This window comes from Anoplophora glabripennis, unplaced genomic scaffold (genome assembly GCF_000390285.2).
Source record: "Anoplophora glabripennis isolate ALB-LARVAE unplaced genomic scaffold, Agla_2.0 scaffold4, whole genome shotgun sequence".
Lineage (NCBI taxonomy): Eukaryota > Metazoa > Arthropoda > Insecta > Coleoptera > Cerambycidae > Anoplophora > Anoplophora glabripennis.
Window position 1 is genome coordinate 2,708,929 of NW_019416568.1, and position 144,179 is coordinate 2,853,107.

Sequence of the window (144,179 nt, forward strand, 5' to 3'; positions counted from 1 at the left end):
TGCTTGACATAGGAATTGTTATTTTTTTAATGAATAAAATTTACGTTTTCTAACATTCAATCGTCATTTACTCGAAAACTTTCCTATGTAAGATGGCAACATTTTAATACTATGGGATCGATAATGAAACGATCTTTCAGAATCAAGAAAAATAATAGGGGGTTGCTATTTAAAAAAAAATGTCGATGACGTCATTACTCGAAAACAAGTGACGGTTGAAAATCGCTTTGTATGCTAAAATATGTATTTTTTTTTAATTAAAAGTCGACCTGTTCGAGGATTTTTCCCAAAAAAATTTGTTTCGTTTTTACTGAATTTATTCCATACTTTAGGCGCATACGGTATATTTAATGATACGTTTAAGGACAGATTCTACATTTCATTACAAGAATTCCTACAAACGTGGATTAATAATAACAATAAAATTGATATGTTAAAAATGTCTTTCTCTATTTTTCTTCAATAAAAATAAATTAATATTTCATATTTGGCTACTTCACTCTGCTATATTTTGTGCTAATAGCTACAATGTTCAATAGCTATATACATTTAAAAGTATTTGTGCTTATTTTAGAATCAAATGTTTTATTATATGCATATTATATGTAATCTAGAAAGATTAAAAGACATATCTTTATCCCCCTTTTCGTTTAATTTGTAAGTCATTAGCATTTATTTCCTTTGCTGAAATATGGTACCATTGGGATCTCGATTATTTTAAGACGGCAAGTTACCGCAAAGTTACTGAATTTAATGATGAGTAACTTGCTGAAGTCTTTTTCATTTGGAACTTATCGAAGAAAAAAATTCACTGTAAAAAAATTTCACTCAAATTACTCAATAATGTATCAATTTCTGTCCACACCCATTTTGTCCATTATTGAGTGAAATTTTCACTCTATTAATATGAGTACAACCATTATATATGTAAATTTACTTATACAATGGTACAACTGAGTGAAACTATTGCATCAGAAATGCGTGAGTTTTATTCAAATCCGAATTACTGCTAACTATCAATTTGGTCACTTTTGACTCTATTCTGAGTATATAAAACCAATTTAGAATTGACTTTTTCTCTATGATTTAAATTTAACTATTATTGAGTAATTTTTTACTCAGACTTAGGTTATATTCTCTTTAAATTTTAATTTAAATATCGTTGTATTAAAGTCATAAACTACTAAGCTGCCACAGTGGTTTGTACAAAGATCTGTTTTAGAGACAATATTTTAGGTCTCGATTTTAAGGCCTTACATATCGAAATAATTTTGTACGCAAACAACGTTCGCTAACTTTGATTAGCGATCGTGGTTAGTTAACGATCGCGTCTGTGTGGACCCGAAGTAAGCAATTGGTTTTTGGTGGCCACACAAATACTCTCTTTCCTTAATTAGTGGCCAAACGTTTTGAACCTGGTCGTGCAACCTGCTATACCAAAATAGTCCGTGAAAGTCTCAAAAATGTTACGTTTACGTTTGCGATAGCAAGAAAAGCATCTTACTTCACAAACTGAGAATGTCGTTTTGGCTGTAGGTACCTAGCTACTGTTTCAACAGAAATTTCATTAGTCGTTAGTAGTTTTCAAGTGGCCATTTTTATACACTCAGGAAACACTGTCATAAAAATTCACACAATTGTTCCTACAGGAAATAATTGTATTAATTAAACTTCCATACAATATTTTTTGAAAGTTTGTGAAAATCTACAATTTGTTGGTAATAATTTAGACGTTGTAAAACTAATCAGTAATCACAATGTAAACGTCAAATTTTCATATCAATTAAAGCTGTTTTACATTGACAATTTATTGATCAATTAATTGATGAAGTCGCTTCATCAAGAAATCGGACAAGTGTAATGCACCAAATCAGCTGTCAAATAACTTCATCAATGTATTCATCAAGTTCTTGACGAATTAGAGCATGTTCTAATTTTCGTCAATTTCTTCGTGAAGTTCGGAAGTACCAACCCAACAGATTTCCAGCCTCAGATCAGTAATGAGGTTATGTTATTGGAATATGTAAATAATTGTGTGGCGTCGGGCTAGTTTTGCATTGTTTTTACTGATTTGTTACTTACAAAAACTAATATTTATATAATATGTGTCAGTACGGTACCCCTATTGTATCACTACAATTATGAGTGGAAAGGTGACATTTTTGAAATTTATTTGCTTCTTTGATTCATTGGTAGAACTGATTCATACGTCAAAATACTTGACAAAGTCTGTAGCAGTGTAAAACCACACTGTTTACCAATCAATTCGTGAATTAATTGATGAAGAACTTCGTCAATTTATTGATGAATAAATTGTCAATGTAAAACAGCTAGAAACTATATGTGGATTTTCACGACAACGTTTTTTTCGTTTAAAAATGTAGTTAACCGTTTTAAGAATTAGAAGTAAAATGTTCTTACCATTAAAATTGAAGAATTCATCAAGAATCTGAAAGAAATAAGATTGCTTAGAACATAAACAAGGGTATGTACCTATTTAAAATTATATGTATTTCCACAGACAAAATAGCTATCGTCCCAGACCGCTACTGGCTCGCATTCCTACGTGTATCCCAGCAACATATAAACAACGGTTTGGCAATGTTGTCACGTGTACTAACGGATATATTTTGTACACCTTTTTATCAATGCCTGTTTTTTGCTTTACTGTATTTAATTAAATGCAAGTATTGCTGAAAATGTTTTAAAGAATGAACGAATTGGTACCTATGTAGGTAGTCAACTTAGACGATCGGATATTCTGCAGCGATTATGTAATTATAATTTGGTTAATTAGCAACTATTTTCATTTTTTAATATTGAAATACTGCAGAAAATATATTTCCAAACAAACAAAATTCGTAATAATATATTAAACATCTTGAAATATAATTTTTTAATATTTGATGAGAAATTAATTAATATACAAGATGGGTTATTAGTACGTCGCGGAATGTAGGTACAGGATATTTGTTTGTATTTTGACATCCACTTATAGGTTTAATAATTAACGATAGAAAAAAACTTTAAATACAAATGTACGACTTTTCCTTTATTTCTTTTGACATCAAAATTTGCCGGCATAAAGTATATGTTTAAAGTACAAAAATCATTAAAAAAAATTAAATTGATGCTTATTGAAATATGATTTGTATAACTAACCTTTACAACAACCTAAGGAGAATACTTAAAAACGAAGTAACATTAAAATCAAATAATTCGTCCTGTATTTTTTCTTTCAATACTTGTAAATCTTGAGGTCTTTAATAATATATTTTGTTGAAGTGTCCCAACAAAAATATGTCTAAAGGACTAAGATCAGGGCTGTTTCCTGGGCACCTAAGGTTTTTAATAATATTTTTTACAGTGTTCATTGACGGCATTTGTCCTCCAAAATAAATTTGCCCATATTCCTAAAGAACTTTTAGACATTATTCTTATTTGAATAATTTAATTGTTTCATTTTTCGTCATCAGGATAACCATTTTAATTTTTTGGTTTTTGTCTGATTGTGTGCGAGAGAGATAGAGTTATAGTGTGCGAGTTACAGTTTCTTGTTAGAATTAATCAAAAAGCTAAGTAATAGCTGTTCCATGAAAAAGTAAAATATAACAGTCAAAAATAAAGTTGAAGTAATATTCTCTGCAAATAGGGGCCAACAGACGAACGTTTATGCGCGCACTCAAAACGTGCATACCTATAAAAACGTTAGTGTCTTTGCACAATAACGTCACGTTTTTGGATGCACAGTCCTAAGGAATGACGCTCATGATTTCTGTCTACGACAGAAATTTTCTAAATTGTGCGTCGTACATCAGTAACGTTCAGGTAAACTTGTAAGTTTTTGTTCATTTGCTTTGCAAGTTTCTTGTTTTGTAAAATGATTGCCCCTTGAATTCCTGCAGGAATTTATTGAAATGTACAGGGAACTGCCCTATCTATGGCAAGTAAAATCTGAAGAATATGTTTCGGGAATTATTTCACATAAGGTTTGCGCAGATACTGGTGTGGTAAATTTCAAGGCTTGATAATTTCGTCCCGTCGCTAAATATCTGAATGTTGCAGTTAATCGTTCGCAAATACTTATTGCTGGTCTCATTATTGTATCTTGACGTATCAGTGGAGCAACCACGTTCAGCAGTTGCAAATAAGTATATTCCATCCTAAGACAATTGGGCCAATCATCTGGTTCTAATGTTAGTTCTTCTAATAGGTTGATGTGAGAAAACCTTTGTCGTTGTAGAAGTCACTATTTACACCACATGCAACGGGATTGTTTTCTTTTTTTTATTCTCATTTTGAGCACATTAGTGCACGCCACTGCTGCCAATGCTAAATCAACCACTTCCTTCGACATCGTTCAAAAATAGTAAGCAAAACTGCGGATTTTGTAGGCGCGTCTGTAGGCGGAGCTAATGCGCGTTTTTTATACACATTTTTGAATGCGCGTACATAAACGTTCGTCTGTAGGCTCTTAACAAAAAGTGTTCCAAAATTCACATAAGAAGTAATTGTAATTAAAAAAAAACAGGTTTTTAATTAAAAATTGTACATTTTGGTGGCCGTGGGCTTGCTGGCATAAACCGTAGACCTCAAATACCCGCAAAGAAAACAGTTCAACGGCGTTAAATTACATGATGTGGGCGGCCAATCATCAAAACGGGGAATTACACGATCAGGAAATACTCATGCAGTAATTGAATTCTTTCGCGGACTGTTTAGTATGAGGCATTGTCTTGTTGAAACCACATGTCGTCTACATCCATATCTTGCAATTTAGCCACAAAAATTGGATTATCATGTCTCGATAGCCAACACCATTAACTGTAGCCTGGTCGGCTGCATTTTCGAAGAAAAATGGTCCGATGATCCATCCAGTCCAAAATCCGCGCCAAACAGTGACACGTTGTGGAGGCATTTGTTTCTCAACAATCACTCGTGAATTTTCTGAACCCCAGACTTGATAAAGAAATTTAAGCGTCGCATTGTTGCCGGGTATTTAGAAGAACAGACTCCAGTTGCGCCAACACAGTATAGAAAAAGTAAACAATGCAGTAACAATCGCAGATATTCACTATTTTGTTTGACAACCGTCAATTTTCTTTCTTTACGCACTGTTCCCTGCAATGTAATCCAGAAATAGCCAGCCTCTTATACACGGGAAAAATACCTTTAAAAAAATTGCTATATTATTGCAGACCCCCATGTTTTACTTTATACTAAATTAGTCAGCTTTAGTTATCATGGTCGTGAATAATTGTACAAAAAAAATTACAATAAATGCTTCAAATTCTGGAGAACTGGATGATAGATTAGTTCTTTTCTTTATTCCATAAAAGGCTACTAATGCACTCTCATCTAAAAAAGGAACCTCTCACTTTTGTGAAGAGTGATCTTTTTTGCTTTCTATTGTCTTTTTTATTTGCCTTGAAAAAGATTTACACCGTACATCCTTCTAGAAACTTCCCTTTATATAAAATATAATTATCCAGTTATTTTTTCTGCTTTTGTTTTCAAAATAACGAAAAAAAAATAAGATTCGCCATCTAATACCATCATAACACCCATATTTTCAGAATTCAGCATTTAACAATTGCTTTGGTATACAAGCAACTAGTAAGGAAGACTCAACTAAGTTGACATTTTGCCGATTTCCATGTTTCAAGTGTCAATTTTGACATAATATTTAATTAGTATATTTGTATTAGTATTCGTAACTTGTATTAGCGAAATGAGAACGAAAAATTTAAGTCTGAAATATTTACCATTTATTGTACTGACAATCCATTACCATACCTAGATTGAACATCTATATTCTTGACTAGATGATAATAAATGGTCCGAAGAACCCAAGCAGCAAAACCTTATTTTACGAAGCTCTAAAAGCTGCTTAATTCGAAAAAAGTTGGAGGACAAGTCATAAATCCTTATTAAAACAACATTCACGACTGTGATTTGTACATTTTATTAATAATTATGTATTAGAAACCGATTTCTGCAGAGGTCTGGATTAACTTGACCTAGGTATTTCCAATCTTGAGACTGTGTGAATTTTCTTATTACGTCCGTATGTATTAATGCTGTTTGTTTTTAAATGATGATTATTTTGAAATAATTAAGAATACTTAATTGGTTCTATAATATAGAATAATAATTTTATACTAGGTACCTTCTATCACTTTATTATAGCAGCTACAGCTTTATACAGGCTGTTTCAGAAAGACCTCCCGTAAATACAGGGGGTGATATTACGACAAAAAATAAGAATTTTCTGTCTTATTGTCTATTTCCTCTTGTTTTCGAGATACAGAGCGACAAAATACAATTTTTTAAATAGAATTTTTACGAAAATGTTCAAACGGTGCGAAATATTTTTATGAACTTTGGTATTCAGGGGTTTTTAAGGATACCAAATACGCTGATCTAATTATTTTTTGAATATTTCATAGAGGGCGCTAGTTATGCTACATCTCTATTACATTTTAAGTTCTAATTTTTTTAAGGTTAGGTTTTTTACCATTCGGGCTCCAATTTCTAATGTACAATTTTATTTTCTAAAAATAATGTACTCTCGTTAGAACTTCCTAATGTGGACTGTTTTAGAGAAAAAAGGCTTTTAATTAAACTCTTACGGTGTATAAAATAAGTGACTTTTCTCAAAGTGGGCCTATGTCAAAACTTATTGATGGATGTCTTATAAACAACGCATACATTCTTAGTAATATTTTAAACTCTATTAAAGAAAATAATCTATAAAGATATTTTTGTTTTTACATAAACCAAATTATATGCAACTGTAACCCCGCCATCTTGAAATTACGCTTCTATCATAGAACTTTCCCAAAAATTTTCAAATTTTAATAAACCTAAAATTCGTACTGAAAAATAACTTCAAAAACTGAACGTCATTAATATTTTACATGAAGTTATATTTATCTATGTTTTTTTTTACTTTTTACAAGCAATTTTTTTGGATAAAGCACATCTAATACCTAAAGCTACTTTTTATTGGTTATATGCAGATTTGTTTAATAATCCTAAAATTGATATAAAACAAAAGAAAGAAACAACGTGGTGAAATATTTCATAATCGTGTGAAGCCATGTTTAAAGATATTTGGAGGAGGGACAGAAAGTGTAAATAATTGAGAATTTAATAATGTTATTTATTTATAGATATACTTATTCGTATTATGCAGAAGAAAATTTGAGAAAAGGTAGTGACTGAATAATATAACTAAGTAAATAACAATGTTCTTATTTTATCCGTCGGTAGAATTTTCTATTATGTGTAAAGCAAACGGTAAATGAAAATGAGTACGAAATAGCGTTTCAAATTTTCTGAAATACTCGAAATTCTGAAATTCGATTTTTATACAAGCTTTCGACCAGTAAGTATGACATTATATAATCGCTATATTGTTAACAAAGTTTAACGTCAGTACTCTTGGTACAATCAAGAGTCCTTTTGCTCTAATAGTAATAACAGAAGCAACAAGAAATTGTACCATAACGAAGAATTGTGTGAAAATTGGTTCATTTTTTTTGTTATACATGATTGAATACTAGACTACCATTACTAAGATCTGTAGTAGATACAAATCTACTGTAATTTCATTTCTTTATGTTATGCAGCTTCTCTAATTATAATAAATTAATTTGACATCTTTTAACATTAGTAAAATAGTTCTTTCGTGAATTCAAATATTATTTTATTCTTTTATAATTCAAGTTTTGTATGTATGTCATTTACAATACTTTTTTAATAAACGAAGGCATTTACCAAAATTGTATTATATAGCAAAAAGGGGTACGGATCTGAAACATATATACATAATTTATTCAGAATTTTGTGATTTATATATATAAAAAATGTTTCTATAACATGTTGCTATCGTAAACAAAATGTTTCTTATGAAAACAATGTTTAATTTGCAGTTGAATCTATATTTTGATATATCTTGTACTAAATCTAATAGATAATACAATTTGCTAAAATTTATCAAAACATTGTTGAATATCAATATTTAAAGTAAATAACTACTTACATCTAAGTCTAATGCCGAGGTTAGGTCCTCAGTTTCCGAAAACATGTTGTTTCGTAATAAATTTATTTCAGTTCCACGACACGACCGTCTTTCCGTAACTAAACGAAATGCATCACACTGTGGGTTTCCCAAAGGCAGCAGTGATAAAAACCATAACTTTATCTATTTGTGACGTCTGGTAGTAAACACAACAACATTAAAAATCGTACTTGAATCTCCATTTATTATTTTTAGCAATTAGTTAAACTAGAACAAAAACCGCACTGACTGTAACAGTCATGAAACATGACTACTATTGAGTAAGGGCAGTATCTGCATTCTACTATAGTCAGTTTCATGTGAGTTCTATGACAGATATCAACTCTATGGTCTACAATCTCTAGATGTCCCAAATATTTCGGTTCTTTACATTTTGCACACTTTACACTTTACAAAATTTGTATTTCGTAGAAAATAATCAGTAGCAGCATTAATAAAAGTTCTCAGAATTAAAAAAACAGTTCATGTTCCAAATTTCTCTCATTTTGATTAAGATATTAACATTTATGATTTATGCTAATAACAAACGCGATTTTAAGAAAACTAACGATAAAGTATCAATACGATGAAATAGTTGTCTCTCTCTTAATAGAATTCGGACTAAGGCAATTGCGATATTTTAAGATCTCAACTTTGCATATCTGAAATACTCTTATAAACTACAATCAGAAATATTTCCCATAAATGATACCACAAGATATGAACAATATTAAGTGAATAAGTCTTCAAAGTCAAATCTAAAATCTTGGGGTTAAAAAGACAAAGATGTCTGGCGACAACCAAAGCAGTCAATTCCACACGGTCAATTATTTTGGAAATCCTCCTGGACTTGCCACCTTTCCATATATTATAGGTAAGAGAAAAAACTGACTGACATAATCGATCATGTGTCAAATTTATCAAAAAAAAAAAACAGGAGAGGAACTCGAGTATTGTTGTTCGACTATCTGCCCCGTTAATACTTTTTTCATGAGTAAAACAATGAAAATTTATTTTGTGTAGACTATTCTTCCAAAAAGTCGAAATTGGGAGGAGTCGTGTTAAAATTAAATCTGTTTCTTCTTACTAACTGCAAAGAGGGATCTTTTATTTAATTTCACTACTAAATTTAATGATAGAGCACCGTTAAAAGGTCCTGAAAATTTCAACTCGATACTCTTTTGAAAATTATAACAGAAAAAGTAGTTTTGAGCCTCCTCTTCGAGGATATCAAATTGCAAACATTAGTTTATATGTTTTTAAGTTTTAAACACAAATAATTTATATAATTGGCTTTAATAAATTATATTCCTATTCAGTTTAATAATTTAGTTCGAAAACTTTTTAATTTTTAGGATAACATGCTTTTTTTAATTACTATTACCCACCACTGGAGTAAATCGAGACCGCAATTGGACTAGTAGTAAAATATCCAGAATCAGGAACTAATTAGTGTTACTAGAAACTCTTAGTTGAGTTAATGGTAAATATACAGAAGCACAGAAATGGGGACTAATTAGTGCTAATATTTACTATTTAAGCTAGTAAAAAATTTTAACTGAATTGGAAGCTGGTAAATATTTTCATATAAAATACAGGAGAAAAATATGAGTTTTCAAAAAAAACCTTTAGATGAGCCTTTGTCAAGTTATGCATCCGATTCAAATTTTGGACAAATCTGGGACATCCTGGTTAATTCTTCGAATTGAAGGGTGTATTTTAAAAAAGTAGGTCTTGTAATTCATATTGAGACATTTCACTTCCGTGCATTTTTTTTAGAATTCAGCGTAATCATCTAAGGTTAAAAGTGATAAGATAGTGTGTCTGAGAAAATATGAATGGTTCTTTGATTATAACGATAACAAAAATTTCACATATTTGTAAATAAAAATAAAGTAATATACAACATGATATAAACTATCATAAAATAATAAAAGCGAATACATTGGGATGTTTGCTTTAAAAAAATGTGTAATGTTTTCTGACTGAATACAATTCTACAATGAAAACTAATACAGACAGTACAAGCAATTTTACTACTAAAACATTTTTATTTGACTTAAAAAAAATCTTTTATTTTTATTCGAATCGTACGCTGTTGTTATGGACCTGTAAGGTGCTAGACATGTTATTACAGAAAACTTCTTAATTGTGTAACTTCTCTCTGTCTCTTTATTAGTAAATAAAGGGGAACGATATAAGATTCTAGTTGAGCTTCCTACCAACAGACAGCGCAATTAAGACATAATCTCAGCTATTCACCAAATTCCTTTCACTTTTACATTTTTTTTAATTGCGATAATTTGCAAAAATAAAAAATACGAGTCAAATTTTTTACCGCATTACTTTTTTATGGGAATATCTGAAAAGGTAGTGAACATCCAATTCTAGTAAAATTTTCATAAAAATTAATGGATTTCTTGAGAAAAAAAAAGCCAATAGCCTTTATTAGAAGAAACTGGGGGATTGATGCACTTTGATATATAAACAAATCTTACAACGCAAATGGAATTGCATTTGCATTGTTGTACAATATGATGTTACAAATTACAATTAAAAATATACTACAACTTTGCATCCATTGAGCGTGAAGAGATGTGTTAGATGGGACTGCAGATGTTCTAAGGATTAAATTCAGGAAAAATTGGAACCTTAAATGAGTAGATTTCCCGAAGAAGTCACAGGTTTGAGTGAAATTGTATGGCTCTCTGACTGATTGAATGATTAGGTACTTGTCAGACGTGTGGTGTTAACGATCAAATGAGATAATCTCTGGGACTAATTTACAATAAACGATGTTGAAATCATCAAAAGTTGGTAGGATCTTGCTGGAATTCACCAGGCGGTATTGCGTCCGTTTCGGTTTGTCTCGACAGGTCTGATCAATTAGAAATTCCACACCTGACAACAAATCAGAATATTGGTGGATATTGATCTGCTCACAGCAATACTGGCACTCCTGCTGATCATGTAGACTATTTAGTTTACTACGCTATCTAACGATGTGGTTGATGTAACGGCCTTGGGAATTAAGATTAGAGACAGAATGTAAGCTGTGTAGACTTATGATGTTGAATAATTTTGATGCCCATCGAGCCCACTTATTTCAGTAGACGAGCAGAGTGCTGGTCACCTGTAGTTGGTACCGAGCATAGTAGAAAATTGGTTCCTAAATGGAAAAAAAACCTTTCAAAATCTCGCAGCTTCTCGGTAATAACCAGCATGGAGCAAATGGACTCTTCGATTCGGGAAAATCATAGACGCTGAGGAATATATTAAGAAAAAGAAGAACCTTCAGGTGTGTAGTCACCTAACCATTTGGGTGTTAACACCTCTAAGCACCTCAGTTGAAGAAAATTTCTATTCATTACTCACCATGGGAAATTGCCGGTGTAACAAAGGTTTTCTCGTATCATGTTTTACCGTCGGAAGATGTGTTATCTCCGTATTAAGAAACCGACAAGACTGACGTTTTCATGGTCCATATTCTGCCATTGGAGGGTGAGTTATTTCTAAGTTAGCGAACCGTCGAAATTCATATGTACGTGGGACATGTATGTTCTACGTCGGAAGACGTTTGCCTCTGCGTTAAAAAAAACGTTTTCATGACAGTATTTTGCCGTCGGAGGATGTGGTGTCTCTGTTTGCGAGACCGTTGAAACTAAAATTCGTTTTTGTTTCACAAATGATCCTAGGTGATTCTTACCGTCGGAACTTATTCCTGAGCTAAGATATTGTGAGGAAAATGGTTTCCCTCGATAGACATTTTGCTGTCAGTAATTTAATTTCCATGAGCTTATCTTATCCATAAAGCAAATGGTTGTTGTTTATTACAGGACAAGTGCCAGTCAGTCAAGATGGCCGAATATCATCTTATCAGCTAACCGACGTATGTGCTAAGTATAAACAGTAACTGTTCTGATGGTGAGAAATGTATTTAATAATATAAGGAAAAAATCATGCATTTTATGATTTTTGAAATTATTTCTTGTACGAGTGAAGTTCAGTAGGCTGAAATATGTGGAAAAATAAGGAACGACTGTTATCAATGCTAGAAAGAAAAACTTATGGGTCCCTTCTCGGGTGTTTTAACACAGCCAGATGTGATTCCTAGTTATAGAACTTCTTTCGTAGACATAACTTATCACTACAATATTATATTTTGTGGGAATATATAAGTAACGATGTGTTTACAAACACAATAAAACAAACCTAGACCTGTCCGAGAAAGAAAATGAAAATGGCTATATCATTTTCTTCGACATTGGAAATAACACATTCAAAAGTATCATTATTTTTATATTTATCTGTGTGGACATACTGTCTACGCCACAACTACATCTTAAAATCAGAGCACAGTAGTTAAACACGCATTATCTCTCTATTCCGGGAAACACTTGCCTAATCTCACATATTTATCAATGTTAAAATTAAACATTTCCAACGAAAAGGCGTGCCAAAAATGATAAACGATTTAATTTCTCTTGATTTCATCATTAAATTACCGAAATTAAGTTTAGGGACGAATTGTGAAATGATTTTCTACGAATTGTGTTGTAAAAATGTAACAGTTAATAATATATCTGTATGAGAAGCACTCGTAAATACCCTTATCGTAAATAATACATTATTTTTGTAGTATCCAATAAAGCTATGTAAAACATACACAATATATAAAGAGGAATTATTATTAATGAAAATTTAGTAGTTTCTAGTAAGATTATAGGCACAATAAAAAATAAGGGCGTTTCAAAATAACGTACCGTAAATGTAAAAGCTGATAAAACATCAAAGAAATAAGACGATTTTTTCCTATGGATCATAAGTCAAATGTCTTTTGTCTTCGAAGTTTGGATATGCAGTAGGCCAAAGATAATTTCTTTTAAAAATAAATGAAAAGTAAAAAAAATATCTTGAAAAGAAGCTTTTAATAAAATGCACTAAAAAGAAAAAATAATCCAAGGAGTTCATAAAACCCATAATGTTGTTGTAGTTAGAAATATTTCTCAATCTATCCATTTCAATCACGCCTCTGCTACTAATCATTGAGAAGTGCCCTCAGGAGGAGACAATTCTGACTACACATTTGAACTAAACATACATAGGTACATATGAAGTTTAAAAAAAATCTCATTTTAGTGTATTGTCATCAGAACTGAGCAAGCATGCAAAATTTCAAAGTCGTAAGTTTAGAGGATGTGGTTCAAATTTGGCTTGCAATATTTGAACTAAATATACAGAGGGTGATTCAGAAATGGTGACCAAAAATGAAACCTCGTATTCTTTGGTGAATTTTAAGGGGTCTTCCCTATAAAGTTTTTATCTAGGAAGCTCCGTTAAAAAGATACAGGGTATAGGAAATACTCCCTTAAAATTCACCAAAGAATACGAGGTTTTATTTTTGGTAAAATATGAGAATTTCTTTCTATGAACCACAGAATCTTATTAATTAATTTTATTTTCAAGATGTGGAGCGTCAAAAATAGTTATTTAAAATCAATTTTCGTGGTATCTTTTCCAAAAGTGGTACAGTTAAGTTTTTGTGGGTGCTAAAAATGTTAGTGTTATTAATTTTTTAATTCCTACTAAACGTCGCTTTTCTTGGATCTATGTACGTCACTGGTGGAAGAGACACCGAGTATATTTTATTTCGAACAGAGGACGACGGCCTGAAAAAGTAATTTTCAAAAATTTAAATAAAAAATTACTACGTGTATCCATGACTTTTGAACTATACTCGGTATTACCATCTACTTTCTGAATATATATAACTAAACATGATCTAATAGGATAATTCACTGCGAAAGTGAAAGTTAAGGTCAGTATACACAAGTTTTTCTGCAAGACTAGCGTCTTCATCTTCAAGCCAGAACACAGTATCGCAGTTATGAAGGTAACACATGTGCTGCCGTTACTTTTGTTTTTTAGAGAAGTCTATCTGGAAAGCAAGGTATGTAGTGGTTAGGGATAGTGTTTAAAATAATGTGATATAAGACTTATTGAAAATTATTATAATTTTTTGTTTTCAGTTAAACGTTGAAATATTATTCGAATCTCTCTGTCCAGACAGTTTGAGGTTCATTAGGGAACAATTACATCCTCATTTGAAAGAATTGGCGCCGTACGTGAATTTAAAATTAGTGCCTTTCGGTAAAAGTGCAGTAAGTAAGACTTAAATTTACTTTAACTGAACGTTCAAATACAATTGCATGTTCTCCTTAGCTGTCACTTACCTAACTTAATAAAATTATTATTATAAATATTTTAAAAAACTGGGAAAATATGTTTATAATAAAAGTTGGTAATCCACACAACTATATTTTTTATCATATTCGGTTTGTTTGATTTTTAATTATACTTACAACTACATTCTTTTACCATTGCTAACATTCCTTATCAATTTTTATGCATTATCTAAATTTAAATTAATTATTCTAGGTGTTTTTAACCAGCATGTTTCATTCAAGTCTGTAATTATTACAACTGGTTTCTGATTTGAATATCAAAAGTTGTTTAATATTCAGGTAAATAAACCCTATATTGTCTATAAATGGAGATCACTGATATTTAGAATAGGTATCTATTCAATTTTACATTTTTAGTAAAAATATTACTGAAATTATCCAAGTGATTTTTTTTACACTCTATGTGCTACAAGCCTTTACTAGCATTGAATTATATCAGGAATTTCTAGTAAACAACTAATAATCAATAACGTAAATAAAAAATTGCAATGATATGAAGAATACTTACATGACATATTGAAATAAATAATATAATCTTTCAAGGGAAATATTCTTGTTGCTCTATCATATCATTTTTGAAAAAAAAACAACACCCAGAAGTAGCCAGGCTGGAGAGATCTTACTATTTCTGTTTTTAATTAATATTTTCCACTAAATATAGTTTATAAAAACATGTATTTTATAATTAAATCGTGTATTTTTAGTTTATTTTAAAGAGCTAATTCAAATTTTTTAATTTTAGGAAAGCTTTCATTAAATTTATTTGATTTAGGTTTATAATTTAAAAAAAACGGTAAAAATAGAAATAATCATTAGTTAAGCAGAAAACAATTCGTTTTAATCCAGTGCAATTTTTAACACTTTTAACATTGTAGATTCAAAATTTCATTTTTTCTTTTTTTATTTAAGAGAAAGTACAAAAACTTTCAGAAACGATTTTTGAAAATGTATGTTATTAAAATATAACAATTTATGAATACAGCTTTTTATTTACAGTTCGAAAATGAAAAATACAATTAAGTCCTACTGATCAAACATTGTTTTCTTTCTGTGTTCATGTTTGACTAATTTTCTTAACATTTCTTTGTTATTAAATTTTTAATTATTCTTTTTACAATTCCATTATATTATACAAATATTATTCAATTTTCAAACAATTTTCGTTAAAAAAATTTAACTAATCGATATCCCTTTTCATCAATTCGAATAGTTTACAATAATTAAGAACAAGCATTTTTCTGGCACTAACATAATTTTTAAGGCAATTTTACTTCAAAAGATACTGATATAAGAACACCTTTTTATTGCAGAGGTATTAGAGTCTAAAATTTAGACCAAACAGCAATAACAAAAAATGAACCAGAATCCTTCCATTTTGAAATACCACTAATTAAAATTATTTTTTTACAATTAGAAAGAAAACCTAATAATGGTATACAGTTTCCAATTCATTGTTTTATCTTAAACAGTTTCCGAGATATCTAAATTTTCGGGAAATCATTTTCTCTTATTTTTATTGTAGTACAATGCACTGGTAAAATATTACGAGCTATTTTCCTGACACCTTGTATAGTTATTTGTTTATTTATTTATTTATTCAGAGTTTGGAAGATGGCACTCAATTTATTTGTCAACATGGTCCTCAGGAATGTAAAGGAAATCGAATCATGTCTTGCGCTTTGGAAAGGATATCCGATCAGACTCTACAAGTGGACTATGTAAATTGTTTCATGACTATTTTCAAGAGAGGCAAACATAATCCAGAAGAATTTGGTCAATTGGTAAACTTAATTATCTTTCTATAACGTTTTTAATAATTAAGATTTTAAGAAACCACAAATTTTCTTAATGTCGACGTTTCGTTTCTTTACTGAGACATCTTTAGGACTCTTAAATAAAACAGAAAGTTTACACGCCATTAAAATTATAACCCATGATACCTTATTGTAAACTAGAATGTTCAGATCAGGAGATATACGTATATTTACGTGTGACTATTTTATATTTAAAAAAAATACTGCAAATTCCGTTTATATAGAATAATTGTAACGTAAATTTCAATGATTAATTTGTCGCCTTTGAAAACAGAATTAAAAACAAGCGAATACGATCCTAACCTAAGTAGATAAATATATTTCATTGAAATCAAATAAAATGTTAAATATTTCATAAACAAGAAAGATATACTTGAAAGTATCTCTTTCAATCTGCTTTTTCCTTGTCACTCTCCGTTACCCTTGAAAATCGTCAGCGTCATAACATAAAGTTATTGTTATTCGCTAAGTCTTTGTAGATCATTTTTTAAAAAATTTAAAAAAATATGAATGGAAAAAGAATTCATCGGCCCACCTAAGAAAATATGGTCCATTTAAAATCAAATCAAAACTACAGTACTACTTGGTTTATATATTTCTGATGCCAATAGACAGAATACATGTTAGGTATTATTTGATTTAATTCTAAACGTATGTAAAGTATGTTGCAATTAACTTCGACCTTAAGATTTAAATCGGAACAAACTTCAGGACATTCCTACTTAGTTGTCCATATTTAACAGAAAAGCAATTATTCTTCAAGGTTCCGTATTGATGATCTGCGAAACTCAAGGATTTCCTGTAATTACTGTAATTTTAAAAACAAAAAATCTTCACTTACCAGGTCTTCTAAATTATCTTTATTTCTTTCCATTTCTTTTACAAACATTTCTCCCTAAAGGTAACTACAGTTAAAAAAAACTGAAATAATTTAGTAGGTACATTTTTTTATAAAAACAAATACGTATTAGGAAAGCAAATTAATTATTGGACATGGTCAATGTTTGCACCATATTTGATTTTCATCAATTGGTTAAAGAGTCCACCAAAATTATTTGTTATAAATACGATTTCAAATTGTCATCATTAAAAGTCATTGACGATTTGGGGAAATTTAGAATTTTGTATGGAAATTACTCAAAAAAAATTAAAATAACATCAATTTGTACAACCAGAAATGTATGCTAAGTAACAAAGGAGTAACATATAAATCATTGAGATCATAGATGTGACAAGGTGTAAGTGCCATTGTTTGTTCTAAGGTACAAAGTGCCATTGTTTTACTAGATTAATTTGTTTATCGGCCAACTTATGATGATAATCCAGGAATTATATATTTTTTTATTTATAAAAAGAGTTTTGATGAAATTAAAAGATCTTGGAAAAATTATGGCTTTGCTGGATGAGAATGAAATTGGAAAGAACAAAAGGAAATGTTTCGATACCACGTCATTATACCCAGAGAATGGTAATATAAAATGTTCTATAATAAATTTCAAGCATCTGAATATGCAACAATTTCAAATTTTTTAATTTTTCTGAAAACTGTTTTACTTTTCTGTAGAATATATTTAGTTGATATGATATTTCAACTTCTGTTGATTTATTCAACTTTGAGCTAATATTAGTTATATCCATAATAACATTAATAACTCGAAAATAACTTATTTTCTTAATAAACTGATATTTTTTCTTGGTTGGAATACAATTATTAGGAATCAAATGTATCCATCCAATTTCCAAAATAGTCAGTGGCGTCGAAATGATAAGGTACTTAAAGGCAGTGCATACTATATTGTCTCAGCCTGTGATTGATGTAATTGGTTATGCATTTAGTAAAGTTTTGCCATTAATTAGTTAAAATTTTAACGCCTTGTAACTCGTAAAATAAATCATTTAGCACAAAGGTTCCTACAAACTTCAAGGCCAAGTCCAAGTAATCACTTTCTGAATTATATTTATGTACTTACGTGACGCCCTATATAGTTGCATATGCTTTCACATTCCTAAAGTTTCTTTTGTTGACGCAATGCCTGGATTACATATTTATAATTTTCTTTTCAGTGTGCAATGCAGTCTGGACTAGATATAAATGACGTAATGAAATGTTACAATACAAATGAGGGAACCATACACCAATTAAGGGCTGAGGATGACACTGTCAGAATATTGCCGAAATTTATTCCTACAGTGTTATACAATGGAGTAAGTATTGTGTGACTGCTAATTGTAAATTATTTCTAGCTCAAACCGTAAATATTAAAAAAATATACTGTTAAAATTATCTGGAAAGTAGCTACTTGGTTAGATATTTAAAATGTGATATTTTCTAATTAGGATTCTCATTGAATTACACTGGATTTTCATACAAAAAATAGTAGAATTGATAGTTGAGTACAATTTGTAAAATTATTAAAGTGGGTGTCCTACACAAGCTTTCGTCTTACACACTGTAAAGCTTTTAACATTTGTGAATATAGATATTATCTTATTTTTGCGTGAAAAGAACATACGGTATTACATGCCAAGAGAGTTCTAATCCCCAAAACTCCTCCATGAATATGGATGGATTTGAGGAAAAATATTAATTAAACATTTTTATTTTCAGGAATTCGTGCAACAACTTCAAGATGAAAGTTTACTAGATTTTAAAGGTGTTGTATGTAGACTGATAAGTAAAAATTTTCCAGGTTCTTGTTTATATTAAAAAATAGCTTTTTAGTTCATAAGTTTATCAATATGCCTAATTTATTTTTTTAGTATTTATACCTAAATTATTGCAATTTTATATAATATGGCACAAAACTAAATGTAAAGTGAAAAATAAAGTAAACTGCAAAACGTTATATTTAGTTTTCATAAATAAAGTAGACATTATGTTGCACCATAAGCAATATAAAAATTTCAATCAATAGGAGTTATGACACACAGATATAATGAAACCAGCAGAAAAAACAGTAGCAATATATGAGAACTGTATAAAAGATAGAATAAGTTGCTAGCAAACAAGAATTTTAGAGGCCAATTAGAAATTTAGATGGAAAACTCACTGATACTGATAATACATATTACAAGGTGCAAGAAAAATGATCAAGAATTATTGAAAGAGGAAGGGAACCAGGAGAGCGAATAAATCAGAAAACTGATGGAAATATAGAAATATGTTGGAGACAGATAAAGGTAAACCAACAAGAAGAAATGAAAATATAAAATAATTAGGAAATTGTAAAAGTGCAGGAAGCAGTGACATGCGAAGAAAATTGTGGAAAGCACAATGAAGTTAATCACACACCAATTACATGAACTCTGGGATTTGGAAGAAAGAACAGACAGGTGAATGGAATACTAACAATGATTTCTACAAAAAGGAAATATAACACATTTTTAAACAGCATAAGAAAGGTAGGTAATAGTAATTAAATATAATTAATAGAAGAATAAAAGTAGAGGTAGAACCTGTATAGATCTAGCAACAATATGCAGTATTATAGAACAATTAGTAGAAAAGAACAAAGGTCTGCTATTAGTTTTATAATAATAACTTTATAAAAGTCTTTGATGCTTTTCAACAAACAGTTTGGAAAACAGTAAAAGTTTGACATCCCGCTAAAATTAATATGATTAAACTGAACACAAAAAATTAGTCTAACAGTAAACAAGAATAAAACTAAGGAAATGAGAATAGGAATTACAGTAAGTGAAAAACTTTATACTGATCAAAAGGAAATCCAAAGAGTAGATCAATTTTGCTATATGGAAAGTATAATAAATATAATAAGAGCAACTGAAGAGGATACACAACACAAACTGAACAAAGCAAGGAAAGAATATGGAATGATAATGGACAAATCGACAGAAATAAGTAGAAAAACAGAAATAAAGATATTTAATAGTAATATAGTAAGTTCTATTACTTGGATGTGAAACATGGATATTATCATAGGTAACGCAGCAAATACAATTTTTCATAAACATATGTCTAAGGAGAATACTTAAAATATACTGTCCAAACAAAACAAGAAATGATGAGCTATGTGGCAGAACGAAATAATAGCAAATTGTAAATGAGATGAAAGGATGTGGAGACTAATAGGACATATAGGGTAGTTCATAACTTACCCAAAAAAATTTGGGAATAGTTGCGGCATCAAAAATGGAGTAAAAAAAATTGTAAAATCCTTATACATAGTTTTCAAGAAAAAAATTATTGAAATTGTACTACTTTCAAGCATTACATCGCTGGACAACTGTAGTGCTCTAGGGTCATTCGCAATACGAGTGGAGAGCAATACAATCGTCGTTGCGGTAGTGTTTACAATAGGTTTTTAGTATCAAGTTAGTATCAAAAATGGCTTGCATGTATAGCAACTCGGAGTTGATGGATATCATTTTAATTTGTGGTGAAGCAAGACAACATTTGTATTATGGTGAAACATTTGTGTTATGGTGAAGCAGGACAAGATTTGTGTTAGTTCGTAGAAACTTAGTAAGACAGGACCAAAGGTGTTTACACGTCGGTAGACAAAATTTTGAACAGTTGTAACATCAGGTATTATTTTATTAATTAAAACCACAACTTAATTTTATTAATTAATAATAACAATAGCGGCAAAAGCAGTTGAATTTGCCGATATAAAATAGGTGCTGTAAAATTCTATTTATTCCTTTCCTTGACAAATTCTTTCGAGTTTTTGTCCGTTTTTATCACTGTCGCCGAGAGGGTTGCGTTGTGCGAGATCAGTTTCCAGTGCCGTGCAGAAGTGTTTTTAAATCATTTTCGAACTGCCCTTTTTGCTTTTTTCTTTACAAAATTGTATTTGTAAGAGTCCCCTGTACATCCAGATTTTTTGTTTCTTTGGATAAGTTCTGAATCACCCTGTATATTAAGGAAACCTGTAGGTATATACAGCATAATTGGAAAAAGTAGAGGAATGTCCACACTTACCTGGAGAAGAATCTGGTCCGTCATGGAAAAAGAGCTAAAAATAGATTGTACAACCACCTTGTGGAGATCCTATGCTTCGAAAAAGAATGATAAGGATTAATATATAAGTAATTCCATATCCCCGCTTATTCGGGTGTGCTAGCATATTTTTAGGTGAACCATGGCCCATGCCCACCTCTGGTTACATGCCTGCTCTTCCATGGCTCATAGTTCAAAAGTAATATAGAATTCCGACTTTTCCAGACTTATAAAAAAAAATCCAGGTCACTTGTAGTTCATTTTTACATACTAATTGGTGTTTATGCATTAAACTTTTTCTCGACTGGACCCCATAATCTTTTTTATACTCAAAGAACCTCTTATAAAGGTGTCAAAACCACTAAGAACCCAGGGCCGGCTTTTACAAAATTTCCAGTTGCAAACATCAAATTCCCTGACTTTCATTAATACTTTTAAAATTCCCTAACTATTCTTTGTTTTTTATGAAGAATAATGAATTCCCTGACTTTTCCCGATACTCCCAGTTTTCAGGCCCCTACAACCCCCGTCTTCATACAAAAATAAATAAAGTGCAAATGCTTATAATAAATTCAAATTTCCGAGATTATAAAAAAGATTGGCTACAGTTGTGTTTAGTTTTTATTATGAAAAATATCAAATATTTACATAAAACATATTGATAATTATCTCACAAGTAAAAGCTAACAATTCGTTTTAAAAGTTGAAACATTCTTTTAACAGAATAGGTAAACAAATAAATGAAATATATCTCCTTTATTATACAAAAGGTAAGACAAGTAATGCAAATAAAAAAAGCTCATAAAACCACTACCAATTAGGACGTCTTACTCCACGACCTCTGGCTCCAATAGTTCTAGCTCGCCCCAAGGCAGGGAAATCATCACCTTTATCAAAATCTCTTGCCACTCCCCCTTGACCAACTGAAAAAGACGCTTTAAAAAAGACAATTAAAATTTCACATTTTATACAAATTTTTTTTAATCTTACCATTTGTAGACGGAGTACTAATCGATAATTTGTCCATTCTGTCCATAACACTCGAAGCTAAAACAATTTATTTTTTTCTCAATTTTGTATGTTCTGTTAAGGATGACGTAATTGAAATAAAATAAAAATTGTTGCCGTGTTCATTCTTCGCACTTTTAGGGATACATGTATTTTAGGGTGGCCCAAAAAAAAACGAATATTTTTTTTCGTGTCTCTCGTGAAAATATGTTAGTTTATCATGATTTAAGAGCCCCCTCAATAAATCAGCTCAAAAAAATTTTTTTAGAGGTCACAAGATTTTTAAAAATTTCCAAAATAGTCACAAATTGAATTTTTTTTAAATTTTTTTCTTGTTATTTTATCATTTTCTAGGTTGAAAAAAATCTCGATTCTGAAAATTCCAAATCGATATTTTATTTCTAAAGGGGGCTCTTAAAACATGATAAACTAACATATTTTCACAAGACGAAAAAAAATCTTTTTTTTTAGCCACCCCAATGTATTTATTTGTTTTTTTTTAAGATATGATTTGAATGTATGAGAAAATACATAAACATTAAAGGGACATTTCTTAGCTAAAAGCAAAGAAAATTCTTAAAAATTGTCCAAAAATATTTTTCAAGATACGAGGGTGCCTTTTATATTTCGGGAATAAAGAAAATGAAACAAATTATCATCGTATATGGCTTAATTTTTCTCAAAATATTCTCCATGAAGATCAATACACTTTTACATGAGCTTGAACCAATTCTCGAAGCACATTTTCCATTCCGATTGAGATACCTACAAAACATGCATTTTGAACGCATTAACCGCTTCTTCAGGCGTCGAAAAACATTAACCTTATAATTAATTTTTGATGTGCGGGAATAAAAAAGTCATTGGGTGCCAAGTTCTCAAAAAGTCTCTTGTTTGAATCGATGTGTAAGAGCTTGCATGTCCTGGTGGAGAATAATGTGTCTTCAGTGGTTGGTTTCTCTTATTTTTTCAAAGACTCCCGACAGACAATTGGGTGTACACCATTCAGAATCGACTGTCCAACGTTACAGTTACAACATATCCACTTTTTCAGAGAAAACAAGCTTAGAAGAGCTACATGCCCGAACAACTTTTGATGAATTTAGCTCATTGTGGAAAGACTCATACAAGTGCACATACTGTTTTCTTTCGGGCTCATAGATCCATGATTAGTCACTTGTTACGATATTATCATAAACGTGTTTTGCAGCACCGCAATTGTATTGCCACTAATGCCCAAGAATGCCCAATCTCACGATAAGTCACACGACAATGTTGCAATATCAGTTCATGCGCAACATGTTTCATTTAATATGGAACAAAAACCGATTTTGGACGACCTTCACTAAATTCGTCGGTGAGCGAACCACAAGCCACAACTGAATTCCGTATACCATTGCTATACAGTGGTTTTTGATGGTGCTTCATCACCAAAAGTCGAATTAAGTTGATCGACGCACTGTTGTTGAGATAATCCACAACAAAAGTTGTAAAAAATAATCACACGAGATTGTTCATGACTTAATTACATCTTTTGGCCGAAATAAATTTTTCAAGTCATTGTAAACAACATAAATAGCACCTGTATGTCAAAACGTTGCGAGTAAGTATACCTATAAAATGTCGAATCTTACGATAGGCACGTCGGTCGTCAGATGGCAACGCCAGGATCGTAATTCCCACAATATAAAAGGCAATCCTCGTATACACCTTAAGAAAACTTTTTTTTTAATATTTAAGAAGGATAATCAATTAACACAAAAATAACACACACTGGAACCTTGAAAAAGTAAGCATTACGCAACAACCTCTAAATTTACTATTTTATATAAATTTAACAAATTTACAGTCGCTGCTATGTATTCTCAACCACTTCTGATTAGTCTTTCCAATATCAATTGAAGAACCAAGAGGGTGACAGTATGTACCAGGTTCAGTCGCTGACGCAGCAACTCGGCATTGAAATATTTGAAAAACTTGTTCCTATATTTATTTAGCAATCCCCATATACAGGCCTGGTCAAACTAAATGTGGAGGTGGTAGAAATGTATAAGCCCAGTTGAAGAATGCGAGCGTGGGCAAACGAAATACAAACACAGCTGCATTGGGCCACTGCTCTCAGCTGTTGACAAGTGGTTGACAGCAGTGCAGTGCAGCAATGCGGAATTTAGTGTGATTCAAGTAATTTTAATTTATTATAGGCACCTTCTATTAATCATTGACATTACAATTGCGAAAGGGATAAATAATATTACAACATGGCATTTTGGAGACCTTTTGAAACAGAATAAAATGAAATAATTAAAATATGTTGTTGGTCAAATGAACATATAATCGAAATTGAAATATGAGTCATTAAATTTTATTGCCAGGCGTTTTTTTACATGTTCAACTGACTTGGGAAAGACTATATCTTGTACACTTCTTCATGGGGCACCCTCTTATTAAAATATTATTAAAGTTCTACAGAAAAAATTCTTACGCATATCCGATGGCCTTCTACTCAAACCAGCTGTTCCTGTAGCTCCTGCATAACTTTTGGTGCTCGACTGGCTGTAGACACTGGATGAATCATTTGGAGTAAAACGCCAAGGCCCACCTGAAGACTTTAAAAAAAAAAAACAATACCGCATACACACCAGTCTACAATAAGCTTACCATATTGTTCTTTTTACCTCTGCCTCCCAACGAGGGAAAATCATCCTCATCGTTTATAGTAGAAACTTCCGAAGAAACAGACTGATTATCCCATTCGGATTTGCTTGACACGGAAATGACACTTTCACTGTCATCGTCTCGAATAGTAGAAGTGTAATCCTAAACACAATTACATTGCACATCACATACTAATAATAGAAATAAAACGTGGAAACGGTAAAAACCTCAAGTTACTGATGTTCTCTTCTTTTACAAAAAAGGTAATAAAAGTAAATTTAAACATACCCTTGACCTAGAGGATCTGGAAGATCTTCCGCTAGCTGCACTAGATGGCCTTGACGAAGCTACTGATGCTGTATGAGGAACGTGGCAACCCGGGATAAATGGTATGTGCAAGTCGGGACAGCAATTGTCACATATTGTATACGCATATCTTACTGCTATAGAACGACTGCAGTAAATTGGAACATTGGTTTGATCGTGATACTGAAATAATGGTTATAATTACATATTCAATAAATACTACAAAATGGGCACAATGCACATATGCCCAATTCGCAGTAATTATAGTAAATTGCCAGTAAATGAGTTTTCTAGTAATTTATAGAGTAGTCCTACGATTTAGTTCAAATTACCTTAGTACAATCTTGTTTCGTAAAAAATTTCATTTTGCAAATACCTACCTCACAAGATATGCCTTTTGCGTAAGCGTAGACATCCTTCTCTATCTCCCGATTTCCAAACGTATCGCTGTTCCAAACATTATCTCCAGCTACCGTATTCTTTAATACACGGAACATATACTGCAAATCGTAAACATCAAAGAAAACCTGTTCCTGATAATCATCGCACCAGGTGTCAAGAATTTCCTGAACCATCTTCATATACCTCTCATGACAGTACAACACGGGCATTCTTCTAGAGCCTTGCATCTTGCCCTGAAATTTGAAACACTCAAAATAAGCTCATAAAAAGTAAATATTTGTTATACCTGTAAAAATAGTTTCATAGTAAAAAATACATCTTCGACGTTATTATCAACTTCATCTGCCATAGGTGGAGCTATCTGATGAGTCTCGTTGGACAGAGACAGAGCTTCACTCGCATAACCCAAAGGTAACAAACCTAAAATATAACCATTAGAAACAAATATTTTGGTGACTGTTAAATATGAATTCCTGCTATTGGAGCTCCCAAGTGTTTTTAGATGAACTTAAGTTATTTAAAAACCTATTTTTAAATATAATATATAAAATAGTATACCGGGTTTTATTAGACTATGAAAGACATTTTCCGGCAGAACTCCATCGACCAAATTAAATGCCGCAATACCAATCTCAGCAGGATAATACCTCTTTTCCGATGCACAGTAGCAAAAACTATTGATATGAATTAAGAAAAACATTTTATCTTGGATTCCTATAAACACAGAAATGATTTAAATGATTTATATTCCAACCACATTGCCTTCTAGAAGGTATCTACAAACTTACTTCCATTTTTGGCAGACAATTTTATTTCTTCAGTAATTTTGTTCTTCATCTCTTCATTCTTTTCTTTTGCTTGACGTTCCATTTGGTTTACTTCTTCAATATCCAATCCATCTGATGTATATTTTCCTGGTTTAAGATTGTTTTTTTCATAAAGAGCTCTCTCATCATATGGTTTTCTTTGCTCTTTAGACATTTTCTGTTGAGTATAATAAAAATAACATAAAACGAAAAAAATTGTTTACTAAATTCAAATAATTAAGTGGTTACAGATTTATGGAAATATTTTGTATGGTAGACCCTAATAACTTCAAAATATTTAATTTGCTTTCATCATCCTGTTTCACACAAGTGGAATGTCGAAAATAACACCTCAATATGTTTTAGATCAAAGGATTTTAATTCCCATAAAGGAGATTTGTGTACAATCTAGTGTCGTTTATGATATTTTTTTAATTAGAACAGTCCATATGACATTTGTTGAGATAGAATTCCAAGAAGACTCTAGTGACACTTTTTTGGAATTAGCCGCATTCAACACCAAACGTAGAAAGACATTTCGCGGAAAATTTCAAGGCACGCCCCTGCCGCTGTAAATTGTTACAGTAGTTCTGATGATAGAACTTTATTGGCTCATTCTTTTCTTCCAATTCTAACTCAACAAATATTGTATAAAGTGTATACAGGATGCATCATAAATAATTGGACATTGGAGACAGAGCCGAAGCCAAGAGAAACAGTAAGAGCAGTCTTAACAAAAAAAAATGCCGTATCTAACGTACTAATCAAATACATATACAATGCATATAAAAGTATTGCAGTGAAGCTGTAGACATGATTTATCTGCAGATTTTACAACCTTTTTAAGATTTGGTCCTGGCTATAGCTCTGAGTAGTGCTTTCAGGTTTTAGATGACTATGCATTTATATTTTATAAAATTTGTAACTTTTTCAAGCTTAGGGATATTTTGACTTCTAATATAATTTTTAACAAATCTTGTGTTACACGGAAATATACATTATTTTACACCTAAGAAAAAGTAGAGCGGGAAGACTAATATTGTTCTACGCTTCTAAGTTCCTCTATCCTGAAAATTCATAAAATCTACACATTATATCACAGTTATAAAATATTGCGCAATATTACATAGAAATTATCTAATATTACACAATATTACTCAATCGATGTGATCTAACCGAATGCCTCAATCATTTTAGTTAAATCTTTTATGTTTTTCTTTTGTTATTCGCTTAATGCATAATAATGTTTCTATATATTAAAATATTTGTCTTGAGATCTCTGTTTCATAACACAAACGAAAACTACGATACTACTAAAGGAAAAATCTCAAGGAAAAAATCTAGACCAATTCCTCTAAACAAAATACCTACATTAATTATTGTTCTAAATTAAAGTTTTTACTCACAAATAGTTATCGACTATCATATAATAGTGTGTACTTTTCTTCTAGATACATCACTAAAATTTATCGGGTATGAAATATGGCAAAATCCAGGTTACTCTATATTTAATAAACATTGGATTATACATAAATGTAAACAGATCAATTTAAAACCATTTTCAATTTATTGCCCTGGTGCTACACTGGCTTGCTGAAAATTCGTTATTTGTATTCAATATAGAAAATTCGAGCACATTATTTCAGTGTTCTATATTCGCCTTATGACAAAAAATTAATCAGTTCTCCACTGAATGCAAAAACTTTAGCAAGAAATGGTGCAGCTTATGCCAATTAGTACAGTTTAAATATGACGCAAAAATTTTCATTTCCAGTGTACATAAGATGATGGCCGCTTCTGAATTTTCAGAAATTTATTTTAATTATCGAAAACATAGGCTGACTGATCGAATTTACTAGCCTCAAAAACTACACCTAAACATCTAGGTGTGTTCGACTTATCAACACATCGAATAGAGCGGCACTATTCTTGCACTTCCTGTACGTAAGCAAACCTTATGTAGTCTAAGTGTTTACAAATTGAAAACGTTGTAAGCCTAGAATAGCAGCAATTAATAAATAACTTACACTCCAGTGTGGGCCAGCTGCATCGGCAACTTCTCTCATACTTCTGTAATTCCGTCCCTGCCTTTCTTTAAACTCCAACATAAAATAGAAAAATCCATTTCTTGGAGTCTGCTTCTGTTTTTTTGGTGGCATTATTCTTTAAATAAATATGAAGAGACTTAGAACCATTATTTTATTTTGTCAGATATTTTCATTACATAATTAAGAAAAATTTAAATATTTGTTATCGTAAAAATTGTTTAAACCCAATAAAATACGATACAGCAACAAATTTGACAAAAAAAGTATTAGACAGTCACTAAAAAAATATATATTATATACATACCATATAAATATCGTATTAAACTTACAAATGAATTTCAAATCAAACAACTGTGAAATATAAATAAATATATGCGTTTGTAGAATAAAAATTTTTGCAGAGGTAAGCAATAATATACAATCTGTTGAAGTTGAAGAATCCAACGGCAGGTACTTAACCTAAATCTCCGTAAACCACCATCCACAGATTAGAAAGAGGATACCACCATCTACAAATAAAATGTTACCTACCATCGAATAACAATAGCCAATAGCTACGTTTTATTTACCCGGTTCTCAACTAATCTCAATTTCAGAATGCTCCTTTGTCAATTAGGTGAGATTTAACTGAAATACCAGGAACTTAGGCCCGACGGTTTATCAAAGTTAGTTTAACTACGATTAACTAACAATGTTTTCGACATATTTGCACTTGTGAACTCAGTCTCAGTATAGCCATAAAACCATATGATGTGTAACTAAATATAACTCATATGAGTATAGCTACATCCTATGCTAACAATTTAAAAATGAAGAATGAAAAATTCTCAAATTGTACCGAGTATAAATAAATCAAAAAAGCTATTGGTAGCTGTTTCAATGGCAGAGAAAAGAAAGTATAGCACTCCAATCCAATGTATCACTCCTACACACTGGAAACTGGAACATGAAAAATACTTGAGGATGAGGAGTGTTCCAACTGGTACACCCGAAAGTAGCTCTATGAGCTGATCAAAACGAAACGAAAGTAATGCTAAATTTTAGCTTTGTTCGTAAACCTTCCACTGCTGCACTAGTGTAGTAATACGTTGTTCGTTTATTGCAGTGTAGCCAAGTGCAGGTATAATCCAGGTGTTCGAAAAGTCCAGTGTAGTGTAGTAGTACAGACACTACTACACTGGCTAACAAGGTGGTGTAAAAGTGTAGTGTAGTATATTTGTGGCGCGAAAATGAAACTTTTATTACAAATGTCACATCTTGGTAGATATTTTAGATAGATCATTAAAAATTTGGCAATATTTGATTTTACTCTGAAATGGCTGATAAATTCGTCTTCCTCACAGTTTCGAACAAGTTCTATAAAATTTGTAATGCACTTTCTTTTATTTTTNACTTTGTCGCTTCTGTGTAGTTAGGATATTCTGTGGTATAGCTACATCCTATGCTAACAATTTAAAAATGAAGAATGAAAAATTCTCAAATTGTACCGAGTATAAATAAATCAAAAAAGCTATTGGTAGCTGTTTCAATGGCAGAGAAAAGAAAGTATAGCACTCCAATCCAATGTATCACACTCCTACACACTGGAAACTGGAACATGAAAAATACTTGAGGATGAGGAGTGTTCCAACTGGTACACCCGAAAGTAGCTCTATGAGCTGATCAAAACGAAACGAAAGTAATTGCGAAATATTATTTTTTATTTTACATAACCATAAATCTCATCGAGTTTTTTTGTGATAGACAATTGTGTTAATCGTTTAAATTTGTATCGATATCTATAATAAACAGTAAATAGCAGTGCAACTCTTGAGTATATTATAACGTAGCTTATATAATCAATAATTCAATAGTGTAACTTTAAACATGGCATCTAAAGGGATAATGTTTAGTACAGTTGGAAAACTTCGAAATTTTTCCTCCATCAAACGCAGTTTCACAGCTGGAAAAATAATTTACAATAAACCACCGAGCTCAACTCCATCTGCCCCCTTACTTGATGTCCCTGGATTGTCTGAGGCTTGTGTTAAAGTCACATCCCAACCTGTGGGACCGGGAGCTGCCAAAAATACTGCATATAAAAATCCAGAATATTTCTGCTATGATAAAAACAGTTACTTTGAGGCTGAAATTGAGATGTTAAAATATCGTTGCCCACAACCATCTAAGCATAAACCATTCTTTCAAAATATACCAAAGTAATATAATTTATATAAATAGTAAAGGACTGTAAATAAACTTCTGTGAGTATTAAGTTAGTTTTATTTCAAATTATTATTTAATTAAGAAATAAAGGAAATGTAAACCCTGCAAAATCCACTAGCCATTAGTGAGTCAAATGTTGAAGAAAAATTCAGTAAGATTTTAGTAATTAATTTAAAAATTACAAGCTAATTAATATGTGTTACTATTGTGGACTTCAACAAAAGTTCGCAGTGATTTTTGTCAAAACTAAGTATCTACGGATCTAGGCAGGGAAATATAAGGCTTTTTATTCATAGATGAAAAATTTTATAAAAATTATTTATTAATATTTATTACAAATATCGTTAATGTTATAAAAAATATTGAAACCTATTTTCTGTAATTGAATGCAGAAATATATTTTATTTAATGTACTATATTTAAGTCAAAATCATAAGGGGCTGTTTAAAATAACCCTTTCATTGTTTTATTACATTCCTCAATAGATTCCACACTTTTTTTGTAATCAGTGGATAACTGTTTATTATTAAGGCACACTGTTCCACCTCCTCTAACTTTCTGGTGCTCCTAAAAAGCAAACACATTAATAAAATAATGCCAAAAAATTGTTACAACTCGGTGTTAACGGAATTAAAAGTGAATGATAAATATTATCTTTATAAAGAAAATAGCAAAAAACAATTAGAACTAGAAATTCTACTTAGTATCCCACATGTACCACATTTATTTATAATTTGATTTTTATATTTACTGACTACAAACTACAAACCTTCTTACTACAAAATATTACAAACTCGATTATAAGCATCCATGTACAAACATTACTTACTGCCCGGTTTATATCTCCGATGCAGAACCAATTTTTTGCCTGAGATGGTGGGGTCACTGCCCATTTCGAATGATCATGTGTTGTGTTAAAAGTAACATTGGCTGCACTTAAATATACAGATTTAACATTGGTTACCCTAAAAAATTAAAAGTTGATAATCAAATCTCTGAAGTGAGTAGGTAATACTTACTTATATTTTTTTGTGCAATTCGACTGTAATCTGCCACCTCCATTTGGCCAAGTTTCTACATACAAATCCGTTTCAAGAGAAGGAGCAACAAGATCTTCATACAAGTCTTTATTAAATGCCTTTGATTTTGCAAAAGAAGTGAACTGAACGCCTTTTTGAGTCAATATTTCCATTACACTATACCAAGGAGCTGTGTTAATGGTAACATTCATGGCTGCTTTTACTAAATCCGGCAGTGATGCTTTTAAATTGGAATTTATATTTTGACTGTATATTTCTGGTTGATTGTATTGAAGTTGAGTACCTAAATCATAAAAATGTTTGATAATTTTTTAAAGATAGCCGGCACAATTTTTTGTGGCGTTTATTCTGTTTTCAACATACCAACTTTATTTAAATTTTCCAGACTCAGAGAAAGACACAAAAAACTTTGCCCGAAAACTGCACCTGTTCTTGGAAATATATAGGTTTTTCCTAGCATCGGAAAATGAGGGACCGAATGCACCAACCAAAATCCTCCAGTATAGTTTACCATAACCACCCCCTTATTATGCCCTTTGTTTGATTTTGATTTCTTATCTGGTGGCGGTTGATCGTTATATAAAACATATGAGATTCCCTAAAAATATTAATGTGTTACTTTATAATATTCACTCGGATGTTATAGACCTCACTTGAGCACTATATAAATCATTTATAGTGTTAGCTAGTATTGAAGTTGTGGAGTTGATAGATTTGTTTGAAAACGTCCAAGAATCGTAATTGTCAGAAGTCATGAAAGTATAGGCAACTCCAGATTTAAGGAGTTTATGGTGATGCTTAATTTCAGGAAGCTTGTAAACAACATACCTAAAATGGGGTGGAAATAAATTATTGAAATTCATCTTTTTTCTGTATCTGTTCAGGTATTGCAATTTAAAATACTGTTTTATTAAATAGACCCTAGCATGTTGGAAACTATAACTTCCTCAAAATTGTAAGTCCAGAAAACCTACTTCGATTATTTTGTTCCAGTTTCTGAAAAATTATTTTAATAATTATTTTATACAAATATGGCATGCTTCAAAATATGTCCTTTACCAATTGATTATTATCGATTATAGTAAAAAAATTGCTAATACAATTTTTCAAAGATGGGCACCTAAGAAAATCATGTTTAATATTTAAAAAAAAATAACTGACCCTCTCATTTGTTTTTCACTTGCTTGGTGTCTGCATAAATCACATATACAGTACGTGTCGCTCGCTTAATTGTGATACAAGCCTGTAGCTTCTTCGTTTTTTGACCGATTTCAAAATTTTTTTTAGAATGTGATAAAAAAACTATCTAACTGTAATGCTGCTGTTTTTATTAATGCAATTCAGGGTCAACTAGGACGCGTTTTTTTCGACGTCAAAACAGCTAATTGGTATTAACGATTTGACTAGTTGGCTCTGTGTTGCATTAATAAACAGCAGTATCACAGTCAGATAGTTTTTTTACCCTACATTTCATAAAAAAAAAATTAAAATCTGCCAAAAAATAAAGAAGTTACAGTCTTGGATTACATTTCGCGACATAATGGAATGCTCGCCTGAAGATGTATCGATTTTGATTAAACTCGGTGGTAAGACGTTTTAAGGGATGCTGAATGAGAATATGTAATCTGTTTTTTGGAAAAAAAAATCGTTAATACCAATCAGCTGTTTTGATGTCAAGAAAACGAGTCCTAGTTGGCCGTGAAATGCATTAATAAAAACAGCAGTATCACAGTTAGATAGTTTTTTTACCCTACATTCCCAAATAAAAATTTTTGAAATTGGCCAAAAAATAAAGAAGTTACAGACTTGTATCATATTTAAGCGCGACACCCTGTATATGCATACCAGGTGTTCCATTTAACAAATTCTTCTGTAGTTCTGGCAATAACACTAATATAAAAATGTGCTGCAAATAAACACATTAGGTAAATTTTTTTATATTTTAAAATCATTTTTGATTATACATAGTGTTTATTCTAGGTGATACTTAATTTTTTCCAAATAGGTTATTGCATTTTTTATTTTCTAATCAAATTTGGGGCTGCTTTGATAAACAAACATTATAGGTCTAAGTCGTATGCACCTCTAAAATTGAAATATGGACAATATAATTGAGTACAACTGTTATTGAGACACTTTTTCAATTATTGATATATCAGGACCACATCCATGTTAAAGTACGAGACATCCTGTATCTATAGTGGATAAAGGATAAACTACATGAAATCATAAAAAACTTACCAATCGACAGGTTTATTATTTTCATCCATGCACTGTTGAGTATTTGTCCACACAATTAGAGTCTCCAAAAAATATAATATTAAAACGACTCTCATAATGACAAATAATACTAATACTTTCAAGATTTGTACTGTTTTGTATTGTAAGAACCCTTTCTATTTAATGCTTCAAAACTTATCTATTACTAAAACTTATTCCCATAGCTTATTCCCTTTTAGAAAAAAAATTGCATGGTTAGTAGATCTATGAAAACATTACATCACTGGGGCCACTAATCTAACCCAAACATTAAGAATAAATATCAGATAAAAGAAACCACAGCTTGTCAGGAAATGCCTATAAACATATATTATAATGGATATAGGATAACAAATGACCTTGGATTCTTAGAGGGCATTTTAAAAAGTTACATACTCCTTTGGCGTTAATTAACTTGTATAATTGATCTTCATTTTTAAGTTGTCACAAACTTTTGTAAGAATTTACAGAGATGTAAGATGGAATAAACTTCACAGCATATATTTTTATAAATTTTTAATAACTGAATATGACCGAAGTTACTTACTAATTTAATTCAATTTATTTTAGTATACCAATCTCACAACATGAAAGAAATTCACAATTGAAACAGCCACAGATTAAAAAAAACATTGCTAAATATTCAAATAAAATTTAGATAATTTTATTAATCACCTGTTTTTATTTCTCTGTAGACTCATTTTCACCAAATCAGTAACAGTAACTCCATTTTCTAGGATATTCAGATTTTTAACAATGTAATTAGTTAATGTATTAGTATTTGTTAACATTCTATAAAATAATAATATCTCTACCCCTCGTAGTCCAAAAGTCAGATTTGTGCGGGAGAGAGGGCGGTATATTCAGTAGGCCGCATGTGCACCCAGGAATGACTTACGTTGGTAATCCCCTAACCACCATTTAGTGCAGGAATGAGGGAAACTTGGAAAACCTCATTAATTAGCAGGATGGTCAAATGCCGACCCGATATCAGACTCTCACACTGATCCAAGCCAACGTTTTCCCACCCTACCATACCCTCAGAGAGGGTGCCTAATTCCTCTCTATGAATACAGCTAATGTACGGTCTTACGGTCAAGGGAACTGAACCCGCAACAGTGTCATTCATTTAGATAGACGCCTCGAACCGCTCGGCCACCGACCGACCCAAAATGATTTTTATTATTTCAAAGACTAGCATTAATTGAAATAACGCAGTGAATGATTTCTTACGGTAATTTTTTATGTTCAGCTTTGTAGGAGAAATTTCAAAATGCATTATTCATATATTCAACAATTTTATCTTAAATTTGTATTTAACTTAAGTTACATATACATGCTTATACATAAAAACATATAAATAATGAAAAAAGTCATTGGTAGGAATACCGAATGTAGCAGTATAAACCTTATATACAGAGGTACCTAACTAATAATACAGTTTATGTATTTGTGTGCGATATTACCAGCCATGATATTATGAAATAAAATAATCCGATTGGATATACTGCTAACAATTTCCTTCCTGGTTTCTGACTATCTCCTAGGAATATCATGGAAGCTAAAAGAAATTAAATACTTATACACAAATACTTAGGTATAAATGAATAAAATTACCGTAAGTCGCCCAGAGAAAACCAACCATAGAGATAGCGAACCGAAGAAAGAACAGCGGGTATGTTTGTTTCGCTAATAAAATCACTCTGCAAATTATTAAAGATATTGTTGTTGGCAAAAGGCAGTAACCTAGCACGCATACGCTTTGGAAGAATGATCTAAAAATAGAGTATGTATAAGAATTATTTGTGTTTTTCCTACATACATATTGCCTCCTAGTAATTTTGAATTTAAGGTAACAATCATAGCTCCTATCCAGACAATGACAAATACTTGAGCAAACTCTGGCCCACCATCATTTGAATCATCTGCTGCACTAGACCCTTGTAAAACCCTTAAAGCAAAATATATCTTAAATACAATGAATAGAACACAGTTAATTTTCATTATTAGCGAAATTAGAAAATAAATGTAAAGGTTCCTAAATCAGATTAAATGTCATTTTAATATTTTAAAGTAATGGAGAATGTACTTACATAGCCATAAAAGTGCATAATAAGAGAGGACCCCATAAATCCCCTAAAATTATAGAAAAAAAATAATCAATAAAACATATGGAGTACATTAAAACTTACACTCCTTTAGCAAAGTTTTCTTTTCTTTTGGAAATAGTACATGGGCGAATTTGATTCCGACAGCTTTTAAGTCTCGAATCTAAAAAGTAGCAACTCAATAATGCTATGCGAGTGCAATACTTATCGATGTCTTACTATAGTGTCTCTAATAGGTTCATCCAAGGTGTTAAATTCAGGATCTCCAATTTTCGCTGTATTTTGATTTTGTGGAACAGTCATTTCTCCTTCCACATATCCCCCAACATCGTCAAACATCTAAAAAACATTCAACAAAGTTTCATAGGTTAAGTAAAAAATGTTAAAATCTATCAGTTAAATTTAAACACAATATAATCCTTACTTCTAATTTCGTTGAATCCATTATGATAGATTAAATTTGTATGATTCAGTAACAAATTAATTAGTGTTTACAAATTATGAAAAACTGGTAACAAACTGACACTTGTCATATTTCTGCTATTTGTAATTGAACCACATAACACACAACCAACACAACACATCAACATGAACGCACAAACATAATCTTGGTCCTTGGTCATTAAACATCATGAACTTACATGGGATACATATACGTAAACTGCTTTATCGACTGCAGACATGTCATTCTGCATGTAACCGAAATAAATATTTTTTTATGAATTTTTGTCCTATAAAGAGAAAAAAATATATATTACAAATTTTTCTATATAAATCGGCGTTATAAAGAAAATATTTTGTTACAGATTTTTAAAAATATTATTTGTTGTTTACTAAATGGAAATAAGCAGAGAGTCCTACGATCGACTAATACTTTTATCCAGTTCTGGTAGTTACGTTTCGTTAATTAATTTCTTGTTAGATGGCAGAGCATGCCACAGATTATTAAATTATTCTCAATATTTTTTAATTTGAACACCTAGAACTGAAAGTTTCGGATGAGAAGTTGGAAATTTTTCATTTGGAAAAATTTCCCAATTGCTAATATTTCGGAAAGAAATAAACATTAGAAGGAAATACTCCCAATTTTTGAATTTCCCGCCAATTTATGATTTAAAATGAAGACTGACAAAAAATATCTATCTACACCTTGAATTTTACCATTAAATAAATGTGATTAAATTATATGCAGTTATTTAATACATTCCGTAATTAATTACTATTCTAATCTAATAGTCTATCAAACTCTTAACATTACTATGACCATATTATTTTTCTAAAATACTAGATGGCGCACACAAATACAGAAAATTCTAAATACATGTGTATAAATGTTATTTGGGTTCTTTATTGTTCTAGGTACTTTGAATGTTGGTTTCTGTTAATTAAAAAAACAGCAAAATTCCTTTAGAATGTGTATGTATTTAGTTCTTCCGAAAAGGTCTCAATGTAAAGAATCTAATTAAAAATAGGTATAAAAATTTTTCAAAATTTCGTAATTTTCAAGAAATTTTCAGTTGTTATCTTTCGGTAATAAATGCGTAATTAGCGAGAAAGAGATACTTTTCGAAAAAGTATAATTTGTTTTCTAATAGGTACCTAAGTACCTATTTTATCCCATAGATGGGGCCAGATAACTCAAACGAATTCATTATGTGATTTAGTACTTATAAAACTTGGGGGATTATAAAAAGTTAAATATCTGGACTATTTAGAGCATGTAATGATTTCAAAACATAAGCAACTTTCTTCGATATGGAGACGTAAACACAATAGGACACTTTACCATTAATAATATTCATCATGTAATGTTATTGTTTCGAAAAGTTATAAATAAACCTCATGGAAAAATCACGTTCATTTTAGTAAAACATTAAATAAGTTAACAATGTTTTTTTTGTGTGTGTGTTTGATTTTTCCATGTGTGTTTACATATGAAGTGACAACCAAACCGAATAATGTTGAAAACGCAAAAAATGTTTCCGATTTGACAAATAATGTAGCAACTGTACCAAGCAATGCCTCCAATAAAAGTAGTGACACCATCATTACTCAAAGAATTACTCAACCATTGCAAACACAGAAAATAGAAAGAATTTCGGAAACTTATACGCCGCTACGAAACGGTTCATTAAAACTAGAGAATAAAACTGATAATTTTGAAAATTTTAAACCTAGTCCACAACTGGAGACTTACTACGAATATAATAAGTTTCCGGTAGTGCCTGTTTTGCCAGAGGCAAAAACCTTTGGGGGTTTTACTAATCCTGGCTATTCTTCAAACAGTTGGGAAGAAAAACCTAGTTTACCAGTAGCTTGGTCAAATAACCAGGGATTTCAGAATTCCTGGTTTGAAAGTCCAAAAAAGTTTAACACAAATCCTACTACCACCGCACAACCTTGGTTTACGAGAGTGAAATTTCCGTCACCAGCAGTTAACGAAAATCCATATACATTTGTTGGCAACGAAGGTGGATTAAAAAGCTACCATCCTCCAGTCAGTTTTGCTACAACAACGGAGGGCTTTGCTTTTAACAAACCTGTCGATACTTCGACTAGAAATTTTAACAAGCCGTCTCCAGGACTGTGGCAGAAACTAATGGGAAGCGTCAGTAACGTCGACAAAAATGCTGTAGCTGTTCAAAAAACGTTTCTGGATTATAATTTAATGGAAAAGCCCTCACATTACAACACCCCGGTTAAAGAACACGATACCGGGATTTCTTCTTATGGGTCGTCCAGTTCATTGAAGAAGATTATAAAATTGTTAACTGCGATCATCCCTATTGGCTTGTTCATCAGTGCCCTTACTCCTACTGTAATTACTGTTACATCTGTAAATGACACGTAAGTATACGCAATATTTCAAAATAAGTCTCTGTATTATTCTCGTTACTTCTTTGAGAAGAAATTCTGAGAGTGGAGATTCTTCTGGCGTGGGCGGTATTTAGATGCATTTGGTGTATGTTTATATTATTCCGGCGCATGGTTTGAAATCATTGGCCTGTGTTATTGGGTCCGTTCTTAATGTTTACGTCTCGGTTGAAATTATTTATATTTTCTGGATTTTTACTTCTTCTTTGTAGAGTCTTGTACTTGCCTTCTTTTGAATTCGTATTAACGAGTCTCTCTGTTTGTCCAGTGTATACCCAGAGAACACTAGTTGGTTTATGATTCTATCATCCTTGAAACGTTATAGACAAGTTAATATTGTGTTTTCTTAGAGACTTCTTGAATGTAGGACTAATGAGTGGTTCTTCTTTTTTCTTGCGTTTAAGTATCCTAATGATGGCTTGTCCAAATCCTGTTGATGTCTCCATTTCCTTTGAGCGTTGATCGTACATTAAGCAGTCTTCTATTCAAGCGTTCTAGCTTGCAGATGGTGCATATTCGATCCAATAAAGTGTTGACATTTCTTGTTTCTGGGCAGAATGGTCGTTGAGTCTCAATGTTTTAGATATTGATTGGTATCCTATAAATGTTGTAGCATAGTAGCTCTATATTCAATATGATTTATTTACTGCTGTCTTTATAAAACATATTTTAATTTTCAGGCAATCCTCTTCCAGATACAGAATTGATAATCCTAAACATAAAGCAATAGCTAGCCGGCTGGTATCTTCCTTAAAATATGCTGAACAAATAAGAAGTTGTGAAGACAAAATACTGTGTGAATTACTCGTCACCGCAAGTGTGTCAAAAAATTCTGAGGAGCATATTCAAAATTTGCTGGATACCTTCTCTGAACAGTAAGTAGTTTTGTACAAAGGGTTTTTCTATTTTAGTACGGTCTTGGTAGTAGACAAATTCATTTTTCAAGGTATTACAATTTAAAAAAATCCTTAAACACGTATTTTCTTTGTAAAATGATTACCTTGACGTTATCAAAAAATGTTTAAATGGGAAAGGTAAGTAATATCTCATTTTAAAGAGATTTTGATTCTCCAGTTAGTAACATGGTAAGTCAAATTTTATTTAATAGAACTCCTCAAACTAAAAAAACAAGAAATACTTTTTTTCCGAGAATAATTAAAAAATTGTGAGGGATTGATTTGGTCATTGTTAAGGCCGTAAATTAAAAAAATTCACAAGATAATGTCATTTCAGAATCAAAAGTTGAGGTGTAATATCTCGTAAATTGAATTTGTCCATTACAGACGGCACTTTATTAAATTTATTGAAACGTTTTCAGTGAAGACCTCCACAGTCAAAAGGAGGACCTGTTAAAGGTGTTTGAAGCTGTGAAGAAAGAAGACTGTAGGTCAGTAGTGTGTAAAAGCAAAAAAAATCCGTCGTAGTAAAGATGTAGATATAAGATAAAAAAAGAAATGACTAAAGTTTACTAGTATAATTAATTAATAGTATAATTACTTAATAATTGTATAAGTAAGCACTAGAATGCAAACGTCATTCTAAAAATATTCAAATTAAATATACTAAATACACCCATGTACATATTAAATATGTATTAGGGGAATATTCATACGACGCAAAACAGAAGGACAAAGTGTAAAGTTAGATATTTCATTAGGTAAATAGGTGGCGTCCGATAGAAAGACTGTCATAATTTACAAGAAAATAATATTTAGACACAGTGCATTAACTATTACTTAGATATGCTATAATATGGTAAGTATATTCTAATCAATAAACAAGAATGTAAATATTTTTTATATAAGAGCGAAAAAATAAATAAATTACTATGTCAATGAAGATGTTTTAAGTTTTATTTTTAAATAGTTGTAAATTGCAATTATCAAAGTAACAGTTATTATCATTTACTTGTGGCGTTATTTATTTTGTGCCTACACTCTTCCTTTAACAGATTTTTTTGCCTATTTAAAAAGAAAGTGAATTCATTTTTATTTAACAATAAGTTTTTATAACTTTTTGTCCAGAATTAAACCGGTTGCTTCAATTTTTTTGACATAATTTTTACATTTAATACTTGCAAAACCATTTTGTATTTCAATTAACAGATATCCCCCATCGGCCTTTTGTTAAAGCTTAATTTCTATGCTTATGACTTTTTTGTAATATCACTCTTTGTTAAATCAACACATTTACAAAAAGTTGGATTGGAGTGAATTGTATTATAATAATCATTACTTGCATTTTCTTTTTGTTTTACAATGAGAACTATATTTAAAAAAAATAGTTAATAGATTAACAAATAGGAATAAATGAATGTGTACAAGGTTGGTATATAAAATAATATCAAACAAATGAAACACAAGAAAATATGTAAATATTAATAAATAAATATCGGATATGTAATTATAAGCCTTAGTGCGGCACGGAGTTTAACAGGACCGTAGTCAGATTACGAATGAAAATATTAATATGTTTACAGAAAATATGTCGCAACATAGTACTATTACCAAAGAGCAAGGCTAAGTAGATGATAAAAACAAGGCTTGCGTGGCATATTGGAAGGAGTTAAAACATATTACTACGTGCTTTTCTAAGATTTCTTTAGTGAAACAGCAACTTTTTTCACTCAATATTAACTTGTGTAGGGAAAATGACCGTTCAAAGACTAATGTTGATAACAGACAGTATGAGAACTTATTGTTAGGCATGAACTATATATTAATATATTTGCTGGTAACTCCTGTTATGTAGCAGATAAAATTTTACATATGTTTTCCAAAATGGTGTATCCTGGATTTTTTCCAACACCCTTTACATTTTTTCTTTTATCGTACTACTGACGCCCAGTCAGTAAATTATTGGCATCGTATATATTTTTTTGTACTCATCCATTATATCAAATTGTTTATTTAGGGAGAGTCCGTGTGATTCCAATTTACGGAATTACCGAACTTGGGTTTCTCTAGTTTGTTTAATGGAATATTGTTTGCAAGAAAGGTAAGTTCATAGGAAAATATAGCGCTGGACGAGGCATGGCTCTTCAAATGTCTTGTCACTTTAGTTTTGTCACAAGAATTTATAATGCGTTCACATACGTCACAAAATAGGTCATTTCCTTTAATACGTATGTCCTTGTAACCTTTGGGATCAATGTCAAACCACATTTGAAATAATTCCCTTCTATTTATTTTTTTTTTCATTTTACTTCACTTTTCCCCTCAACTAATAGTTAATGTAAATGATGTTACTATTTATAAATAGTTATAAATACACACGGCCAATACAATTTACAGCAGATGTAAAAAAGAAGGGTATCGACGCGATACCAACTACTGCAAGGTTCCGTAAATAACTGAACAGTTCAAAACGCGAGTCAGCTGTGAAGGCAGAGACCCGCGCCGGCCCTGTTAGACTCTACACGTGCACTAAGCCTAAAACTTATGAAGCAGATAAACAAAAAATATAAGTTGTCACATTAAACGAAACTTTTCAGATTTAAAAATGAAAAGTGTGTTTCAAAACCGACTTGAGGTAAAGTGATACTTGTAGTGATATGTGCTTTTTATTTAAGGTATTTGCTTTTTGATTAGGCATAATTAGTTCCATAAAACAGCCGTTAACTAATCCTTCCGACAAAAAAATATATTTTAACTAAATAATTTACAAATTCCCTTTTAATAAATCTCTCTTGAGGCAGTATTTCGTATGAAGAAAAAATAAACTCTGATGTCTCATACTTTTCTGTTAAAGTTGAGTTTAATCTCAGAACAGGATGTAAAATAAACTTGTAGGTAGGTACGTACATTAGCCTGCATCTAAAACACCACGACAGTCGCGTTGCATGCCGCAAAGTAAGCCACAACAATAAAATCTCTACATTATTACAAATTTTATTCTCACTATGTCCTTGGCCTTGTCAGTATAGAAACACTCAATTTCTATTTACATACGGCGACTGTGCGTGAAAATGAAAGTGGTACGATGTCCGAGAAAATAATTAACGTGACTCTGTTTTCTATGCCCAGTTTAATTGTTGGTATATTTGCACGTCACACCGTTGCGACCGTTTTCACAAAGACATTAGCTGAAAGCTGATATCTTTTCATATAAATGTTGTTCTATTTAATATAAATTCTTCCATAACTCTGATAACATCAATAAAGCAAAGTGTTTGAATATAATTTACAACAAATCAATTTATTCACATTTTAAAGCTATTTTTTTATTATACACGGCGTCCCACTTCATCCGGGCTCAGCATTTCTACAAAAAAGGCTCAGTTGGATTCCTTACTCTGAGATTATAGGCGAATAAATTAGATCAAATCCCTAAGCAGAACATCCAGCCACAATGGATAATGACCCACTAGCGCAACGCCATCTTCTCCAGGTATAATTAGTAGATGATGGCGTTCGACCATCCCGTTTTTTCTGCAGAGCCCCAGGAAGTCCTACAGCTTACAAGGATATCGGTGAAAATGCCGGCCAGCTCCAGAAGTCTGTAAAAAATAAAACAGTAACAATAGTCTTTCTCAATAAATTCTTCTTTTTCTAAATAAAATATCCATTGTTACTATAACCCTTTTTTTATTTATTTTTTTTTTTTGAGAGATGAACTGGTTTAAACTCCAACACTAACTGCTGTTTCCTTGTTCTGTTTCTAAACAATTATAACAACAATTAGACTAACCGCTGGTTATTTATCTTTGTTAATTATTAATATTAACATTACGTCGACATTTAACTAATTTTTGTCTTATCGCTGTGGCTGTAATTATAACTAATTGTATGTGCAATGTAATACCTAATAAAAATAAATAATCTCAACATTTAGATAATCCAGAATATCAATCAGGGTGGAAACACGAACGAATAACAGAACGTAAACCTAGTTTACACAAACGCTGTAAATCTTCTTGTATGTCGATTGACATACTCTTTTAAATGGCTGTTACTAGGTCAAGAGGAAAAATTCCTATGTTTCGAAGAATTCAATTGTGTCAGGTAGACATAAAATCCAAACATTTCAACTCATTTTTTAAATTTTTGCTTAGTTACACAGACAATGAAAGAAAAATCATATGCATTGACATTAAGTATATGCTTATGTTATATTATGTTGTATAGGGTGCTCAAATTTGAGTTAACTTTTTAAACTTGCCGCTATTTATGTTTTGAAACATGGCGGTTAAAAAATATGGAGAAGTATACGACAGAACAACGCGACTTTATTGTTAAAAATTATTTTAAATTTGTTGAAAGTTACGCAGAAGTTGGAAGAAAATATCGTACAAAATATGGAAAAACAAATTGTCCAACAAACAGCGCCATTCGAAATATTATGAATAAATTTGAAGAAATTGGTTCAATTCAAGATCAAAGAAGTTAAATTTACAGTCGTAGAGGTCATTTACTAGAAAATATTGCAGCTGTCAATGATAGTGTCACTGCAGAACCAAACATATTAATTCTTCATCGGCAAAGGCCTTAAGCAAACCACTTTATGCAATATTTAGCATAAGGATCTTCATTTAAATACTTACAAAATACAGTTAACACAAGAATTATTGCCAATTGATCTTCGTTTACATCATACTATTGGAGTTGGGCTTTTGCAGAGAAAGAAGGAAATGATGATTTTTTAACAATATAATCTTTAGTGATGAAGCTTATTTTGAAATTGATGGACATGAAAAGAAACAAAATTATCGTATTTGGGGTGAAGGCAACTCATGAGTAATATATTGGAACAACCAATGCATCCACAAAAAGTAACTGTTTAGTGTGGTCTTTGGTCCTGTGGTTCATACTTCCTCGCAAAAGGAGGAATGAAGCTGGAAACGTTGGTACTGTGAATGATGCTTGATATCGAACGATGATTAATAACTTTTCATGGGATTATTTGGAGCGTATTAATGTGCAGAATATGTGGTTTCAACATGACGGTACAACATGTTATACAGTAACAAAACAACCGATTGTGGATTGAATAATTTCTCGAAGAGAATTAATTGGCCACCAAGATTATGCAAACTATCACCATTAGATTTCTTTTTATGTTTTTTTTTTTTTGAAGAGGAAAGTTTATGCTGACAATTCTCAAACCATTCGACATCTGAAAGAAAACATAATTGAGCAAATCAATCAAATTGAACACAAATTGTTCACATTACTATGTGGACACGTGATGGAAAATTTTGTTAAAAGATTGAAGCCTTGTGGAGCTGTAAGAGGTGGTCACTTTTCTGACATTTTTTTACATTATTAACCGCAACATATTTACTTTAAGTAATGTTCAATAAATATATCTCGTTATTTCGAGAAAATGATGGGTTTTATTAAAAAATTATAAAGTTAACTCAAATTTAATACTCCCGAGTTCTTTTTCCCTGATGAAGGGAAGTAGGAAAATTCAGTGATATTTTTTTTTTTATTTAGGGTCGTTTCAATTACGTGATGTAATAGATCGATTACATTGGTGATTAGTATCAATTCAATTACTAATCATGTCAAACCAGCGTTCATGAACCATATAACAATTTAAATATTATGATATAAAAGTCCTGATTTTCTGGTATTTAGAAATAAACAGGTACCTGCTTACCTATATTTAACAAAGGACATATCTAATAGATCTCACCTCAACATTAATACATATAACTCGTGGCGCACAAGGTTTTTACGGTTTTATAAAAAATCGTACGTAATAGACGATGATGCGTATAACGCCACACCCGTCGATGTCATGGCCATTATGATCTTCAGTTTATTTGTTATAAACGGGTAATTATCAACAGACCTTCGACGGTTTTTTATTATAGTGGAGAATGTACTCACAACCTGCAGTCAAATCTGCATGTAAAACGTGACTTTGTTGATTGTGTCACATTATGCGTGTGTACGTAAGTATCATTTATTAGTGTCAGTGACGCAGCCGTGGATTTTAATTTCTGCTAATTTTGAATAAGTTAATTACGAATTACTGAGAAACTCCGCCTGTTTTATACTTTTTAAAAATTATATAATTTTTATTGTACAGGCAAACCAAATTAATCTGAGCCTTGAGGTTAGGATGCGCAGTGGCAAAGTAGTAAAGTGGAGAACTACTGCATTTCCATATCATTTCATGAAGTGTGTTCCCTTTTTGATTTGTTATTTCGGAACCCAAATGAAATTTCTCCAGTTCTCCAGCTGTGGTCGATATAAAATCTTCATTATTCAAGATCGTTCTCTTATCCTTGGTGTCCAGTAGCTTAGATCAAAGTTTTCAGACAACAAAGAGATAAACAAACATGTGTTATTTTTATTTGTATGCAAATATACATAGAGAATAGTAGCTTGCGTCAATAGACGCCTGGCATATTAATATAAACAATACTTTCAATTCAACATACCTTGACAATCTTGTAGGAGTATTTCAGTTATATTTTAAGTTAAAGTTATCATTGATAAATCGATACGAATAACATATTTAAAGTATTAAATGCTACTAGCTCCTTATAGAATATATCCTTTAGTATCAGGGAGATAGGATCAAAATTTTAAATGCTACCAGAGACTCACGAATAAAATCATTTAATATCAAGGAAATATGCACTGAAAAAAGTTGGATATTGTGTAGCAGTGTTAGGCATTGGCACTATAGAAATACACCAGTAAGAAACAGAAGAACTAAAATACAAAATATGTTACGAACTTTATAACATTTTGATGAGAATCACACTTCTAGTGAATCTGAATAAATGATAATAACAAAATCTTGTTGAGGTCTGGAACAGGCATTAGATAATCACTTGGATTGAGGAAATGCTACGAAAAGTTTAATAAAACTGAAAAAACGATGAAAGAATGATGTTTAGGAGGTTTTGAGATCAACTAGATCAAGATAAAACTTATATCATACAGAGATCTATCTTGATGTGAATGAATGCAGTTCATAGAGTACGAATAAGATGGCTTTTAAACTTAAAATGTTATGCCAAAAATTAAAAAACCAAAAATTATTAAGTAGTACATGAAATCACGTGAAAAAAAATCTTATTTTCAATTTAGTTACCGATGATTAACAGTGTATATATTACCATTTAAATAGGTCAGGTTTATTTGATATTGCAAATAGTGAAAATAAATGTTTAATTTCTTAATGAACGACCTTGGCAGGTAACTCTCTCTCTCTTGCATATCCTTTTCTTGGCTACCAGAAAATGAGGTGTTTAAGCTCATACATCAGTTGCAAAGAACAAACATTAATGCCTCAATTTTTGAAAGTCAACAAGAAATTCATAAATTCAATACAACAGCGTAAAGAAAAAGCTTAATTACCGAGTCTTTTCCTTGTTAGTATGCAAAAAGTCACACACCGACGAGAGAAATTGGGTTAAATATATCTATATACTCGTAAATAAACTAATTACATAGAAAGAATAAAAAGCTGTATTAACAATATGAGGCCTTTTAAATTATCATTAGAAAGAGAAAACTAATTGAGTTATTTTCTTCGGCATAGCAATTAAAAATGTAATTAGGAGTTTGCGCAAAAATAAAAAAGTGACTTTCCAGGTGTTTGAAAATAGAAAAATTTTTATAAGCAGAAAAAACTTAGACGATGTACAATTTTAAAAAAATAATTTAAAAACATGCTTGTTAATTAAAAAAATAAATAACTTATTTATTATAGCAATACTTATGAACACCTAATTAATGGACGCTACTGACTAACCCTTTATAATAACAATGAATCGGCAGTAACCCATCCTATGTTTCGTTATAGAATGCCAAAGAGGCTGGGCTCTGTTATAGAATTGCAGATACATTGCATGCTGAGTCTCTTTGGCTGGTTTCCACTCGTTTGAAAGAACATAATGAAACTGGAATCTGTAGTTTAAACAGAAATAGAAAGTGTCACCTACTTGATATTCATTACAGACCAAATAGTTGGTCACGAAGTTCATTTTCATTTCTATATTCGAATCTGTCTATGAAACTTATTAAATATCAGGATCTTGAAATGAGTTTTTTCCATAAATTTGTTGGTATTTTGCCGATATCGATAAGATAGATTAAATCAATTACCTAATGATAAAATTCTCCTACTGTATTGTTATAGATATTATTGCAACATACATGTTTTAATTGTTTGAGAAGTTGTTATGATATACGAGTACATAGGATAAGAAAATTTAACAGTGCATTTTTTTACAGAACAAAATAATATCAAGTATTTTGTAACTGAAATATTCAGAAATATAATTTAATTACCTAATTAATTTCAATTAATGCATTATTTTGAATTACGACTATAGCTTTTATACCTATATGATGATCCAGGATTAACCGACCAAATTTTTAAATCTGTCACAAATATAAGTATAAAATAGATAAACTGTATATTCTTTTGTATCCGTAGATATATGCACGTGTCTAAAGGTATTTGTATTACTTTTATTCCTGCTTTAGTGCCCATTTTCTACATATTCCGTTTAGCAGTATTGATTCTCATTGTTCAAAAACACTTCTCTAATCTTCATGAATTTTAATGCACTGTTTTAGGTATTATCATCCTTAAAGAATGTAATAGGTAGGTTTGAAGGTAAGTAACGCCTTCTGAACTTTTTGTTCATTCAAATAATTACTTCAATGAAGACATGCACGGATTCTTTTAGAAATGTTTTTGTGAAGTAGGCGTACAATGATGTATTTCGACATCAGTAACAACAACAATCTGTAGTTAATATTCATCAGTGCTTCTTTTGCCCACATTCGTCATTATTTGGTCCTCTCCTTGTAAGTCTGGCATTTTGTTACACCATATTTGTTATTAAATTATATATCCTCGTATTTCGACAAGCGCTCTATACCAAAACAAATACTGCACAAGACTTTTGACTCCAAAAAACGAGAGGAAATAATTATTTTCAATGCAGAACACCTCACAGTTATTCTAACGAATGTTTCAACTGACTGGGTTTCAGGGATACAAACATCCAAGACATGGACCAAACTGTTCGTCAATTAAACTGAAAAAAAATTGGAAGGCACGAACAACCGAATAAGCAATCACTTTGAACAATAGCCGTTACTTTTGGTAACGTTTTTGTCTCATATTTGGAGTAAGTATGTAGAAATTAGGTACGTACAATCGAGATGTAATAATGGGATACGTATAGAAAGTGACCACTCGTCCTCGAAAGTAAAAAATGCAAGAAATGTTCCAAAGCAAGTATTATTAGTTCTAACAACTTTCTTGGCATTCCACTCTTAATACAACTGGCCGCACAGGTGTTTTTATGGTCGTTCTTGATTCATAGCGAACTTCGGAGACTTGCCAATTTAATTAAGGAGGTAATAGAAAAATTATTGCAGACAGGTGATTAATTAAATAAAATAGAATTGAATAGTTTCAACATGGTAGACCAATAGTAAAAATTCTTGTTAATCTCCAACTTAATATACAATGACACATTTTATAGGCAACTTCTTTAAATCTTTGCTAACTGTTGTTGCTAGTTTTCTTGATGAATATTTCATTATTAATATTATAATACTTACAGAATATTTTATTTTTTGAATTTAGAAAAAAAAAAGGAATATAGGTACTTCCACAGAATTTACTCCTTCCAATTTAAAAAATGAGCATATTTTCTTTTTAAAAATGGTATTTCCATCAAGATCAATATGAATACAAATAAAAACTTGAGGTCATGTCAGATTTTTGAGAAATAATAACCTAAAAGTGCGAAAAACCCTTTTGTTTTGGTATTTTGGTATTTGGTATATTTAAGGTTAGGTTAGGTCACGAGTTGTCGAATTCTGCACAAAATTTCTAAAAGAAAGTTTAGACTTGTATTCTATTATTTATTGCAATGTTCCTGATAAAAAAATTAATGAAATATTCAAATTACTCTTTCGAAATTCAAGATGGCGGATCCAATATGGCGGATAAGGTGATCCTATAACACCATAATCCTAGGTACCGAACTTCCAAGCGGAAATATTCTAATATCATAGACTCAAGTACAGACTACACAGACTCTAATACAGACTTGAAATCCATAACCCTGTGGGGAGTGTACAGGGTGATGCAGTTATAATGTCATTAATTTTAACCACGCTTTCGGGAGTTCTAATAAAGGTAGAAATTCGAAAAAAAAATTTACACTGCCTTTTCGAATGTTGAAGCGAAACAGCTGATTTCCCCAGTCGTCTTGAATTTTGCAATTGGATTCAAAATCAAAAAGCAGCGAATCCCAACTTTATTAACAAAGTGTTGTTTTAGCTGTAGTGGCATTTTAAATAGGTAGGTGCCATACTACTCTTTGAAAAGCAATAAGTGGCTGAATATACTGACTACAAACTTAATAATTAATATAGTTCCGTAGTGAAAACGTTAACAATATTAAAAATACTAAATTGTAATAACCTAACATTGGAAAGCAATTATTTTCCTTATACATTTGTTTTTATTAACCAATAAATAATACCTACCAGTTAATATTTAAAATGTAACACAATATCTTATTAATTCATGTGTAGCTAAAAAATCTACCTATGTATTTACTTCTTATTGTTCGCTACGTATTAAAAACGCAGTAAAAACTAGGTTAATGATCGAATAATATTTTTAATCACGTATTCGTATTCTACTCATTTTTCCTTATCTTCCCTTAAAGTTAACGAAATTACCACTGGATCACCCTATATAAGGGAAACATTTGCATACTATTTTATCAATTACTTTTTCATTAAATTATCATAAGGTTTCCAAAAAGGAGTTTATGTTTGATTCAATGAAACGATTTGTTTAATTTCCAATGGTAAACCTGTACTAACAATAATCATAACTAAACCGAGTGTAGCACTGATTAAAGCTTAAAGGGTATGCCATTATGAATAGGATTCTGTTTCCTCTGTGCCTGTATGGGAACTTCTTTTTATTTTGAGCCATTCTACCGCCGAGTAAAGTTTGGCCTGAGAATATGAAATTATAACACGGCAAAATACGACATTACGATACTGAAAAATATGTTTCAAAATTGCGAAATTCTGATTCTTGATTGACCTAGTCACTTGTCAGTTCCTGAGCTACGCCCCGAAGAAAAGAATTCCAATCATGTACTAAGTATGATAAAAAAAAGTCAAATAAAAAACGAGTTATTCCAACGGGCAGTGGTAAGGAAAGCAAATAGCATCTCCAGAGAGAATGTGGGTCGGTAGAGCCTGCGAACAGGTGGAAAGTGGAGAGAATGAAGCAGTTTGCCGATGCCGGGCGGGTTTGGGTTTCATTGAGTGATATCGACTGGCGAGTAGACGGTGAACCCACCTGTAGCGAACCGCTCGTGCTGAGTAACTGAAGGCGCGTGAGCCTTGCCGGTGTTGGTGCGTAGTTGATGTGTTAAGGATAACGTCGTCCTAGTGCCCGAAGGCGTCTTGATTTTTTTGCCGCAGACTTTGAAGCGAAAATGTGGCCCGTAAAGGTTAGTACAAAAATGTTCGCCTACTCGTACCTATTATTTCAAAAATGTTATTTGTTAATTATTTAATTTTGATATTATTTGATGTTTTTTTTGCCATTTCCCAAGGAAAAAAAATCCCAAAATGATGGAACATAAATAATTTTTTTCCAGTTCAGATTTTAAAAAATCGCCCTTCTAAAGTCGAATTCAGCGATATAAGGTTAGCTATACCTACTTTTTTATCAAAAAAATATCAAAAATTGTCTTCTATGTCTACTACGACTATTTCAAATACTCATAGTCTCTTCTGTACAGGCTGGTTCATTTTCGGTGGAATTTCAGGGTATTTCAGAAACTACTAAAGATATGATAAATCTGACACCACGTTCTCGAGCTCGATTTTCATGGCAAACTCAATTGTCAAATTAGGAACTTGCTATCTTCATTTGTTTCTGAGTTACAGGGCGTTTCTCGTTATTGTGACACTTCTGAATATGTCTGTTTCTCAACTGTTAAATAAGGTAGAATTAAAGAGAAAACTGTTCAAGACTAATTCTTTGGCGTAGAATTGAATGCCGGTATTAGATTTTTAGTAGGTCTTAAGATTCCAAAATTATCACCCAAAGTAATATTTTTTTAAATGAAAATCATAGCTGGTCATGACCTAAAAAAATTTAGATTTTGTTTGCTTTTACAAAACTCATATCTAATATGAAGTTTATTTAAAATATATATTATAGATAAGAAAAGACAGAGTTTTCCAATTTTTATTCCACTTCAACTCAAGTTACAATATTAAACGTAAATTAAACAATAGGTACCTAGGTACATCATCATCTAAATGTTCAAATTGCCGTCCCTCAACTGTCACACATTTCGCGCATTTTCTGACAATGCTTCGGGTAACATTCATTAAATGTACCTATATTAGAAATATTATTAAAAGATTTTTCAACATCGTCGAAGTTCCTCGATAGAGTAAAAAGTCCAACGGACTCAACTCACGTAACCTAGATGGCCATCTGATCGGTCCGTTTATTCCTATCCACCTATCTCCTAAAATTTCGTTAGTATTATATTATCATACGAGTATATGTTGTGTATTTAAAATAAACGTCATATTTTTACATCAGATATGAGTTTTGTACAAGTAGGAATAAATTTTTCCTAATCTTACTGAGTAGGTACGAAATGCCTGCTGGTGATACCTATCTGATTCCAACAAAATGGTGCCTTCACATTTTCGCCTCGATGTAAGAAATTACCTTAAACGAAGTTTTCCCAAATCGATGGAACGGTAGAAGAGAACCGCTTAAATGGCCACCACGCTCCCCTGACTTAATCTCACTAGATTTTTTTGTGGGGTTATCTAAACAGCAAAATGTATGTGAACAGACCAGACACTATCGAAGGATTGAAAAATCGTATCGTGTGCAATGATCGCTTTGAACATTTGATGTAATAAAATAAAAAGTAGTAGGTACCTACTAAATTATTAATGACAAAAAAAGTAGGTATAACCTTATTATCGCTGAATCGTCTTTAGAAGGGCTAAAAAATTGCTTTATTCTCATAATTATTTTAAATGCAATTTATTATAAATCCAATTTGTGTTTAAAATTCCACATATGTACTACATTTTACCTCTGTACGCGCTACTGTTTACATGTTTTTTAGAGACGGTCTCTGATTTACGACCAAGCTAGCCAGGTTAGTATTTGACGTATAACCGACCACTTCGTACACTCGATGCACCTGGGCGACTACAGCTGCTACTATTTTAGATTTTAGATTTTACTGTTAGATTTTACAATTTCATTTTAAATTTGAAATGGTTCATCTTACGCGTCCTAAAAATGATGATACAATTTTCCTTTGATAAAAGACCGACAATTTTTTGCTTTACTTTGATCGAATACGATCCTACTATATTTACTAATTGACTTGTATCATCGATATTTTTAAATTTCAACTAGAAAAAAAATATGAATTTTGTTCCATCAATTTGGGACACAGTGTATAAAAACAAGACAACAGTATAAGGCAACATTTAATTTATTTTGTTTTTAGTGTACCAAAAACCCCAGATAGATAAAAAAGTTTCAAAATTTGAAATATCTAATTTGTTTTGAATTTTAATCGCGAAACTTCAGAAATATATAGAGGAGATAAAATTAATGGCATTTTACTGAACAAACTTATTTTTGAAATTCCGTTTTTGAGACACAGGGCGTTAAATTTTTCAGGGTAAAAGCTTTATCTCTAAATATCTTCGGAACAAATGAACATGTTGATATTTTGTGTTTACGATACAATACACGAATAAAATGGCATTCAACGTGAACAAACTCAAATCAGCTTCGTAAAAACGAGGTAGGTACTCTGTTTACATTTTCCTCAAAAATTATGGAACCCCACTGGAAAATTTAGTTTTTTCACCTTACTTGCTATTTTATTACTGTACTGTGTACACAATATTTTCATTTGTTCACAAGATATTGGGAACTATTATCTTTTTCGACGACTGTATTTTTAAAATGGTGGAGTTTTGAAAGCAACTTTGTATAGCAAAATGCAATTTATTTTACGTGCTCTAGGCTTCTTGAATTTGGGACCGTCTGTATATACATCAGTCAGTTAAAAAAATAACCGAACATTATTTTTAGCACAAAACCGATGCATTGACAATGCCGAGTGTACTTGGATTGTCATGGTATGATGAGTTGTCTCGCCACAACAAATATAATATTTGATCCTTAAGAAGGTAAAATCCGCTTATTGTGCTGGCTGGTGCGTACTAAACGACATGATATATATTCATTACACACTATAACCTTGCGATTTCATTTTTTCAAGAAGCAAATTAATTAGCACTTATTTATATTCATTATCGCCTATCATGCGTTTGGAGAGTAATCTTTCATAGGGAAAAATTATTAAGAACTAGACTTTCTCCGGAGTTAAATTTAATAACGTTGAATGAGTTATAAATAATTTATAAATATCAAATGCATTAATTAACGCTTGTGTTAATTGCAAATAAAATTAATAGTTTCAAATGGTTAATGAAAGCTTATAAACGTAGGAACGAATTCAATACACTCATTGAAAATATACTGTTTCAAAATATACACTGAGAAAATTGTTGAAAGTTATAGAACTTCTTCGAGGTCATGTTTTTTCCAAAATTCGAAGGATTTTCTACATAACTTGGCAACCCTGCACTAAAATGTTAAACTGTTTATATTGCCACATATAGAATTTTCTCAGAAATCCATATGTTTAAAAATATACAGGGTGTTCCATTTAAAAAATTTAATATTTAGCGTGTCCCGTTTTTACTCATCACCCTGTATGTATCAAATTAATTTTGTAGTTTAGGTTTATTGATTCTGTATAACTTTTATATAAACTTTTTTTCTGTATTATGACTAACAACGAAGTTATTTTACTTTCTCACACTAATGGCCCACCCTGTATATGAAATTTGCTAAAAGGACTGTCGAAATATCCGGAAGGCATTTACAATACCTTAGAAAAAAACAGGAAAAAAGCAATTAGGTATAGAGCATTATTTCATTTTTGCTTATCGTATAGATTCCATAAGGAGATATAAACTCTTGACTTATTGTTAATTCATAATTAGTTTGATTTCCATTACCAATAATTATAACCATGTTAGAAAAATACTGAATATAGCGTATCATTGGCTTAGAACTCTTGACTTCTTGTTAATTCATAATTAGTTTGATTTCCATTACCAATAATTATAACCATGTTAGAAAAATACTGAATAGAATGTACATCATTTAGAACAAGATACCGTTTTCCCCGTACACCTACAAAAAGCTAACTTCTTCACTTATTTACTTTTTATTTTATAACGAAAATGACCTATTTGTTTTTACTATACCGATCTGGTACAATTTAGCAATTTGTGAAAATGATACCTACTGTAAGATAATGTCGATTAATGGTTTTTAAACTGAAAGTTGAAGTGTCAATAAACGTTACTAAAAAAATAATTTGATCACCATCACCAAATATCAAAACTTACCTATAAATTTGTAGCTTTATAGACATAGGTTTAGCTTCATCATCCAACACTCCTGCAATAATTAAAAATGGATAAAGGCGCAAAATATTCATCTTTCCAAGGTCCAAAAAAATTAATACCTTTTTATTCGCTCCTTATCTTAAGAATTTGCTTGTTCCACTAGTCTGGATTATCCCACATTCGTCTTCAAGGACTAAAATTTTCATATAGATATCTATTAGTGATAGTTATGGCGATGAATAAATAAAGATTTATTATTACGTAAAACGGTACACATATTTATAGAAAAAATATTTCCAAGTGTTACATTCCTCCTACAAAATCACTTCCTGAAATATTTAATTTATTGTAAGCTACTTTACAATTTAAATTCAATTCAATGAAGAAGCAAAACTATTTATGTGAGATTTATTTATTTATTTAAATAAATTTACTGTTTAAATTTTCATGCATATGTTAATTTGAAACAGGATAATTTTGTTAATTTATTTTATATTTATTTATTAATGTAATACATAGTCTCTAATGTAGGTCAAGTGTAAAATGAACTTTTCCATATATTCTCATTAATGGATATTCATCTTTAATCAGTCTCTGTGGAGTTAAAAATACCTTTTTTGTCAACGAAATATGCTACATGTTTAATATTACATTTTATTACACATATACAATATTTTCCAAGTAAAGCTTTGCCACAAGTTGATAAGAAATATAAAAATTACATATCTGTTGAATGTATGTAAATACTTTTAGAAAATATAAATTTTTACTGTATCACTTTCACTCGTTTCTTGTCATTAACATGAACACAACAACATATTCGTTTTGCTAGAAACAGGTTGTCTAAAATATTTAATATCTTATTGGAAAATCCAGTGACGTACATATTTCTCTTCAAAATAATCTCATAGGGACGCTACTGCTGGTACGATTAAGTTTTAGTTTAGACCAAAACATGCCTTCTAATAACTTATTTCTGTGAAAAATAAATGAAAGAATGAAATCAACTCATTTATGAAATACATATATCTACAGGAATTAAAAAAAAATACCTTGTACCTCAGAATCGCGGCTTTCTTCATCTTTTCTCAATTAATAATAATTTGATCAAATAAAAAACTACTTATTTTATTTTTAAAGGTTTGAGGTTTTAGTTTTGCGTGTTTTGCGAATAATTTTAAAACAAAGGTAGAAACATACCTGATGATGCGATCTATAACGGATCCTATCCAGATTGTGATTGACATAAATCTGATAATTATTGTTCACTTTATTTTATGTTGATGATCCGCACGCCTTTGGTGCGCGGCCAATTATGACAGCTCTACTAATAAACTATAAGCAAATATTGCGTAAACTGCAGCGAATTTATAGAAAGTTGCTGTACTTTTTATTTCTCTGTACAACAAATAAATATTGTGTTTCGGCGAAAATCTCTTTCATGTGGTCCATAAACATGCCAGTCTACAAAACAACAAGTTTAAAGGTCAAACCCATATTTAAGCAATTTATAGCTGCCAGATATTTAGAAGTATATTTCACGAACTACTAAAATTTTATTGGAACTATTGTTGTAGATGACATTACCATCCATTAATAGACCAGTTAATCACTATTGATATGAAAAAAACATCCCAGTTGGATTTATTCGATACTCCGTTTTTGTTAATAATTTCCGGCACGCCTCTGGTCGAGGTAAAACGTCCACTGAATATTTAAAATTCCTAATTAATGTAAGTCTGGTAAGCACTGCATTCCGAATATTAAACACGAAAGTAAAAATTTCCCAAATCGGGTCATCCGATAAGTGATGTGTAAAAAATGAATGAATTTGAAGATGCTAACTGTTTTTTAATAACAAAATTATAAAGACATAAAGAGCGCCGCATGATAATACTGTAATTTGTAATTCGTAAACATGAAATTAAGTATTCGCTGACGGTAACCTACATTGTATTTAGAGCGACATGTGCAGCGCTTCGTGCGTTGTGCCATCATTAAATTTATTTTGTAATAGGAAACACTTTATTAGTGTGTGAGCACTCAAACTGTTGTGTCTCTGGCTAATTTATTTACTGTTATGTGCACCGTCTAAGAAAAAGTATTCCGCCAAATTGGGATCTTGTTAAATAGAAATTAATCAAGTCAAGAACAAGATCATTTACTATATTTTGTCCGATCTTCAGTGTATATGGGACATATCTACCTTATGTATCTGACAAATGAGATTATAGCTAATGAGTACGAATCCAATTATATATGTTTTGTTTTTTACAGATAAGTCCAGTTAATCACTAACTCTCAGCGTTTAGTTGCGAAAATGTATGGGTCACTCACAATACCAAATTCATTAATTCAATTTATCCTTGAAAACATTGTCAACTCGCACAGTATGTGTATTTTCCGAGAGAATTTTAACTTTAAAAATATATTGGACGACGAAGATCAGTTGCATTCTTTAAACAATTATTGACAATTTTTCACTTTGTATAATACAAAGAAAACCGAATTATTTTATACATTCTACGATTAAATTTAAGATACAAATAAAATGCTTAAGTATATGAAAACGTTTTGTTTGTATGAGCCTCTGAAAGTTTTTTTATTCAGACGCGGATATCTTCGAGAACAATGAACAACAATGAAATTTGGACCATAAAAACCGACAATTTTTTTTCAAGGAAACAAGTGCTCTTTATGGTGTAAGGTTTAAGGCAAAATTAAGGAGGTATATCGGGGTCCAAGGGAAGTGAGGAGCGCAGGGGGGGGGTCCTATGCTTCTCTTATGGGACTAAAATCCGCTGCCAATTTGGAAAAATTAAATTCTATTGAAAATATTTGCGATAAACATTATCTATATAGCAAAGAAATCTACTCATATGGACATAGCATACATATTGACTAATTAACAACATAAAAATATCGTATTTAAATAGTTTTAAATTATATTTAATGAACGCATAAAGACTATGTAGATGTGGCAACAGCGCTAGTAATTGACTGGCAGTTGTACACACTGCGAACCTACAGACCTCGAACATCGGAGATATTGCGCGTCAAATCCAGGTAAAGATTGTAAGCGTTCAAAAATGTATTGTGTGTAAACTATTTACAATATAATTATTATATAGTAAATATATCGTATTATCCTCGTGAAGATTTGTATCCTTTATTTAAAATTCGTAAATCATGTGAACTGGTAAAACAACGAGAATTATGTTAATTTAGTTCTAAAGAAATGAAATGACACTCGCGCATCTCTCGTCCAAGTCAAAGAAAATGTTGGATGCACTTTTGAAGGTTCTGTGATAGAAATTACATTATTACTCACTGTTCGTGTTTTAATCTCTATTTTAGTAATGTTACAAAAGTTTTGCAACTATAACTATTTTTTTGAATATAAAGTTTGCTGAGAAATATTTATGTTCCTTTGTTATTCCGTACAAATGCTTTTATCTCAAGTAGGTATTACTAATAATATTAATCAAGTAAAGAAAACTTTATGTAACCCTAAATATTGCTGGGTAATGATTACGATGTTTTTATAAACCATTAAATATATTAAAAGGAATTATCAACTGTATTTTTTATTCCAATAAATATATCACAGCTTCCTAGTCTTTTTTAATTAATCTTGTTTTTTAAAAACATTACAAAAAGTCATCTGTTGTGGATAATTTATTGTTGATAACAATGTACATGGGATTTAGGGAAAATGTATATGTTTGAAATCAATTTCGTTTTTATCGAGTCTTTCAAATGTATTCCCTCCTTGCTGTCAGCTGATTGCGACGTTACCACATTAATCCTCAAGTCAGACAGAAATTGGTTTCTGTTTCTAATTAATACAGCTGTACTATGTTCAAAACTTACATTAGTTTTACTTCAAAAATAAGATAATACTGTGTACTATCTATGGAAAAGTTTTGTTTCACAATTTCTACATTTTTTTCTCAGTTATGGGCAAAAAAAGAGCCGCACCGTCCATCTTCGCCATATAAACCTATGTTAAAATGAACAACTTTCAACAACAATATCTCAAAATTTCAAAAAAATATGACGCACAGAGGGAGCACTGGGTAATACGCTATATACATTTCATGTACATCTGTGCATTTGAGTAAACCCGATATACCTCCTTAAGTACCTTTAAATCAATTTTTCTCTTCCTCTTGTCGTATTTTTCTAAGTTTGTTTCTATTTTTTGTTTAATTTTTTATGTCTCTTTTCTTACCTCGTTCTGTTGTCTTCACATAACTCATTGCTCTTCATGCTTTCTACAGTTTTGGTGTTAATTCTTAACGTTTGTAAAAATATATAGACTTTATTGAAAATAACTAAAATAAAACCATTATGTAATTAGGAGCACTCGACTGAAGTTACTGCCCATTATATTTTTTTACAGCTATGTTACTATTCCTAAAAAGGTTACAAGAATTCTCAGTGTAGATGATTAAGCCTACTTACCTACAAATTAATTTATTCATTGTGTATTTAACATCGTCTTCATTGGTAAGAACAGATGCCTTGCATCTTTTCCATAATAGTCAAGACCTTACCGTTTTGTTCTTTACAAAAAAGTATTTTTAAGAGTCCTCTTATTCAATTTAAGATTGACACGTGCTTTTTGATATTTCAATTCTTTCAAATGACACATTTTAAAAGACAAGAAAACAAAATAATGGCCTTTAACTCTTCAAGAGGAAATAATCTGAAGAATTCGGATTGAATAATCCTACACAACAGTAGCTGTCACCTTGGAGATATAAGTAGAAATATTGATTACATCTCACCCACTAGACAAACAAATAAAAATATGACACAATACGTGATAATAGCGTTACGTGTACTCTAAGTCACTTCGTTAATGGCAGCTTGACATTCCACGATTAATACAAGACCCATACCTTCTAACGATTTACTGACAATATAATAAACGAGGAAAATAAATACTACGTTGATGAGTCACGACAAGGTCTGGATATTTACTGTGTTAGGTTAAAAAAAACAAAGGTGAACATTCTTGACCTGAAAGTGATACTTAATTTATAGAATGAAGCTGTAATCCATTCATTATGGCTTTTACAGTAAAGATTTTTATTCTTCCTTTTCAAATCGAGGTCAAAGGCGTTGACAATCGTAGAAATATTATAATGTGTCTATTAAATGCAGCTTTTTTTATTAGGTTATTAATGTTTGTCCATAATCATGTGTAGCAGGATTATATAACATCTTCAGCATGATTCAATGATTAAAATGTATTTATACACATATTTGTTGCTCTACTGAAGCTTTACACATTAGAAAATAATAAGTCTTATCTTTGAAAATTTCGTATTATCCTTTTGCTATCATTGTAGGTTGTAAATACAGGATGTTCCACCTAAGAGGGGATTCTTCTGTAACACACTGCAACTGTAAAATTTTTAATAAAAGTTGCCTGCATTTTACAGTAACAGAGTTACAAAAGAATCCCTCTTAGGTTGAACACCCTGTATATAGATTAGATATACCATTCTTTACCAGTAGGATCATCCACAGGTTTATAGTGGTTCTTCCATTTTCTTTAGAACTTTATTCTACTGATTAGACTGATTACTACCAATTTTTAATACTCTGAATTAAATATTGTATTATGTAATAACTAATAAACAAATTGGAAACAAATTCCAAACCTACGCAACATCAAATTTGTCACGAATGAGAGTTATTAATTAATTGCACGTATTTGTTACGTAACATTCGCGAAATACGAATTTGGTTTGAGCAACTATTGATATATAAATGAAAAAAACTTTTTAAATTCTTCGGTCAATCATTTGTCATTTTAATACGCAAAATGTTTGTCTTCTGTTTGTCTTACCGTAAAACTCTTAGTTTTCTTACTGTAGTTTGAGTAAACGGGTATTCTAAAAATTAACAATAAATTTGGAAATACATTGCTAATATAACTTATGTAATTTTTCTATGCGATCTAGAATAAAAAAATGTTTAGTCAGGAATGTAATATTTTTTTAAATCACATTTTTAAATTTCGTCCTCCCTAAGAGTTCCCTACACGTCCGAAGACAATCGGAAAAGTAAACTATTCGGAGAATGTTACATTCAATGATTTCTTTCTCCAAATTAAGCAGAAATATCTTTTCACGAAGCTTTGTATTGCTAACTTCAATGTTTCAAAAAGTTATTTTTTAATTACCCTTTTGTCATTGTGAATTAGAATCGATTTTAGAAATATGCAAAAATGTCACAAACAAGTACAATGATGTAAAATGAGGTATTTTCAAATGACTAACAATAAAATATGTCAAAACTTTCTCAAAAACTTAATTACTCCAATTTTTTTTGTAATGTCCATTACTGACCTCAAATTTTTAATTTTTTTTCTAAATACTTCCAGTTTTTTGCTATTTCCTTCTCTGATCATTAAAACATAAATCATATATACCTTCTGTTTAAAGTAACACCTGTTAATGAATTTTTCTCGAAAAGGAAAGTGCCATTAAAATCAGCTCAGTTAAATGACTAAATCGTGAAGAGAGTGAACATAATTGCTCGGTCAAGGCCCCATAAAAACGTTTTAGTGTACTTCTTTACGGTCCATGAACATGATACTGAGAAGAAATTATCTTACTTTGTTTCACTGTTAGCTCTAGATGTAACTGTACTCGTATAGCTAAATAAGTAACGTGTGGCATCTACTTTCACTTTCTTAGGATTGACTCAGGAAAGGAAATTGGCTGTTCTCTCGATAAAATGAACATATTACTTCGGTTAGAAGTCAATTTCAACCTAACTGTTTTAATATTTTTATTGAATTAAGTACTTAAAATAAGTATTGCAAACATAATGAACAAATGTTAAGACTTTTAACTTTTAAAACATATAAAAAACACATTCTTGCTTTTATTCTATTCGTTATCAAATACCCTCTGAGAGTTGAACAAATTTTACTCCCGTTTTCTTACTATAATGAAAAGAATCAATCAGGAAAATTTGTTGCAATGTCGTTGTCTTGTGACTGTATTGAATAAGTGTACAAAAGTTTTTTTTTTATTCCTTTTTTGTGAAGATATATTCGTGTCTGTAAAAACCTTAGCGCATTGAAAAGCATGAAGAATAGTAAATCTTATTTTCTCTTTGAAACTGTTGAGCTGTTTGTAGTCATGGGAAAAACAAGTTGACAGAGGTGAAAGTAGGTGATGAGTCGCTGTGGCATTGACTCCCTATAAACTTTCCTTAGAATTCAACCTCTTAAGGTGTAATAGTAATAATGGTCGCATTATCAATAGAACTGTTATGTTGTTTACTAATTAAACATGTCAGTTGCATATATCAGTCAATGTAACATGTATTATTATATTGAGTATAATCTATTGTAGACCCATGTAACAAGATCATCTAAGGACCGAACTTAAAGGATGTAAATATCGCGGTTATTAAAATAGTTTTATTGATAAGGCTTAATCTTAATACCTGCAAATGTGAGTTAAAGGGAATATCACACTTTCAAACACACCCTGTATATTTACCTTTATTAGCTTTTAAATAAATTGATTTTCATTAATAGTAAAGTTTTTCTTTCAAAATGTGTGATGATTGGGTACATAGAAAATATCTTCGTTAATACTCCTCTCCAATGCACTGTATTCGCAGACGAAGAAAATTGTCTGTTTATTTCGTTTTATATGAACCAATATTTTGAGTGTCAACTTTCAAATTTACAAATCAAATCAAATTAGAACACTTAACTTATACAGGGTGATTTCACTTTAAATACGGAAACTAAAAAAAACACACCGCAGAAATGAGACAACCCCCAAATCCAAAGCCAAAGGGCTGTGCGGAAGGGGGCTGCACTTTAACACCCTGTATATCAAGTCCCACAGAAAAAAAAGGCTTATAGAGCAAACTCTACTTATTTTTTGGTAATGAATCTAGTCCTGTAGTTTCTGTATTTAAAGTGAAATCACCCTATATAACGAATACCCATGTTTCATATTACAAAATATTAGCTTTAAGATACGTTTCTGCAAACATTACGGTTTATGTTTACTTACATATAACTGAAAATTATTTGCGTCCGTTTTAAGAAATAATTTTGTCACTCTCCTCAATTCCCATGTACAGTCAAACTTTCTACAAACTTAGGTAAAGGAGACTTTTTTCGTTGCGCTAAATGACAAATAGTTGCACCACGAAAAGCCTACAAAACGGACTTGCAGGTTATTAAGCGGAAAAAGACATGAAGATGATCAATTACTGTGAAGTATTGAATATTATCAAAAGTAAACTGTGATCATATCACTAATGGCATAGCTATGGGAAGTGGTGACCTCATTTTTCTGAAAAAAAAAACGCATAAATTAGCAAGTCACTGTTTTTTTTTATTTTTTACGCATATTTTAGGTTCTTCTTTAATACTAACCAACTCTGTATCTCATAAATTAAACTTACTTTCCAAATAACTTATGGAATTTACCTTTCCCGTAATATATTGCTTCTTTTATTTAACCTTAAAACAAATTTATCACATTTATTTAACTGTTATTCGTTTTGTCTTGGAAATTTAGTCAATGATTTACATATGGGAACGAACAAAAAAATTATTTTTTTAGATCATGTACCCTTCATTTCACCATGCTCACTTTCATATGGCATAAATCGGTAAGCATTATACGTTATGCTAATTTTGAGCAACTTTTTCGCACTAGTTAATTTCTAAGTCAGCCACATGACAAATATGTATGATCCGGTAGAATCTCAACATTTAGGTCGATGATTTACATAAGAGAGTATACCACCCAACAATTTTTTGTACAATTTCAATAACATACGTAGTTCTAATTTTGCAACATTTGCAAAACTGAATCAAATGGTAACTTTGCGCTTAAATTGAAGAAAATAAATAATTACCATATGTTTTTAGACATTTATAATTTACTTGAAAGAGATTTTTGAGGTGCAAATAGAAGAGAAAGAAAAATTAAGGAAATATATTTTAGATACAAATGCTTTAAATTTTTATAAAGATAACAAGCTATATAATTTCATTAATACATGCATCTCAATGTAGCCTACTGTATTTCACCGAAATGCTTGTCTAAATAATGTTTGTTAAATCCAAAAGTCCTTACCCATCTTTAGAACAAGCATAAAAATAGACAGCCATATATTTTAGGAATACATTTTGGTGTATTATTTAAATTAAATCCATTACATACTCGTATGTGGCATTGAAATTGTGGCTAGGAATCCTTAAGGTGTGAATATAAAATTGTTTATTGTTAGATGACGCCATATCTGAACCCAGAGTGGCACCTGCTAGCCACAGACCTAGCATTAATGTATAACTAACTATAAAACAAATAATAAAGTTGTAGAGATATATAAAAAATCGTTTAATTCCTAAATTACAAAAATACATATAAAATAAATATCAGATAAGCTTTTTCCTTAAGTAAAATAATATTTTTTTGTCAAACAAATAGTTTTACTATTTACCTATTTCCTGCTTCCTAGAAACATATAATAAAACAATGGAACATAATCCTTATATAAAATATTTTCTTATTTTTGCAGGTGCTCGTGTTACTATGTGTCCTGACTGCAGGTCAAGCTTCTGACCCGAACAAGAAACCCCCAGTAACAGTCACCAGAACGGAACTGAAAGTATCCAGAAGTTTGAACCCTGAGGAGACCCAGACATTAAACGTTATGACTAGAGATGGTAGCGTAGCCCAGCTTATTGTAAAACGAAGGGATTCTAAAGCTAGAACACCTTCCCAAAACTACCAAGGCACATCTACCCCTCCTCAGAGTTATAATAGTGTTAGGTATGGTGAGGAATTCACTTACCACAACCTGGATAATAACAATTATGCTAGCCAGAATCCTAGGGCTGTATTCACGAACTGGATACCGTTGTCTCCTACATATTATGAACCTAAGCTGATAAGGCTGGATTCGATTGCAGTGGTCAGAAATGATAGTAGCATCAAACCTATTTCGAATAGCTTGGGAAATGTTATTGACACTGATAGGTAGGTGTTATCTAAAAATATACTAACATCTAATTTAGCGATAATTGTTTTACCACGACTTAACATTTCTAATTAGGTTCTTCAATTGCTTTGTCTTTCTAACCCTTTTGCAAAGCTGGATCAAAGTTCTTTAAAATTCTCCAAGACTCTTTAGAGATGGCCAACAATCCTTATACCCATAAAATACAACCAAAATAAAAGTAAATTATATCAGTTTGTTTACAGAAGTTAGGTATACTGTTTTGTCTTTATATTTGCTCATAGTGTAAATGTCCTTCACATAAAATATGTCAATTAACATGTTTTATTCATCTACATAACTTATTTCCTAAAAACAATATAACTCGCAAGCAAGTAAACAAAATTAATGCTTCATAAATTCAAGTGCCATTGTAGAATGGGCACTTAACCGCATTCTATTTATATTGTACAAGTAGACAGAAAGTAATAGCAGTAGTAAGTTAATAGAAGTTCGTGTAGGTCAAGGTAGAAGATCTGTTGATAAATGGCCATAAAATATCATCGCATCAAACATGAAATTGGTAAACGAAATGGCATATAGGGTAATTCGAGAACATCTACTCCTCCTTCTAAAAATCACAATATATTATATGTTGTGGTAAAATTATAAAAAACTAAACTCTTAAATTATTAAGTTATTAATGAAATAAACTTTTAGGATTCCTCACGTGGTCCCAAAACCAGTAACAGTTCGTTCGGATGAAGTGTTCGTGAAGAACGTCAAGGACCAAAAACGAGGACGATCAGTGATGCACATAGATGACGACGGCATCCCAGTCATACACGGAGTCAGAGTACCCGATGACCCATCCGACACCAAAACCTGGAGGAACGCTAGAGTGATAAACGGAAAACTAGTGCCATACGAGGAGGGTTACAAGCCTCCTCCAGCAGTACCAGTTGGTGAACTGGTGTATGCAAGTAGAACAGTGAAGACTAATAATGATAATAGTAAGTCTGTAGGTCCTTTCACAAAGGAAGATAACTTTAAGAAACCAGAAACAATACAAAAACCCTTAGGACCTTTTACTGTTAGGGATAATATCGATGAGGGAAAACCTAACCAAGAAAAACGTGAAGAAGATAAACGCTTTGTAAAGATTACCAGTGCATCAGGGATTGGTCCATTTACTAAAGCTGATAATTCCAGAGCTGTTGATACTAAATTGATAGATTACATCAAAGAAATAAATGCTCAAGAATCTAAAAAAGATTACTTTAATAGGAGAATGTATAGGTCGTACGAACAACAGGACAACAACCAGCAATTTCAACGAAGAATGCTGTACTACCCTGGCGAACAAAATTATCCAGACTCTGCCCTTTATAGTCCGCCAAGTAACAAACTAAGTCCAGTTAATTTCAATGAAGGTGTTAGGACACCAGTACTTCAATACGCACACCCGGAACTAGGTGTTCAACCTGCAAAGGCAACTCCTGAAGAAGACTTAGCAAGGGATTCTTACAAAGAGAAAAAATCTCAGCCTTATGAAGACAATAAAGACAACAGTGGGAAAAGGTCGCAGTACTACAACAACATAAACAGCGTCGACTACTACAGGAAGGACGTTATGAATTACCCTTACAACACCTACTACATAAAGAAGACTACACCCGACCAACCATTCTGGATGAAAATCACTGAAAGCATAAAAGACAACGTACAAAGTGGATTCGAAAGGATGCACCAACTAACTCGTCCAGTGTTTGATCCTATAATGGAAGCCACGCAGAAAATTTCGCACAATTTAGGTCTCAGTAAAGGCGTGCAGCGAGCACAAGATAAAGTTGGTCTGATAACCCCCGCTGGCACTTCCGTCATACTTCCAGCGTTAGGTCTTGTAGCGGGAGGTGCCGCTCTAGGTCTAGGAGCTGCAGCTGTTGGTAGATTTTTGAATCCCGTAGATATGAGGTCACTGCAAGGGGTCAATCCTAATGATATCGTATTTATTATGGAGGAACCTGGCAAAAATCCTGAAGAGGAGCACAAAAGGTTCAGGAGGAGTATAGAACATGAATATTACATGCAAGGGTTGGCAGGTCGGGTTGAGAAAGACGCCAGTTTGAGGATGTTGACTGCTCCACAATTCTGGTCAGACACACCTTGTTCCAAGAGGATATTTTGTGAGGTCATGATACGGCAGAATCCAGATGAAGTGCTGTTGATGGAGAAAAGGATGGACTCTCTTATGTCAACGTAAGTCTAACTATTACACATGTAATTATTTTAAGTCGTAGTGCATAGTAAACAACTTTATTGCTGAAATAATAATAGCCTTTGAAGACAACAATGATTTAATTTCTTAGACATTGATTTTTTATCGAAGTGGTTGATTACTTGAGTCACCACATAATATGTCGATAAATATTTAATTAAAAAATATTTTTTTAGAAATGTTACGCATTAGCGGTTTGATTAAATAAAAACAATGTTACAAGAAATCCCGCATATGGAACTGTCTTTATTTCACAAATGATTCAATTTTTACGTTAATGGAGGTCATTGGCAAATGAATGTCATGAAAGATTATAGTTGCGCTACGCGTTTAGGTTCCATTAGAACTCAAAAAAATGTTTGTCATTCATCATCGATGTGGTTCTCATCTGCGTAACTGTTGCGTAATCAAATGGGTAGATCTACCCACTGATGCACTTGACGGAAACGCACAACCGCTTCAGGGGCAAACGACTGAAGGAAGTAGAAAGTAGTTTTTGTGTCTTAAAGAGTCACGGTTAAGCACCGCGAAGTGGGTCAGAGAAAGCATAACTTCTGAGAGCACCCGAGCAGTCTAGTAGATGCTGCCCAGTGGCGTACAGTCGCTTTATAAAAGTGCAAATGTAACTGTTACATGAAACAAATTCTTGATCAAACTTGTCTTTTATAACTGTTATTGTCCATTAAGTACAGGTCTTTTCTAAATAGAAGGCGTTTCATTATGAATGGAAAATGTTGTTCCTTTTTAATTTAAAACGGAGAAAACACACTGCGTTGTGATATCTAAAGATCAAATTCCCAACCACTTCAAGTATGTAGTTATGTATATGTTTAGCAATGTAAAAAGATTTTTTTGATTTTTAGATCACCCTGTATATTGTGAAATCTTCATAGTACGTCTAAATAAATAAAGAACGTTATTTCGTCTTTTGAATATCTGCAGTATGACACTTTTTGACACGGAAACTCATTTATTTAACTGTACCTAGAAGAACTGTTAGAAAAGAAAATTAATGTATTTTTCATGTTAACAGGAACTTAGATATGTTTTAAAACCATGTTTACTTGATATGTGGTATCTGCTTCCGGGGTCTGGATTCCCTTCACGCGACTATTCATTTTGTTTACAATTTTTGTTTGTAAACACAAACGCAAGTTAGTAAAAACTAAATAAGCCTAATAAACAATATCGATTAGTTCAACGTATAGCAACTAATTTATATTCACTAAACATTTAAAATGTTTGTCTCTTATTCAAAATTTGTTAATTATGTCAATTCACTGTACTGTTATATTATAGACAAGTTTAGGAAATTTAGCTTTGTACGCTACTGAAATTAGTCTGTTCCTAGTGCGTCACACCTAAATTATCTGATAGATGGAATTGTTGCTTGCAAATTGTTAATAATTTGTCAGGGATAATAGATGTGGAATCAACAATGAAATATTAATTCCCAAGATTAAATAATTTTGGTATGTTACATATCAGTTTGATGTGGCAATGTCTCGATGTGTTGTAATAAATAGTCCAGGAATTATATGATGAAAAAGGAGGTCAGGTGAAATAGTTTTATAGAATTTTAGTTAATTTTTTAAACACTTGACAGTGTTTATGATTTTGAGATGCTCTTCCTAAATATCAACTTTGCGACCTCAATTTTTTTACAGAAAAGCTGTCATTTTGAAAAATCAACAAAAATGAGCTTTTCGTAATTTTTTATTTTCAGCATAATTTGCGGTAAAAATACTTATATAATACATTAAAATAAACTAAATTTCCAACAAATTATGTCGCGAGAAATTATTCAAAAACTATTAATTCAATAAATTTTAAATTTCCATAATAATTACTTTTTTCACAATCATTAACGATTTTTATATCAAGTAGTCTTTATTGAGTTCCAATGTTTTTTTTCCTGTAGTTAACTTCATTCACTAGAAATAACATTTATATTTGTTTAAAATTTATTACTTATTTACATTAGAAAAAGGGAAAGAAATTAAAAATAAATATTTAATTGGTATTGGCCTCGTTTTATTATTTGTTAATTGTAGGTCAAAACACAGCCCCACAAAAGAATATATGTGCATCGGACTAGACCACTAGATCCTTATGTTTTCGAGGTCGCTAAGTCCGAATCCGAGGTCCGTTTGACCTTGCCAGGTTAAAGGTTATTTCAAGGTCAAACCAAGAAAAATCCCCTACAGTGGAGGCAACCATGGTTTTTATGTTTTTGGGGTCGTCAAGTCCGTATCCAAGAAACTTGTCAGGTCAGATTCAAGTTCATTTTAAGGTCAAATCGAGAAAAAAATCATTATATCGGGTTAATCATTCTATACATATCCTTTCGGAGCAGTTGTCATTGTTTCCAGTATTCTTCATGAGCAGGATTGTAAAAGCTCTATTAGAACCATCATAGAAATTAGGCTTTTACTTAAAGGATTGATGATTAAAATTTGATGATTTTAATGGAGTTAGGCTTGTCAGTAAAGATATTTTATGTCCATTAATGCAGAGATATTCGGGCGGACGAGTTATAAAAAAATGTATCATTAATGGAATGTGAATATTCATCTTTCACCATAGAATACGAAGCGAATATTACTATATTGTTGACATGTACCTACCATATAACGCATTCAACTGTCTATCAAAATTCTTCCTCAACTTCAAGCACGGCAACTATCGAGCACTTTTCTTACCGCGAAGGATGAAAGTGTTAGTAATCAATAATGCTGTATAAAATTATAGTGTCGGATTTTCAAATGTCACTGAAAAAGATCATGTTAATGTGAAGATTCGTGTATGTTGAGAGTCTTTTGGTGCGTTTAGAAGTTAATCAGTTTAACCTCAAAATGACATTGATGTTGACCCAGTAGAGAAAAAAGGAACCCAATTTGGACTCAGTGACCCGAAAAAACATTTAATTACTGTGGTTGCCCCGGCTATACTGAATTTTTCTCAGTTTGACCTTGGATGACCTTATAATGACCTTGAACCTAACCTAACAATGTTAAACACACCTCGAACCCAGCGACCCCAAAAACATATAATACCCATGGTTGCCATAGGGAATTTTTCTTGGTTTGACCTTTAACCTGACCTGACAAGGTCAAACGGACCTCGGATTCGGACTCAGCGACCTCGAAAACAAGGATATAGTGGTCTAGTCCGATGCAACGAATTTTGTATATGTATTTGATATGATTATTTTGCCGTTTGGTATCAAATCTTTACTATGCATATGCAAATTGTTAGATAGTAACTTCAGAGACAGTTTGAGGTTAAATCTTTTATTTATTGAGCATAAAGAAGTTCCTAAGCAGTCCGTAATTTGCATTGAGTGCAGTAATTATGACTATTTTAATTATCATACAATATTGTAATCAATAATAATTAATTATTAACCTTATTTAATGAAAACAGTATATATAAATATTTAATCAGATGAAAATATTAATGCTAAGTACGTTTGATAATGTTGTAATACTTTTATTTTTATATTTAACGCTTACAAAAATTCCTGTGAAACAAAAATATGCGGAATTGTATCGCATTTAGCGCCTCAAAATACTACGAAAATGATATATTTGGACTAAAATTGAGAAATATATCAGCTTTGACCCATATTTAGGCTAGTTTTCACCCAAATAAAGGATTTTCTGAGAAATATCGAAGTTATTAGGTAAATATTACCAATGGTTCAGCACACCAAAATACCACGAAAATGATATATTGAATTGAAATTTGTTTTTATTATTTACATCCAATAACTAATCGATTCCACACCAAACGGAACCTCTACCATCCTTCTTAGTCAGAATCAAGGTCGATTAGAGGTCAGATTGAGAAAAAGTGCGTTAAATCAAAGGCTCTCGTAGTTCAGGCTTTTTGGGCCGTTGAGTCTGAATCGGAGGTTATTTTAAGGTTGTTTCAAGGTCAAATTGAGAAAACGCCGAGCAGTCAAGTCCAACCACCTATTATACAGGATTATGGGGTCGCTGGGTTAAAATCCGAGGTTAGTTTGTCTGTACCAGGTCATTTAAAGGTCGTCTCAAGGTCATTTCAATGTCAATTTGAAAAAACCGAGCAATTAAGTCTAACCGCCTGTTATTTTTGTTTTTGGGACAGCTGAGTTCAATTCCGAGGTCAGTTTGTCTACATCAGGTCATTTGGGGGTTATTTAAAGGTGAAATCAAGAAAAAAAACGAGAAATCGATTACCGTTTTTCAAGTCTTTGAGTTTGAATCCAAGGTCCATTATCAAATCAGGTTTAAGGTCATTCCAAGTTTGATTTGAGAAAAACGACGTTTTCTGGAGGGTCGATTTTGGACCTGCCTGTATTTCACCGAATCTTGTTGGAAACTAAAGTTGGAAAAAAACTGACCATATTAACCTATATAAACTTCACAAATACTCATATATCCTCATACCAACCCATATTACCTCGAATTCATCCATATTCCTCCATAAAACATTGTATTCTCTCATACTAACCAATTCTATCCCATAACCATTTTACCATATACACGCATATTACTACGTATAAACATGTGGTCGGACTTGAATCGATTAGTTATCGAACACAAATAATAAAAAAAATATTTCTTTTATTTGGTCATGAATTTGTCATGACCAAGTCATGAATTTTAACTACTACAGGATCGTGTTCAATGCATCGAATTCCTTCGTAGATGATATGTGGGTCTCTTAGGCTTGGACTTTTTTTTGTGCGACTGTGTAATTTACTGCCACCTAAAAGACTCCTAGATACATTTAGAGATAAGCAGAGAATTAAAATTCCTATGATAATTCAAAAATGCTTTTAAGCGATTTGAGAAATCCAAATTATATAACTACTTGCGATATAAATATTAGTAAATGAGCCAATGAAAAACAAATCGCCCGGAGATGAAACAGGTGCGTACTCGAATAACTCGCGTCTGTCTTGCGGAAGAAATTCGGCAATTTCCTGCCGGGTGTAATAAAAAGTTTGCGCGCCGTAAGCCGCCAACCTGTTGAAGATGAGTTTGGAATGCTGACTCTGCGCTGTTGGATCTTACTTTCACCATAAACGTGCGTGTTCGTGCCACCAGATGCTCCTCACGGGGTTCATTGTACGCCAATTTCACTCACCCCGTTAATATTTTTGTTGATAAGAAAATGTTTCATTCGGAAACAAACGCGTATCAGCTATAGCATTGTACGTCAATTTCGCTCACTTGGTTAAAAGTTTTGTTGACAAGAAAGTGTTCCCATATCAGCTATACCAAATATCATCAAATTCTAGAAATTTAATGACTGACGCAAATTAAACTGCGTGATGGAAATGATATTAGAAAACAAGTTATTGTCACAAAATGTGTTCGTCTGTTGAAAGTATGAACCCTTTGTAGGGTTTTCCTCTATAAATTCTGCAACAGCTTTATTAAGAGCTATGACATCTCTCTGATAGACAACACTTTCGCGAGAAACATATTATTTCCAATAGTCCCAGTTAAGAAGTCTTTGAGATTCAGATCTGGCGATCTAGCTAGTCACAGCTGGTATTCAAGTTGGTAGCTTAAAAAATCTAAAAAGCAACCTATTAAAGTTGTAACATGAAGTTAGGAAACATCCTGTATAACGTTACGTCTGTGGGTATGCTAAAAAATTTACTTTAAAGTGTTTCAGTTATAGTAGATATACAATTATATTAAAAATTCTTTAAACTTTGAGCTTGTATAAATTATTACCTAAAGTGTTTCAGATCAGCGAAATGAACATTTTTTTAGGCGGACAGCATCGAGTAGAAATTGTTTATTCAATTCCGACAATAGTAAAAATTCAGATACTAGTTTGTAATATTCTTTGTATCGTCAGAGTTTTGAAATAAACACAATCATTAAATTCACACAAACAACTTAAACTTTTTCTGTGAATGAATATTGTACATTTCTAACTTGGACACCGACATATATCAACAACAGGATATTTACAATAATTAATAGACTCGCGTTGTTTCCTGTTAAATTGGTCAGGCGCTTCATTCTATTTAGGTAATTTGTTTAACAAAGTGTCTATCGGTTTTAACCTCAAAATGTATGTTAGAAAAATTTCGTCATCTCATTAAGTGTCCAGAATCAAAATTTTATTTTTAAGGAGAAATTTTCTATTAAATTCAAAAATGCAATAATCAGTTAAATTATATTGCTTACCAATAGAAGTAGTTAAGATCACCTTAAATAATTTTATGTTTTTGCTATTTTTTTGTTGGTATAGATTTTGAGAAAACACAGATATTTCTCAATAACAAACCGTTCAAGTTAAATAAAAAAATGTCATGTATCCGCAATTACATTTGTTGTATCTCAAATAAAGAGTTTATTTATTATTAATATACTTGTTTCTTTCAGTAACAAAATTATTGCTTTAGATAACAAAGTATTTCGTTGAATTTTTAAAGCATAACCAATATATAGAGAAAAAGTGACTAATCTAATACCTACTATTATAGCATAAACAAGTTAGTATATAAATGAGCATATAAACAATTTAATTTAATATAAATTTCTATAGACACATCTCAGACATTTAAAGGAAAAAACTGAATACGTCAAATCATTTTATAGTCATATGAATTTTCATCAAATCAGTACAAAAGCCATAACAGATATACAGTGACCTTAACTTGATGTATTAATTTAGGTTAACTTCGCATAGTAATTTAATCTCGACACCATTTTCGCATAAAATAATGTGCGAAGATTAATAACGTGATCTTGATAACATATTTATCTCAAACCTTAAACTGTGGTGATATAGAAAGGAATATTTATGTTCCTCGATGTAGATAATATTTATAAAGTATAAATTATGCTGTTTACATATTTATATCGATGACAAATCTGGGACAGATTGAAACGGTGTCTATATTTTTGCAGTCTTTTTTTATTCTTATTAGATTATTGGGACTATGTAAAAATTTATTGATCTTTTTGTATCAGCATATCGATCATTTGAGTGTCATCCATATTTAAAACGTCTTAACTGATATTCCGATCACTTTTTACTATTTTGAGCATATGGTTCATTTTATGATATTCATTCAAATCAAACACTAAAGTCAGTAAAGATATGAATTGTGGTAATGGAAAATTTGCCCTTTAATTGTATTCTTATCGTGAGGAATATCTTAGAGGAATTATTTCTGACACAACAAAATATTATTTGTCTGCTTTATATTTACACTATTCATTTAGATACTTTTTCTCTTTTAGGGCACATCCTGATGTAGTTAATATGGTGTCCCACCACCTTCACGAAGTCATAGATGCCGTGAAAAATGGAGACTGCTTCAAATTTGTCTGTAATAAAAACATACCAATACCTCCGCCTGCAGCTTAAGGGAAACAATCCAAGGATATCGTCCAAGAGAATACTATTATTGATGATGCCAAATCCATGACAACTATAGTTTAGACTAGATATATTGGATCGTGGACCGTATTCTAATATTGTACAGTAGTTTCATATGAAACAAATCTATTGTTACCTAACTAACTTTATTGTACATAATTATTTAATATGCTTAGTTCGGACACCAAGAATCTGTGGATCAAATAGTGTATATGTATAAGTATACAAATGCTGAGTTGATCTAGGAAGGAAATAATCTAGCAAAGTTCTTAAACAAGTGTAATGTAATTCTTTAAAAGAAAAGTTACAAAATATTATTTTTCTCTATTTAACTCACACTGTTGCTATAACATTTTTTAAGAAAAAAATATGTTATATATTAAAATTGTGATAAAAAAGCTTCAAATCCACGGATTTACTGTTTAAATTATTAATTTAATATAAGTGATATAAACTGTATATAGATATGTCATATTTATCTACTGCATTCCTAATATTACACATAATTCATGCTCCCAATTTATAACATTGTAATAAAATGAGTAGAATTGCGTGAAACTTATCCTTTAAACAATCTTACCATCTGATAGTGCGTAATAAATTTGTTAAACATTTAAGTTGAATAAAAATTTAAGAGGAATAATTGTCTTCTTTATAAACTACAAATATTTGCGAGAAGTACACGCAAAAAAAAAATCTTGCTTCAAATGTACAACATTTGATTTTAAGGTATCGCAAGAAAATTATTTATTTATTTAAAAACTTTAAATTTCTACCCAGAAATATAATTTCTTACTTTAAAAATAGGCAGCATTTAAAACAAATATTTTTTACTTACGGTTAAACGAATTCTATTCTTAATTTTATTTTCTACATAGATTTTAAGAAACATGTTTTGTATTGTATATTAAATGTATCGTTTGTTTAATACAAAATTAAATAGTTTTGGTCAAATGACTGTATATACTTATTTTAAGAATATATTTGGATATAAATATTTCTCAGTAATAAAAATTATTATGTTTCAAACTCACAACACCTAGTAGTACAACAGCTAGGATCGTTCCTAGGTTTAACCAGTCATAGGTCGGTTTAGGACTTATTGATGGTCCTCATCATTATGTCGTTATAAGAACGATCCAGCCACTTTAGTGTTGTTACTCACAAGGAGATGTGTCCACACAGAACGTAAGTGGCGCCATCTAGCGTGCTACTTTCCACCTACGCTATTCTGTGACCTGCTACAATTTTCTTTCAAGAAAACATAAGTTTGATTATAATATGCTACATTTGTCTTGAATCATTCCTACATTAATACTAAATTTTAAATATATATCCATATTTTAAGTAACTGGTAGTTTTGAAACAAATATGTTTGCAGTTTATGATAAACTGTAAGAGATATTGTAGCTAAAGTCCGAGATAATAAATTTCACAACTCTAATAGATTTGAATTAAATTATATATATTTACAAATAATATAAATTTTAAGAAAAATTATAGATTACAGCAAATATTTCGCATAGTTTGACGAAATTATATACTTACATTTGAATAGAATAAAATAACATTTACGGCAAATAATTCGATTTAACTATTTGCTCATTTGATCAAAATACTTTTTTTTCAGTGAGTATGTGTTTATATAAACCTACTAGTTTTAGATACCTCTTTCATCGTGTTCATCACAGATGTATAGAAAATACTTCAATTCAGATTCGTTTTAGCATTGACTCTTGACTTTAACTATCAACTGGAGATACTTCGGGCAGTTATTTTTAGATAATATTTACATTTGAGGATCACACAGGGTTAAGTTAAAATATATACAGTGGCCAATTTACTGCAATCTCTACTAGTACAGAAAATGGTAAGATTTTTCAATTAGTGGAAAAGAAGATTGGTATATCGTTATTTTCAACACATGATAAAACTGTATTTTTCTTTTGCATAACTATTATTCCGAACTAGAATATCAAATTAGGATATATTGGAAACCGAATAATTACAATGTTTGTTAAAAAGGAAAATGTGGTGTATTCCACTCTATATTTGAATCCAATCATTTTATGTACTACCTACATAATTCTGATCAGATACTTTGAACTCTGTATTACTTATTTGATATTTGATTTGACATAGCATTGTTAAATAAACTATATAAAGTTACTATTTAAATTTTTTCCACTATAGGTACCTAATTATATTTTTTAGTTTTAAAATACACATTATGTGAAATATATTTGACTTGAAAACTAATAAATCTATTGAAAACATAATGAAAATAGTAGATAATGGTAAACTATAAGCAGTATACAAAAAAATACATGCAATATGCAAATGTCTGTGCAAATTATCTTTACGATCTAAGTCAAACATTTTATTGCTTATGATTAGAATTAAGACAAGCAAGAAAGTAATTAATAAGTAGATACTTTTATGTGGTTGTATGTATTTAAAAATTGATTATAAATATTCATTGTTGACTGTTGTAGGAAGAATACTATTTGAAACATATGTTAAATAACGATCTACCACTTGTGTACATTTTGCTTTTATAAATATTTTCCATGCTCAAGCTGTCAAAATAAATTTATGATTTAACATACTACTGTGATGAAATTTTATACTGCTCTCTATTCACCATGTCCCAAACAAACATGATTGAAATATAAACGATGTGTTGAATAAGAAATTATCAATATTCATTATTGTCATCATATAGCTCGTATCAGTTCAACAATTTTCTGGTCTAAATCCAATATGTACCCTTTAGTGTTGACTAGATTTTTCAATACTTGAGGTATATAGTTATGAAGAGGTTGAATCCATTCGTCTGAGAAACCTACAATCGAAATGCAAGTGAACGCTGTATTTTGTGAGAAAACCCTAAGAGGTACAAACGTTTTATTTATAAAATGGCCTATCCAAAGATTATCTGTAATAGCAAATAATGAATAGTTAAAATCCGTCAGATCTGTAACTGATGATTTTGTGGAAAACATCCAGCATTAAGTTATATCCTCAGCATCTCGTAAACAGTCCAGATCTTTTGTCAGTAGATTCACCAGACTTATGCCAATACCGGTCCTTCGAAACTCTTCCAATTCTGACACCAATAATCAAATATATAATTATGTAGGTAGCCTTTATTAGGAATCTGACTGTATCAAATTTGAAGTATACATCTTTAATTGTTCTTGAATACTTGACCAAAAACTTCCTTTCTTTCTTTCTTTCTTCCTTTTGTTTTCGTCAATGTCGTTATTATACTTCTTAGAAAAATTTTAGTACCATATTTGCTTGAATGTGATTCAATTATTTTAATGAAAGAAGGCTTTTGGAGATAATCTGAGATATACATCATATAATTGTTCCAAAATAAAATATTCAAATACCCTTGCAGTACCATTTGTATTAAATAATATAAATTTTGGTAGTTTTCTAAAACACATTCATAGAATTTTAAAAGTATATTCTCTGAACCGACAACAAATAGAGGAAACAATAGAATTTAATAAAATTAAATGTGCTTTGCTTTATAGTAGGTATTTTGTTTTGCTTTAAACAGTAACACCTACAGCCTATTTATAATAAAAATATTCCTATCAAATATCAATTTGTTTTCCTTTTTGAATAATTTCCAGAAGTATTCAAGATACTGAAGATATAAAATGTATTTATGATTCAAGTTTGTTTTAATTTGATTTTGACGTCATAAAAATCTTTAACATTTATTATAACATAACAATCTAATCATCTATTTAGCGTTCCTCTAATTTATTAGAGGTTCTATAGGAGCCATAGCGTATATTTTTTGCCACTGCGGTGTCACGTTACAGAAGTAAACTATATTTAACTGTTTTATTATTACGACTTTTGAGTTTCGTCAGTATGTCGAGGTCCAATTATCGTTCACAACTAAAACACAGAAGTCATTATTAAAAAGGACGAAACTTAATTAATTAACATATTACCACATGTTCCAGTCCAGTCTCGCGTGTGAATATTTACGTTTAATACCACAATGCAAGGGTAAGTGTCCACTGTTTTTCGCTATCCGGTGTAACTGGTTGTTTTTAGATATACGTTTCAAAAGAGGCAAAAAGGCCGTCGATGGATGAAGTGGAAAAATGTTTTAATCGCAGTGATTTATCTAGTGTTAGTGTGCAGTATTATTATCGGTGCAATTTACTTGTATCCGAGACTTCGTTTAGCTGAACAAGAAGGTATGCTAAGATTTGCTTGAACATATTTAATATTTTCCTGGACTAATTACACTGAATGCCATAAGTAGTACAGCACCTGACAATGTTCAAAGTGAAAAATAAAGGTCTCTATAGGTATATAATGACCGAGATGGTCTAGTAGAACAGTCTTTCAAGATGTATATATAATTATTATACTTTGCATGTCCTTGAATTGCAACAACGACTTACATTCAAAAAGGTTTATCCAATAATGACGATTTATTTTAAATATTAAGGATTTTAGAAATTTCATTATCGATATTATTGGTATATTTCCATTTTCCATTTAGGGTACATTGTTTTGAAGGTGTCTTAATTATAAAGATTGCTCATGACAAAATAAAGCCTAGTGTATGATCAAAACACTTCCTATGGTCTCCTATCATCTTAAAAGCGAAAAGGTTACTATTATAATTAAACTTATTTGTGCGAATTAAACCATATTTATTGATGTTGTAATCGGACTCAGTTGTCTACTATATGAGGCAACATTGTAACTATTTTTGTTCATATATTTGTTTTTATTTCAGTTTTTGTAGCGTTTTTAAATACCTCTTGTAGCTATCAAAACTGTTCATCATAATAAAATTTCATATTATCAGCGTAAAGAAGATATAGATAATGCTGTCATTCGTAATGTCGTTTATGAACAAAATAAATATCAAAGGTCGCAACATCGAACCTTGGGGGACACCCGACAAAATTGTAAAAATACTCATATCCTATGTTTTGGTTTTCATTAATTTGGAATCCCTTTCTTTCCGCTGCTTGGTCTAATTTTAAAATGCACATAACTTTTTCTTGATTATTTTTATTACACACTGTAATGCATAATTGAAAAATAATGAAGATAAAAGGTCCCTCTGTCTTGTACCGCAGATTTTTTAATTAATTAAATACTTACTTTTATACTTTACTCTTATTACTGTCATTTTTATCAGATTAAGCTTTTTATACTTTTAGCGCTCCTAAAAGGACATTCATAGTTTCAAAATTTCTTCCTGTACACTATCATCAGTGATAATTTGTTTTTATAAAACATCGTCTTTGCTGCTACTACCTTTTCCTGCCACTTTTTCATTTTTTATTCCTTGATAAAGTTATCTTTTTGTTTTTATTGTCATTATCTTAATTTCACTGATGAACCTTTTATTTAGCATATAATTTCATATACTTCTTTCTTTGCTCTTTATAATACCCTCATGCATCTTCCATTTCTGTTCTTAATATTCCCATTTTTATATTTTTGTCTAACTATTTCACACTCCAAATCAAACCATCCCCGCTTTTTTATGTTCTCCCCATTTTTCTGCAATATTTCCCAGTTTATTGCTTATTTCAGACAACAGTTTTTCTATACCTTCTGTATCTTATATTAAACTAGATAATTTCGAGTAATATTCTTTCTTATCTTCGCCATTTCCTAACCTTATTAATTATTATTATTCACCTCTAGCCTCCTTTTTCTTATTCTTTCCTCAACGAAATTTCATCTTTCATTTTTATTTCTCTATAACTTATATCTTTTTACATTTTTTCATTTTTTTTTTCTATGGTACGGAATCTATTTGATTTACATTTGGAATCTCTATGTACTTTTCCATTAGATCACCATCACTTTGTATACTATTGAATATTCCTGGTAGCATGATATAATTATAGCTTTTGTCAATGACATAGCCTCTTTTATTTTGATTGCAGATGATATATGTTTAACTGAAAACTGCCTAAAGGCAGCATTGCATATAGTATCTTCCATGGACGTATCTCAAGATCCATGCTATGACTTCTACCAATTCACTTGCGGCAGTTTTATGGAGAAAGTTCACGAAAAAAATAGTCCTTCTCAGTATTACACCCAAAAGTTAAACACTGCGAACAAGTTAAACGCTATAATAGCAGAACCAATCACTGGAGATGAGGAAGGTATCTATTTGCAACAGAAAAAGTTTTACCAATCTTGTATGGATGTGACCGCAATCGACGAGGAAGGATTAGAGCCTTTCATGAATTTATTGGGGGAACTTGGCGGTTGGCCAATTCTGGAGGGTCAGAATTGGAAAGAGGAGGACTTCAAGTTAAACGAATTTATTATAAAATGCATGGAGTTTGGACTACCCTTTCAGTGGTTCTTCGAGTTAACTTTTAACGACAATAGGCTTGGTGTAAGTGTAACAAATATTATTATAAACTGAAATTATAAAATGTAATTGGTCATTCATTTTTCTCTTTTTAGATTCATCCTCCAAAAATAATAAAACATAATGGGTATTATAAAGAGTCTGCTTACCTTAATTTAATGATTGAAACAGCGATTGACTTAGGTGCTTCCAGTACTATAGCACTGAATGAAATGGGTAGAATATTGGAATTTGAGAAAGATCTTGAATCAGTAAGTGATTATTTAATTAATTCGTTTTGAATATAACGTTAGTTACTGATCTAAAAAGATATCCAATTAACTAAAAATGAAGTTATTAGAAACAATTCATATAAATATATCTCGATACTTTTAGATTGCTGTAAGTCAAGATATAACAATCTTTCCTTTATATGAGTTAAATAGTACTGTTCCTGCACTTCCGTGGTTGGATTTTTTAATTAATGTGGTTAAAGATTACATGTACCAAGGAGATGATTCCGAAATTCTTTTAGATGAGACGTACCTAAGGCAACTCAATCTTCTACTTGCAGAAACACCTAAAAGGTAAAACTTCCCTTACTGCATTTTCCTAAACATTTACACCTGTACCCATGCTGAGAGGGATGTCGCTCTTACGGCGACGGATTTGCCATTCTACTTTGTTAAAATCTTACCTTTCTGAAGGCTTACAGTTTGTTGAAGTCCATGTGTTCAAGTCAACCGATTGTGTTGCTACATCTGATGTCCCACAGGGTCCCTCTCTTGGACCCTCACTGTTTCTCATTTTTATAAATGATACAATTCATTCAGTCGTTTATGATATGACGATATCAAGCTGTCTTCAAAAACTAATTCTTCTCAAGATACAATGACATTGCAAACTTCAATTGACAAAGTTGATACATGTATGACCAGTATTATTAGTGCCCCTTTATCAAAAACAATGTAATATTTTGCCTAAGCTAATGTTATTAGTTCTTTATAGAGTCCAAGCTGACTTCATCATATGGAAAATTGTACAAGAATTTGGGTTCTACTTAGCCAAACCGGTGAGAGAAAATCTTTTGAATTTCACAAACTTAATGGTACACGAGCAACAGCAAATTAACACACGTTTCAAATTTTGTATCGCAGAATCCATCGCAAGGTTAGCAACCAATTATTTGTATATGTAACAATAATATCATTTATTACTTCATTAGTCAAACTTCTGTCCAGTAAGTAATGTTAAAATAATAAAAAAATTATTTAATTTTTTAGATTTCCTCGTATAGCAGAAGCACGATTTATTCAAAGATACATCAATGAAGATAGAATAGAGACTATTAGAGACATGATTTCAAATATAAAGAATCAATTTGTAAATCGACTGAATGCTGCTGATTGGATAGATGAAGGTACGAAAGAAGCGGGGATAAATAAGGTGAACAATATTGTGGAAATTATAAGTCAACATTCTTTGGATTTTGATGAGAACATTTTAAAGGACTTTCTTAAATTGAGTGATGTAAGTGCCATTCCAATTATTATAGAAAATGTTTGTGTGAAAGGGCCTCCCCCTTCATAGACAGGATCAAGGTCAATTAGAGGTCAGATTGAAAAAAAGTGCATTAAATCAAAGGATCCCGGAGTGTAGGTTTTTTGGGTCGATGATTCTGTATCGGAGGTTAGTTTGTCTGTATCTGGCCATTTTAAGGTTGTTTCAAGGTCATATCAAGGTCAAATTGAGAAAAAGTCAAACAATCAAGCCCAACCACCTGTTATACAAAATTTTGGGGGCGCTGGATTGAAATCCGAGGTTAGTTTGTCTGTATTAGGTCATTTAAAGATCGTTCAAAGTCATTTTAAGGTTAAATAAAAAAACCGTGCAATTAAGTCTAACCTCCTGTTATATAGGTTATTAGGATAGCTGAGCTCGATTCTGAGGTCAGTTTGTCTGCATCAGGTCATTTGAGGATTATTTCAAGATCATTTAATGGTCAAACCAAGAAAAAATAAATCGATTACCGTTTTTGAAGTCTCTGAGTTTGAATCCAAGGTCCGTATCAAGTTTTAGGTCAAGAGATCACTGACGTGGAACCCATGCGAAATCCTACAACCTTTGTACAGGTCATTTTTGTGTCAAATAAGTAGTTTTCAATATAAAAAATCTGCTCAATTGTTCCTTCAGATGCACTTGCCTAAACCTTGCTCTCCCTCTTTCATTCATGTTTTTCCAAACTGCTTCAAATTTAACAATATTAAGAAGAATGTGGTGAAGGACGTTGTCGTATACCATAATTTGAGGTTTACAGTTTGTTGAATAGTAATTTTTTTTAAAATTATCTTGTTTGTCTGTCCGTGATAGTCGCCATGTACTAGTACAGAACGGAAAATTAATTCTGCTACCTCTTCAAAACTAGCCCCTGAACCAGCATGCATGATAATTTTTCGACTTCTTGTTCTGCTAACATTAGTGTACCGTTATCTCATTATCCACCAAATTTCATCCAGATAGACAATAAACCGTTCTTGGTTTCGATATTTCTTAAAAGAAATGCTTTGTGATTCTGTAAAACACAGTCCCTTATACAGGGTGATTTCACTTTAAATACAGAAACTGAAGGACTAAATTCATTACCAAAAAATAACCTGTGCGGCAAATCAGAGATCGTAGATCACAGCTAAGGCACAGACAATTCCAGCGAACCGCAATAGGTTTCGACAATGCACCTCAATTCGCCTTTGATTGATCCTTTTCTATTTTCAGCTAGAATTCACCACAAGTAACCCAATTGACATGATAAGAGAAAAGAATAAGGACGTACTTAGGCAGCAGTTGGAAACAGAAAATATTACCCAAGTAGACTTTCTAACCAAGTTCTTCTTTTCGAAAACATTCAACATATATGCTGCGTACATGGAAAGAGAAAATTTTATATGTAAGTAAATAATTCGTAGTGCATATCATTCCGGTAGTAAAAAGTTATAAATATGGTTTTTATTTGCAATTTCTTTTATTTTTCAGTTTTGCCGGCAGGTATCATCCAAGACGTTTTCCTTGATTCAGGCAGACCCAATTACTTAAATTACGGAGCATTGGGTAGCATTGTAGGTCATGAAATTGCCCACGCCTTTAGCAAGGTTGCCACTACCCATGATTCTGAGGAAGAGCAAGAAATCATCGCTACGTGGTTAAACAGTACCTCTGAGACGATCAATGAATTATATTTCCTAAATACCACTGATCTATGGCAATATGATAATTTGGAAGCTTTGATCTCAAGAATGAGGTGTATAAGTCCTGAACTGGCGACAAGTGTAAGTATGTTTTCCAATTTTAGATAGTGCATCTTAATAAACTTGACGTTCTCAAAAGTTCGAGAGAGACAGAAAGAGAAAAATTTTAATTTTGACACGGAAACACTTTGACATTAAATATGAAGAAATTATATTGCTAGCCAATTTCTAAGTTGTTGACTATGCCAATGGTGTAGACATCTTGACATTTCGACGAATATTTTGCTTCTTTATTAAGAAGACATCTTGAAATTAAAGTGTATACCTATTGAAATTGTTCGTCCCTGCTGTTCTGTTCCTGATTTAGATATTGGACAAACTACGAGTTCCGTTAGCATGGAAAACAACTGTCACTAAAGAATAACAAAAAAGGCATACACAAGGCAATTATTGGAGAGAGAAGTTTAGGTATTCCTTAGGCTCTCCACAAACGATAGAAGAAACTAATCGGAATTGAAATAGATCGCCAGTAATTTTAAACCAAAGATCGTTTAGTATACATAGCAAGTACAAAAACCGACCAGACAATAAAATCTCCAATTTCAGTATTTCTTCTAAATAAGAGAACGATATATTTTTCGAAATATTAAGATGTCCATATTGACAACTGCCATGGAAGACTACAAACCAATCTATTTCATTTTGATTGAACTGAAACAATGTTTCTAAGATTTTATTTTGTTAATTTATTTTCATTCCTTAAACATTACCAAAATCTAATAAGATTTGTTACACTATTTTGTAAACTTAAATTTTTATTCATCTTTTGGATGTTATTAGAAACAGTATAGTCACATCCAATATTACTAGTTATTGACCATTTTTTTCAGGAAAACGACGAAACGCTTATCTCTGAAAATTTTGCTGACTTGGTCGGCATCGACGTAGCATACGAAGCTTACGTAGCATGGGCAGAACAGTACGAGAAGGAACAGCAACTTCCTGGCCTTTCTTTCTCACCCAGTCAACTATTTTGGATACAATTTGGAGCCGTGAACTGCTACAAACATTTAGACAGTGTACCGTGGACAGTTGATAAAGATACTCATTCTACCATGAGATACAGAGTTATAAATGCCCTGAAAAATTCTGAAAATTTCGCCAAGGATTTCGAGTGTCCGGAGGCCAGTGTTATGAATCCTTTAGAAAAGTGCCATGTGTTTTAACTATAGAGTATTATAATTTTTGTTAATTACATTATCTTGTTGTTACTTATTTATTATAAAATTTATTCTTACAATAATTGTTTGCTTCAGTTTAACAATATAATCATCGAAATGTCCCTTGTTGAAAGTAAGTCATTGCAGAAGGAGGATGATCACAAATATCAAAATACTAAATCTCATTATTTCCCGTATTAAAGCAAAGCCATGTGTTGTTGAAAAATATTTACAAAAACATTGAAATAACTTATAGAAGAGCATAATGTGAAAATAATTTTGTATAAATCCCAACAATTTAGGTATTTAAAAAAATTATTCAATGTTTACCACGTGCGAACTTTGAATTTCATAAAAGAAAGCAAACACATTGTGTGTACGAAGAATTTCTAATATTTTCTTTATTGAAAATTCCAAATTATCCTGTTCATGATATGGAGCAGAAACAATAGTACTTATAGCTACAAAACAATGGGATAACTACCATTGTTACAACATTGCACTTACTTTGTTTTTCACGCATGGAATAAATAGTAAATTAATAATAATGTCATATAAAGCTGAGACGAATTTTTTCTATTCATATTTGCGGTTGTCGTTAAGATGGAAATGAAGTTGGCATCAACTATTTTGTGCTCGGGTTTGCTGTTCTGTTCCGTGAGTGCAGCGGCAATGGATGAAAGTGATAGTAATATGATTGGAAGGTGAGTTTTTACAATATCCGTTATTGTATTTTGCATGTCCTGGACCATATGCATAGAAAAATTGGAAATATTGTGCTAGAAAACACAATTTCTATGCAGATTTTTATGGTGATTCAAATTTCAGTTGTGAAAATATATACTTGCAATAAAACTAATAGATGTTTATTAGTGTGGGTCAAAAAAATCGACTATTTTTTTTTTACTTTATACTCTGAAAAATAGATTGCTAGACACCTCTAGAAAATTCTCTCCAAATATGAGCTCCTAATCTTAATAGGAAGGTCCTCCGTTTTACAGTTTTCCATTTTTTCCTCAGTATTAGAAAAAAAAATTCATATCTCTCTATCAACTGTTCGTTAAAAATATCTCTCCTCATATACTTGTAGGAAATTGAACGCCCTACAAAAAAGGTCTCTTAAATGTTTTCGTAAACCTCACCGTTTAAAAGATATTAAAGGTTGAAGTTTGATTATTTTAAGACAAATTTCTGTTTTGCTTATGAATTTTATAACTCGTTAACAAAAAATCATTATGAAATGCGCAATTCATAGTTTTGTAGGAAATTAACTGCTCTACAGAAGTGGTTTTTTATGATTATTCGATTAAATAAAGCGTTTAAAAGATATTCATCGTCAAACTTCAATGCACGCCAATTTTAACAGTTTTTGATTAATAATAATTCGGAAAATTTCAATTTAGTTTATGAGTTTCAGGGAAATTTATACAAGTTTGAGTTTCTATGAACAGAGAAATGTTTAAACTATTTTTCTAGTTTTTTTAGTCGTAAGCATGTTTGGTTACATCGAAAAAAATTAGTGCATTATTTCTGACTGAGTCAATGATTCATTAAATCTTGAAAAAATAACGTTTTTGTTATAAATTTATTATGAAAAGTATTAATCTTAAAGAAAAAAAAAGTTCAATTTGTTATTAAAAAGTTTTTTTATTTAATTATCAAGCGAGTTATAAAATTTCAAACATTTTGGTTTTGTGCTGATTTTTTTAAAACTTTTTTGTAATTTTAACCATTGATAGCGAAGAATTTTTTTGACTGCATTAGGAGCTTCACTAGAAACTCAAATTTGTATAAATTTCCCTGAAACTTAAACTAAATTGAAATTTTCCGAATTAATAATCAAAAACTGTTAAAATTGGCGTGCATTGAAGTTTAACGATGATTATCTTTTAAACGCTTTATTTAATCGACTAATCATAAGAGACCATTTTTGTAGAGCAGTTAATTTCCTACAACACCATGAATTGCGCATTTCATAATGATTTTTTGTTAACGAGTTATAAAATTCATAAGCAAAACAGAAATTTGTCTTAAAATAATCAAACTTCAACCTTTAATATCTTTTAAACTAAAATAATGGCGTCCACCTAACGCTTCCGGTGCGATTTTTAATACTTCAATTATATCTTGCAGAGGCCTTGATACTAGAAGTGTTTTAAGCACTCTAGCTTCAAATTTCATGACTCGAGGTTTCTCGTCATCTGGCTCAGGTTCCTCCCAAGTGATTTCTCTCAACCTGACTAATCTCCTAGTCCTGGTCCTGCTAAAGGCTCTTATATTTGCCGCTGGCTCACTAGGAGCTGGTACCTGGAAAGGAGGCTATGCCAGAAGCATCGACGGAGAAGAGAAGCTTTTGACAGATGAGGAGATGTTAATGTTTCTTAGTTATTTGTCAGGTAAGCAGATTATTTTTTATTCTAGTTCTTTAATGGACATAATTTTTTTCTTGGAAGGTTCTCCTGGTTGCTTGCAGAACATATCCTGTCAGCAACCTCATCAGGCGAAGAAATATATCGCTGCCGGTGAAACGCTGCTGAAGATGGCGAAAATGTTCTCGATGCATACGGACGTTACATATGAGTACGTAATCCAAGAAATGGAGCAAGCTGCCAATGTGGGACTGGCAAGAGGGTCTTGCGACAGATTTGAGTGTAATAATAATGGATCGTAGTACTTAGTACTATAGTTTACAGTTAAATTATTAATATTTAAAAGACCAAATATATTGTTGCTTTTGTAATCACTTAAGATAAGAGCCAGTAGTATACCTGTGTTCATAACAATTGTTGATATTATATTTTTTTTTAGTTATCAAGTTTATTATATGTAGGCAAAAGTATTTATTAAAATAACATATACTTAAACGATATTTTATGAATTTATTGTCGTAAAGTGTACAAAAAATACTGGAAATTACAAACAAGCATTTAGGTTAAATAAAAACATTAAATTTCTATTTGAACAACATTATAAATAGGGTCGTTGCCTTGTTCAGAAGTAGAAAGAAGTTAAATTAACTTACATTATTACATTTTAAATATCGTATTAAAATGATAATTGTAATGGAATTTGTTTTAGTTAAAATAACAAACATGGCAAGAACAGTAGGTACTAATTTCATCAATTCAGAAAGTGAAAAGGAAGACGTTTTCCTACTAGAACTTAGATGACATTATTTAAACGATAAAAATTTTATGGAAATAGTTAGACAAAAGATATGCACTTAAGTATTTTAAAAATCATTTTAGACTAAGAGAGGAAATGGTTGAGTTATGTAATGAAAATGAAATTATTATCTGAAATTACATATTTTTTATTTGTGGCATAGTTAGTTATTTGCATCAGTATTTATTATTTGTCAAAATAATGAGGTTAGAAAAAAAGTGGGCGTTTTTTTTAATTGTCATTGGCATTCCATCAAGATCATTAATGACGTCATTTCTGATTCAGTGTATTAATTTCTCGATTTTTGACCCGATGAATTTAAAAACTTGTCTCTTAAATATCCTAAGTAATTATAGCAAGACAAAATTCCAACATACTGAATTTAAATAAAGAACAAATATAATTTTACAATTTTGTAATACCTGTAAAGATGATTTTTCTTTGCCTAAGTCTACATCTTATTCTTCAAACATGTCATTCATTCCATAGCGTAATCAGACAGTGTAAATAGATGTAACTGTAACTCATGTAATGTGTAAATTTAATGTTTTTGTTTAAATCCTCCTCCTGATTTGATTACTCTGCACTTGTTAACAAAATGAATCTTGTAGATATATGTATGCTTAATTTAGTTATTAAATAATATGTTCCAAATGATTTGTATACGTATTTCGTTATTAAAAATATCCTTAAAAACTTGATGCAGTTTTGATTGTATGAGATGATCCAATTTTTAACTTCTTCAGAAAATTTAAAATAAATGTAAAAGTATTTACATTATTTCTTGTCAGTAACAGTTTTAGCCTACAATAGACCATTTTAATAGTGACGTCACATACGCCAAATAATAGGCAACGCCGTAGTGCACATTGTCATGAAGAATTTCTCAGTATTTTTACTAGATCGATTTTCGACCTTATGTACTTTGGACATAAGTGCCAAAAAATGGCTTTTTTCTCATGACCTTAAATATTGCGATATTCTGGCAATATTAGAAATATATAAGAAATTTATAGAATTATAGAATTTATATATTTAAACTTATAGAACAATATTGACTTTTATAGTAATTAATAAATTAAAATTATATCAGTGTTAGGTACTGAGCATGCGCATTGAAGATAATTTCATGTAAGTGGAGTAGCCTCGCAACAGGATATCATTCAAGAAATGTTTGGTTATGGTTAAGAGAACGTCTATAATAAACCATTTGAAGAAAAAAACACTCGATAAACACACTGACACAGTACAATACCAAGAAAAACAATAAAAATACCTAGTAGAACTAAAAAATGTCAAGATTAAACAAAACAAGAGAAAATACGTTAATGATGACAGCGATATCATATCAACAATGTCTCACCTGCGTATGAGGCTATCCCGTCCAACCATGAGCATTAGGAATAACATGGGTAATGTTAAATTGTTAATTTACTTAAATTTAAGAATATTTTTTTATATCGTTTTTTGTAAGTTTTAAGCACATTAGTGTATCTATTTTATGAAACAGGTGTTGGTTGTTCATAAATACTTCTAAATCCTTTTAAAAATAAATTAATTTGAAATTGTTCATTTCTATAGCATCTATGTAAATAGTAGGCACAAGGGTCAAATTCGGTCAGTACAATTTAAACTATGACAATTTGTTGCAGGTTGCCTAAATATGTGACGTCACACTAAAAGGGTCTATTATTAAAAAAGAGCTAAGCTATTTAAAAAAAATTCTGACTGCAATTCTAACGGAACAATATTTAAGTAAGCTTTTTTTATTAAAAATTTATAAATATTCTTATTACATTTCTTTTTTTAATTAAGGAATCATTTGGACTACTGGAACATTGTGTTCTTCTCTCTTCTTCTTGGTTCGTCTTCTTCCTGACGCATACTCTGAGTAGCTCAAATAGCCATCATGGTCGGCGTCGTCTTCTTCCAAAACTTGATCTATCAATTCTGAAGAAAAATTATATTAAAATATCGTCAGTACAGAACCAATTTTATTTCAGTATCAGTAAGTATAAACAAAGTATAATTATTCAATCACCCATTTCTTACCGATGTAGAGGTCAAAATCTTCCGCGTTCGTCTCCGTTGGGACTTCGTTTCCATTTTCATCATAAGCGTGTTGGCTAGTATGAGACATTGCTTGTAATATTTCCAAACCGTCTAACTTCGAGTTCTTATCGGTGTCGTGGACTTGAAAATAATAAAATTCTACTTCTTCGTCGGTCATCTTGGAAAAGTTTGGTTCCGGAATGACATCTTCTAAATGTTCCTAGAAATCATCCACACCTGTTTTAAGATAGACGTGAATCACACTCAGAAAATTGTACCTATTAAATGTTTATGAGGATGATTAATTAAACAAACTGTAAGTAGAACAACACCTGTAAATGTTCCTTGTCGTGTAGCAGTTGCACATCTTCGGTAATTTTTTGGGATTCTTCTTTTGTAGGTTTATAATGGACATGCCTTTTAACAACTTTTTCCCCTCTAGGGTGATGAGGCCCTCGTGCGTAACAAAGTGCTGTTAAATATAATAAATATGTGTAGATTATGATTTCCATTTTAATGGAAGGTTATCTAAAACAAGAAAAAAATAAACGTTAAATTGTTAAATTGATTGTTGTGCTAATTTATTACCTCATTTTAATACTTTTATACTCGAGCAGCTATCTATCTTACATTATTTAGATTTTCGAATAACAATATTCTTTAGATCCTGTGAGTATTTTGCTAAAATGTAATTCATTTATAGATTAATGAAGTACATAATATTTAGAAATAAATATATAATAGACATTATGAAAATAACTAATGGATATTGTTTAATGAAACCCTGGCAGATACATTTGGTTTTTGTTTTGCTAGATAAATTTCTTTACGACAGAGTAAAAAAAATACAGGGTGTTAATGAACTTATCAAAAATTTAAAGGGGTGAAAATGGAGCAAAAACTGATGTCACAAACTTGTATCGGAAGTTTAAGGCAAAGAGAAAATAGCTAATTAAAAATGTGTTTAAAACTGTTTTGGAACTGCTGAAATACAAGCATTTTATAGCGGCGAGTACTTACAAAAAATTCTGTAACAGTTTTTACGAGTTTGTAGGTTTCTTATGAAGCAGGACTGTATTCGAAAGTCAGTTTGTAATAAATTGTTGTAGTGATTGCTGTGCTGTTTTTCGAGAGTATATTTAATAGCCGTATTTCCAAGTTTCCTTTTGAAAATGGTGCGTTTATTTAGCAATCGCGAATATTATGATATGCTCTTAATTTATAGCGAAGCAAACGAAAATATCCACAGAGCTTGGCAGAAATGGTAAAATTCTTCCAAAAGAACATTTTTTTCTCAAACAAAAGATTTTCGATCAAACGTAACAGGTGTTCGGCCACCCCCTACAAAACTACGGACTCCTGCGACACTCAATTGGCGAACAAGTCATCGCAGATACCCCTTCGTCCGCTTCGAGGCTGGGGAGCACTTGAGAGCGACACTCTCGTTGCACATATGGAGCAGCACGCCCTCTATCTGTAACCAGAGATGTTATCGGACGCTAATGACCCTCCCTGGGGAACCCCTTCATTAGCCTGTCGTTACAATCTGCGATGCTGCTGTCAACACTTACATTTCAATAAGATTCAATGAAAGTCCACAGCGGTGCAGGAGTATTGATGTCCCCCATTTTTCATTCCGCCCTAACAGCGAGGGTTTGTACTTATGGGTATTATTTATTAATTTGTATGGTCAAGAGGACAAAACGGGGAGCGCGTCGCAAATTTATGTATTGTCGCATTCGGCGAGATTTGCATCATAATGCGACGGAGCAGACGGAAATTGCATGATTTCCGTTCTTTTCTGTATCTGTTACGGTTTAAAACTACTTGCAACAAAACAATTTCAAAAGAAATATATTGGAAAAATGTACACTCACTATTTAAGTTCAATTCTCATTAACATGTATGGATGAAAGATAATTCTAAAAGGAATATGTTTTTTAACTAGTGATATTATTGGAAACAACTACTCTGCGAGCTACATGCCATGTAACATCTGTCGATAAATTTTATATGAACTAGCGCCAATAATTTTTATCGTAGAATTTAGTGAAATTGACAGCCTATTTTTTATCAGACACTCTATAGACAATAGGCAGCAAATGTACTGTCTATAAATTAAGTAGATGATTACATATATTTTTTGTAGTTATAATTATTTTTTATGAATATTTTGTTATATATCCTCCAATAGATACCTACTTATAGTAAGAGTTCTTCTTTATTTGATCATACGGTATATTAAATTCAATCAATAATACAAAAACTTTAGAATCATTGTTGTTGTTCTTTGAAGGTCACATTAAGGTCTATCCATACTTACACTTACATTAAAAATTTTCAAATAATTTTAAATCTATCAAGTTTTATTTTTACCTTATGAAAATGTGCAAAAAATTTTATAGGAATAACAATATATATCGAGTACAATATACATGTATTATAATAGTTCGCTTGTCGTAACTTTATACAGGTTGTTGCACGAAGACATGCATAAAGAGATATCAATTATTTATGATTTTTCAATAACTCTTATCAAAAAATTCATAGAGAAATTTTATAGAGTACTTAATACTAATTCTTATTCCTTCCAAAATTATGCTAGTAATTATGCGATTACCAGTGTCGTAGGTACAAGGGTGTTGGCTCCCAACATAAATTAAACATAAAAAAATATATAACAATCTAATATTATTATCGTCATTAAAAAAAATAACAGAAAATATTGAGAAAACGGTGCTTTTCTTCTTAAAGAAACTACATTTGTTTTTATTTGAATATTGTTATTTTGTAATTTTATTTCCCACTTAATTAAACATAACATTCAAAGTTTCATGTCTTTTTTTTATTAATTCACGCCATAGTTAATTCATTATTATGCAATTTATTCCAGAATCAATGAAATAATGAATATTCGACTAGATTAAGTTTTTTCGTAAATATAGGTATCGCTTTAACCAAATATGTATAAATAATTATTTATAAGTCATTTGCCGAGAAGTTACAATATTTTGTGAAGCTGTCACTATGCGTTCTTGAAATATCAAATAAAATATTTCTCACTGAAAAATTGGCCCATATCTCAAAAATGTAAGTTGTAGTTGTAAGATTTATACGAACAATTTGTTTATTTTTACCTAAGAAATACTTACAGTTTGAGCACTTTTATTGAAAAAATATATCGAACATACACACAAATACGTATTTTATCCAACTTTTAATAATATTTTAATTATGTAAAATATTTATTCCGATAAGTAATTTCTCTATTTTTTTTCAAATACTTGTATTCTCCTAAAGTGTAAAACTAGCAATAAACATAGCTATTACATTTCAGATGAATTTTATTTTTCAAACTGTCACGTTATTTTTAACTTAAAATTATATAATGCTAGATCAATCAGGTATTTTTCCAACATTTGTGAACCGTGTGTCTACTTTTCAAACACGGTTTGAAAGAAAATATTTCCTATTCAAGAAAAAATATTTTTGAATTATGAATCATATTTTTCTCCCATAACCTTATTTTGAATAAAATATAGATGTATTTGTATTTGTCTGTATTTTAAACATACAATTTTTTGTAGTAAAAAACAACTGACTTGGTAAAAATAAGTAAAGTATATTTACGTACTTACATTTCTTCAGGGAATCAGGATTACACAAAATGCTTTTTAAGGTTAGATATCGTATGAATATGTATGGCAGTTGTTAGGAATCCCCTCAAAATTCGATCAATATTCTAGGGGTAAGTTGCGCAGGGTCGTAGGACAAACGAGAGTCCTGAAATACAAAACAATGTTCAGATTTCAGGAATTCTCACTTCACAGTTTATCTCCCAGACGCTAGGGGGCGCCGGCGTATAGCCGTCTAATTCCTCAATGAACTCAACTAAATTATTTCATTATCCTTTTGAATACTTTTAGCAATTGTATCCGGAGTTTAATAGATCGGAAAATTAAAAGATATTTAATATTGTCATATCCGCTTTGATTTCTTCTATAATATTGTCGTTTGTTTGTTTCCTTTTTATTGCGCAGATAAATTGGGTTCTAATGGAATTGATTGAGAAACAGATTTCTCACTATCTTCCTTATTTTAGATCTTAATGTTATAAACAATAAGTAGCTTCCAATACAATATAATAAAATTACTATTGTAACTATTATATATTAATATAATCTACGCTTGTCGACATTTTGAAATACTATTCAAATTTTATATGCAGATATTTTGTAGGATATCATGATCGTGAGAACTGATATTTATATGTGGATTTGATAGATACGTCGATATGATAAGAAAATGTTGCTATACCTAACCAATAATTTAAAAAATGTAAACTAAGATCATATGATCAACTATGTTGTATTTAGTTGAGATTAATTAACTAGGAATATATCCAAAGATGGTCCTAGATTTGATACAAATCTACTCTATACAATATTCTAACATTCGTGGTTAATTTTGAAAATTCTGAGAAAGTAAACTATGTTTCTTTATATTCACATCTATAAAAATTATGTACAAACATGTTTCACCTTTTTTAAGTAATATTACTGTGTTAATTTTATTAAAAATAAAATAAATAATGTTATATTCTTCTGTTATTAACTTGCCTAAAAAATGATGCTTGATAATAGATACCTAAATATACTTATTTTCATATCTACATATTTTAAAAAATCGATTAGAAAAACGTAAGATTTAGCTTGATACCATTTGAGGCTGTTTAATAAATTTCACACATTAAGGAATGTCAGATACCTAAAAAAATGATTTCTTAACGCAATGGTTCCTGTAAAAATACTCTAAAAATATTTTCTTGGATATTTTCCTATTATTCAAGAAACGTGTTTTAATTATTTTAATTAAATTTCAATCCTTTTTTAATATTATTGGGTAACTAATAACATAATATTCACAACACATGAAAATCGCATAAAATGGGAATGTTGTATTTACTCACCCAACTTTTTACAACATGCTTTTCACTAGATACTACCGAAATTTTCTAACCTCAACTTTCTATAATTCACAGAAGGTTGAATTTTCAATGAAGCTTATCTCGCTACTATTAAATTCATGTGTTCTATTAATATCCAGAAAATCTATTCTCATGCAACACGCTATTAACGTATGCATGGATTATATGGCATAAATACCTATCCAAAATTATCTATAATAAAATTAAAAAACGAATAAAGAGTTCTTTAACCTACTGTTTACTTTATATATCTTTGGCATACAACCAAGGTTATGTATATAATTTTGAATCAAATTATTACTATTGAAAATGCAAAGAAAATAGTAGCACGGACTTTCTATACCAGTGAATTTTCATTTAATTTTTTAATTATTAAGACTTTAACAACTTGTGCCAGTCAAGATATTACATAATTATAATATATTATAATTATATAAAATAATCAGTAAATTTTGTGTTGCATTTGCAACACCAAGAATATTGTGGACAACATTGAAGTAAATATTAAATAGTAAATAAAACTACTATAAACAAAATAAAAATACCATAGTGGCCCATTAATTAAGTAAATTGATACACAATCATTTTTGATTAAAAACTTCTTAATTATGCGCCAGGGGCCCTTAAGATGTCTACCAAACTTATACAGAGTATTCTCTGGTCATAATTAAAACAAAATGGTGCGCAATTTTTACTTCTTAAGAAGATATGTCAGCTTGAAGATGATTTTTCGACGACAATGTTTTATTTGAGAACTTTCAAACAATTCAAGTATTTGGTATACTTTTTTTATAATTAATGATTCAAATTCATATAAAAGCACTAATGAGTTGCCTGGAACAGAATTTTTCAGAGTAATTGTTGTGATGCTTGTGGGTACACAACACAACACCCTGTATATAATTTACCTTTTGGAAATATGTATAGAAATGGAGAAAATATTTTGACAAAACCACTAATTAGGTACATTTCACAAAACCATATTATATTTGACAAAAATATTTCATATTTTCACTAATTCAATTATGTATTCGTTTACATTTCATTTTTTTTTAATACTTCAAAATTCAATTTAGTTACCAATAAAAGATTGAAACACTTGAATAAATTTCAGTTTCGTCGATATAATAATGACGCGTCTGGTCATAAAAATATATTGTTTGGCTAGAACGGAATGAGTGAAATAGACTAAAATTTAAATTTAAATATTTTATTTATTTATGTATGCTGTTACCCTATTCTTTTGATAGTTGTTCTCGGGTGCCATTGAAGCTTGAGGCGACAGATAATATTCGGCTTCCCCTACAATGTATGCAAATATGCAAAATAAGAGAGCCTGTCAAATTCATTTCAGCGGTACCAAAAAGTAAGCCCCCATATTAATTTAGGGTAAGAATTTAGATGTGTTAAATATGTATTGGTGTCGTTGTTACGGTGTCTGGTGACGATAATAGTAGGATGTCAGGAGGGTGATATAGTGGATGTTTCAATGTAGCATTTATTTATTCGAAAATGTGGAAATATAAAAAAATCATAGGTAACAAACAATACCCAATGAATGCTTGCTTACCTTATTAAAATCATATCCAAATTTTGGATGACAGTATATAAAGATACAGAATATATTTTTTTAAACAATATCCTCTATAACTTTGTACTGTGCCGCTGATTAATGTAAAATTTGTCGTGGTCGATCTGTGAATAGCAATTACATTGTTGCAATTTTTTTCTTTGACCAAAAATGAAATTTTGACCAAAAATGAAATATAAAATATTTTATTTTTTTAACTAATTTAAAAACTAAATCGTCAAGATTCGTTGAAAAACAACGGAGTTACAGACTGTCAAAGTTGACGGCCTATTGTTAAACAAATTAGGTTGGTAGCGGCAATAAAATACTGTCATAACCGGCAACCCGAGTACTTTCCCAGATAAAAATATTTCATTTGTGGAAGTATGTAAAGTGCATAAGAAATATTGTGACAAGTCAGTGCGGAAGGGTGGGGGAAGCGAACGACAGCGAGTCCGAAGAAATATTCATAGTCCTGCCGTTAAATAAGCGAAATTCGCTTGAAAATAATATATTTGACAGTCTGTAACTCCGTTGTTTTTCAACGAATCTTGACGATTTTTTTTTAGCTTAAAGCTCTTTTCATAAGCTTTCCGAATATGTAATAATATATAACTATATCACGCGCGTGCGTCGTATATTTCATTTTGCAACTAAGGCTAAAAATTAAAAAAATTTCTAGGTTGCAAATTGAAATTAAAAAAATATATAGATTTCAATGTAGATATTATTATGAAATCTACCATGAAAAAAATCAGTGCGATTGTGAAAGATCCTCGGGATCGTCCAGACTCCAGACTAATAATTAGTTAATTTGTTTATAGGCCATAACTTGTAAACTATTCAACTTACCGATTCCAGATTTCGTGTGAGTTATTAGACAGTGATAAGGAATGAGAATAATAACACAGTTTATAAATGGTTCATTCAAAAGTCATAAATAAACTTTTTCTGTTTATAACTATTGATTCTAATTATTATTCTAATTAATATTTTTAAAAAAAGTACTTTACTGTTTTCTCGTGGAAATGAACGGAAAAAAGTTATAAGCGAAAAACGTGAGTTTACGTAAAAATTATACAATTAACCACCCTGTAAACAATCTTCCCCCTATTTTTATGACTGTGGAAACTAATATGTTATTGTACATAATATTTAGCGTCTATAGTGATAAATTCAGCTTGCCGAAACAGAAAGTCGCGTCCAACTCTATATTTCCTGGCCTATAAGCAGTAAAATTATAAATAAATTATGAAATTCGCCAGCGAAATTAAATAGGTACTGTTTTATACAAAACCAGTTTTGTCCACTGATATGTTTTGTTAAATTGCTATTTTCGAGTGTGACAGATAACGGAGCATAAAATACAGATTGATATGGATATTATAAAACACATCTTAACTTTTCTACTTGTGTTAAATTTTGTCAAACTGCTTAAAAATTGGACAGATAATTTCAATAATTTTTTTAGCAATAAGCTTTAACGCATTTAGTTGAAAATTTCTGATTTTGAAATAATTGGGCATTTTTCTGTAGTACAAAATCAACCATAATGTTTTATGTTAATTGACTGTCAAAATTTTTATGTTTTTTTTTTTGGTTTAGAACAAGATACTTTTAATATTTATCTACTCTTACTGCGGTTAGAAAGAATACTATATCGGCAGTATCAAGTAAGAACAGAGAACCCGGTTGACATGGCTTTCCACCAATTCTACCCCTCTCGGATGGCATTCTGACCGAGCTACAACGCAACCGTAGGCACCTCGACATCGACAGGCCGTTGGATTTTGCAGAACACAACACACAACGGCGGCGGCCGGCTATGATCAATAAGCAGGGCCCTGGCGGCGATGTGCGGTTTCCATGGAAACAGCATACTACCACAGCTACCACGCCACCGCACGCACTTTTCCAACGTGAACGGACTGAAAGCAAAATAGGGAAAATTTTGGCGGGCGCCTTCCCAACTTTTCGAAAGTGCCGCTACTGTGGAAGAATACCAAGCGTCGGTCCGCCACGTCTGAACGCTGCGTGGCAACTTATTTTACAAAAAAAATGTCTTGAATGTATTATTTTTTTTATTACATGTTTCTTATACAAAACAAAAACATTTTGGTAAAATCCGTTTAAAAATTTTAAGAGCAGGAGCTTTAGCTAGACTAAAAACCAGTTGTTATCGTTATCGTTATCGTCATCGTTATCGTTACAGTTATCGTTATCTTTATCATTATCTTTATCGTTAATGTTATATGAATATCGTTATCGTTATCAATATTGTTATCGTTATTGTTATTGTTATTTTATTGTTGTTTGTATATTGCTGTATTGGATTGCATATTTCGATCAGGTAAGAACCAAATGACACGAAACAAAGACAAATCTCGTTCAAAAGGTTCCCGACGAGGATTTAAATTCGTTTGGGTAATTATGGAAGTTGGGCCCTAACCACCGTCACACAATGGCAATTCGTCGAGTACAAAATTATAATAACAAAGTGGCGACAAGTGTAGCTAACAGTTGCAGGTACGTATAGTTGGGAATAAAAGGGAGAATACGTTCATATGACAATCCACATACTTTAAATCCGAAATGGTATATCTGCATTGCCCGAGGGCGTCGAGATGCGACAATACCGGGACCATCTTAAAGCCTCTATATCCATATTTCTCCATCCTCGAGCGCTAAATGTATGTATATTCAAATTTGCTCACTCGCTTCAGTAATTCTGCAGTTAACCGGTGATTTTTTCGTAATTGGATTTCCCTAAATTTAGATGAAATACTAGTGTCGTAAATGTAATTAAATTTAAATAAATAAACGAATTAGTGGGAAATTACAGTAAAAAATAACCAGGATTTCTAATAAACGAATTAAATTTAATTTTAAAAAAATGTCCGCGAATTTTTTTCAAATCCGGTTTTGTATGCCTACCCTTTAATAACAAAGTATGCTCAAGAAACAACTCAAAGACAAACTCGAAAATAATTACCTGTCTTAAAAAATAATATTGTAGAAATTATTTTAAATCTAAGAAAATAAAATTGTAAATCCTGAAGATATTTACTGGAAAACTATAGATAGATAAAATGGGTAAATGTCACCACCAAGAAATGTGACTAAGCGTAAAAGAAAATGCAACTAAATAAAAATATATTCAAAATAATATAATAAAATAATAAATTATTAAATTGTTAAAATAAATCTGGAGCTTGGTAGAAAAAGAGCCAATGTCCAAAAATTACATTTAACAGCCAATGAGTCTCATGCATCACAAATAGGGCCAATGTCAACAAGTATTATAAGCCTTAATTATTTAAATTTTAAAAAGTCCATCTTAGTTTAATAGAAAAAGGGTCAATGTATGGACTTTGGTCCTTGAAATACTTTGAAAACGTTTGACAAACGACCAATGTCCACTGCAATGGACATTGGTCCTTTTTCTACCAAGATCCAGAGATATAAAAATACTTTCATAGATATCATCTGCTTATGATCATAGGAAGTAGGCAACAGTGACATATATACAGGGTATAAGAACTTTTACTGCCATTACCTCAGCATAAGATAGGGTAATCATAAATGAACAAAAAAGTTTTATATTATAGAGGCGTAAGATAAAAAGTTTTCAAAATACAGCGAGTATTAATATTGGGGAGTTTCATCACAACGTGACAACAGCGCTTAACTTATTGCTACATAGCTGATGCACACCATGTATGCACGCGGTAGACTTATCCTACGGAATAATAAAAATGTAAACAACTGTATTGTGAAACATTTAGTAAATTCCAAGACAATTGTTTTCAAGTTTTTAAATAAATAAAATAAAATGCATCGATTTTGTAGTACGAAGATAGTGTTGTGCTTGTCCAAAGATTCACGTCATCCAAATAATCGTACGTAATAAAAATAATTTAAGTACTTACCAAAAAGCAAAATTCAGTAATTTTTAAACGCACAAGCACAAAACAAACTAGAACACATGCTCAAAATGTCCACCATCATTTTCGATGCACGCACGACACCTTCGAATCCAATTTTTGCGCACTCGCTGGAAAACACCTCGAGAAAAGGATATAGTGGTACGCAAAAAACACTGAGGCACGGTCCAATTCCAGATACCAAGTGAATTGCGTATTGCTGGCCAGCTTAGTACTTCGTATTATCCGCCGCGCCGTTGTCACATTGCTCGATATGAACTTTATCGAATTTTAAATTTATTACGTTAATTATTTTTTAGAACTAAGCATAAATAAGTTCAAAAAAGTGATAAACGCTGTATTTTATGGTTTTTTATGCACGCAGTTACGTCAATATTCCTTAATTAATCGTACTTTTGTACATCAATTTGGAGATTTTGATCATTTTTTTCTCGGAAATGGTCGAGTTTAAGACCCATGTCATATAAGTTTTTTTTGTTTATTTTAATGTATTCTATCGCCTGTTAAAATTAAGGCAGTTAAATTTTTAAACTCTGTATAGACCCCTGATGCGAGGGGCCTTATTTGGTGAACTAAAATGTAGGTTTAAGGTACAATTAAGTATATCACATTAAATTTTTTGAAGTTTATTTATTTAACAAATATGTACAAACAAAATAAACCATGCGGAACCTGTCTACTTAAATAAAACAAAAAATAAATATCACAAATCCTAACATACTACGACACAAAGAAGGAAACAAGGAATTAATACAAAAACAGTTTGATATTCATTTACTGACAAATTTACACGCGTTTTCTCGAATACATGCATACAGCATAGTTTGCAATTATTATGTCAAAATATTCTTGAGGATCAAATGTTGACATCGTTATACTTTTGCATCAGAATCTTATTTAATACATTCGCACCTACTAGTAGTGTCATTGAACTAAATTACCTAACTACTGTTTGACTCGGCATACAATTAGTTAGATCTGACTCAAAATTATACTACAACCGCCCCTGTGGCCTAATGGATAAGGCATCGGCCTCCTAAGCCGGGGACTGTGGGTTCGAGTCCCACCAGGGGTACATCATTTTTAAAAAATGATACATTCACGAATGTATTGTATATCGAATTGGAAATACTATTTTTTATATTCCTGTATTTAATTTACTATTTAAATGAACTAAGGAAAATTTTTGTTGTTGTTTCTTTAGTTGTGCTACTGTTACATAGTTGATATTTGTCAAATACAATGTTATCTTTTTATTTTAAATATTTTTATGTAAAATAAACATGTTTGAAATTACTGATATTAATTGATAACAAAGTTCATGCTAATTTAATTAGTTTAGTGTTTTAATTAAGAAAATTATAAATATTACGTTTTCATTTTCGGTTTAAGAAAAAAAAAAATATCATTTCATTGACTTTACTTTCGCATATACTACGTGGATACTATCAATAATTTTTACAAAATAGTAAAGGTGGCATTTTTATATAAATAACAAAAACATGCCTTTTACATGATAAATTAACCTCAAAACTAACCTAATTTTAAAATATTGCGGGTTCTAATAAATCACCTTGTATATTAATTTGGAAATGAGGTTACTTGAAGAGCAATAATCAAAATTCAAATTTTTTAAATATTTTCTTAAAGTGGTCAAAAATAAGATTTCATTTCTTTGAAGATTTAAAATATTACTTAGTGATATTAATATCGTACGTCAACACCATCTATTAATATATGTATTCTATTTAAAATATATTCACTTTCTTTGAAAATACGGCACCTGCTTAAAATATGCTAATGTAATACAATATCTTTGTAAAATGAAACTTGCACTTAAAAATCTTTTATCGACAAGCATATTTTTTATAGAGGGAGATAACATCAGCGCGACGTATGTGAGGCTCACATGTATATGGGGCACTTTACATATACATATCTAAATCAGTGCATAATTATCAATTTACGAGACAGGCTGATGCATCCTCTGTGATTTTGCACTTTTCAAATTATCGCCACTTTTTATATCCGGCATGTTCATCCATATTTTAGTTTCTTATAAAAAGGGTCACTCAAAATGTAAAAACGGAAATATTAAAATTCATTTTTATATAATCTACTATTTCCTGTTTAATATAAAAGCAATGAATTTATTTAAATTACATTTATAATGCAATTTTTTTCATTAAATGTTAAGAACAAAGTACGAATTCAGTTCCAAATTTAAAAATATTGAATAGATTAAAACAAATATAAAATACAAAAAAAAACGTATAAAAATTATTCATTTCTATCTCTTCATTTCTTTTATTAATAAACTTTTTACAATTATTTTACTAATTAGAAAGTTATAGTGTGATTTAAAGGTTTTAAACGTTATATTGAGTACCTATATTGAGTATCACTGGGCAAAAAAAATAAGAAAAGATAACAATAATATAAGTGTAAAGATTAAAAAAAATTACAAAAATTGTTTAAAATGCTACCCTTGCCTTTCAACACACGGTAGTGCACACATTATTCAGTGGCTCTCAATAGTTGCTACAAAAATTATTGGGCATTAAAAAGGAAAAATTAAGCAGTTTTAATTTTCATTTTATGTTATTTTATATCATTGATTTAGCTAAATTAATGTCGTCCAGTTAATTCAAATAATCCAATTGAACTTTAAAATATAAATAAAATTTTCCATTTAAATAAAACAAAAATAAATATGCTGTAACTTTTTAATTATTGAAACTTTATAAGAAGTTTATTATAAAATAATAATAATAATAATAATAATAATAATAATAATAATAATAATAATAATAATAATAATAATAATAATAATAATAATAATAATAATAATAATAATAATAATAATAATAATAATAATTAATAATAATAAATGATATTTATTCATTGTCAGTAAGTGTACAATGAAAAGGTGAAGTATCAGCCAAAGGGTGCTTTTCAACTTAACCTTAAATTAATTTAAATTTATACCTACAATAATTGTAGCTATAACAAAAATTACAAAATAAAGAACAAAGAGAAACATTGCATAATAAAGAACAAATCAGAAAATACTAATTATACCTTAATAATAATTAATAATAATAACAAAGTGCTAACAGTAAATGCTAACAATAAATAAATAAATGAACCCAAGTGAAATCCGAAAAAAATATTTATTTCGACCGCCTGCATCTATTCTAAAATTGTCCTTCGCACTTTATAAATCATCCTTGCATTTAAATGTCGCATATTTTCTCAGAAATATTCCGTGACTTTAAGAAATTAGAACAAAGTAAATGTAGAGCTAATAATAATAAAAAAATAATATATAAAAAAGTCCATTCAAGTGAATTATTGGATGATGATGCATTCCTTGTTACTACTCCTTTATAACAAATGTTCTATTACATAAGTGACATTCACGTCTTTAATGCTTCCGGAACGAATGCAAAAGGACTTTAGAATTATTAACTTGCGAAACGTTTGCAAGTGGATTATTTATGCAGTTCACAATTTAGTTCTTGGAAGTTTCTAACTATATTGGTCCAACAAGGATAATGTAGTGCAGTAGCTGTACAAAATGCTCAGAACAAATGTAGGATAAATAAATGGAAATCTGTAAAACGAAAGATGTAGGAACCGGATGCTTGTTTTTACAGTCGCATCATGGGAACCCGAATATTTTAAGAGATACAAGATTAGTCAGATTATGGCAGATATGTGATTTCTGATGAGGCATAACGAACCGAAGAGAGATTTGATTTAAATTTTTTTAATTTTCAAGTTGTCAACGAAAAACTGAAAATTCTGGATTTAATTTTGAAAACTTGAACTATTCAGCACTTTTTTAATAAAGAATTCAAGTAGTCGTATTTGCGCCTATTGGTACAATTAACTTTTGTTTTTCTTATGGATTTTCAGTAGGATTTTAAATTCAGTCCATTTATCAGTGATTTGACACATAATACGCCATATATTTTTCGTTTTAACAAGAAAAAACAGAACATAAAGCTATTAGGTACTCCAGTTCAAATTGTAATAGTTCATAATTATTTTTACTGACAATGTTAGTAATAGGAAAAGTATAAATACAATTTTCAGATGAAGATACGCTTCAAACTGATTGAGTAGAATATCTAGCCTTCCTTCTAGTCAATGAAAATATCGCTAGGAGTCATAGTTACGTGTGACTTCTTGAGGAATTTAAGAAAATGGTTAATTCTGCTAAATTTATGCTACATTTTATAATATATGTATATGAACACGTAATTTTAATGTTCATTAACAAATTCTAAAAAAATGTGATTCTAGAATTAATAACTTTCTATTACTTAAATAATATTAGAAAAATTAAATTTTAATACGTAATAGCTTTTGTTACTTTTTCTTAAGGCGAAAGAAAAATTATTCTGGTGAATTAATTCTTCAGGACCTTGCTTATGGAGGTCAATACAACTGGAAAAGCCAACTTCGACACAAACTTTGAAGTACTTCTTTATTTAATTTGCAAGGGTAGGTACTTATTTTAGTTAGGTGTCCACCTACGAAAAGGGCGAATTTTTTTCGTCGACTGGAATCCTAAGGTTTCAGGCACATGGTAATTTAATTTGCAAATGAAGTTAAAGTATTGTCTATAGACAGAACACCTGATATATTTCCTGGAAGGATATTTTTTCAATTGATGACTATTGCCACAACATAATGTGACTGAAAACATTTTGAAAATAAGAGAATTTGTTTAAATGATACTTTTGAAAATATGTACTTTGGCCCGTTTTGGGCATCTCTACAAAATTGATGCGAAACTACACTGTTTCAGCGCAAACTATATTTCTATACTTACGCCTATGATTACCTAATTAACATTTTCCAAACAAAATCAATTTTTAACGGTTTGTTTCTTTAGCGAAACTTTGGTATCTTATTGATTTTGAGTAAAATTTCCATTTCCAAATTTAACGGAGTGATTTTATAGGACATGCAAATAAGAAAAAAATATATAAGAACATGTTTCTCAAAACTTTTCCTAATGATGCGGATCTTTAAAGCATTTCTCAAATACTTAATAATATTATTTATTGTATAAGTGTTTTAAGTAACATATTATCCACGAATAAAAGGCAATTAAAACGCGAATGCAATACAAAGCTTTATCCATAATCACATCTCAATCATATTTGTGGAGTCAGAATTATTGGAATTTAATAGAATAATTATTTGTTATACATACTGGTTGCTATGCTATTTTATATCTCCTGAATAGTTTTAGTACACTAATGAAGCATTTTAGGAACTATATTTCTTACTTTCTTGTATACAAGGTCTTCACAAAGAAGTGTACCAACTTTAAAAGGACATTAAGCATAAAGATAAGCAAAAAAATTATATTAAATCAGCTTGTCGAAAAAAAAAAAATAAGTTTTTCTGGAATAATAATAACCTACTGACAGCTTCACAAAATTTTATTAAAACCTACATTTAGTATTTACAAAACAAAAAGTTGGAAAGACTGTAATTCTGTAACCAAACTGAAGTATAAAAAATAAATTAAGAATTATAAGTAAACAGATAAAGTTTACTCAGAATACTTACTTACATTCTTCAAAATATGTTATTATATTTCTTCGTAAATTAGAAAATTTTTCTTAAATTAAGTAAAAAAATGTCGCATAAGTATTTTATAACGTTTATCTTTAGTAGGCATTCAACAGCCAGCATTAAAATAATTATAAAATAAAATAATCACGTTCGGCATTGTTCTAAACAATACTGTAATTGACTAACTAATTAGGTAAGATTAATCCAATTACACCAGAACGTGTATTTGAAATTTCAGGCGAGCTGCCAAGCGCTTCAACAAAACGCATAAAAAATCGATCGTAGTGACAGATTGTAATGAATTTTCCAGGGTGATAAGCGCAGTAATAACAGCAGTCCGTGACGGGGGGTGGACCCAGCAGAGACATGCTGGGTACATCTGATCACATTCGACATCAAAAAACCAACTTGAATCTATTACCATTCATTATTGATTTCAATTTACGATATGCGCTCAACCTTTACATGTTATGCCTGCTTTTGCTGATGTTATTTGGTTCTCGGTAAAAGCACACGTATATATAGTTCTGGGATTCGATTTGTGCGGCAGGGTAAATCTTTTAAAATAAAATGCTCTCCGGCAGCAAACTATTCGCATTGATAAATATTGTACACTGAGGCAAACATTTTTTGGAGAAAATGGAGAAAAGTTGATTTTTATTATTAATTTTCTTAATAACAAAAGCACACAGAATAAAAAAAGTGAACCGACCTAGGAACCCCACTAGGTTACCTATTTTGATGATCAGAACCTGCATCAGTCGTTAGTTTTACTCCAGCATCCACAGGATTTGAGTAGAACGTTAAAAAACGACTAATGGGCACGAACCAATATTTTCAAGAAATCTATTTGGACACGATGAAGACTGTATTTTAATTTGCTGAACACTAGTTTCAGTGTATTTTGATGCGATGAACACGAATCTGACGCTGGTTAAGCTTCCTGGTCCCTCTCTTAAAAAAAAGAAGCCTGAAATAGTTGAAACACTAAAAAAAATTCGGAAATACAATACCCAACACAATAATATGAGCAAGAAAATCAGAAGTGATTTATGGTAAAACCATAGACGTCAGTTTTTCAGCGAGTAACGTTTCTGTTAGAGTCGTATCCGAAGAAGAGGAAATCGGAAGCAAAGACAATGTTGAAGGGGAAAGGGAGAAACTGAAATTGAAACAGAAGTTGAAATAGATTAGAAGTAAGGACGAGTAAGAATGCAGGTGAAACAAAACGTCTAGACCCAAATAATCAGGAAGAGTAGAATGATCTGATTAGAAAAATAGGACTTTCGAAAGATGCAGCTAAATTTTTAGCTACGGATTGGAAGATTGGTAGTACAGAAACGAAAACAGCTTTATACAAGACTCGAAAAAAGGAATATTTAAAGTTGTGCAATAAAGAAGATTAATCTATAGTGTATTAGTATACTGTTGTTTGTTTTTCATGATCTGAGAGGTGGATATTGTTCATAGACTCTTTGAAACAGATCTTGAAGGCGGTACTACTACATAATGGAAATAAATATGCCTGTATTCCCATTGCACATTCAACCACATGGAAGGAAAGTTATGAAAATATGAAAAGCGTATAAAATAAAACATGCAGACCATAATTAGCAAGTTCGTGATTATTTGAAAGTCATATTATAATCATTTTGAGGCAGCAGTCGCAATTTATCAAATATCCCTGCTTCTTATGTCTATGGGTTAGTTAAGACCGAAATAATCACTACAGAAAGAAACAATGGCCGACAAGAGGAGCTCTCAATCCAGGAAGTCACAACCTTTGATCGACAAAATTGTTAAAGATTTTAATAGTTCTCAATAAGAAATGTTTATTACGTCATTTATGTTAAATTATTTCAAAGATAATGGAGATCTTAGTATGTAGCAACAAATACACCTACCTTCGGTAATATAGAATAATTAACAGAACTTCAAATTAGCCGTTAATGCAGTAATCAAAGAAAACGTTGTCGCTGTAGACAAAGGCAGGTGTTCTCTGAGGGGTGGATCCCCTTACAAATAGCAATTCCGGGTCATACATTTAGCGTAGTCGATGAAGTGATATAATCCATTGAGTCCCATAACTCCGTTCATTGATAGTAATCAGCTTTGCGGCTATCCATCCACTTTGTTCCGGATCACTCAGATGTTGTCTTACATTGCAAAGCACCAGAATCAGACCTACTGGAAGAGGATATTGTGTATATCGATGATACTTCTTCATTTATTTTACTTTGTCTGCATATAGAACTTCCCACCCTTTAACAGGTGTTAAAAAGGAACTGTAGATCGTTCCCTGCTCGCTCACTCATTATTTCGCAAAATTGCAAACGGCGATCATAATCATCCTCATGAAGTTCCTGGACTAAATGTCCAGGAATGGAATTTATTCTTCTTCAAAATGGTTTGTATGCTAGTTCGATTGATCCCAAACACAGACGCCAGCTGCCTCGTACTTAATGTAGGATCAAGATGAACTTGTCCCAAAACTGGAATTTCACTAGCTTCATTAACTATAGGTTTTTCAATTTCTCGTTTTTTATTGGCTACGTTCCCTGTCTCTTGAATTTTTTTTACTAACTCTCCTAACATGTCGATCTTGATGTTGTTCATTAAACAGCTGAGCTGTTCTATTCGCACATTTATTGTTCATAAAATAAAGCGAAATGATATCTACCCTTTCCACAATGAAATAAACAATAGTGTTTAATTTTCAAAAACACAATTAAAAACTACCAACCAACGCTTCCAAATAATACTAGGGAAAAAATGGGAATCCATTAATTTTACGTTCATTGTGTGTGTATAGCATTCATTTCTGTTTTTTACAATTGTGTTTTTTTTACGAAAGTAATAATAAATCGCCAAAAACTAATGTAACACAAGAAATACTAAATTTATACCATCGACGTACTTAACTCGAATGACTGACATTTTTATAATTGTTTGTACATAAGTTTCAACTTTAAAATCAAAATTCTTAATAAGTATTGGGCGGAATTATAAAATTTCAAGTCTGTTGTAAAGAGAATTGTAAGAGCTTTCAAAAGACATATTACTCAACCCCCAATTCCATTTAAATATTTTGGGGTGATGCTTACCCTTACTTGGAGGTGAAAGTGGCGGAGTCAAAAATACCAGCAAAGAATGTCCCCTTTTAATCTAAAATCGACGGGTCTGAACGTTTTTCTACAATCTTGACGCAGTTCCTGAAAATGGCTCTGTTTCGTTTTGATTTGGCCACCCTGTATAACAAATCTGTCTAGAAAAAAAAAATGTAGTTTATGACTTTAATAAAATGATATTTAAATTAAAATTTAAAGAGAATATAAATTAAGTCTGAGTAAAAAATTACTCAATAATAATTAAATTTGAATCATATTAGAGAAAAAGTCAACTCTAAGTTGTTTTCATATCCTCAGAATACAGTCAAAAGTCACTCAATTGATAGTTAGCAGTAACTAGGGTTTGAGTAAAACTCACTCATTTCTGATTCAATATCACTCAGTTGTGCTCATATTAATAGAGAATTTCCCTCAATCGGGTGTGGACAGATACTAATACGTTATTAAGTAAAATTGAGTGAAATTTGAGTGATTTTTTTTACAGTGTAATCTAGATATGTTGGAAGAAGGCCGACATAACGAAATTTTAGGGAACATTTTTGAAATTTATTTGGATTAGTTTAATGCCTTTACAATTAAGTAAAAAAAACCTCAACAGCATCAAATTGAAAGGATAATTGATCCCAAGTTTTCGCCACTTGGCCATTCTCTCAGAGCTATCCGGGAATTCCACCGAATACGCCATCACTTATGCGCGTTCATTTATTTTTCAAAAGTAGTGGAGGGCCCGACGTCTAGAACATAAAACTTTCCGAAGTTCTGGTTAGTTGGTGTGGAGAAACCAGGAGGGAGCGGCCCAAGTCCGTAATTGCAAGAGATGATGTTTAATGACTTTTTAATGGACAGCCGACGCTACGGCAGATCCTCGCGTAGACCGTGGAAACGACTTTTGAGCGGATTGCTTAGATTCAATTTGAGATTTCTATCACGTTCGAAGAATTGCTTAGATTCCTGTAAGGCTTTGTTTAAGTCTCCTAAATCAGTATAACACTAATTTGCTCAGTCGGCGCGATGAATTTAACGATGAGGATTTGCATAAAAATGCAAAAACAGAGTTTAAAAGAAATTTCAATAACAAAGTTACACCTAAGGTATTTTTTTAAAATAAATATAGCAGAATTTCAAAGAAAATGGCAAATATTGTTGGTAAACAAACAATTCACATTAAACTAGATATGTTTTGAGTTTTATATATATTTTATGTCTTTTAACATTTAGATATTCATGAATTCTATTTAAAAAGACCAGTTTACTGTAACATATTTTAAAATACGGAGCTGTGATAAAATATATGTTATCCAAATCAACAAAATCGACAAATCAGTGATTTTGTGACAAAAATACCTACTAGTAGCAAACGGACTGTGCCATCATGTAAAAGACAGTCTGTAGATATATTCTTATATTTTTCCTACCTCATTTACCATTAATTAATTTTTTATAAAAATTTTTATATAAAAAAACGCATTTTTTTAGTTTTTTTGCTTATAAAACCTAAACTAAAGAAGCAGTCTGAATACTATAAAGTGACAATTTGTAGAGAATCAAAATACGAATAAAACGAGAGGTCGATCGATCCGATCGGATGATTAGAAACGAAGAAAACTCGAAAAAAATCGGAAAATTTAGCGTTCTTTTTAAATTTATTACTTAGCCGTTTTTTAAATTATAGAGATGACCCTGTACACAAAAGTGCACACAGCAGGCGCTGTCGGGCCGTTAGTTTTGGCACAATTGTAATTTGAATTTTTTGGTGTACTATTTTGAGAAGTTTCTGGATGCGTTGGAGGTGATCCGATTTTAGTTTTTCAGTCGAATTTTAAATGTAAAAGTATAATACTACAAAACGTATATTCTAATTTTCCGATAAACTGATGCGAAATAGGTGAAAAATTCCTACAAACTTGCTCAAAAACGGCCGAGCGCGCTTACGCGGTCGAGTAGTGGGGCAACGTCGGGAGATGAGGGGCACCCCTCATCGCCTATTGCGCATCATTTTATCGGAAAATTAGAATATACGTTTTGTATTATTATACTTCTACCTGCAAAATCCGGCTGAACAATTAAAATCGGACCACCTCCAACGCATCCAGAAACTTTGCAAAATAGTGCACCAAAAAATTAAAATTGCAATTGTTCCAAAAGTCATGGTCTGACGGCGCCTGTTTTGTGCACACTGAAAGTACATATAATTCACTACTTCTATGTACAGGGTCAGCTCTACAACTTAAAATATGTTGGAGTAATGAATTAAAAAAAAAAACGCTAAATTTTCCTATTTTTCCGGGTTTTCTTCGTTTCTAATTATCCGATCGGATCGATCGTTGTCTCGTTTTATTCGTATTTCGATTATCTACAAATTCTCTCTGTATAGCATTCAGATTGCTTTGTTAGTTTAGGTTTTATAAGCAAAAAACTAAAAAAAATGCGTTTTTTTCATAAAAATGTTTATAAAAAATTAATTAATGGTAAATTGGAGTAGGAAACATATAAGCATACATATCTACAGATTGTCTTTTATATGACGGCACAGTCCGTTTGCTACTACTATTTTTGTCACAAACAAAACCTCTATTGATTAGCCTAAATGTTCAAAGTGCTTTTTGACAAAGGCTGAACTGGTTTTCGATTCATTTAGGATTAAAAATAAATAAGGAAATAAGGCCTAGGGCAGACACTATTTGGATTGGTTTGTAAAAATAATCATCGATGTGTCCCAACATTTTTTCCAGATATGAAAGATATGATTTTAAATAAGTTTATTTCTTACTTTAAATTCGCAATGTATGTCTTTAGGATGGCTTTGTAATTAATAAATGTTAAAATATATTTGAAAGCCTATGAAACAGGTACATTTTACGAAACGGAACCGACTAGCCGGAAATATAAAGAGTCTCCTGTTTAATTTATTAACATGAAATTGAGATTAATCTTTCTGAAATAAAACCGTTTTTACATCTGGAAAAGTAACTAAGTACTAACTTCCTACGGAAAATACATTTTCCATTTTATTTTTAGGATGTGGCTATACTAGCTTGGCTGGAAAAGTGTAAAAATATGAGGTCCTGACAGTCCGACCTTTCTCATCTTGTAAAAGAGTGGATTGTTATAAATAAATTATACAAATATTAAAATATCTTATTTGGTATCATTTTTCAGGAAAAGCAACTAAAATGCTGAAATAGTACATGTGGTTATTGTCTTCAGTTTATCGGATGGCGCATTTTTCAGTTATTTGGTGGCCTTCCTTGACCGCGCCGTTTTTTAAACGATCCATTTTCTGTTAATCGTCTATGGACCGTAGAAAATATTCTACTAAAGTGAAAGCAACTCACATTTATTGGCTACTACGTATGCATTACTATAGTCTAATGCCAAATTTGACTCTGTTATTGATATTTTATTATTATCGGCATTTACATAATACATGTTTGTTTCATTCTTTGGAAGCACGAGTTTCTACTTTCTAATTTCGGTGTCTAAAATTGAACGTAATGAACCGTACTAAATCACAACGCTCAATTCGCCTCATAATTTGGCGAGAACGTTTGTATTTCTGCAAAAGATTTATTTAAATTGCCGTAGACAGAGTACGCTCGCAACATTTACTTTTTGATAGGTCCGTATATCGATTCGTAGTTGCTTTGTTGTTAGAGTTTAAAGGTTTATGCTCCGGGACTCCGGGACTCACCCTCCGCGCTGGACGCCTGCCTTCCGGGCAGATTGGAAAAGTAATCATTCTTATGCTGCGAGCTGTCATTACAGCCTACCAATCACGTCGCTGTTTACGCGACACCACTATCAAAATGGAGAAAGCAATTAGATTGCCCGTTCTGATTTTAACGTCAGTCAGTTACTGGTTCATCGTTATACAATGTGTTATTTATTTATCTACATACATGTTTGTTTGAATTGGAATCAGTCTTTTGGTTTTTTTTATTATATCATCGATTTGTCCTTCCTTAGAATTATAAGAACAATTTTTTGTCTATATAAGGTTATTGAGGCTATATATTTTTTGCATAGTTAGATTTTTGGTATCAAAGAACATCGTTTGATTTTATTGAATAGGATATTTTTCTTATTTATTTGATGTAGCCTCACACTTATAAAATAAAGCAAAAGTTAGTAATGAAATATATATTTTTAAAACTGTAACCACTATTTTTATAAAAAACAAATTATAGGTGTTTACCGATATCGCTTTTCAGAACTGTCATTTGAGGAACCGCCGCCCTGCCTGGAAAATGTTCCACATCGATGCCTGCCAGAACCAGTTTAAAATAGTGCTATAATGCGTGTAGAGAACGATGCTATCGTCCGTTTCCCCCAGAGTGAATTCATCCCGACATCAAGCATCCTTCCTGGGGCCCCATCCCTCGTCCCTCACAGGACAGTGCCCATCAGTCAGAAATGATTGAAAAATAAATTCGATTTTCTGTCCATCGCTTCCACTAGGCACTGGAGTTTCCGTTTCTTAAATTCACGACAAATCTTTACCTAATATTTTTTTATGGAGTTTCTCTTCCGAGGGCTACATTAGAGAAATTATTGTGATAGTAGTTGAGTCACGGAAAACATATAAATATATTTTTCTACTCCCATACTTGAATTGATTTATTTGACTTGTACTTTAATGAATTTCATAGATACAGATTTAGGTATCATTAATGTCCCAGTTATACGTGTAGGTATAGTAGCTAAAGCAAGTCACTAAATTAGAAGTTAAAGTATAGGTTCAACGTTTTAGACGCGCTTACGTACGTATTTATAAAAAATATTCAATTTTTTATTTAAAAAAAAACACTGATCTCCATACTCTTTATTCAATTAGATTAACTAGAAAGCGCTTAATACACCCACTTGTATAGTAGCGAAGATTTGTTGTATAAATACCAATATTCGAATCTGCGTACAGGGTGTCTAATAATTAGTGTGATTCTACAATCAAAAATAAGATTATTTTTTCCTATAAACAAGGGTCGAAAAATGCTTCATAATGAAGCTACGCCCCCCTAAAAGGGGACTCAGGAGATCATATTTTTCAAAATATTTCCAAGACCAGTTAACGTATCATTATGAATTTTGGTATGTTGGACACTCAAAGAATGTTCTAACGAACTATACGAAAACTGTTTAAAAATTTTAGTCAGGGGTGTCTCAGTCTTGTACCCTCTGATAATGATAAGGATAAAGGCCTTGCGATAGTGACTATTCGTGAAAGCTAAAATGAGAGCTTTGGATTAGTTTTAATACATGTTTCCAAAGAAATCCAAAAAATATTTTTATATCTGGAAAATTTCCGGTCCTAGTTGCGTATACAGGGTGATTCAGAACTTATCCAAAAAAATTTGGGAATAGATGCGGCATGAGAAATTGAGTCATTATCGTCAAAAAAAATTTTGTAAAATCCTTATAGTTTCCGAGAAAAAAATTATTGAAGTTATAGTACATTCAACGACTACATAGCTGGACAAGTGTAGTCTCTAGCGTCATTTGCAATGCGCGTGGAGAGTCACGTGGGCTCAGCGACTCCAAATATTGAAATCGTATTTTGCAATCGTCGTTGCAATAGTATTTACCTGTACTCTATGGTGTTTACAATATTTTTTTAGTAGTTAGTGTCAAAAATGGGTAGTTAATGTCATAAATAGTTTGCGTGTATAGCAACTCGGAGTTGATGCATATCGTTTTAATTTATGGTGAAGCATTTGTGTTATGGTGAAGCAAGACAACATTTGTGTTAGTTCGTAGAAACTGAGTAAGACGGACCCAAATGTGTTTACACGTTGGTGGATTTTGAACAATTGTTGTAAAATCGGGTATGTCAAATGATTTTATTATTTAAAAACACAAATTAATTGTATTAATTAATAAAGGCAAAAGCAGTTGAATTTGCCGATATAAAATAGGTGCAATAAAATTATATTTACATATTTCTTTCCTTGCGAAAGTTTTTCTCCGTTTTTATCACACCGCCATGCCGGTCGCATTGTTCGAGGTCAGGTTTTACAGTGGACCAGTTTCCAGTGCCGTACAGAAGTGTATTTTTAAATCATTTTCAAACTGCCCTTTTTGATTTTTTCTTTACAAAATTGTATTTGTAAGGGTCCCCTGTACATCCAGAATTTTTTTTTGGATAAGTTCTGAATCATCCTGTATATTTTATTACTTGCTTTACTATAAGGATATTTCCTCAAAGTTTGTGCGCGTCCTCCTGGAACCTCTCGTATTTTCTATTTTTGCGCAAAAATCGACATATATCGGCAATAAAAGCCCTCCCACGACTTAAGAGGTGTTCCGTGTTAATCAGTGGCCGTATTCATACTTTCATCCAACTTGGCGACACGTGCCCGCCGCCTCGCAGGCACGTGCCGACACCGCCCCTCTGTAAATATTTACATGCAACAAATTATAACGTCCCTCCCTTCCCATTCAGCCAATTCCGTAACCGACAATCACTCAATCAAAACATTTTACAATCGCTCGGCAACTAATAATTAACTTAAAAAATATTGCCCGACGTTGCCGAACGAACTGCAGTAGGTTTTGTGCTCGAATAAAAAGCCGTTTCTAAAGGTGCTAATTAGGCATCGTGCGAAATGAAAAGTTTGCGCTTCCTGCAGCTACCGCAAACTGCATAGTAGGCGTTTTGCAATGAAAAAGCTGATCATTGTTTGATTTTAATGTCAAAGAGACTCTTCAAGAACGACTGAAAGCTTATTGTGCGACTATTTTTTTTTTTCATGAAAATCAGCCACATGGACATAACAAAAAAAATGAGATATTCTGTATAAAGTTAAAAAACTTAAAAAAAAATTAACTGTGATAATTTACCTTGAATTTATAGTAATTTTTGGACACTTTAACAACATTGGCGTTCGCTAACTTACAGAGAGTAGTCCTTATGAATTTCTGATAATAAAGAGTATAGTGGTTTGGTCTTCAAGTGAGGAGAAAAACTCTAAGTAGCATGGAAAATTTTATTCTACTAATTTCGCTGGGAACACGAGACAACAGAGCAGGAACTAGGCTTCGAGACTTCTCCCTCGTGTCTCGAAATGTTCTTCGGTTTTATCCTTGTCCCCAGGTACCTACTTTTATTACCTTATCCTAATTAACACTTATCCGGACATTACCTACTCGGTTTGTGCTTATGTACCCTAATAAACAACAACTAATTTATGTTTACAGATTCCCAGAAAGCAAAATATATTTATTGGGGCAGGTACTAAATGTAATTGTAGAAGAGGAACATTGTTAAGTAAAAAAAGTTCGCGAAACAGTCCTGGATAGCTCCATTTGAAATCAACTTTGAAGTCTGTGACGAATTTGCTTTGATGTCATCAATAGTTTGAAATTTCGCCACTGATTTTAATTTCGCAAGGAGCCAGGTCTGACGAGTAGGGGGTGAGGGAGGACAGTAATCTGATTGTTGGCACAAAACTGATGAATTGACAAAGCTGAGCACATTGTCATGGTGCAAGAACCATGTGTTGTTTCGCCACAACTCTGGTTTCTTTTTATGGATTTTATCACATAATCGTTGTGAAACGCCTTAATAGTACACAGGGTTCACTGTTTGACCTTGAGACAAGAATGCAAAATGCATAATTCCATTAAAGTCGAAAAGCATCACTTTGACATTGAATCAAGACTGACGTGATTTCTTGGTGCCGCAAATCCATCTTTCGTCTTCCATCATGATCTTTTGAATGAATGTTTCATCGTCATTCAAGGAGTTCCCGACAAACGTCTACATGATTTTTCTGTTGTTCGGTTATCAAACGAGGAAAAACTGTTGCTGCAACTGAATGCATATTCAATGTTTCAGTTAAAATTTCATGACATGACCTAATTGAGATGTTAACCATTTCTTCCAGAGTACCAAATCTATAAAAACCATTCGCATGATCCAGAGCATCATCTCCGTAAGCTTGTTACAAAAGTTGGAACGTTTTCGTGAAAGTTTTCTTCAGTTTCACCTAAACTTTATACAAGTTGTACTTAAACAACAATATAACTAAAACTAAATGAGATATCAATAATGCATATTCAATGTTTCAGTTAAAATTTCATGACATGACCCAATTGAGATGCTAACCTTTTCTTCCAAAGTACCAAATCTATAAAAACCATTCGTATGACCTAGAGCATCATCTCCGTAAGCTTGTTACAAAAGTTGGAACGTTTTCGTGAAAGTTTTTTCCAGTTTCACCTAAACTTTACACACGTTGTACTTAAACAACAATATAACGAAAACTAAATGAGGTATCAACAATCGAAGAACATGAGTTACAGAAGAGGTTAAGTCAGGGGAGCGTGGTGGCCATTCAAGCGGCCATCTTCTGCCCATTCATTGATTTGGGAAAACTTCATTAAGGTAATTTCTTACATCGAGGCGAAAATGTGGAGGGTCAATATCACGTTGGGCTCAGACATCACCAGCAGGCATATTGTGCCTATTAGGGTTAAGAAAAATTAATTCCAGGGCTGGAATCAGCTGGAAACGAAAATCCAAATAAATGTCGCTTGTCAAATTGCCCTCAAAGAAATAAGGTCCCAGTATGCGATTTCCTACTATTCCAGCACAAATATTCACTTTTCCGGCCGTTGTGTATTTTTTCGCATCCAATGCGGATTTTCTGGACTCCAAAACCTAGTATTTAGCCTGTTCACTGTTCCGTTTAAGCAAAAAGTTACTTTATCAGTGAAAATTATGTGATTTTTTAAGTTGGGATGTCTTTCAAATAAATTTCTAATTACCTCGCAAAACTGTAATCTTCTGACTGTGTCATCTGTCCATAGTTCTTGTAAGACGTTAACTTTGTAAGGATGCCACTTTTGACACTTCAAAGTTCTGTGAACTGAGGACTTTGACAAGTGAAGTTGGCTGATATAGATCTAATAGATGAGTGAGGATTTTCAGTAACAGTTTCACATTTTGACGGTCATTTTCGCTTCCTGATCCTGGTAAATGTTTTATACTTCCGGTTTCTTCAAACTTTTTGGATACTTTACTTATTGTACTTAGTCTGGATACTTCTGGTCTGGTGTAATAAGTCACATACCTATGTGCAACCATTTTTCAAAATAATTTAACAACTAAAACGATTTATATTATACCTAAGGTACTCTGGTTAATTTTATGGGTTTATTAATGTTTTTTTTTTTTTGAGAAAAAAAGTTTTGAAGTAAGTAGGTACATTTTTTAAAGTACACAAGAAACTATGATTGTTTGAAATAGTCGTCAGTACGACAAAAAAGACATTTTTTTACATTTTATTGACAACTATGACAAAATCGGTTAATTCGTCTTTAGATACTACAAAATATAATGCGTCCTATTAAAAAAAAATGTCGATAATGTTATAGGTCTGTCTAACATGGATCAAAAAACTAGAAAATATGCAGAAAAGTGACAACTTCTATAGTAGGATAATATTCGATGCAAAGTAATAAATAATTGCCTGTCAAGGAATCCAGTGCAGTACAGTTATAAGGGGTTTAGATTTCTATTTACTAATTGACCCGTTTTTTTTTAAATCTCAACTGGAAAAAATATGTATTTTGTTCTATCATTTTGGGACACCCTGTACCTAAGTACATATAAAAGTCAATATCTAAAAAAATCTAAAAAATAACTATCTTTAACACCCTGTATACCATACAGCAGCAGATGAATTTATGTTGATGTTTATGGCTGATGGATTTTAGTTTTAACGTGTATATAAATTTACATTAGTGAGTAAATTAATATTTTATTATAGTTTTATATTAAACACATGCGTTAGTACTGAAAACCGAAACAATTTGCGAAAGTTAAAAGATGAATTTTTATTCGATTTTTTTTAGTAAGATTTTCTTGTAATTTTATAGAAGAAGAAAGTTCTAATTGCTAATTATGGTTCAAGATATCACAAATTTTTTTCGTGTTACACGATAGCTAGAGCATATGAATATTTCAAGTCCCCACTTAGCAGACCTGCCCAACAAACTACGTAACGTATCTTTTAAGTATTAATGCGGGCCTTTAAGAGAATATTCTGAAGTTCTCCCGACGCCTTCTTGCCGTTCGTGACGCGTAGCGTTTTTACTCCAAATTAAGTATTCCGTCCTAGTAGGCTCCCCCTCACACCTGCGCCTCCGCCATTTGGTAAAAACTCATCTATTCGAGTAGCGCTTTTAAACTTAAAAGCCGTACTTCATCGCCCGGCCCGATACGTCGCCCCGGGGTAAAAACCAATGCATTCACATATTGCCGTTTCCAGGGCAAAATGAATAACACCGCATAATGCGCGGAGTACCTTTTTGCGAGGTCTTTTTAAAAATGTATAAAGGTTGAAGTGCGGGCTTTGCGCGACTTAAAAGCTCTAAGCGCGTTGGCCAATTACTCGTCTAAAAAGCCTTGCATACATGATGATCCTTTTTACTCCAAAGGCAAAAACCATAATTCCCTCGTAAATAATTTCTGCCCAATTTGTTACGTATTTTCGGTAAATAATTCACTTACTACGGCCCTTATTAAAATACTACCCCTTTTCTTACGGAATAAACATCAGATTTAAAATGCGATTATTATCATTATTGCAGCTTATGCATACATAAATCGTCTATACAGGGCGTATTTAAATGAAGGAACACAAATTTTACCATATTATCTTGAGACCAAAACATGATAATTGGATCAAATATACGCACAGAAAACACTGTCATAAAAATTCACACAATAGGGTTGTTGACCAAATTTCAAAAAGTAGATAATATAATTCTACACGTACTAACTAGTGTGTATGCACAATCAGAGATTGATAAATGCGTCAGAACAGTTTTAAAATAATTATTTAAAAGTGATTTTTTTATAATATTTCAAAACGGCTGTGACGTCATGAGGGGCACCTTGTACTGAAATTATGTGTAAATGATTGCGCAAATGAAAAAAATTAGAAGAAGAAGACGCTCTGTCAACCCTGTCAGTAGTGTCAGTCTGTCAGTGACACTGTCGCATAAAATATTTTCAAGTCTACGAGTTATTTTCCTTAATCTTCGAATTTCTTTATTAAGTAAAATTATTATTTAGTAATAATCATTTAATATATTCGCTTAGAATTAAAGCAGAATGTGTGAAACGGGATTTGTGAAAGCTACTTCGCAAATTTTACCGAAAATTAATATTTTTATGATCATGAATTTAATTTTTAAAAAGAGACGATCGTTTTAATATTGGCGAAATCGGAGGTATAAAAGCAGTCAGGTAGGGATCAACATAACGAGCGTTCAAATAAAAACGTGGTCAAGTTGGTTCTGAAAATTTGGACGTAGGGCGTAGCGTATAGCAAATGAACTTAAACGTCATCTGTCAAAGCGCTATATCGCCGCTATCAATTTGAATATTTTCGTTTTAAAAAGCGTTTAAAATGGTGTTTTCTCAAGAACAAAAAGTGTTTATCATAGAGTCCTACTTTAGAAATGGACGCAAGATTGATGGAATATGGAAGTATTCTATTGAGGAATGTTTCATAGAATTTCAAAATCAATTTCCCGGCGTTGTTGAGTACAAAATTTTTCAAAGTGCAGTTCAGCGTTGTGTTAATGTTTTTCGTGAAACGGGCAGTGTAACAAGAAAAGAAGGAAGCGGCCGACCTAAAAAGCGGACTGAAGAATTAAAAGAAAATGTCCAACAAATAATGGAAAATGCGCCAAGAACTTCTGTACGTGTTTTATCACAAATGGTGGGAGTATCAGTCGGTACCTGCCACACAGTGTTAAAAAAAGATTTGCGTTTGTTCTCCTATCGTTTAACTTGTCAGCAAGAACTTCATGAAGTTGATTTTCCGCGACGGGCTGTATTTTGTGAATGGTTTTTAAACAACTACGGTGAACTTCATAATATCACCTTTTTTTCTGATGAAGCCTGGTTTCATTTAAGTGGTTACGTAAACTCACAGAATATGAGAATGTGGTCTTCTGAAAAACCAGATAACTTTTTTGTCGAGGGCCCTCTACACGCTCAAAAAATTGGAGTTTGGTGTGCTCTCAATCGAAGGAGGATTTATGGACCTATTTTTTTTAATGGTACTCTTACTGCGCAAAGGTATAGAGAAGAAATTATCGCTCCTTTTGTTAACCAGCTGGAAGAAAACGAAATTACAAACTTTTACTTTCAACAAGATGGCGCAAGGGTACATACGGCAGGCGAGACGATGAATATGTTGAGGGAAGTTTTCCAAAATCGACTAATAAGTCTCAATGCTGAACATGAATTTCCACCGAGGTATAAGCTACTCCCTACGTACAATGTGTGAGCCAACTTCGACCACGTTTTATTTGAACGCTCGTTATTTAATGAATGATTTTATTGTGTTTATTTATAATATAAATAAAATAAATAAAAAATAATATAAATAGGTATTTTATGTTCAGGAAATTAATAATAACTATCACAAATACTCTTCATTGATAGACTGCTGTCACTAGTGTCACTTTTGTTTAAAAAACAGGAAACAGGGCAACAGGGTTTGACGGACAATTTTGACATATTTTCTTCTTCTTCAAAATTATGCAAGATCGCTACTAGCTTCTTGTTCAATTGCCCCTTATGACGTCAGACTAGTTTTTAAGTAACGCAAAAATTCATAAATTATTTCTACTACTAATTTGTCATATATTTAAAATATTACTATATACAGACAGGTTCTTTTATATAAAATCTTTGTATCAACAACAATTTGTATATGGTTTCTTCTTATAGTCAACAACCCTAGAATCGCAACAGGAAGAAATTGTATCAAACTTTCATACCATATCGTCACAAAATTTGAGAAAACCTAGAATATTGTTGATAATAATTTCACAGTGGTCGAATTTTTCTCTTATCACAATTTTAGGAATAATTGCATGAATTTTCATGTCAGTGTATTGTCCGTGTACCTACCTTAGGACAAAGAAAATCAATGTGCAAGTTACAGGGTATTTTTACTGGCAACTAAATAAAAATGAATATCCATTGAATATGTGTACAATTATTTTAACCAGTAGCGGAAAAGCACCCTCACTAAGAATCCTAGAATTTTGACGCCACTTTTCGAGTATTAAAAGATTTCATTTCATTCTACATAGAAACGAATTATTTTAAGTTAATATTTTTTAAGCGTAATATAAACACAGTGCAATTCATTTCACATTTGACTATAATTCAATACACATTAAGAAAAATTGGAGTTATCATTGTAAAAAAAATCGGTGTGAGTGAAAGCAATAAAGGTTCAGAGTGAAATTATTGAGATTATGTTGGTAATAATCTTCATTAGATGTCTTAAGAGTTCTATGTCTCAAATTAATTATTATGTTCATATTCATTGATAAGGGATGTTTTGAGTAATAATTTAAAAGCCATTCTGAGTGTATGGGTTTCTAATAGCAGTAGCTTTAACTTGATTATTTTTTCCCTCGTTAGCAGTAAGTAGGCATATGAATTTCTAAAAATGTGTTTTTCTATTTCAATTGTAAATGTCAACCTGTCGTGAAATGAGTTGAATCTTTCTTGTAATATGTCCACATTATCATCATCTACAGATGTATAGTAGTGTCATCTACATAGGTATGTATGTTTCATTTAAAAAATAGGTAATGGTTTGATACTAATTCACGATATCAATGATTAGTATGACAGGATTTTTTAAGAATGCATATGCACCACATTAAAACAAATAAATAAAGTTTAATAATTTCACTCTCACTATTAATCGTTATGCTTATCAATTAAAAAACTAATTAAAAAATAGCAATATCGACGACCTGAAATCAAAAATGCTGCCCTATATAGAAATTTTCAAAGAAAATTATGAAATTTTGGGATTTTATTAGTATTTATTAAACACAATTTATATACATCCTATAAAAAATATATAAAGTGAACATATTTAACAAAATGTGGTATAGTTAATCGTATTTTCCATATTACAGTCAACAGTGCTACAATTGTGTAAATTTTCAATATTTTTTGTGTACAGTTTCCGCTTGAAAACTGATAACAAACTGTCGCTGCTTCTGCAATGAAGGCTTAACACTAATTCATGTTGCATATGGATAATCTAAAAAGGACAGTGACTATTTCAATTAAAAGCCATTATTGTCTGGCCTAAACTAATAGGTAGGACGCCGTACGTATCACAAAGATTAATTACCAAAATCAATCGGTTAAAAATAAGCTCATAAAGCGCTTTTGACACAAAGCCGTACAGCGTTAATTTCGATTTAAACCAGTCTCCTTTTTTCGCAAACAGCCATTCGTGGAGAACACACCACTTTTATCTGAAAAACAATGGAAAGCTCTGTGTCAAAATATAAAAATCGAAAGATTGCTTCGGGGTAGGATTCCACCATTTTGGAGCGACTTTCCCTTCATTGGCGTTGCTAGGGCGAACCACCCCCTCTCCGACCAATCGGTTCGCGTAGGCTCACACGCTGCGCCTTCCATTGGCGTGTACTAGTTGTACACAGAGCTTTCTAGATTAGGCTTGCAAGGACACAAGTCTCAGCTCTTGGGAGCTTTCACCCCAACGCGGCGGACAAGGACGGAACACGCCGGGGTTGTACAGGGAGAATCCTGATAACAGAACAAGGCTATCACAATTTAATGTCGTTATATTCACTTGGTGTTTGGCTTAGACATAAGCTAGTCATATTTAGATCCAAGTTAACTGTGCTCCAAAATTTAATTAAGTTAGTCACAGATATTAACAATATCAGGGAAAGTCAATTGTTTGCGATTGAGTTGCGGACAGGTGTTTGTTGTCGAATATGAGGCAAATCGGAACGGTTCTTTCATTTTCTGTGATCGGTGATCCAATGTATTAACAGAGGTATGTATTTTACTGTTTGTTTAAATAAATACGATATCTGTTTGAAAAACGTGCGTAAAATTGGATCTCAAGAAAAATCTCATTTAGATTTAAATATATTTTCCCCTTAATTTCTAGTACGTTTTCAATATTTCATTACAAAATATAAATTTAGATGCAATGCAAAGATGTAGATATAATTGCTTTCAAATATTTTTCTGCGGTACACTAAAACGGAACTGCTGAAATTTATTCTGAAAATGAAAATTATAACACTGTCTAAAAATTCTAAAACGTGCTTAATTTTAATATTTAATAAAACTAGTACCTACACCTATGGAAAGCAATAGGAACCAATTTCACAATCCAATAAAAAATTAACAACTTATAACGATTAATATATATGCCTAATATTACCAGTATCATTTTAATTCAAAATCTCTTCAAACTGAAATCGACCACCATCTATTTTTACCTTATTTTTTGTTTTCATTAACATATCACTGTTTATTTGTACAAATACCACACCTAAATTCTTTTTTTAAAGTAAATTCAAATAAATTTAAAATATTATAAGATGTACAGCTTCCAATATAAGTTTTATAAACACTCATCTTACTCCCAGTAACCAGAACTAAATTCACGTTCATTACAGCAATTAAATAAATAACTAGCACGAATTCCTAAGTGTCTACCAAACTTAGCGCTGATCCGACGGAATCTAATTGTTGCCTCAATTATTCACTCTATCAATCACTCCAGGTGGTTAGAACAGTGGGTAACATGTAGTTTTTACCATTCTTGACAGATTAGTACTCACAAATGTTATTTAAATAGTTTAATCTGCTCGACATACACGATTATAATTAGAAAAAAGCCTTTCGTAAAATGACCAAAAGGCACTGTCGAGATCAGTGACCAAAACATAGGCGTTCGGGAATGTTTGCTAAATAAATGATTACTTTTGTGGATACTGCCAACTGATTTTTCAATCATTTCATTTTTCCCATTTCAGATACTGCTGCAAGGTGGTGCACCAGCAAGTGTGTTAAGTGCTGTGATTACATTAAATTTAACAAAGTGTTAAAACCACGAACAAGACTGAAGTCGAAAAGCAACAAAACGACCATAAGCAATTACTCTCAGTATCAAAATCAAAGTTTTATCCCAACACAACCATACCAGCAAAACCAAACACCCAGGTCTTGGTCTCGATGACCAACGCATCACCCAAGGTCTAATCAGGCATCAAGTTGGATTTCAAGGGTGTGTCATCTTGCCTGGGGGCTCTGGGTTCCTCCCCTGCCCCCTCAGTGCCCACTTCTTCGGAGGATCTGTCCCATCAGCAGTTCAATATCTTCCCTGCCATCTTCAGCAGGCAGCTCAACTTTAACGCTTGCCCCCAGTCCAAGGCGATGATGGACGAGTTGAGGCCAAACCTGGTGGGTGTGGGGAACCTGTTAGGAGTAGGGGGCTTGTTGGAGGACCACCACGGCCATCTGACCGGTTCTAGCAATAACGTGGATAAAGGGACTGCTAGGAAGTGCAATAGTACCAGTGGGTCCTCAGCGGAGGACTTTAGTGCAATATACGGGGGTCTGCCCCATTCTCATGAGCATCACGCACACACACCCGCCCATACACCCCCATCGGCCACCCGATCGATTACCGATCACTCTGGTGAGTTCTGTTACATTTATAAGAGTTATCTGTATATTCCATAATGTAATATCTTATTTTAATAGTGAACTGAATTCATTAGGTATTAAAACTAGTTTAGGGTAAATGTTCACACAAATAGATATATACAGAGTGCATATTTACAAACTTACAGCGGATATGTCAAGAACAAATAAGATAACTATCTCAAATTTCGACCAGTTAAGCTTTTAGGATAACTTTGACACTGTTAAAATTACATATTATGAGGAATTTATATGAATCTAGCAGTAATAGATTACATTTTTAGCATCAGTTACTTATTACATCTCATCATCACAGAAAATCAAAAAAAAAAAAGATTTAACAGAGACAACTATTTCTTATAACACAGTTAGGAGTGGACGAGGGTATGTCAGATTATACAGAACATAACATAAAATTGATAAAAGAACATCGAAAAAAATTATTAGGTATATTATTATTACGTTTTATCAATTTTGACGATCTGGAGCTAGTTTACTTTAGGCTAAAGAGAGAACTCAATGACAAGCTAGTGAATAATTATCTTAAAACTATTGGAGTTGACGACAGATATGGCTTTGAATTCAATGAGCTAACTCACTAATAACTTTTATTTAAGTATGATGTATGTACCTATTCATTAATGCAGTTTGGGAAATATTCGAAAAATATTTCACTAAACGTTAAATATATATTTCTTATTTTAGTTACAAATGGTTACAAATTTAACCTTATGTTGAGATACGAATACTCATTTAACAAAAATATTTTTTACCACATTGATACGATGAAAACTTTTTTGGAACTGCTGACTTTACCGAATTGCTCTACCTCTGTTTACAAATGCTCCATGCATGTTTAGAAATCCTTGTACATTAGGGTGGCCCAAAAAAAACGAATATTTTTTTTCGTGTCTCTTGTGAAAATATGTTAGTTTATCATGCTTTAAGAACCCCCTCAAAAAATCAGCTCAAAAAAATTTTTTTAGAGGTCGCTCAAGATTTTTAAAAATTTCCAAAATCGTCAAAAATTGATTTTTTTTGTTTTTAATTTTTTTTTTTCGTTATTTTATCATTTTCTAGGTTGAAAGAAATCTCGATTCTGAAAATTTCAAATCGATATTTTAATTTCTAAAGGTCAATCATAATTATTTTAATTTTCAAAGTAGTGTACCTGTTTTCGAGCGACCTCTAAAAATAAATATCAACGAACTAATATTTTTTTTTTGTTGAATTTGATGAACAAAAGAATAAAAGTAAATCACGACTTAAATTTTAAAAAATTAAAAAATTATAAATATTTGAAACTCAGTGCGGTAGTAAATTTTGCCTCTAGAAATTTTTTAAATGTCTCGTGATTTATCTCTATTCGTTTGTTGTATTTTTAGAGGTCGCTCGAAAACATTTAAACATTTTAGGTACACCACTTTTAAAGTTAAAATAATTATGAGTGAACTTTAGAAATTAAAATATCGATTTGAAATTTTCAGAATCGAAATTTTTTTCAACCTAGAAAATGATAAAATAACGAGAAAAAAAATTAAAAACAAAAAAATTCAATTTTTGACGATTTTGGAAATGTTTTAAAATCTTGAGCGACCTCTAAAAAATTTTATTTGAGCTGATTTGTTGAGGGGGTTCTTAAAACATGATAAACTAACATATTTTCAAAATAAACACGAAAAAAAATATTCGTTTTTTTGGGCCACCCTATTGTACATATTGCACATGTTTTTCGTAAAAGAAAAACGCGTGTTTCAGTATTGCAAAGTACTATGCGAAAGTAAAACTGATGTTTACCTAAAAGTAAGCTAGGAATTTTTCAAAAAGCGGTCCAAAAACAGACGATATGCTATTTATGGCAAAAATAGCCACTGTAGAAGGATTATTTATTATTTTATCATAGGTAATAGAATATTAGAAAAACTTTTTGTTGTTTTATAACTTTGTTGATAAAAAGTATTTTGTTGAAGAATCCTTAGAGTCCTGTTGATTATTGTTGCAACAATTCTTCGGTCCATGAAAATGTGAAAAATTCGTATAGAGAATACAAAAATGTATACAATATTTTGAGAGAAAAGTACCATACCACCGGAAAATGATATTGGCCTGCAGTTCTACGTGAATTTAAGTAGCGGGTAAAGTTGCACATAGCTGTAATAGATCCTGTGGAATAGTTCGAATTTCTTATTCAGTTGCTTTCAATTCATTAGTTTTCTTTTCCCATTGTATACTTCACACTTTGAGTCTCCCAAGAAAACGAAATTGAAAAAAGGAATTTATTTTATTAAGTCGCCACATTAACGAAATTACATTGCTTTACAATAATTTGATAACTATTATAGAAATTCAACAATTCATGGATAATATTTACACTACACAGTGGTAATTAGAATTTTGTACATTTATAAAATTATACATTGTGGAAAACCAATTATTAATTCTGGAACTATATCAAACGTTAATCATAATATACCATTTTACGGTGTACTATAAAATTTAAATAATGGATTACAAAAAGTATTTTTAATACTGCCATGAAAAAAATTATAAGTACCCTATTTCAACGGGTCTTTGTTTTATTGTATTTTGTTCATGAAGGATGAAAGGATAACACACGGACCATTTGACATCAAATTGCACGTGTAATAACTTATGGAGCAATATTTCCCGCATAAATGTGATAAGAAATCGATTTTCCGAATAGTTCATCAAGATGACAGAATACAAATAATTTTAATTTGATTTGAAATACTAGGTTAGTTTGTAATTTAAAGATTGTAGAAAAGTGCTTAGTGATATGGATTTTTTCGATATAAATTTTGCAAGAAAAAGCTGTAAGTACTCGTAGCATTAACAGGGAAATTATAAAAATTAATTTGATTAAAAGCACACAGCACGTACTGCGACATAAATTATTATTAACTGTATTACACTAAATTGTATTCTAGAAGGTAGTAACAATACTAGAAATAAAATATGGCACAGCTTTTTATATCTAAATGAAAGATTTTCTTGTAGACATAAATTAGGTACCACCTATTTAAATTACAAAGCCTAAATATTTTACGAAATAAAACGAAACTATGTTGTTTCATTAACTAAATACATGCAGCTCATTAATAGGATAGAGAAGCAATTCGTTACTTAACGGAAATTTTATTTAAACAATGATTCCATTAAATAAACTTGAAAAAGCAGAACACATAAGTATAGGACAAAAATAGTACAATTCTGAAATAAAACACAAAGTCCAGTAAGCAAACTAACGTGAGAAACACTCTTATAGATAATCACAACTTCTTATGTCTCTACTTATCACTAAACTTAGTGCGGAGCGGAGTTTAACAGGACCGTAGTCATATCGCGAATGAAATGTTTACAGAAAATATATCGCAACATAGTACTAATACCAAAGAGCAAGGCTAAGTAGAGGATTCAATACCTATATAAATTTAAATGACACCACTTACCCGATAAATCTTAGTGTTGAGACAAAGCTTCCGTGACATATTAGAAGGAGTTAAAACATATTACTACGTGCTTAGAAAAAGTTATCTTTAGTGAAACGGCGACGTTTAGCACTTAATATTAACTGGTGTAGGGAAAATGACCATTCAACGTCTACTGTTGACAACGGACAGTATGAGAAACTGTTGAGGTATGAACAATATATTAATATATTTGCTGGTAACTCCTGATAAAACTATACATACAGTTTTCAAAATTGTGTATCGTGGATTTTTTCCAACACTCTATGCATTTTTTCTTTTACCGTACTACTGACTGGGTGTATATTATTTGTCATCGTATATATTTTTTGTTCATCATCCATTATATAAAATTGTTCATTTAGGGATAGTCCATGTGATTCCAATTTAAAGAATTACGGAACTTGGGGTTCTCTAGTTCGTTTACTGGAATATCGCCTGAAAGAAATGCGTCTGTAAGTACATAGAAAAATACAGAATCTTCAGCACTGAACAAGGCATGGCTCTTCAAATGCCTTATCACTTTAATTTTGTCACAAGAATTTATAATGCTTTCACACACAGTACAAAACAGGTCATTTCCTTTAATTCGTATGTCCCTGTAACCGTCGGGATTACTGTCAAACCACATTTGAAATAATTCCCGTCTATTTCTTTTCTCTTTTGGCATTTTATTTCACTTTTCCCCCCAACTAATAGTTGTTAACGTAAATTATGTTACTATTTATAAATAGTTATTAAATACACACAGCGAATAGAATTTACATCAGACGTAAAAAAGAGAAGTATCGACGGGACACCAACTACTACAAGATTCCGTAAATAACTGAACAGTTCAAAACGCGAGTCAGCTGTGAAGGCCACCGACCCCAGCGCCGGCTCTGTTAAACTCTGCACGTGCACTAAGCCTACTTATCACATATCACTAAAAAGTGCCAATAAATAAAAAAATATTCAGAGCCAAAATGAATATCAAGAAGACAAAACGTAGCAGCATATATGTCAGAACTAAGCTATTAAATATATGTAATATAATAAAGGTGTAAAAGGTGCAAGTGTAATAAAGAACTTTTACTGCACAAGTCAACTTTAGATCTAATATTTATTTGAATTGTCGTGTAAAAAATTTTGAACAGAAACACAATACTGTGATAAAATTAGTTTTAGTAAATTTTCCACAACTGTATACTACTACAAAATACATTACAATAGTGATAGGCTTTTTTTGCACAACACGGGGTCCTCATTCTTTACAAGGCATATTTTTCGTGTTGCTTTACTTTAACATGAAAAATCTCTCTTTGTGATTTAGAGTAGAATGTTGGGCACAACTAACAACAATCCAAAAGCAGTCATCAACTAAACATTAGGTGACCAACGCTGTTGTTTTTTTATTCAAAAGAACTGACACATTTACGAGTTGTAATCCCAGTTATACTTTGTTCCTGTTGTACGAATTTAAACCGATTTGCCGTCCGCATCCGAACAAACGATCACCTGCTAGACATTTCCGGATAATCACAATAATCCTTATGGACTGGGGCGAAAGGGGGCGCATTTAGCATTTAGCATGTGTACATATGGGCTAGTAACGAGCGCTCGGGGTGTCCTAATGAAGTGTCAATTTACCCCGCTTAGTACGATAGCATATGCAGGGACATCACAATGTCCCATTCTGGTTTACACTCAATTTGACATATTGTGTACTAGTCTAGTGCCCAAGTGACATGTGTTTGGGGAAGTGCTCTGTTCTCTCTGCGAGCCGACTTGTAATTATAGGCTAATTTGGATTGCTATTGCGATGCGTGTATTCGTTCAGGGGGATTGTTGATACTTGCCGAGAGTCAAGACAAATATCGCGATTAGATCTGGAAAGCGAGGAGGGAAAACCAGCCCACGTCGCTGCATCGCTGTAACTTACCTGATTGTGTGTTGAGAGGCGGAATTGAATACTAAATTTATGATTTCAAACCGAAAAGTCTTCACGAAAGGTTGATTTAATTTATCGATGGAATAATAAATAAATGAATAACAGGGGATTGCTAATTTGTCTGGATTTTAGTACAGTTTTATGGAAAACCGATTTATAACGAGCGTTCAAATAAAAACGTGGTCGAAGTTAGCCCTGACACATTGGACGTAGGGAGTAGCTTATAGCGACCAACTTAACCTCATTTCTCAACGAGCTGTATAGCAGCTGTCAGTTTCAATAACGTTAATGACTATATAACTTTATTTTACAGAATAATCGTGATAACAATAACAAACAATTAAAGGAGCTGCGGAAAGTGTCCCCCTCCTTGTTATAACAATAAATTAAAGCAGCTGCTGAAAGTGACCCCCTCCTTGTTCCAAGCACTTTTCACACCTGTTCCTCAAAGAATTAAAGACATTTTCTAAGATGCTCGGGGTATTGTTAATTTCACGAATCTTGTCTATAAGTCGAGCCTGCAGATGGTTTAAATCAGGAATAGGCAGTTCAAAAATAGTGTTTTTAAGGTAAGGCCACAAAAAGAAATCACACGGCGTAATATCACATGACCTCGGTGGAAATTCATGTTCAGCATTGAGACTTATTAGTCGATTTTGGAAAACTTCCCTCAACATATTCATCGTCTCGCCTGCCGCATGTGCCCTTGCGCCATCCTGTTGAAAGTAAAAGTTTGTAATTTCGTTTTCTTCCAGCTGGTTAACAAAAGGAGCGATAATTTCTTCTCTATACCTTTGCGCAGTAAGAGTACCATTAAAAAAAAGAGGTCCATAAATCCTCCTTCGATTGAGAGCACACCAAACTCCAATTTTTTGAGCGTGTAGAGGGCCCTCCACAAAAAAGTTATCTGGTTTTTCAGAAGACCACATTCTCATATTCTGTGAGTTTACGTAACCACTTAAATGAAACCAGGCTTCATCAGAAAAAAAGGTGATATTATGAAGTTCACCGTAGTTGTTTAAAAACCATTCACAAAATACAGCCCGTCGCGGAAAATCAACTTCATGTTCTTGCTGACAAGTTAAACGATAGGAGAACAAACGCAAATCTTTTTTTAACACTGTGTGGCAGGTACCGACTGATACTCCCACCATTTGTGATAAAACACGTACAGAAGTTCTTGGCGCATTTTCCAACTCTTCATAAAACAAGAAATCATTGAAAAAGTTGCTAAATATATTGAGAAAACAGCATTCTCGATAGACTGAGGCACTGTGAGCTCCTTAGAATACCGTTTGGCCTAAAAGATGCTCCATCAACGTTCCAAAGGACCATAAACCATATTCTATCAGGTCTGGTGTAAATGGATGGCAATTAATGTTTTCAATATCTGTACAAAAACACATTGAAAAGCATAAGACTAATTTTTGAGAGATTTAGACAAACCAATTCAGAATTTTTAATACAAATGTCCAGAAACGGTGCGCTGTCTACAGTTGGAAGATAAATTGCAGAACTAAATTAAATGAAGAAGCCACTGTCAAAGCTGTGGAGCCTAATTAGAAGGCTAAAGTTAGATAAGCTTACAGTTCGTAAGGTCATGGAGGTCACAATAGATCTACGGATGGCCATAGTGGAAGAGGATGGTGTATCAAATCCATACATTTAGAATTCAGAGATAACATTAGATTAAAAAAAACAGTGGGAGCATCTTAGAATCTACTAGTTTTACATTAAATTATTTCAACTAGAATGCTTATTAATTTCGAGCATGGTAAAATACACCGAAATAAAATACGGTGTCTTGATCCACATTTAGGATTTTGCGGCACTGCGAGGCGGGGCGGTAAAGTGACCGTTGAATTATGTAAATATTTGGAAGCCACGAAGGCGTCGGTCCAAGAGCGACAGCAGCAGGCATTGCCGTCGCAGTAACTACATTCAGTCGGGAGTAATAAGATTGTGTGAGATTCTTTGTGGCGTGCGCCGGTGTCAGTAATTGTAATTAGGTTTCTGCTAACTGCATTAATAAACAGTAATGAATTCAATAAGGTTTGCTTGCCGCCCGACGCCGAAGACTACGCCGTTTGCCGCCGCAGACACCTGTGCATCGCCGCCAATTATTCCGTCTAATGTGACCGATAAACGTAACAATATTAATATTGAGTCGATCACGTTTCTGACTGGATGCCTAATTGAAGTGACAGCGCGGATTTTCTGGTGTATTTCGGCACCTCCACTCGCCCTCAGACTTTTCTCTTATTTAACCCAGTACATACTATATCAACTTAAATTTTGTGGTAATGGTACCTACTTTATCTACGATTTTATTCTTTTTGGTTCCAGCATCGTACAATGTGTTTCATAATAGACCTTTTTAGTAGTGACGTCACATACGCCATAATAGGCAACCCCATAGTACACGTTGTCATGAAGAATTTCTCGGTATTTTTACTAGATCGATTGCACTTTGGACATATGTGCCAAAAAAATGTTTTCTTTGTCATACCCTTAAATATTGCGATATTCTGGCAATATTAGAAATATTTAAGAAACCACAAGTGACAAACTATTAGAATTATAAAATTTATATATTTAAATTTATAGAATACTGACTTATAGTAATTAATAAACTAAAATTATATCATGTTACATGCGAATTAAAAATAATTTCATGTAAGCGGAGTAGCCTCGCAACAGGATATCATTCAAGGAAAGTTGAGGAAAAAAACACTCGATAAACACACTGACACAGTAGTCCAGGCGGTATCTGTCTTACAAAGGGTGTACTTGGGTAAAACGCTTATGATCGGAGATTTTTGCTTTAACGGCTTCTAAATAACATCAGATATGGTAATTTTTCTATGCAAATAAAAAAAACGTGGGCTTATTTGTTATTACAAAAAAGTATAAAAAAATAACAAAAAAAAAACATTTTTTTCTTGGATTTCTTGTCGACAACTTAGCAACTATTCATTTTAGACCAAAATGGAAGAGGAAAAAATGTTTTGTAATTAAATTTTGATCAAGATAGAGTTAGTTGCAATTCGTAAAAATAATTATTGTTGTTGCAAAAATCGGAAAAATCATTTAAAAAATTGCAAAAATTGCTAGTTCATTTGTAAATTTTTTTCAGACACTTGAATAATACCTAGGATCTTCATACTTTTCCCAATTAAACTTCTTAGTGCATAGAATCATCACACCAAATTTCATCCAATTCGGTTCGATATTTTTTACATAATAATTGTTTAATTTTTTTATTTTTTTTAAATTAAAAAATTTTCAAAATCAAATTTCTAAAAATCTAAAGCCTTTGAATACTTGAAAATTTCACCACAAAAAGAAGAGCTCTCAAGCTTTAAAATGCTTTTTGAAAAATTCAAATCGGACGATTAGGTGAGCCGTGGTGATTGTTTAAACATTTTCGCAATTTTCACGCTTATAAACAATTGCAATAATTTAATGTTTTTTTCAAATTTTTGGTAATACTAGTAAGTTTGTTTAAATATTATAAAATTGTTTAAACAATAATTATTTAAATAAACAACTGAAAATTGGTATTAATTTTTAGTTGTACGATAAATTTCTAAAAGTCTTTCAAAAATTATTACTCACATAAATTGTGAATAATTATAATTTTAATTTTTTCGTTTACTTTTAAAATATTTATCTAAAATTTATTTTTTATTTATAAAAAAAGTATAAGAATCTTTTGGATACTTAATTAATACCAACAACATGGTGCAACATGCAAAAATTTTGGTCGTGAAAATTAACATAGTAAATAAATAAACATAATAAATTAATCATTTTTTAAAGTAACTGTTTATCGGCATGTCAAAAGTCCAATAATTAATAATAAAATGTAGTTGAAAATATGATAATTGAATTTTTTAGTTGCGAGACATCGATTTAAAAAAAAATCATCGAAATTGGTCCATTAGACGCTGAGATAAGTGAAATTTTTCCGAGTGTCGCAATTTTGAACTCGAGAATTCAGATCGGAGTAGCTGTGTGTTTGCTCCCCCCACCACTGATACCTCATTGATTTCACGCGGTCTTGAATATCTTTGAGTGACATTTTAAATGGGACGCCCGTGATTGCAAATTTTGAAAATTTATATCTGGAAAGTACTCGGAATAACAAACCTATTGGTTCAAAAAACAGCCCTTATAGTTTTGCTGTAAATAAGGGTTAACTTTAACGGGCTATAACTCCGAAAATAATGGGCGGATCATCAGGTTTTTTTTTAAATACTCGCCTTTCCGAGTACTTTCAAACCATATTTTAAAATAAAAAAAAATTTGAAAAAACATTAAATTATTGCAATTGTTTATAAGCGTGAAAATTGCGAAAATGTTTAAACAATCACCACGGCTCACCTAATCGTCCGATTTGAATTTTTCAAAAAGCATTTTAAAGCTTGAGAGCTCTTCTTTTTGTGGTGAAATTTTCAAGTATTCAAAGGCTTTAGATTTTTAGAAATTTGATTTTGAAAATTTTTTAATTTAAAAAAAATAAAAAATTTAAACAATTATTATGTAAAAATTATCTAACCGAATTGGATGAAATTTGGTGTGATGATTCTATGCACTAAGAAGTTTAATTGGGAAAAGTATGAAGATCCTAGGTATTATTCAAGTGTCTGAAAAAAATTTACAAATAAACTAGCATTTTTTGCAATTTTTTAAATGATTTTTCCGATTTTTCCAACAACAATAATTATTTTTTCGAATTGCAACTAACTCTATCTTGATCAAAATTTAATTACAAAACTTTTTTTCCTCTTCCATTTTTGTCTAAAACGAATAGTTGCTAAGTTGTCGATGAGAAATCCAAGAAAAAAATGATTTTTTTTGCTATTTTTTTATACTTTTTTGCAATAACAATTAAGCCCACGTTTTTTTTATTTGCATAGAAATATTATCATTTCTGATGTTATTTAGAAGCCTTTAAACCAAAAATCTCCGATCATATGCGCTTTACCCAACCCGAAATAAGTACCGCCTGGACTACAGTACAACCATATGCCAAGATTAAACAAAACAAGAGAAAATACTCTAAAAATACTAATGATGACAGTTATAGCATATCAACAATATATCACCTGCGTATGAGGCTATTCTATCCGAGCTTGAGCGTTAGGAATAACAAGGCTAATATTAAATTTTTACTTTATTTAAATTTAGGAATATTGTTTTATACAGTGTATGTAAGTTTTAAGAACATTAGTGTATCTATTTTATGAAACACGTGTTGGTTGTTCTTAAATACTTCCAAATCCTTGTAATAATAAATTAATTTGAAGTTGTTAATTTCTATAGTATCTATGTAAATAGTACACAAGGGACCGTACAATTTCAACTATGACAATTTGTTACGGGTTGCCTAAATATGTGACGTCACACTAAAAGAGTCTATTCCATAATTTGGAAAAACTGCTTCTTGGATCATCCTGGACCCAAAAGCCATAAGAAAACAAAACTTTAGTGAAAATTATATTATATTAAAACAAACACATTTTTTAATAATTGAACTGAAATATTTATAAGATATTAAAATACATAAAAATACAATAAATATAAAGAAAAATGCAAGTCTGTAAAAATTCGCACTGCCTTTAGGTACAACTATGTCTAACTGAAGGAAGATGTCCTTGAAGGCATTTATCGATGGAGCGGAAACTGTGTTTTTCTAAAATATTCTAGAAACTAAAGAGACAGAAAATGTATTTGAAAGAATTCGGTGAAACTGTACTAAATCATGTTTTATTTAATGCAGTTAGTCCAAGAAAATTACGCCTGTTTGTCAATAAATTCAAAGTTAAATTTTTTATTTTGGAGTATGCATTTAACTTTGTGCATTGCTCATTAAAAGTAATTGTAATTTATTCTTAAATAAAAGTAGATAAACAGAGAAAAAATAACTGTGTTTATTGATTTAAGGTACCTACCAATTGTATTTTTTTCTCCTGTTTGACATATTCAATCATCTAGTATCTTGCAATATGTGTATAAATACCCTTACACCTCGACAAAGCATAAATAGGAATTTTGAAGTTTTTGCTATCAAAAACTGTCAGAAAAAGTCGGTTCTTCTTTGTACGACGATCGATAAGTGATAACTGATGTTCTTCTTAATATGCTCAATTTGCTCATATTCCTCTGCCTAGCAGCTTCAGTCTTAGAAGTACAAGACCCTTTGCTTATGATGTTCAACACTGATTTTTCTTCTCAGTTTCAACCCCATCAAATCGCATTCTCTAATAATTGTAAGTTTGTATGATACTTTTTTATTTTGAACTGAATCGACATTCCGTTACTCCTCTTGTCCAAGGAAACAGTCAATATTTTCTTAGGATACGCGTGTCCTGGTAATATGTCACAGCATTTACAATATTTTCCTTCCGCTCATTTCCCTAAAGCACACTTAACAACACTACAAGGCGGCTGTGGTCCTGGAGAAGCCGTTACAGGACTCTATTGTCACAAGTTTAGTTTCAACTACTGTCAGCCCTATAGACTACTTTCCTGGAGAGCTCAACGGGTTTCCTGTGCAATCTAGGTTTTTTCTGTTGACGAAGAGGATCATAACTGTTTTGTGCATTTTGACCGATAGCTTTTAAAGTTAAAGTTTTTGCTGAAAAGGTATTTTCTCTTTCCAGATGGAGCTTTCAAAAAACTCAAACCCGAGCCACAAACTACAGGGAGCAGTTCAATAGGCACCGTGTCACCTGGGGGACCTCAGCACGCCGGCCACACTCCGACCACGGCCTCGTGTCCGACGCCGGCGAGAAGAAGACACCGTACGACCTTCACGCAGGAGCAGCTGGCGGAATTGGAAGCTGCCTTCGCTAAGAGTCACTACCCAGACATATACTGCAGGGAGGAGTTAGCTAGGAGTACGAAGTTGAATGAAGCTAGGATACAGGTATGTTGAATGTACGAATAACAAGTATTTTTAAGTAATTTATGAAATATTCCGTTTGTATAAATCTTACTAAAAGTTTACAAGGTAAAACCTTGTGGTCAATTCTATCGAAAAACGAAATGTATCATCATCTACTAATTCTTTATTATACGGGGTGACATAGAAAAAAGTACATTGCATAGTGCCACACAATAGAGGACACTAAAATAAGAAAAAAGTTCCTATGAACATGGGTCTGCAAGGCCTTCGGTTAAAAGATACGGGGTGTTGAATTTTATTTTTGTTTGGGTTTTTTTTTTAATATCTTTAGCCAGAGACGCAAGGAATGGATAAAATGTGGTATACAGGGGTATTTTTATCATGCTAAATTCAAATATGATCTTAGTTTTGTGATTACTGATAGAGGGCGCTACATACAGGGTTCCATATCTATTGAATCGGTCCTAACTTTTTTGCTATACACTGTATGCCATTTTCGACTGAAAAAAATTTGTTATCCCTTCTTTATACGTAAGAAAGGTACACCTTGTCCAAGTCGCTAGAAGCAATGGTTCCAGTACAAAGCCGACAATGCACGCAAATTATTCAAAAAGCGCCAAAGTAACATTTGCAAAAACAATGATAAATAACAATTAAATAATGTGTCATAATGACACTTGTCAAACTAATATAATAATTGTTAGAGGTATTTTGTGTTCTTGATTAAGTTTTTCATTGGTTTTCTCACTGATTATTCAAAATTGCTTTCAAAAATGGTTCGCTACACTTTTGAAGAATACAGGGACATGATTATGTGTTACGGCGAAGCTAGATCAAATTCTTACGAAGCTCAACGTATCTATCGAGAAAGATATCCTTTAAGACAAGTTCCTAATGTTCGAACATTTATTGATGTGCATAGGCGTTTGGGAGAAGATGGCTGTTTTAGAAAACCAAAATTGAATAGTGGGGTTTCCAGAACTCGTCGCACTGTGCGAAACGAAGAAACTGTTTTACGAATGGTAGAAAATAATCCGAGAACAAGCACCAGGAAAACAAGTTCAGCGGTGCGAAACCTTAACCGTGAATCAGTTAGACAAATTTTCAAAGAACAACTTCTTCGCCCATATCATTTCCAAAAAATTCATTCACTATTGGAACATGACTTTGTTCCTCGTGTACAATTTTGCGAATGGTTTCAAAACCAAAGAGAAAACATTATTTCATCAATTTTGTTTACTGACGAAGCTAGTTTTAGTCGTGATGGTATTCTGAACCTACATAACATGTACCATTGGAATGATGAAAATCATCATCAAACTATAATTCGGAATCACCAATTGGGTTTTCTATTAATGTGTGGGCATCGACAATTACTTAATTGGCCCATTTCGATTGACCAATCGATTGACAGGTGCACTGTATCGAAATTTCTTGGTGAATGATTTAAACACATTATTAGAGGATGTCCCATTGGCCATTATTGGAAGAATGTATTACATGCATGATGGGGCGCCAGCTCACTTTTCTCGAGTGGCAAGGGAATATTTGGACAGGAGATTTGGAAATAGGTGGATTGGTCGAAGGGGGCCCGTACCCTGGCCAGATCGTAGTCCCGACCTTAATCCCCTCGATTTTTCATTTTGAGGATTTTTGAAAAATGAAGTTTATGCTGTAGAAATACATAATGAAGAACAATTATGGATAAGAATTATGGAATCGGCAGATAGATTTCATAATAACCTAGGAATATTTCAAAGATGCCGTCAATCATTAAGAAGAAGAATGGAAAAATGTATTGAAGTACAAGGGCAACAATTTGAACATCTTCTAAAAACTTAATGTTTTGTTTTAATTAATCATATTTTTCATCATACCATTAAAATTTAATTGTTGAAGTATTTATCATTGTTTTTGCAAATAAAAAAAAAATAAAATTCAACACCCCGTATCCTTTAACCGAAGGCCTTGCGGACCCATGTTCATAGGAACTTGTTTTCTTGTTTTAGTGTCCTCTATTGTATGACACTATGCAATGTACTTTTTTCTAAGTCACCCTGTATAAAATATGGATGATATATTCGGCAAAGATAGCTAAATTGGTAACAGTTGACCTACCGGCTTGTATGGAGGTAGGTAGATACGATTATATAGAACTAGTTCAAAGATTTCAGAAAAATGGAAATGATCGATATTGATCTACATTTTTAAGCCACAAAACAAAACTAACATGACAATGATTATTCAATATTCATTGAAGAAATTGAAGATTATTCTCACCCACAATACGTCAAGGAAAACAGAAGACATTTGTTTTAACACTGACATTGTTAAAAAAATAGGAGTTAGGAAATTGCTTTTCCTAGCTAAGAATTTTTGCACATCGTGTAACTATAATGCGATAATGCGAAAAAGTTAAATTCGACATTAATTTGTTTACATCACCAAAAAAATAAGTGATTGTTTTATTCCGGAAACATAACTAAGTATACCACTAATACACAAATTATTCTCGACAGTACCGTTCGTTATGTCATGTTCGATAAAAAAAAATCAGTAAATAGGAGATTTTTGCTCTTCGGATAACTTCAAAGACAAGAAGGTTACGGTCGCATCTTTAATTTTCGCTCTGTACATATTTCCACATCGCTCTAAGGCTACGCCATTAATTTATCCGAAATAGGTTTGCGATAGGGGTTTTCTTGCAGAGGACCGTGCAAGGAACCGAAAGTAGAGAAGAGCGGGCGGGCGCAGAGACCGACTTGGTTAGATCTCTGATTGAATTAGGCATTCGTTAGGCTGGGGATCGGGGCCCTCGAGACACAACTGTCACTAGCCTGCAGTAGAGAGCCCCCCGCTGCCTCGTGGTGGACCGGTGACTCACCCATCAGGCCCCGTGAAGTGTTTCCCCTTTCACAGGGCGTTTTATTGGCTATTTTTTTTATTTTCTCTTTCGCAGAATATTAACAAATAACACAATCTTAATGAAACATAATTTACATTTAGTTAAAAAGTGGTATTGATATCACGATTTTATTTCCCCAATTTCTTTAACGATAATACAAATTTTATTTTCGTTTTTGATAACTAAGGAAAGTTTTTGAAATACAATTCCAGAAAAAGTCGCAGCATCCAATAAATTTTATTCGAAAATATTTATATTCCATATTTTACGGATTTAAAAACAATTAAAAATGCTATTTATATACTTTATGCAAATGCCCATAAAATTTACGCCATTTATTGTGAAAAATCACCTTGTATAGTGAACTGACATCTTTTCTGGCGAGAAATATTCGAAGACAAAATTGTTTAATTCTCATCAGTATAATATTTTAGTACCTATAAAGAGTTACAATCGTTGAAATATTGTTTAACATTTAACATAATCACTATGTAACTGTATACTGTAAAAAAAATTCACTCAATTTTAGTCAATAATGTATTAATTTTTCTCCACACCCGATTAAGTGCACTCAATTAGTACGAGTACAACTAAAATTTTAAGAGTGAAACTATTGCAACAGAAGTGAGTGAATTTTACTGAAATTCGAGTTTCTGCTAACTAGTGAGTGACTTTTGACTCTATTCCGAGTATGTAAAACCAATTAAGAGTTGACTTTTTCTCTAAATTTATTTATTATTGAGTAATTTTTTACTCAGGCTTGGTTTATATTCTTTTTAAATTTTAATTTAAATATCATTGTATTAAAGTCACAAACTTCTAAGCTACCGCAGTGGTTTATACTTCTACACAGATCTGTTTTAGAGATAATATTTTAGGTCTCGATTAAAAGAATTGGTTAACTGATCGGACGAATAGATTGCCATAACCTATATTGTACTTACGTTACAGACACATACCTAAGTAAGTATAGGTAACAATCTAACTATCCGTTTGTTTCACCCAATATTAATTGAGACTTAATATATTATTGCTTTTAATTATTATTGTAATCAAACCACTGCATTTAAACACAATTACCAAAATAACTGGATAAATGGATACTTGTTCAGCACTACACGCCGTTCACCACGCCCCCTAATGGGGACGATGGGAATAGACAAAGACAACGCACGACAACCATAGAATGAGGTGGGGGTCACTCAATAATGAAGACATTTACTCCGATTTAGTTACAAGTGTACACTGAAAGAAATGCGTTTTATTATTTATTGGAATTCTATATGCTATTATAAAACCATTGTATACTATATGTGACAGTTAAACAGGTGAATATTGGATATAAAACGCGTATTGCTAGCACAGTTGTATAGTGACTATAAACCTTATTCTTTATTAAATTATTGTATAACTAGTATACAACGTTTTTTATACCTTTTACGAAATAATAGCAATAACTGTTATTAAAGTGTTCCATATCGTTATTAGAACATCTAGTACTGGTTATAAGTTTTATAATAATACATTTATTAAACTGTTGTATACTCTGTATGAGTTAGAAATATATGACATTAAGTTTTCAGAAATTTTATTGGATAACTGTAATTACAAGCTAAGGTTATAATGTATACATACATAAAACATACTTTTAAGCATTAAAAATGATGACAAATTGCTCCCAAAACTGTTTATGTTCTTAGCAACGATGCACCCGTATTTTCTTGTATTACATGAAAATTTGCACTATAACTCTTCCACCTTAAGAATGAAGCATCCCCTGAAAGGTTGAGCTTCTTTCCATCTAATTTTATTTTCTCTGGTTGATTGACTTTATACCCATGCTCTTCTTTGTCACCGTCAACCTTCTGTTCCTCCATCTTATGTAAAATATAACATCAGCGATTTCTAATAGGACCTACAAAATAATAGTTTTTAAGATTTAGACAAGATTTACATTTGAAAAAACAAAACAATTGCAAGCCATAAAACAGTTAGATACTTACATAATAATTTTCCATTTCACACAACGCGATATGATCATGTATCCCACAAAACATGTGCACATACTGCCTATTTTCATGAAACTAGACGTGTAATAGTCGTAAGTCGATGCACAGCGGACTGTCGGAAATTTTACGATCATAACCGATTTATG

The 144,179-nt window shown here is 31.6% G+C and overlaps 12 protein-coding genes and 1 non-coding gene across 19 annotated transcripts in view; 8 read left to right on the top strand and 5 right to left on the bottom strand.

The window, feature by feature from the left end:
• Positions 1 to 8,381, bottom strand: part of LOC108917378 (ETS-related transcription factor Elf-3) — a 13,650-nt gene extending 5,269 nt beyond the window's left edge. The window contains exons 1-2 of the mRNA XM_018723936.2: positions 8,048 to 8,381; positions 2,422 to 2,449 (exon numbers count right to left, since the gene is read on the bottom strand). Of these exons, the coding sequence (XP_018579452.1) occupies positions 2,422 to 2,449; positions 8,048 to 8,092 (73 nt within the window). The 5' untranslated portion in view covers positions 8,093 to 8,381. The remainder of the gene's footprint in view (positions 1 to 2,421; positions 2,450 to 8,047) is intronic.
• A 5,498-nt stretch (positions 8,382 to 13,879) lies between these two features.
• Positions 13,880 to 18,919, top strand: LOC108917414 (GILT-like protein 1). The gene is made up of 5 exons (XM_018723976.1): positions 13,880 to 14,015; positions 14,095 to 14,226; positions 15,912 to 16,091; positions 18,189 to 18,329; positions 18,733 to 18,919. The coding sequence occupies exons 1-5, from the start codon at positions 13,953 to 13,955 to the stop codon at positions 18,829 to 18,831; spliced, it is 615 nt and encodes a 204-aa protein (XP_018579492.1). The 5' UTR covers positions 13,880 to 13,952; the 3' UTR covers positions 18,832 to 18,919.
• A 2,909-nt stretch (positions 18,920 to 21,828) lies between these two features.
• LOC108917488 (protein maelstrom homolog) lies at positions 21,829 to 28,819 on the bottom strand. Of its 4 annotated transcripts, none has more exons than XM_018724119.1 (11): positions 28,617 to 28,819; positions 28,292 to 28,427; positions 26,247 to 26,442; positions 26,017 to 26,172; positions 25,745 to 25,878; positions 25,437 to 25,691; positions 25,039 to 25,239; positions 24,754 to 24,912; positions 24,578 to 24,701; positions 22,078 to 22,134; positions 21,829 to 22,010 (listed from the first exon to the last, which is right to left on the bottom strand). In XM_018724119.1, exons 2-11 carry the CDS (start codon positions 28,421 to 28,423, stop codon positions 21,898 to 21,900), a joined length of 1,527 nt encoding a protein of 508 aa, XP_018579635.1. In that variant the 5' UTR covers positions 28,424 to 28,427; positions 28,617 to 28,819; the 3' UTR covers positions 21,829 to 21,897. The 4 variants fall into 4 exon arrangements, with proteins under 4 accessions (XP_018579635.1, XP_018579632.1, XP_018579631.1 ...); XM_018724116.1 differs by having other exon boundaries at positions 21,829 to 22,022; positions 28,642 to 28,816; XM_018724115.1 differs by having other exon boundaries at positions 21,829 to 22,022; positions 28,617 to 28,816.
• Positions 28,820 to 29,943: 1,124 nt separating this feature from the next.
• On the top strand, positions 29,944 to 30,563 carry LOC108917395. Its single transcript, XM_018723956.2, has one exon. It carries the CDS (start codon positions 30,179 to 30,181, stop codon positions 30,512 to 30,514), a length of 336 nt encoding a protein of 111 aa, XP_018579472.1. The 5' UTR covers positions 29,944 to 30,178; the 3' UTR covers positions 30,515 to 30,563.
• Positions 30,564 to 30,863: 300 nt separating this feature from the next.
• Positions 30,864 to 34,113, bottom strand: LOC108917377 (plancitoxin-1). Of its 2 annotated transcripts, none has more exons than XM_018723935.1 (6): positions 33,799 to 34,113; positions 32,211 to 32,385; positions 31,921 to 32,155; positions 31,537 to 31,840; positions 31,347 to 31,482; positions 30,864 to 31,084 (listed from the first exon to the last, which is right to left on the bottom strand). In XM_018723935.1, exons 1-6 carry the CDS (start codon positions 33,891 to 33,893, stop codon positions 30,962 to 30,964), a joined length of 1,068 nt encoding a protein of 355 aa, XP_018579451.1. In that variant the 5' UTR covers positions 33,894 to 34,113; the 3' UTR covers positions 30,864 to 30,961. The 2 variants fall into 2 exon arrangements, with proteins under 2 accessions (XP_018579451.1, XP_018579450.1); XM_018723934.1 differs by having other exon boundaries at positions 31,287 to 31,482.
• A 1,016-nt stretch (positions 34,114 to 35,129) lies between these two features.
• Positions 35,130 to 36,539, bottom strand: LOC108917390 (protein YIPF6). Its single transcript, XM_018723950.1, has 7 exons — positions 36,349 to 36,539; positions 36,144 to 36,263; positions 36,009 to 36,087; positions 35,910 to 35,952; positions 35,639 to 35,767; positions 35,434 to 35,591; positions 35,130 to 35,377 (listed from the first exon to the last, which is right to left on the bottom strand). The coding sequence occupies exons 1-7, from the start codon at positions 36,367 to 36,369 to the stop codon at positions 35,259 to 35,261; spliced, it is 669 nt and encodes a 222-aa protein (XP_018579466.1). The 5' UTR covers positions 36,370 to 36,539; the 3' UTR covers positions 35,130 to 35,258.
• A 1,273-nt stretch (positions 36,540 to 37,812) lies between these two features.
• Positions 37,813 to 40,222, top strand: LOC111691716. The gene is made up of 3 exons (XM_023454961.1): positions 37,813 to 38,771; positions 39,479 to 39,673; positions 40,117 to 40,222. Exons 1-3 carry the CDS (start codon positions 37,813 to 37,815, stop codon positions 40,220 to 40,222), a joined length of 1,260 nt encoding a protein of 419 aa, XP_023310729.1.
• A 10,870-nt stretch (positions 40,223 to 51,092) lies between these two features.
• On the top strand, positions 51,093 to 75,624 carry LOC108917495. The gene is made up of 4 exons (XM_018724126.2): positions 51,093 to 51,270; positions 64,889 to 65,349; positions 66,029 to 67,567; positions 74,846 to 75,624. Exons 1-4 carry the CDS (start codon positions 51,256 to 51,258, stop codon positions 74,970 to 74,972), a joined length of 2,142 nt encoding a protein of 713 aa, XP_018579642.1. The 5' UTR covers positions 51,093 to 51,255; the 3' UTR covers positions 74,973 to 75,624.
• Positions 75,625 to 78,947: 3,323 nt separating this feature from the next.
• LOC108917399 (neprilysin-2-like) lies at positions 78,948 to 85,849 on the top strand. 3 transcript variants are annotated; one of them, XM_018723960.1, is made up of 10 exons: positions 78,948 to 79,019; positions 79,068 to 79,213; positions 80,936 to 81,399; positions 81,471 to 81,626; positions 81,751 to 81,941; positions 82,363 to 82,524; positions 82,638 to 82,884; positions 84,127 to 84,298; positions 84,385 to 84,677; positions 85,487 to 85,849. In XM_018723960.1, exons 1-10 carry the CDS (start codon positions 79,012 to 79,014, stop codon positions 85,820 to 85,822), a joined length of 2,175 nt encoding a protein of 724 aa, XP_018579476.1. In that variant the 5' UTR covers positions 78,948 to 79,011; the 3' UTR covers positions 85,823 to 85,849. The 3 variants fall into 3 exon arrangements, with proteins under 3 accessions (XP_018579476.1, XP_018579477.1, XP_018579478.1); XM_018723961.1 differs by having other exon boundaries at positions 84,397 to 84,677; XM_018723962.1 differs by having other exon boundaries at positions 82,638 to 82,774; positions 84,131 to 84,298.
• Positions 85,850 to 86,418: 569 nt separating this feature from the next.
• On the top strand, positions 86,419 to 89,163 carry LOC108917415. The gene is made up of 3 exons (XM_018723978.1): positions 86,419 to 86,520; positions 87,950 to 88,212; positions 88,270 to 89,163. Exons 1-3 carry the CDS (start codon positions 86,420 to 86,422, stop codon positions 88,485 to 88,487), a joined length of 582 nt encoding a protein of 193 aa, XP_018579494.1. The 5' UTR covers position 86,419; the 3' UTR covers positions 88,488 to 89,163.
• Positions 89,164 to 90,710: 1,547 nt separating this feature from the next.
• LOC108917338 (multiple coagulation factor deficiency protein 2 homolog) lies at positions 90,711 to 94,717 on the bottom strand (the record flags this gene model as incomplete). Its single annotated transcript, XM_018723887.1, has 4 exons — positions 90,711 to 90,931; positions 91,034 to 91,253; positions 91,366 to 91,505; positions 94,672 to 94,717. Coding segments are annotated over 4 exons (546 nt in total), but the record flags the coding sequence as incomplete, so codon positions are not given.
• A 7,819-nt stretch (positions 94,718 to 102,536) lies between these two features.
• Trnar-ccu lies at positions 102,537 to 102,609 on the top strand. Its single transcript has one exon. It is a non-coding gene; the product is annotated as a tRNA-Arg (tRNA).
• A 23,897-nt stretch (positions 102,610 to 126,506) lies between these two features.
• LOC108917413 (homeobox protein prophet of Pit-1) overlaps positions 126,507 to 144,179 on the top strand; it is a 33,220-nt gene continuing 15,547 nt past the window's right edge. The window contains exons 1-2 of the mRNA XM_018723975.2: positions 126,507 to 126,783; positions 138,875 to 139,140. Of these exons, the coding sequence (XP_018579491.1) occupies positions 126,519 to 126,783; positions 138,875 to 139,140 (531 nt within the window). The 5' untranslated portion in view covers positions 126,507 to 126,518. The remainder of the gene's footprint in view (positions 126,784 to 138,874; positions 139,141 to 144,179) is intronic.

Coding starts and splice junctions, on each gene's coding strand:
- LOC108917414 (XM_018723976.1), top strand. CDS start 13,953: ATGAAGGTAACACATGTGCTGCCGTTACTTTTGTTTTTTAGAGAAGTC. Junction 14,016..14,094: donor AAGTCTATCTGGAAAGCAAG/GTATGTAGTGGT, acceptor TTTTGTTTTCAG/TTAAACGTTGAAATATTATT. Junction 16,092..18,188: donor CAGAAGAATTTGGTCAATTG/GTAAACTTAATT, acceptor TTTTCTTTTCAG/TGTGCAATGCAGTCTGGACT.
- LOC108917488 (XM_018724116.1), bottom strand. CDS start 28,423: ATGCCACCAAAAAAACAGAAGCAGACTCCAAGAAATGGATTTTTCTAT. Junction 26,443..28,291: donor CAGCTGGCCCACACTGGAGT/GTAAGTTATTTA, acceptor TATACTCAACAG/AAAATGTCTAAAGAGCAAAG. Junction 24,702..24,753: donor GAGGTAAAAAGAACAATATG/GTAAGCTTATTG, acceptor TTTTTTTTAAAG/TCTTCAGGTGGGCCTTGGCG.
- LOC108917395 (XM_018723956.2), top strand. CDS start 30,179: ATGGCATCTAAAGGGATAATGTTTAGTACAGTTGGAAAACTTCGAAAT.
- LOC108917377 (XM_018723934.1), bottom strand. CDS start 33,893: ATGAGAGTCGTTTTAATATTATATTTTTTGGAGACTCTAATTGTGTGG. Junction 31,841..31,920: donor GGAAAATTTAAATAAAGTTG/GTATGTTGAAAA, acceptor TTTATGATTTAG/GTACTCAACTTCAATACAAT. Junction 31,483..31,536: donor AATTGCACAAAAAAATATAA/GTAAGTATTACC, acceptor TTAATTTTTTAG/GGTAACCAATGTTAAATCTG.
- LOC108917390 (XM_018723950.1), bottom strand. CDS start 36,369: ATGGATTCAACGAAATTAGAA. Junction 35,953..36,008: donor GAAAACTTTGCTAAAGGAGT/GTAAGTTTTAAT, acceptor CTATAATTTTAG/GGGATTTATGGGGTCCTCTC. Junction 35,768..35,909: donor TTATGCACTTTTATGGCTAT/GTAAGTACATTC, acceptor TTTTGCTTTAAG/GGTTTTACAAGGGTCTAGTG.
- LOC111691716 (XM_023454961.1), top strand. CDS start 37,813: ATGTTTTTTTTGTGTGTGTGTTTGATTTTTCCATGTGTGTTTACATAT. Junction 38,772..39,478: donor GTTACATCTGTAAATGACAC/GTAAGTATACGC, acceptor TTTAATTTTCAG/GCAATCCTCTTCCAGATACA. Junction 39,674..40,116: donor CTGGATACCTTCTCTGAACA/GTAAGTAGTTTT, acceptor AAACGTTTTCAG/TGAAGACCTCCACAGTCAAA.
- LOC108917495 (XM_018724126.2), top strand. Junction 65,350..66,028: donor AATGTTATTGACACTGATAG/GTAGGTGTTATC, acceptor ATAAACTTTTAG/GATTCCTCACGTGGTCCCAA. Junction 67,568..74,845: donor ATGGACTCTCTTATGTCAAC/GTAAGTCTAACT, acceptor TTTCTCTTTTAG/GGCACATCCTGATGTAGTTA.
- LOC108917399 (XM_018723960.1), top strand. Junction 81,627..81,750: donor TTGAGAAAGATCTTGAATCA/GTAAGTGATTAT, acceptor CGATACTTTTAG/ATTGCTGTAAGTCAAGATAT. Junction 81,942..82,362: donor CTTGCAGAAACACCTAAAAG/GTAAAACTTCCC, acceptor AGTTCTTTATAG/AGTCCAAGCTGACTTCATCA.
- LOC108917415 (XM_018723978.1), top strand. CDS start 86,420: ATGGAAATGAAGTTGGCATCAACTATTTTGTGCTCGGGTTTGCTGTTC. Junction 86,521..87,949: donor GATAGTAATATGATTGGAAG/GTGAGTTTTTAC, acceptor TATATCTTGCAG/AGGCCTTGATACTAGAAGTG. Junction 88,213..88,269: donor GTTTCTTAGTTATTTGTCAG/GTAAGCAGATTA, acceptor TTTTCTTGGAAG/GTTCTCCTGGTTGCTTGCAG.